Genomic DNA, 106,906 nt, shown 5'->3' on the forward strand with positions numbered 1-106,906 from the left:
GTTGCTCCCAGCACCGGGCAGAATTGTTCCAACGTGTCATTTCGTCCTGAAAGGAAAACCTGTTGCTGAAACTCATGGTGGACATGACCAAGTACATCTTAGAGCTGAAACTCAAGCTCTAGTAAAATGAAAGCTGTGGTGAGTGCAACTCACGAGGGGTAACACTGAGTTTTCTTACTGCAAGAACAAAAGCCTGTTTTGACATCTGAATATGTTGGTGAGTGTGAAAACTCCTCCTGTATAATATTGAATTGATAGAAATAGGACAGAGAGAAACGTCTTGTGTCTTAACGGAGGGGCTAATTACTGTGTGGTCACTGTGTTTCACTCACTGTCTAAGAAAAGAGGTATTAAGGAAAATGCTGCTCTCATGTGCTGATTTAAATACATGTTACCATAGTTACCAAATAATCTTGTAAAATTATGGACATCACTTACACAGATTACGATTGATCGATTGACAGCTGATGATCAGTAGGTGGATTTAATAGTGGCTTTTATTTCTAAGCAGCAGTTTAGTTGTAGTTTTGTTGGTTCATCCGTATCATCCATATTATATGTTTTTTCCACCTCCATGATGAACTGGCTGGGATGGATCAGGTGCAATGAGGATTGGAACTGGGGGAAAGAAGGTGGTTTCTGCCTCAGAGGATCAAAGGAACAATGTTGAGGTGGAGGTGAGGACAGTCTGAGGAGCAGTGAGGCGGATGTAGTTCTTAATGAACCTCCTATAGAAGTTGACAAATCTCAAAGAGCACTGCAGCTATTTATGATAGGTAGTCACTGCTGATACCTTAGTGGGGTCCATCTTCACCTCTCCCTGTGTGATAATATAAGCAAGAAAAGAGACTTTTGGAACATGACATTCACATTTCTCAGGCTTCACAAACATAAGACGTTGGAGGACCAGGCGCACGTCCTGTTCTTGCTCAAAGGGGCTTTTGGGGTAGATCAGGATGTCATACAGGTAAACAAACACAAGGCTATTGATCATGTCAAGGAAGACATCATTCACCAGGGTCTGAAATACACAGTGGGAGCATTGCTTAGACCAAATAGCATGACAAGGTATTCAAAGTGCCCCACAGGTGTACTGGCAGCTGTTTTCCATTCATCATCCTTACAGATGTGGACAAGGTGATAAGCATTACACACATCTAACTTTGTGAAAATGGTGGGACCATGGAGAGGGACAAAGGCTATACTGATAAGAGGTAATTTGTTTTTAACTGTTATGTTATTCATGGCATGAAAGTCGTGGTGTCCTTCTCCACAGCTTCATGATCTGGTTGGGAGAGGTTGTAGGACCAGCTGTTTGGAAGGGGCCACCAGGCTGGAGGTCTGTAGGGATGCTGAGTTGATAGGGATGGGGCATGATGCTTGCTGAACACTGGGGCGAGGTTGTGATATATCTCGAGGTCTCACAGAGGTCAAGTGAAGAGATTCAAGAAAGGCCGGACTCTGCTATGTAGCAGTATCGACAATGTGGCGGTGTAGTAGAGATGAAACCCAGTATTCAAAGCAGAGATGATTGGATATGAATATCAGATGGCCACCTGACAACTGTACACCTGATCCTGATCCCACTCCTGGAACCAGACCACAACAGAGACAGTCACACTGATAGAGAGCAGGAAAAGCTCCTGATTAGGAAGCAGAGGTGGCAGAAGCAGAGGGTGTGACATAAACATATGCCATATTTAACAGGTTTCCATTAAAACACTCTTGAAATCACATTGACTGAATGATGCTATTATTATTATTATTATTACTACTTTGTCCTTGTTTGTTTTGTATTATATATGTCTTATGTCAAATTCTATACATCACCCTGTTTTTCCTGTCTGTTCTTGTATATTTCATCCCGTTTGTATCATTAAAGTAAAGCCATGAAAAGCACATGGTATTCACTGATCAACAACCCCAAAACCTGAGGAGTATCTCATGTATCTCAAAAACACTGGTTCAATATCGGTGAATGAGGTATCATTCTAACTCTCTCTCACACGCACGCACGCACGCACGCACGCACGCACGCACGCACGCACGCACGCACGCACACACACACACACACACACACACACACACACACACACACAATACTCTATGATGTGTGTAGCCTTGGGTTTCATAAACGCTCCCCCTTCCTCTGTTTGAGCAGCCTTGTTTGCATTTACATTCCCCAGTAACCTAGAGACACCTGCATCTCACACAGAACACCAGCTTACTACTCCCACATACTGTTAGACACACATGCACGCATGCACACACACACACACACACACACACACACACACACACACACACACACACACACACACACACACACACTCTCTACACTAGCCTGGTGTTATCTTATGGGTCATGATTTACAGCAGAGTTACACAGATACTAACCTTGTATTGTTTGTCTTGTGCTCAATGGCCATGAAATAATGAAGGTCCTCATTCTTTTTCTATCTCCTTGCTCTCATTCACCGATATGTTCCTGTATGTCTAGAAACATACAGTCACATCGTGACAGAGTGGCTGACAAAGTGCTTGATAGGTAAACTGTGACCTCAGCTAAGGCTTTTCCATGCATCATCGTCATCAGGAGAAGCACATACAGACACACAGCTCCCCTCCATCCCCCCACCCACTGACTCCTTGGAGACGCCTTACACCTCCACCAATGAAAAGTGAGGTGAGTGCACAAGCGACAACAACACCGCCAACCTGAACTCTACACCATATCTGGTGTGAAGGTAACCATAGCAGCCGTTAAGAAAAGCTGCCATCTCCACCATAAATAAACCTTCTTGATGGGTGGAGGATCTTTTTTTTTTTTTTACATTTTCACCTTGTTGAATAGAGACAAAGTGAATCACAAGGTGGCAGTGATGCTGATAGGCAGTGGAAATCTCTGAATGTTTAAATAACAGAGCGTGTAACTTTTTCATTGACATCATTCTCTACTTGTTCACAGCTAATGACAACATAAGAGCAGAGCTTTAGCGTCGTCATAGTTGATACTGCAGAGGTAGAGACCATGCATTTGGCCATGTACTTGAGCTAAGTTGTACAGAGCTGAAAAGCAGCCTCTATATGTTTGAATGAAAGGCAGCTCAAAGGGATTATGCTTCAAACCAAAGGAGCCTTGAATGGATCTGAATGGACAAGCTCTCTACCAAACAAAACAAAAGTGTGTGAAAAGACAGCCTTGACACTGATTAAAATTATGTTGCTGCTGGTGGACAGCGACAGACTCCTTGTCCAATATTACTGATATGCTGATATCAAAAATCTAACTTTGTAAACAAAATGCTGTCCTCAAAAACATACTTTATTGATGGCATACTGCCCTAAAATTGAATTGAAAGTACTGCCTTAAAAATATAGTGTATTGTGGGTACTGTACTGGCTTCAGAAATACATTTTGAAATGACTCTGACCTAAGAACAGGTAAACCTATTGAAAGTATTCACATAAACTGGCAACACCACCACTGTGATCATGATTTGAATCAAACTGACCTCAGAATTGATTTACAGAAATTCCACCAGCATGTCCACACCGTCACCAGGGGAAATAACACCCTTGACCATGAACATTCCTTGCAATTTGCAAAGCCCTCCCCGTCCTCATTTTGGTCTATTAGACTGCATTGACCTGCTTCTCCTGCCTGCTTACTCTCAGCTGATTAAAACGGACAAACCACCGGGAAAAAACATGTCAGTCTTACTTCATCAATGATATCATACATCAGAATGTGTCAATGATGTGGTGATTACAAAAATAATGAAATCTTTCCCCAACTAGAAAGCCTGGATGAAATGACATGTGTGGGCTCTATTCAGAGCCAAAAAAAGCTTCCTTTCAGCCAGGTGATAATGAAGCAACACCAGAGGGAGAGTGATTAACAACACAATAGATATGTGGTAGGTGATCCAGACCAACACAGGCTACAAAAGCAGGAACGCCCCCATCAGTGAAGATCTCCTCAACAAACAGTCTGTAAAGTCTACTCCACCTCCAGTGGACCTACTGCTGTCAGTATCCACAGCAGATGCCAGGAAAACCTTGATGACAGTTAATGTGAGAAAAGCTGCAAGGCCTGATAACATCGCTAACTGTGTACTAAGAACATGTGCCAGCCAGCTAGCTGATGTCATTTCTGATATTTGTAACATTTCATTGTTACAGGTGAGTGTTCCCACCTGCTTCAGAACAGCCACCATATTCCCTGTACGTACAAAGTCTGCAGTGTCTAGTCTAAACCATTGTCACCTGTGGAGCTCACCCCCATTCTGACGAAGTGCTCTGACAAAACTGGTTCTCCAGGACATCAAAGACGACATCCTAGCCAACCTGGACCCTCACCAGTTTGCATTCACAACCAACAGATCCACAGAGGATGGCCTCCACTCAGTCCTAACACACCTTGAAAATAACAGCCCCTACATCACAATGCTGTTTGTTGATTGCAGCTCAGCACGGTCTCCCCCATGAAATTAATTTTTTAGCTCAAATTTAGCACTCTGGGCTAAAGTACTTCACTATATGACTGGATATTGGACCATCTTACAAACAGACCCCACACAGTTCAAACTGGCAGTCACACCGCCTGCGCTCTAGTTTTGAAAATAGCCACTTTCACTCCTCTCTCAAACCATATGTCCCTCCCATCCAAGATATGTAAATTGTTGTGTCCTTTATCTTTCAGTTGGAGGTAAACTGCTGTGTCTTGGCCTGAAGCTCCTATCTCAGCGCAGGAGGGCCAAATTCTCAGGTCAAGACTCAGTTTACCTACACCTGAAAGGTAAACAGCACTCATTTGAGGACAACAATGTTCACATTTTGGATAGCAAGGGCAGATGGTTTGAAAAAGAGGTGAAAGAGGCTGTTTACATAAAAATAGAGATATCATCCCTCATTGGAAGAGAAGGTCTATGACATTACATATCTTCCCCCTACAATACTGTCCTTTCATCACTTCCTTAGAGATTTAGTTACTTTTCACTTTCTTCATGTGAACTCCAGTGACTGTTGTTCACACCTGGCCCCAAGTGACTCCAACGACTCTAACGAGTGCTGTTACACAGCCAGGAGTACAAACGACCCAAGGAGTTTCAATGGCTTGATAACGACCTCACAGAGATTGAATATCTGGGACTCCCCAGCAGTCAGTTAGAAGTGAAGAGTTCAGTTCCTTCAACTAAGTCTAACTGCCCTTGATTCAACCATCCTTGCATAACCATGAGCTGGATGACTGAGAATCTTCACAGACATCTTATTTATTGCAGGATGTCTCCACTGAGTTAATTAGGATTGCTCAAAGATAATGTGAGTTACGAGCCAATACATTAAAGACCATGCCAACGTGCACGACCCAATATGACACTTCAGATTTTGATTAATACTTGGCCCCAGAGCATGTGCACTAAAATTGGTAAAGTTCTGTCCACTGGGTTTAGAGATTTGTTCGAGTTACGTTTAGATAGATATTTTCGTCAATTGTGGTGCCCTGTAGAGGTCAGACTCAGAATGCTTTGGTACACTGGGTACCAAACAATGAATGAAGATATCTGCCACCATTGATGATGGTTGGACAAATGGTCGTTGAGTTATGGCCAATTTCCTGCCTCTTTTTTATTGATGTTTTCGGACCAGTCTTGATCCAAAAAAGTGTGCTGGTGTATCTCAGTTCTGCAAAGCTAAATACCAATTTTGGTGTTGATACAGATACAATCCAAAAAGTAGACGTTTATAATATAGAAAATCCAGCATGGCAGACATTTAATGTTTGAGAGGCTTTTTTGTAAAGCCAATTGAGTTTAATATGTGTGTGTTTTTTCAATTATAGTGACACTATCAGGGCCATTGTGGTCATATTTCCCAGGAAGCATTTGCACATCAGTTCCAGTTATGGGGCAATGTTTTATGCCTGACTCATTCCAGATCACAGCAAATTGAGACATGACAAATGATAATAATAATAATAATAATAATAATAAACCAGCACAAACCAATGAACTCCCTCTGGGGTTTGACTCCTGATAATAACAATAATAGTAATCTCCAGTGACCCTAGAACCACTTCTGAAATCTTTTCTGAAGCATCAGAGCTGCTGTTCTATTCTTAATTTTACTTCATTTCATTTACTAAGTTGTTTACCTTTTTACAGCAAAGTAAGAAAAACGACTTAACAATCTATATAAGATACATTTTTTGGTATGAAAACCCAAAAACGATGTGTCAGGAGACAGCTTCCCTGGTCCAATATGGCAACCAAGTTGGCTGCCATATTGGTGCCCTCCAGTGAACATACCAATGGACTTGCTCATGAAGCAATGTAGAGGCAACCACAAAGGAATTATGGGATTGTTCCATCAGAATTCTAGAAATTGGTGTTGGAAGCATAGACTCTTCGCAGGCGACAACATGGTTTTTGATCACACTACAATGGCTGTCTCAAACACAAGCTTTGCAAATCTGTGTCTCACAGGCGCTACTGCTGCAATTTCATTCATTACATCATCATGTACAGCCCTTTGACTAAATATGGAAATATCAAAGATGAAGAAAATGTTTAAATTACATCCTGATAAGATCACAGACTTATGTGACATCATCTTTTCATTACCGCCCACATCAAACCAGCAAGAAGACCACAGAGAACAGGAAAAACAGAATAAAAAGATGAATTAAAAGGAAATTAAAAAGCTATGTCGTGAGAAATATTTCAGGTGTGGCCTTCGAAATTAAGTCTAGTGTTATATCTTCTGTAAAGGTGTGAAAGTGGAATGAAAGGCTTTCAGTGCACACATGTCGATAGTTGAAATAGACAAATGCTTACCTTCAAATCATGTTCCTGAGTAGTTTTTTTAAATTTATTTATTTAACTCTGTGTAAAAAATTAAGTAAATTCTCTAGATTCGAAGGAGGTACAGCATAGACACACATGCAAATCCTCAGTTACCAGGATACATTCTTTTCAGTTTCTTTTGAGTTTAAGGTAATTTTAGATCAGGATTGTGAATGTGAGACTCCTGAGTCAGACATTGAAGAAGGGAAAACAGGATAAACAGGATGAAAGATAAGATAAAGAAATAGTTTAGCTAATTAATAGTTTGGCTTCAGTGTTTAGAACTAAATGTCCAAGTACAATGATTTGACAGTTCAGTACGACTGGTCTGTTCTGACTGTATTATTCCAGATATCATGTATGGATTATTTCATCTACTAAATTTGAATCCTATTTGAGGTGACCTGACTCTTCAGGCCAGTTCCTAATGCCACAGTCAGACTGTGATCTACTTCATGTTCAGCTCTATGTGGAATGGGACAAGACACATTTGCTTCAGGTCACAAATTGACTGACCTTTAACAGACCAAATGGTGAGAACCTCAAATGTCCAGTCAGTTTTATAGAGGGGGTGGGATTGGCTTCTCTTTCATGAAATCTTTTTTTTATTATTATCTAGTTTCACACCATGGCACCCCCTTCAAAGGACACCTTTTTGTCATGGCACCCTGAATCACCCAAACCACAATTTAACACTCATATACAGTATGTACACAGCTGCTTATCAGTTTTAATAATTAAAATGAAAATTGGCTTATACTATATTTATGGTGTAAACAGACAAACAAAAATGTTGTTGCCGTTTTAATAAAAAATAGGCTGCTCTCCTCCAGACTCCACTGGTGTTCGGCTCCAACTCATCCTCCATTTTTGTCCTGCAGATTTTTTTTCCCTCCCTCCTCCTCTGCTCTCTTTGCACATTCAGCAAAAGACTTTCTTTTTTTTTTTTCTCGAGGAGAGCCTTTGTGTCAGGAGTAATCCAGGGTTCGTTGTTAGAAACACTGTACAGTCCTGGTTGGTAGGGCATTCTCTCGCCCCTCACCTGGACTTCTGATTCCGCTCCCTGTTCCTTGTGTTTGTCCGTTGGACTGATATCCTGGTTTTGATTCCTGCCTGCCTGAACTTTCTTGTATCTGATTGTTAATGTTATAGTACAGTCTGGCCAGTGTTACTCAGCTCAGTCAGACCCAGTCACACAAGAGCTTCTGGCACAAGTCCCTGCCCTCCATCACCATGAGCAACACCTTACCTCCATCACTGGAGGTTTGCAGGAGGTCTCTGCTCACCAGGAATGAAACCTGAACTCCACTTCTCCTGTGGGGGCAGGGTTCTTCTTTGTGGCGAAGATGGACAAGACTCTTTGGTCCTGCATCAGAATCGGCTATTCATCAAAGACTCTGGGTGGTTGGACCAGCCTGTTGCAATCTTCCTCTAGTGTGACCAACTGTGCACTGATCTTGGTGTTGGTTTCAGATAATTTACGTTAACAAACACAGACACAAATTAAACAAAATACTGAAGGCATGAGAGTTGTCACTTACTGTCCATCACAGTCTCAGTGAAACAGCAGCATGTCATGTGGTGGCCGTGACATTCTCACTCATTGTTTGGTGGAAGACCACAGTGCTATAGTCTTTGAAAGGGTGAGGTGTGTCTTTCAATCCACAAAAAGTAAATGATGGCAGCTTAATAATGTTACAACAGCAGGCTTTATGGAGATAAAAATGCTAGAAGGGCAAATATAATGCTGATACCACTCAATACTATGGAGACAGTTCACTTTTTAATTTTTCTCCAGCACAGTGGCTGACACATGGTGGAAATCCCTTTTTGGAATCTGCCTCTCCTGTTTATGCTACTGTTTTGTTTGAGGAAGATAACAACGACTTTCCATTGTTGTGAGACCCACTAATAAATGATGCATCAGACAGTCACCTGCTTGACTTCCCACGTTTCCTTTGTGTGGCTCTGACACAGTGTGACATACAGACTTCCTGCAAGGCACCTAAAAGCATTTTGCCATTTCCTCTTCTGGAGCAAGGACTAGTTTTCCCTGCACTCTCAGTCCTGACAAGATCACACAGAAATCTCTGCTGGATGCGGAGCAGCAGGACTTCATTTCTGCTGCATGCTAAGCTGGTTATTTATGTGTGACCCCATATGACAAAGGTCACTGTCAAACACATTCTCCCCCTGTTAAAGTAAAAGAAGATGTTGCTGATATTGGAGTCACTGGTACCATCCTCCACAGAGAGGGTTCCTATTTTTTTTTTTTTTTTTTTTTAACTTTTCTTTTCTTACTCTTATTCTTGCATGCAATGGCAGTAAGCTACCACATAGGGTGCTACTGGGGTTCAGTAGGATGGCCAAGGACATTCTGGGTGGTTGACAAAGACATGTGTTAGGTACAGAGTGTGGACGTAGTTTGTCTAGCCAAAACATAAAGACTGTAAACAGGGGGAAACAGCAAGGTCTGTTAAATACCAGCCCAGTCCCAGGGTGTCAAATATCAATGTTTCATCATGCCCCTCAGCATCTCATGCAGAAGCACAAAGTATCATTAAGTGTCTGTGTAAGACCCACCGGGCTTTCAACTATCTCCACGGTCCAATCCGTGGCAATATAAGATGCTCAGAGCGACATGGTCCTGGAACTAAATTTGAGTATTGCGCAGGAAATGATACTAAATCAAGTTCCAGATGTTTTCAGGTGTTGCTGTTCCTTTGTAGAAGCATGTTCTATGCTTCTACAACGTTATTGGAAAATACCTTTCGGAGGTTTCACCGAGATAGCTGTTTTGGGGGTAGGGATAAAGGTTGGGTTCTGGTTAAAGTAGGGGGAAGCAAATCAGTGGAGGAAAATACTTAGACACAACACCAACAATGCTGTCAATCTTGATTAATCTGATGTGGCATCCTTTTATAACAAGGTTCATTACAACAAACGCTTTATCTGTTGTCTGGTTGGAATGGAGCCAAACAGTGCAGGGAAATGATGAAACAAGATAATAGGTTTCTAATTAGGGATCACAGTTCATGCAGCTGAGCACACAGAAAAATACAAAGTGGTTCGACACACTGAACACTGTTTTGGGCAGCCTGGTTTCCCTGTGAGTGTATAAACTTGTGTGTCCTGTTCATGTTAATCTGAAGAAAATGAATGAAATAATCAGCACTACGTCTTCCATTGTTTTCTGTCCCACAGCAACTTATTTCAGGTTACATGTTGTTGAAAACGGGCTTACAAGACATGAAGGGAGGACATGATCACGTGTGGGCCCAATCTCAAATTTATGAATTATTTTCTTTCTTTTAAACATACAGCTGTTGGACCAGCAGTTTAACAAAAGCATTCACTTATACTATGTGCCAGGGTCTGATTTATTTTTTTAAATCTCTTTGCAAATCCAAAGTGCTACAGATTTGGGATATGGCCAAAGGCAAGTCCATTGTAGAAGTCTACCGCTTAAACCCCAAACTGTAGATAATATTATGTTTTATATGCTATTCAGACACTCTTTTAGGTCCATCCTAAATAAATTTTCATCAACTTTCACCAGATTTGATGAAGATGACTGATGTTCCACAGCTGTTATTTTACCTCTTGATATTAAGGCTGGCTTGACTCGACTCTGAGGAGTTGAAGTTATGAACATCTCAAGTATCCGAGAGAGCTTTTCAGGTTTTTTATTAGCTTTCTCATTTCATTATAGACACTTCAAACCACAATATTTTGATTTCAGTTTCCTCCCATTCAGGACAAAACTTCCAGTTTTGAAGAAAAAAAAAAAAAATCATACAATATGTAATCACACAATGCACCAGGGTCCCAGTGTTCAAACCTCCCATTCCAGCTTCATTATTCATTTCCACCTGAACCAACAGTTACATAGAGACTCAATGGTATTTTGCGAAGGTTTGTAGGTTGGATTAAAATTTTGCTATTTGATTACTTTAGCTAAATGGCTAAAATGTTATCTTAGTTATTAGGTCATTTGAAGGTAATTTCTTCACAAGCTACAAACACTGACTTTAACTTCTGTCACACGGCTACAGTACAGCCTAACTATTTTTAATTTCTTTTAAATATGGCTTCTTCATTAGTATTTTGAATTGGCTGCCTTTATTAAGGGCTCTGTTAACACATTCCATCAGAGAGCTTATCATTTGCTTCATTTCTAGCTCTTTTCTCTGTGCAGTGGCCTACTCCCCTCTCATGTTCAGTTCTCTGTTTAGTAGTGGATAGCTCTGATTGGTGTCATCGTGTGTGATTATCTGAAAATCAGTTCCCTTTTCAGTGTACAGAGTCTGTGTTTCGTATCTTTTCTATATGGGCTGTACTGGCTGAAAAGTCACACTTCTCACAATAAAAGAGTCAACCAGATGCCTCTTGTGGCTCCTGTTATCCTTTTTTATTTTTTGCTGCAAAGCACGGCCAGCCTTATAAATGTGAGAGTGTGCTCCTTGGTTTACTGGGTGAGTGAGTGACTGAGTGAGTGATGAGGTTACACCATTGTTCAGTCATCTGATCAGCTCACTCAGGGTTGGATCCACCTGCAAACCAGCAGATTTGTGTTAAAAAAGGAGACATATACAACCAAAGCCAGTTAGTAAATTATTTGTTTTAGAGAAAGAGGAAAATGTAAATTAACAGTGGCATGTGCAATCAGTAGGATCAGCAGTGTATGTGGGTGCATGAGTGGAGAAGTGTGTAAATGCAATGTTGTATGGTGCAGCAATACAATCCAAACGTCAACCAAATACCAGATTATTAAGGAAGCACACAGGGCCCAGGTGCACCAGTGCTGCTGATGAGTTCAGGTGTTGCCATTTCGCTGATGACCCTCTGCCAGACCCACCTCCAAGACCTGCAAAGACAGCAGCCACACAAAACAAGTAAGAGGCAGACAGGGCGGAGAGGGTCACCACACAGTCGCACCTGTTTTGCTGCTCCAGATATGGCCCACGCACAGGCTGTGTACATGTGGGCGGTGTCATTTGGAACTCATGGTCAGTCAGCGGAATAAAAGTAGTTATGGGCCAGAATCATGGGATTGTTTGGAGTCCTGGAAGCGACATGAAAGGAAAAAAAAATTGAAGGTTGAATCAAGAAGATGCACTTATGCGAGATTTCGCCTTCAATGTTTTTTCCACTCCATGTCCCTTCCCAGCCTCTGGAGTAACGAGCACACAAATTTATTTATTTATTTTGCTTACACCAGTTCAGACCAGACCAAGGAGAAGCAGCAAAACAGGCAGATGGCAGTATTTCATCCAGCTCTTGAAAAGAGAACAATGCTGCGGTCAAACACTGTTAGAAGTAACACAACTGTCTCCTGAGCCGAAGACCAGTTAATCTACTAATGTCAGTTATAAAGTCGATCTCCTGACCTTTTCTAAATAAACATCAGTGCTGTCAACACATCCGGGACCGTACCTCTGTCCTTCACAATAACATGATTCAACATTTCCAGATTATGCAGTAAATGCTTCAAGCAGCAGAGCGAAAATACAGACACACTTTTAAAGGCGAAAGTGCACCATAGAAGCGCTCTTACTGATTTCTCTCATCAGTCTTTTTCGAATAAAAGCTGCTTCTCCTTGTTTAGATTTTGCCCTGGGCACCAGTAGCAGTCTACCCACCAGTGATCAGAGAGGTCTCACAGGATTAAATCACACAAGCATATCAGTCATACATTTTGGGCCAGCTCCATGTAGAGAGTTATAAATAAGTAATAAGACTTTAAAACCAACTAACTTTGCCTAAAATGGGCAAGTTTGACATGCGCAGAAGCTGCTGAGGGAAAAGGTATCTAGGTTTGCTGTATTTAACAACGCCAATTTTCAAGGATGGAGGAAGGTGCCAGACAGACATGATGCTTTCACCAACAGGTTAGTGGGCTGTCAAGACAGCAAGCAAATGAATTAAAGTGTTCTACTATTTTCATCTCTCCTTTGATGGGGCTGGACTGGAAGTTGAGAGTTTGTATCAGGTTTGAGATAATCTGAAGTCTGATACCATCATTTTCATTTTCCAAAAAAAAAAAAAAAATCAAATATACAGTATTTCAAAGTAGTATCGTACAGTGGTTCACATATGAGGATAAAATGTAACAGACTGGTCAAAAATACACAGAAATGGTTTGACAGAGCTAAGTCACCGACCAGTGCTGAAGTATGGAGACCCTGAGTGATCATCAGTGACTTAGAGAGGTCCAGAGTCAGTCTCTGAGAGTGAATGAACTAACATAACTATCCTTTGGCATGTCTGTGTGGATGTTGAAGTCACCAGCTCTTATGAAAGAAACAAAGTCTGCACATTGCACATAAACGTCCCCTCAGCTCCTTGAGAAAATGTCGTGATGAGTGCCTCGGAGGTCTATTACAAATCAGATACAATCAGATACATTTAAGGATAGTGCAGAGGTATTTAAATGACATACAATTACCAAATGGCTCTTGCTTGTATTGGTGTGAATCTTTAAATAGGGTTCCTATTAACCCCTTCTGTCCCCCCCGGTGCAGTTTGTAAAATTATGTTGTTTGCACTGCTGGCTTTGTCCAGCCAGGCTTCAGTTACAAGCATTAAAATCAAGGTTATGTGCAGAAAAAACATCATTTACTAAAAAGAGATTTGTGTGTGAGGGATCTGATGTTGAAAAGAACTAGTTACACTGTGCATGTCGTGGGTGTTACAGGTATGTATCTGTATGTGACATAATGTAAATTGGAGAAGTTAACAGCTCTGCTTATATAACCTTCAGCAATTCGATTGCTAATTAAGATAAGACACGTTTAAGGGGAAAACTTGCAGTGTTGCAACAGCAAAGGGAATCATGTAATAGTTAGAAGCAATGGTTAAAAAAGCAAGACGTGATAAATAAATAAAGAATAGAATAAGTAAGTAAAACAGACAGTGGTTGACTTCACATTATTACACATATGGAATATTGATATTGTCCAGTTCAGTACTGATATTGCAAATGACTAAAACTGCCATTCAAACATCTAAACATCTGAGACGTGTATTGGTGCATTACTATATTCAAGTGTGAATTTAGACCATCAAATATTTCAAATTTGCAAAACATCTGCTTCAACTTCAGTCATTGGCACCAAGCAACAGTAAATGTACGCATGATAAATTTTGCAAAACACTAATGTACATCACAATTTCCAGTAGAAGTTTATCCAACTGCTACCCCACACCCCTTATTTGAATAATGCCAAAAATTGACAGTTACAAACGATGCATTACAGCTCAAAATCAGCTCAAATTACTACATGCAATTATGTGTTGATGTCACTGCCTGCCTGTGCTGAATGCCTCATGCTTCAGCACAATGAAGCTCCTGTAGCTCAGCTGGTAGAGCATGGCACCAGTAATGCTGAGTTTGTGTGTTATATTGTGAAAAATGTGTTGACTGCCTCACATGTAAATAGGTTGACAGGCTCCTCTGAGTGCACTGATCCTGAAACTGGATGATCAGCCAGGTGTTCTTGATACCATATGTAGCACAGTGACACAGTTTCAACTACACAACTTTGCAGCATAATCCCATCTGTATGATTGTAGTGTTCCTGAGTTGCAGTTATAGACCAGATAATACAGATTTGACTTCAGTCACATTTAGATTCTCTCACGCGGGCAGCCACAGGCATGTCATACTGGGAGAGTCAGAAGCATCTTTAATATCAGTGTTGCGCTATAAAGGCACTTTGTGTCCTCTATCATATTGATAGAGGCCCCTGAATTCGGTCATTGGGGACCAGCTGTTGTACTTGGGGTGTTTTCACTGTCAATTCAGTTGACCCTGTTGTTCATGTGCCTAATGGGCAGTGATGGCTACTTGGAAAGCGTAGTGGGCTAAGCTACCAGTTACTTTACATTAAATGAAGCTTCATTATACCAAAGCTCCCCCCAGAGAGAAGAAGCAGGCTCAGCTTCAGCAACAATTCAAGTAATTCACAACATCAAGCTATCCTTTTTTACATTGAGCCAGCTTCACTCCAAGTTAGTGCTTTCTCAGTGATCAATCAAACTGTCAATCAAGCAAAATGTTAAGTTCAACTGCAAATTAAACAATTAGCTGAGCTCTCTGCTCCCACTGGTCCAAAACCAATATGACAACCAAAACAAACAAGCATGTGCTGCACCTAAAAACACAAAAAGTAGGTGTCGAGAGAGAGACAGTGTGTGTGTGTGTGTGCGTGTGTGTGCGTGTGCAGGATAAACTATGAACTGAAATTCAATACCTCAACTCAAACCACTGTGGAAAAAGACTAAAAACCCCATCTTCCTCAGGATCTCTTCCTCTCCATCCTCACTATCTAACATATTTCCATCACGTAAAGTCAAGCTTGCATGTCTGCTTTGCCCTGCAGCACAGACATTGTAGGCTTGAGCCAAGGATTGGTACATGATGCCACCGTCATGTGGAAGTGCTTCTGTCAGCTACACATACACGTCTGTGTATCGCGGAGGCATCACTTACTGATCCTTAGTGATTTTCTTAAAGATTGTATTTAGAAATTGGTTCAACTGTTTTATATACTGTTAGTCAATTCTTAGTTTCTTAGTTTACAATTATCTCATTGCGGATGATCCTCTCACAGAACATCTTGTAGCTGGCTTCAAAGGTTGGCTCATTTCTGAGAAGGAAACACATTAAAAATGGAAAAAGATATACTATTTTATGTCCCATAACTATTTCACAATGGCTTCTATTTTAAATATTGAATAAATAGTAGCCAATTGAATCGAAAGCAATTGACCAAACTTTTGAATTTATTCTCCAGACAGAAAATACATCCAATTGTAAGAGGTTGATGAAATACCTCTTGTCCTGCAATGAATTATTTCTAGATTCTTCTACCTTCATGCACCACTGAGCATTTTATCATATTGAGCCACGGTGCCAAGAGTTGTGCAGTTGGATTGTGTAGACAGACAGACAACAAACAGACTATGTAGATAGTCAATACTTTACTTTTGAAATGTGCAATAATGTGTCATTATCAATTATTAATTGATAATGCAGTATGACAGACAAAGAGTGTGTGTCTCTGTAAATGGGATTCCACCAGTGTTCTTCCTTCATCTCGGCAGCTTTCAGCAACCAGACTTTAAATCAAAAAACTTATTACCCTAATGTGCAAAACAGTGCTTCATCTTTACTCGGCTGACGGTGCAATCCATACAGTATATATGTTAATCAATTTATAAATCAAACTATTGTCAGAATTACTGGGTCTAGAAGGATCCAAACAGTGTTTAACCTGTTTATTGTTTGTACAAATTATTTTCCATCTTAGCCTTCCACAAATTATTAATGTACTTGAACACAATGGTCATTTTGTGTCAATTGTAATGACTCCTCCCAATCTTAATGCAGAGTCTCATTGGTCTGTTGTATGTTATAGATTTGTAGCTGTATACAAACAATGCTTATCTGACTGGCTGTACAATAAATCTTAAATAAATGATGTCATTGTAATTTAAATTTAGCCATGGTGCCCAGCATATGGCATTTTTAAAACTTTAAGTTGAACTGTGTGTGTGTTTTAATGTACCTGCTGACCACGTTTCTGCCTGTGACAGTGGCTCCTTCTGCCGTTTGCCTGCCACAGTAATGTACTTATCTGTCTTACAAACTCTGCACAATGCAGGAAGCGCAGGATCAGCACAAACTACTGGCAGGCTCACCCTGCATGCAAGTGTCTTTCTTGGACATTCAGTAGTTGAGGTACTACCAGATGGCATAGACTTGCCTGTGTGCATATCTTGAGCTTCAGGCCATGGTGTGACCTGGTTCTTAGCTGCATCCAAGTGGTTTTTGTACATGAAACACCTGTAACAAGAGTGAAAACCAACATTCAGGAACATTGTCAAACTTTATTTCTGTACAATGTTTGTATGTTTCTGTTATTCTCAGCCTGCAAAAGTAGCATTTCCTTTATAAATCAATTTAGCCATAAATCTGCTTGAAACTTCACATCTCTTAATCATGAAATTCAAACTTTTCCTTCTTGTATTAAAGTAATCCAGGTGGTTGTTGTCTGTTTCCAGGGTTACGGTAGAAATGGAAACAGCTAGTATGAATTTCCATGGTTAAGGTTTGATTTGCATACATGTAAAGTAATAAAAGCTAAACGGAAACAGAGCTCAGCTGTAGTCCACAGCTTGTTCACCGAGTCACAGAACAACATACGTATTGGTTACCTCACCCACAGCATGATGGTAACTCTGGTGGCAAAAACTAAAAATATATTCAGTACAAATGGAAGTAAGACAAAGGAAAACGATATGAGGGACAAACATGTTTTTGCCCACTGCAACAGAACTAAGGCTCAGAAAGTCCCATTAACATGTTTTTATATTCGTGGAACACTCACCCTGTCCATACACACACATTAACCGTATGTGGACGGCAAAATCCAAACAGTGATATCCAATGAGATCCAAACTTTTTTCCCCACAAAGGCTGCCTTAGATAATGTATAAAACCACTGACAGGCCAGTTGATGATGAGCCTAATTTATTCTAAAAATAACAACACATGACATGCCGAGCTAACACGTGTAGGGATTGTGCCATAAGCCTGTCAATTGAGATTGTGAAGGCAGTGCACAACAATCAAGAGTAGTGAAAGTGAAACAAAAAAAATCCTTAAACATAAATTACTGTTGCCTGGATAATACATATGATTTAGGAGGTAAGAGAACAACCTCCTTCGATGAATCAGTGGCATTGTGAGTGTGTTAAAGTTCTCCCTGTGGAGAAATTAAATGCTATACATAAGTCGTGAGAATGACTTCATGGAGGTGGGAGCCGGCTCTCACTTCATTGCCTCCACCCACTGTCAGCACCCGAGGGTAGCGTCACATTCATGTAATATAAATATACTGTATATGCTTTTTTTTGTTTTGTTTTTGAAGAGCTGGCTGCTGCCATTAACAATGTAAGTAAATGGAGAGTCTGGATACAGTAAGGGCATATGATATGACACATGACACACAGGAAAACCTGGGGGGGGGGGGGGCAATGGTGCCGTTCCTGCAATAATCCAGTCTGTTATATGCACATCTATGGCTGTCTGGTTTGGATCGGCCTCCAAACAGGACAATAACAGTCTGCAATGGACAGTTGGGACTGCAGAGAAAATCCTTGGTGCCAGCCTGCCCTGTTTTCACCATTTATTCGCCTCTAGAGTCAGCAAGCAGACAGGAAACATCACTACAGTCCCATCAGACCCGGCACACAACCTGTTCCAACTTCTGCCCTCTGGTAGATGCTGTGGAACACTGGACACTAACACACTACACGGTTTTTAACATGCACATATCATCATGTACATAATATGTACATGATGATATGTTATGTTGAGCAATGATGATGATAATATCATCATCATCAATAAAATGTTCACATTGTATATACTGTGTATTGACATCTATACATTATATTGACTTATTGACTGTACATATCCACCTACTTCATAAAGTAACCTGCTAGCATAATTATTTAATGTTGTTCAAGCATTCCTCATCATCACAATCTGTCACTATCTGTGCATTCAATTGCATATAGATGTATGTACTTGCTCATTGTTGCTTTTTAGATATATCTATGTACACATCTATTTTTTCACTCACTATGTATGTATGTACACTATCTTTAAATGTTTATGGTTACCTATCCCATGTATATTTCTTTTTTTTCCCTGTAAATTCTTCTTGGAACTGCGTGCATGTACATTGGGAGCAACTTAGAACCAGAGTCACATACTTACAGCCAATAAAGCTGATTCGAGTTCTGATTGAAATGAATGCTAACATTTTCCTGTATCTACTGGCTGGATCAGTAGGCACTGCTAACACATTTGTCATAACAACAAGAAGGTGGAACTATGCTTATGCTGTGTTTATGGCTTGTTATGCTGCCGCAAAATGGTCAAAAATCAATTGATGCTGCTATAAGGGCACATCAACATACAGTCTTTGGGGCCCTTACTTATTATCTGCACAAGTAATGTCATTCACAACTGTTTAAAAAGTGCTTTATTTTCACTCATTTGGATTCTTGTATTCAGCTGCAGGAATCCTACAAGTACAAGTCCAATATTTATTCTCAGGATGGTTTTTCGTCTTCAAGTGAGGGAAATATCTTTCTATTTAGCTGGTAAGTGCTGCACACACACGTCTCTAACTGTGTCTGTCTGCTGCTGGTAGCGAGCACGTAGCGTACAGCGGATTTAGCAGAGCTTTTTCACTGGAACAGCTTCCTGCTCCTGTAGAACAGGGCGATAGAGAGCGACAGAGATACATAAAGTGCTGCTTTTGAGATCTTTCCTAGCGCAGCTTAGACAAGAACCAGCACTGGTGAGGAGCTGTGCTGGATGGAGAGTCATACACAATCTTTTTTTGCACTATTACTGTATTATTTTTAGAATATTTGGTGTGCTTTTGTCATCTTTTACTCAGTTTGTAAGATTTAATCAGTATAGAGTTGAAAAAATTCTTCAATATACAAGACAGAGATAGAAAATAAAGACAGCCATCAGAAATTTCTTGTTGGATGAAAGATATCTCATCTTGAAGTGACTTCATTTGTTCCCTGTGCTGCATTCAATGACCTTTACCACTTCCAATAAATGAATTCACTCCACATGAAACTCAAGACAAAAGACACCAACAAACAAGCATCTCCATATCTCCTTCCATGCAGTTCTACCTCAGTGGTATTGGCCTTCAGGTTACCATGGTAACACTGGGCATAGAGATGTGGTTGTGAGCGTGTCTGAGTCAGAAGCTAAAGTAAATGTCCCTGAAACTTGTGAAAGATGTTTATCCGGGAGCAGAACAGGCAAAATAATACAGCCAGAACTCCAACACAAAACCTCTGCAGGCAAACAGAGGAGCAGAGAGACGGCAAGGTCAGAGCCACACACACACACACACACACACACACACACACACACACACACACTCTAAGACACGCACAGATGCAGGCATGCGCACACACACGCACAAACACAGAGCCGTACCATGAGTGTGAATGGAGCATGAATACCCACCTCCACTTGATCACGATGTCTCTCTGAACAAACACACACACACACACACACACACCTTTTCCTGCATAAGATCGCTGTGATTTTCATTGTAATGGTGCTTTCAGTCAGATATATCAGATTTGACTTGAATGTTTGATAAATAAAACAATATTCTATCGATACAAAAACATTATGCTGGTTTTCAAAATGTTCAAATCTGATAGTTTTCAGACTAAACGTGTTTCAACTTGTCCTCCAGAACTTTATCATCAGCACAGTAGAGCCCAGACTGTGCTTTCAGCTGTGGAGGAAGTCTTGGGGGATACGGGACATCATAATCCAAGTTACACTCATTCAATAATGATGTTTTTATCTCAGTATACTGACTTAACAACAGGTGAAAAATAAATCCTCTGTGACGAGTGTAATTTACTCCAGCTCAGCCACAAGAGGTCAGGAGTGCATGCTTTTCAAATGCTCATACATTATGTGTAATATTCAGAAGGAGGATTTCTGCATCTGAATACAGTTGCTGTATTTTTGAATTATTAGATAGATAGATAGATAGATAGATAGATAGATAGATAGATAGATAGATGTGAGCAGAGTAATATATATATTCACTGATGTATTCATCATGTGTGGTTTTATTTTTGCATTTGTAAGGGGAGGAAACAGCAAGAATAAAGATGGCAACTGCACTGTAACTACATTTACCTCTATTCAAGTATGTATTGTACATTTTAGCATTAAGTATTTGAAGTACACATACTTAACTTGTCAATTTCCACTTCATGTTGCCTTTTACTCCACTATGTTTCAGAGGGAAATTATTCCACTTTTTGCTCAGCTACACATATTCCACAGCTATAGTTCTGAGTTACTTGACAAATTATTAATGTTATAAATTAAACAAGCCATCAGTATATGAAATAGCTAAAATTAGCTCCACTTAAACCAGCAGTAAAACGTTGCTTACACATTAATACACTAGTAATAATAATAATATATTGATATAATGTGTAATTATCAATCATGTGGGACATTTTTCAACATGGAGCACTTCAATGTTTTACACTTTACACAATTTCATTTTGCTGATAATACTACTGCTGGAACAATTTAACATTTTCAATGCAGAACACAGTATTTTACTGTGTGTTATAGCTACAGTACTTTTACATTTAACCTCAGTCATACAGTCTCAATAACCCTTTAACAACAAAACATCCACTAACAGTCATTACAGATTATGTGTTTACAGTTTGAAGAGCATAGTTTCTAACATGTGCATATCACCATGCACTGAGATTTTCAGAGGAAAATGTCTTAACATACAAAAAAGAAAAAAAAAAAAAGAAAAAACTGTCTGTAGACTGTCGTGATGGCTGTGAACTAGCTCAGTCTTCCCTTTTGTGACTGAAAACATGCACATGCTATGGTGCATACCATATAACAGCAATGTCCACTGACTACCTTTGTTGCATGCCTGCCTCCACACTAATGACACCACTGCTGCTGACCTGCTGTCTATTTCACTGTAATCTGATAAAGATATAATATTTTTAGATTTATCAACCTTAAAAGTAAAATAAGTAAACTGCAGCTTTTATGTGGTTAAAGCTGCAAACTAAGCATGGCTATACAGGATATTTTTTAGCTTTTTTGCTAAAGAAATGACTGGTGCTTATTGTTTTTGGCACAAGTAATCAGATGTGACACTTTAAGATGTATACAGAAAGTACACAGTGCCCTGCAAAGTGAAGAGTCTATGGTGCTGTGTCCTCAGATTCCTGCTGATTGCAGTGCGGTAGCCTAAACCTCAGTAAATTCCCCTTTTGATTGGAGCTACAAATAAAGCTTTACTGGCCATTGAGCTGTGACAATAGACAGTCTGCTCTCTAAATCCAGCCAGCCTGGTATGCAGGACAATGGGATGGCATAACACAAAAGCAGGACTTGTTTTTATCTGACAGTGTTGGGTTTTTGGCCCTGCTAGCAAAGCAAAGGGCTGTCAGGATGGCAAATCACTCTGATGGTAAGTTCTAATGCCTTTTGGCCCAGTTGGGTGTAAGGAACAGCATGGACCCGAGTGGCCACAAACAGATTTACAGGCAGGATTAAGAGAGGATTATCGTATCTGTTATCTAAAGAAAAGAACTAATTAGACATCATAAATTCAATGTGATGACAATACAATTGCAAAGTGGAAGGAGCTACTTTTGGGCTCCTGGTTCCATTCATGTGTCAACTTGAAATTCTCCCAGTGACATCATCAGTACAAAACCAAAATCATATTTATCTGGAGGGGGCCAAGGGTACACCAAACGACTGGATGATGGGGGAAGAAACTCTAGGTGGGTTTTACTCTTGGCTCCTGTGTAAAACATTAAAAAAAACCCAAAACAAAACAGAACACAATCATTTGCCCAAACAAGGGTTTTACAAAGTGTTCCTGAGCTCATGCAGTAACATCGACCATCCTTGCTTATGAACGACTGAGTCTTCCAGCATGCTCCTTTCATACCCAATCATGATACTATCACCTGTTACAATCAACCTGTTTACCTGTGGAATGTTCCAAACAGGTGTTTTTGGAGCATTCCACATCTTTCCCAGTCTTTAGTTGCTCCTGTCCCAACTTGTTTGAAACGTGTTGCTGCATCAATGAAGCTGACAAGGTCAACTATTAAATATACTGCCTTTGTGCTGTTTTCAATTGAGAGTAAGTCAAAAGGGATCAGCAAATCATCACATTAGTTAGTTATGCATTACACAGTGTTTCATCTTTTTTAGAATCAGGGTTGTACTTTCAATGATTCAATGATTGTTCCTGTAAAAGGTTTATCAGTAAGTCAAGAAAACACATTTCTACTGTTGATGAAAATGAAATTAAACACTTTTTTCTCAATGGAAAATCCACAGGTACTAATGGTCTTTCAGTCAAATTACATATTCATTTTGAGACATTCAAAATCATACATTCTCTGCGTGCAGAGAATCAGATGGAGATGATCACAGCTATGAGACAAGGTATTATGACCCTTATCAAAAAACTGAAAAGAGACACTTTCTGAATAGATAATTGGCAGCTTATTACTCTTGTAAGTATTGAGTGACTGGCCTTGGCTTATGCAGACAGACTAAATACAGCATTCAGTCACATTGTTGCTGAAACACAGTCAGGTTTTTTGGTTTTGGACAAACCTTTGTAGTCACAATTGATGTGTTTTATAAAAGAATCAAAAGCTCTGTGATTACTATCTTCAGCATCTCCCACAGATTTGATATAAAATGCAGCGTCTGCCTCATTTCACCGCTTTTAAAGATTTTAGTTGTTGAAGTATTATCCTTATTGTACACGATCCAGATTTTAAAGGCATCTCCATATTTAATATGAAAATAAGGATTTCGTAACTACCTGACAGCTCTTTTCTTTTCTTAAGAGATAAGGATCAGTTGATGAAAACTATTGATCGAGATGGACACTTTTCACCAGCCTCAGGTTGAAGCTGATGCGAGCCCATACAGGATTGTGAAGAATTGTTAAGTACACAAAGTACACAGTTAAGTATTTGAGCATTTATATATCTAAACCTTGGAGCCAGACAGCAAGTGAGTTTTACTGGAAAGATTAAAAAAATGTCTTTAACTTCTAGCTTTGAAGAAACTTATTTCATTTATTTGAGGCTGAGGACCTCTCACTCCATCTATGCATCCCTTCTCTTTTTGTTAATGACCCCACAGCTGATGATATCAAAGACTTATTCCTTGTTAAGTTCTTAGGCTGATGACCCCCTTTCACTCATTTTTTGATGGAATTTAACTCAGTGTTTAACTCTCTTGTTCTTACAATCAATAATAAGCATCAGATTTGTAGAATCGGCCATTACAGAAACAAATTTGATGGAAACCCCTGAAGTCAGATAGTTGTTCTTTTCTATTTGTCCTTATTTATATATGCTTTATTTAGTTTATAAATACTTATTTTTAAGATTATTTAGAATAATTGTCTTTCACTGCATTGATTTAGCTTATTTTCATCCCTCATTTGTTCATATTCATATACTGCTTTTTGTTACCAGCTTTCCTGTATGGTGCTGTGTACTTGTTTGTGCATAGAATAAAGGAAAAAAAAAAAAAAAAAAAGACCACAGAGACCTGAGGATTGTACCATGAAGTGAGATTAATGGGTTAGTGAGGTATGTTGAGCCTAAAGCCACAGTTACAATGTCAAGAATGTGGCTGTTTGTTAGGATTGCCATGGTAGGTTAAGCAGCACACCTAGCCTGATCTGGAGGAGGTTATGTTCAGCGTTTTCTCTGTGAGCGGTACAGATTGTCAGCTAAGGGAATTTGTTATATATGCAGGCTTACTGAATTGTATGTTCGTAACGCCACTGACTGAAGCTGTGTATTACAGCTGTGCAAACTGTATGTATCGCATTGTGTGATGGAGAAAGTCATGTTTTTCCAATTTGCTTCAAGTAATAGTAACACTTTAAATTCTACACAGTATATCATCCATACACTAAAAGAATGATGACAGCACAGATGCTATAGACCACTGTGGATCATGTTTTTATGCTTGTTTATCACAGAAACCTGATATCTGCCATTGTGATACCCATTAATTCTGACTGGTTTTAGTTTTTGTCAAGCCAGCTCATGCAAAGAAAGCCTTGCTATGTCAACTTGCTTCATAGTATACCTCCCAGTTCTCCTTGTTGCTATTTATTTCAGTTTGTATGGTTTCTTCAGCTATTTTCATTTCAACTAGTGTTAGCTAGTATCTGGCATATCTGGTGACAGCAAGACAACAAGAAGCGGTGGGTTACAATGATGAGAAAAGTGAAAGTTAACCCCCCCATGGGCCTCCTCCGTAAAAGCCTCCCAGCATCCAGAAAGATCCAGCTGCATTGTACTGTCATATGACCCATGGCGTGGAACATGAGGAGTGCTGCAATGAGCTAATCAGCAGCTCTACCATACAGCTCCATGTCCCTGAAGGCTTCAAAACAAACCTGACTGGAGAGGACAAAATATTCCTTCACAAAGGTTTTGGATTCTCAATATCTTGCATGGAGCTGTTTGGTGGCCTAACCTCTTGTTGACGACCTCATCCATGGAAAAAATGGTCTGCACCAAAGGTGGGAGAAGAAGTTGTCTGAGGATCTGAATCACAACATTTATGTGGCTGATTGTATGGAGGTTGAAGTCAAGACTGCTGAGGAGGCATCTCTAGTATTCTGGAGAGGTAAGAGAAAGGGCCCAGCTGCCCCCACACTGTGCTCAGGATCCTCTTCTCCAGGGTAAAAAACAGGTGAGGTGAAGGCTGACAACTACGAGGTCATGTGGTTTGCAGAGATGACCCAGGAGGTGACAGTGGCTCAGTCAATGAGCAGGTCCATCTGTGGCTCCATCCACGACAGCTGTCCTAGAAACCAGACCTTTGAAGAGAAACTGCCTCGGAAGCTGGAGAAAGAGATTCATGGAGAGGAGAGGAAACACAGGGGATGAAGGAGAGAAGGAGTAGAGGATGGAGAGGTGAAGAAAGGAGAAAAGAAAGGGGAGGAGAGGATGAAACAAGAGAAGAACAGCAAGAAGGATGAGAGCAGAAGAGATTCCTTCAATGACGGGTAGCACACCACATGCTCAACTGTTACAGGTCTAAATGGATAGTTAGGTTACGTAGCATTAATGAACAACTCTGTTATTAGAAATCTTACAAGGATAGCTACCCACAACTCAGTTTTTATCTGCCTCTTACTGTCTGTTAACGCTAAATTAGCTGCCCACAGGAATGTAATATAGCCAGTAACGTTAAGGCTAACTGCTTAGTCAGAGTGCCACGGGTTGGTAGGGAAAACTGTTTTCCATCCAAAGAAGTTCAAATTTTCATCTAAAGTGAATTGTAATTCATTGTCAGATTACTGTGTAATAAGATAGAAATATCTAATTGTAACAAAATTAAACATCCTGAGTTACAAATACTAAAAACTGCCTTCATCGTGTAATGCGCTGCAGTAAGTGTTACCACTGAGAAGCCTGTTTTGCTTGGTTATCCTGAAAGATGCGAGAGAAATTCACTCACCACCACACTTGTAGTCAGTTTGTTTGTGGTGTTGTGTTTGTTAGTGCCTCTCTAAAGAACAAAGCATCTACCGCAGACTGGAACATATAAAGAAAATTGACAGTTACAATGCACTGCAACAGCATCATAATTAAGAAATGATGCAGGTGAAAATTAAAGTGCAACAAACATTTACTCCAGCTAAATTTTGGAACTATAACTATGTGACTTTCCCTGGACTTTCCCCGAGTTACGGTCAGTAATTAGCATAAGTGTTTGCAGAACCAGGAAAATGGTACCAGTCAGTTTGGTTTTCTCCAACTCTTTATTTCAGTCTTCACCTGCATAAATAGCTGGGTCAACAAATTTTTGCCCGCATTAGTCACCTAGACCCAAAATGATGGGAAAATACTGTCCAGGTTGAAAGTTTCTCTTTAACAGACTTCATCTGTGCCATTATAATAATCTTTTAATGGTCTTATCATAGATTTCTAACACCTTATCTTGCATCTGTTCTCTGTCTGTACAGGCCCAAAATGACCCAGACACAGGCCCAGGCTGAGCTGATCACCAAGCAGACAGAGGTGAAAATGATACACGGTGGCTACAAGAAGGTTCAGGACTCTCTGCAGGCTGCAGGCTCCACTATCAATGTACCATGTGTGTTATTTGTGGGAACAGTAAGTGCAAGCAGAAAGGCTCATTTTTACTCATGGTAGCTGCCATTCCTTATTCCTTATATTCTACATTTTGCATCAATGTTTGTTGTATGTGTGTTTGTGTGTATGCAGGGAAGGAAGAAAGTCTGCCAACCATGCATAAACTGCAAGAGATAGCTTGACTCCACAGTGTAATGCAGAGTGTGACAAAATACCTGACATACGCACCAGAGAGGATGAGTCTTCTTATGAAGGGTTTATTTGTCTCTTTTTAATGTTAAACTGTTTAAAATGTTTGATTCACTGACAGGGGGAAAAGTCAGTATTTAGCTGGTGCAGTATGTCTCCCAACACACTATTTTTGCATAAACTGGGACCTTTAATAATTTCCTGGAGTCACCGGTAGATGTGCAGAGCAAGTTGTATACATATTGTATAATCAAGACTGTTGGGTCCAGGCTTTGACGAGGAAGAATAATGTGTAGAAGACAAATGATTCTGGTTCTGCTGCATCGATTCTGATCACACCTGTTTCTCCTCTGCATCAAGGCCATTTCCCAGCGCCTTTCCATTTTGCCCCTCAAACTTTATTAATAACAATGGTCTTATGCTGACCCATAAGGTTTAAGGGTCTGACAATATCAGTGTTAAATTTGTAGAGAGCTCTTTTTAAAGTTTGAAACGTATGAAACTTTTAATTCCTAAAATCTAAAAAAAAGTATTCCCTCAGTAGTCATAGTACTGTCTTAGACTGACTGTTCCCTGGCTTGCAACGAATTGTCCAAGCAGGTTCTTTTGCCTCTACTGAGTGTTGGGTGTATGCTGGAGAACACAGTGTCAGAAAGGGCAGGGGAGAGTTTGGGTCTAAGAAAAAATACTAATAAAAAAAGAAGTCACACCATGCAGGAAAATAACAACCTCTGCATCTGCACAATGTGCAGACGTAGGTGGTAATGAGTCCATCGTGTTTTGGTGATTTTTTTTTTTTTTTTTTAGAGTTTTACAATGTATTTTACCATTTGGGATCATGCCAAACTATTGTGTTTGTGCAGGCTGTAAAACTCCAGCCTGACAGAGTCCAATATTCTCCTGACAGGAGAAAGACAGACACTAGCTTTCCTGCCTGGGTGTGTTTTGTGCAGATGAAGAGATACGACTTCACTGCTGCATGTGTGATAAAAAACGTGGTCGTGTGAGGCTCTCAGTTTGGGCAGGAGGATTATGTTCCTGCAGATATAATGGAGTCAGAGGGGTAGTGCGAAGTTTTGTTACCTTTTGATCCAATCAATCAATCAGTTGATTCAATCAACACACCTTAAATGCCATCATGACAACTTTGGCCTTTGTATTTGTTTTTATTGGTTCTCTTTTATAACATACACTTTAGTGTACGAACTGCTGCTTGAACTGCTTAAAAAACGTTGTTCCGGTCAAGCAGCACTACCAGATCCATGAGACTTATACCTGCTGCAGTTCCTTCAATAGACACAGCTGCTTCATCAGGTCCACCATCAGCAGCAGCTTCTGCTTCTGCTACCAGTGGGAATAACTGTGATGGATCCATCAGAGATTCTGCTTGACAAAACCTTGAACTGTGCACTATAAGCCTTGTTTTGTAATACTTCCTGACTTCCAAATTAGTCAGCAAAATGATTTCAACAATGAGAAACAATGTGTGACACATATTAACTGTAAGGTAGCATTGTGAAGCCCATCACCTCATAAGGCATGATTGGTAACTTCAGTTTTCTGACACTAGAACCCTGAAGTGTTGTTACATAGCATGATGACTTTGTTTGCACAGCTAAAGCATTTTCATGTGGTATAGTGTGTTTTAAGGTTTTGGGCCTTCCTGCAGTATGGGAACCCTAACAGAAATGTTTGAGAGAAGAACGTCCACTTCACTGAGTAGTCCTGCACGCAACAATGATGAATCATCTGTTTTCATGGACCAACCTGGTGATATGTCCCGCAGGAGGAAATGATGTGTGAGTCATCTGAAGAGGAACCGTCAAAAGAACCACAGCAGGAACCTCACCAAATTATTGTTGTATCACCAAATTGTGTCATAATCAGAAACACACAGTATGTTTTCTTTTTTCAGTGCTGCTGACAAGTTTATTGTGTGCCAAAGCCAGCGGATGATTTATGAATTCTACTGATCTAACTGCATGTTCATTTTAATGTTTTATCAATTCACTGTGTATTCACAGTTGTTAAGAGCTGTACTGCTGATCTTCTGTTTTTTCATACAAATCTCTTAGATCTGTGCAACATATGGTTATGAGCATTTCAAGCAGAGCCAGTCAGTGCTGCACAGAAACATTCCTGTCTGCGACTTCTTATGGAATGCAGGCCATCCACTTTTTGGGTTGCATTGCTATCCAGACCATAAGGAAGCTGAAGCTTTTTGGACTCTACTGAAACAGTGACAGCACCCTCTTCCATCATCAACTCCTGTACACAAGCACATCATGCAGGCATAGCAAAACGAGGGGGCAGGGTGGGCTAATCCTCTCTGGTGACTGCAGGGAAAACTCTTCAGCTTGTATCACTCATATAGAAAACAGGTCAAAACAATATTTGTAGATGTAATGTAGTTTGTGACAGTGCCTTAACGCCTGAATTCAACTTTTGATATTCATAGGTCAGACTCTCCTGGCCATTGTGCCAAATATGGAATCTACACCTTGATCAAGGACAGTTTTAGATCTTCAACTTGTCCAGATATCAGACACATACATTCTCTCTCTCACCCGCTCCCTCTCTCCCTCCAAGCATTGTGCATGAGTCAGTGATGTCTACAATAAAAACATTACAAAAAGCTGTACAGAATCTATATTACATACTTTCAATTGTTGCCTTCTTTGTCAAAATACATTTAATTTCTTCATAGTCTGGCCTTTGTATTTCTGGTTCTTCTGTAAGGATCGTGTTAGCAGGTTGAGTTGGCTTTGTAAACCTGTACTCCAGTAGCCTCGACATACCAGTCGCTTGTTTGCTGTTTTTCTAGAAAGTTAAAAGGCGCAGCTATAATTGGGATGTGTGTGGAACTGTAACGTTGCTTTACCAGATGCTTGCAGTACGGGGATTTTATATTAATTTAACCTTTATTTTACAGGTAATCTCATTGAAACAAACAGTTTGATTCTTAAGAGAGACCTGATAAAACTTGGGGGCCACTCAGAGCCACCTACAGGGGATATCTGGTGGTTGTATACATATTGTTTAATCAAGGCCGTTGGGTCCAGGCTTTGACACGCATTGAAGAAAAATGATTCTGGTTCTGCTGCATAGATTTTGATCACACCTGTTTCTCCTCTGTGTCAAGGCCATTTCCCAGCATATTTCATTTTGCTGTTTCTCCTGGGAGACTCCCATGATTTGTATGGCCCCTAAAACTTTATTAATGATAATAATGATGGTCATATGCTGACCCATAAGGTTTAAATGTTTATCTGACATCAAACAAGGTGCCAGATTGTGTATGATCTGCACAATATACAGTGGCAGGTGGTAACGAGTCTGAGCCGTCGTGTTTTAGTGAGTTGGTATTTCTTTTTGTTTTGAATTGCATTTCACCATTTGGGATCATGCCAAACTATTGTGTTTGTGCAGGTTGTAAAACTCCAGCTGGTCAGGGCAGTGAGTCCACCATTTTCCTGACAGAAGAAAAACAGGCACTAACTTTCATAGGTGTGAAAGTTGCATAGGTGTGTTTTGTGCATGAGAAGAGACGAGACTTCACAGCAGGGCCACCTACACAGGATATTTGGCGCCATAGAGTAGAGACAGGCCGTGTTGTCATTTACATAGCTGTGCTAGGAAAAACCATTTTTATCTGCTTTTTATCGTGCCTGAGGGTTTTATCAGCCTTAGGGGAAGTTACGTTCTAAAATTAATAAACTATTTATTTTTCCTATTGTTAGACTAGATAATCACAGGTTAAAGTGGCAATCTGAGATTTCAGTCCTGGTTGATTTGGTTGCACCTGTAGTTATTGGGGGGAACAGCAAATGCAGTTTAATACTACAGCTCACATAATTGTGGGGCCAGCAAAACAAACTACTGTCATATTAATAAAGAAGTCATGCAATAATTGGCCTTGTCTCATCATTTTGTGGGCAACTGTGATCTCATTTCATGCTGCACACATCCTGAGTCTGTGGACAGCAGGACATCTTGCTGTGAAGTTGGAGGTGTGCACCCTGTCTCGTATAGCTCTTCATCTAACAGCTCGCTGTTAGTGCTGCTTCATGTTCCATTACTCCGTGAAATATTTCAAATTGACCTGCCGTCAAAATGCCTTAAAAAACGCTGTCCTCTTCTGGAGATGAAACTGATGAAAGATAGCAGTCAGTGCAAAACTGAATTTCCTGTTACGACTTCATAATGTCAGCTTGTGTTTTGCCAGGTAAACGCTTTAAATGTGAAGCTGCAGAAGTAGGAAATATTCAGTTTGCATTAGCAATACCTTGATACAGCATTTTTCTAGGAATATCCAGAGAGACACCCAATTGTAGTATTACAAACATATATAATCATCGCAATACTTTCGTCAGTGGGCCAAAGGCTCAATCGCCATTGTGCTACCTCATTTGGTGATAGATAATGATTTAACAGACATTTATTTCAATGAAAATCTTCGAGATTATAATTTTAATTTTACATAATGAAATAAATGTGAAAAATATTCTAAAAAATAAAATAAAAATTAAAACAAATAAAAAAATCAAAACAATCAGGATATTATAGAAAACTTCTTGCTGTTTCCTGGGACAGTGACGGAATGGCTGTAGTTTCTGCAAACTCCTGGCTATGTGTTCTATGTCTGACAGTGGTGTGTGTGTGAGCTCTGTGTTGTGTGGGGGACTCCATCCATGCCTGTATACACGTGCCTGCCCCGCCTCTCTCGTGTTAGTCCATGCTGCCACAGACCGACGCAACATGGAAGGCGGAAGCCGCCCCTGTTGAGTCTCTATTAGCGCAATAAAGTATTTCTAATTAGAACTTACAGTAATGGCCCTTTGTCGCGACTAAAGTCACGTTTCAACATAAAAACTAATGTAGCACGCTTCCTGTAGCCTCCACCTCCTTGACCATAGCGGGATCAGCGCGAGCTCTTTCCAATCTCAGCCAATCACCGTGAGGCGAAGCCGCAGAGTAAACCACGCCCTCTGCTCGCTGTACTTCGGGAGCTGGAACATTTTGTTTACTAGCGTTACAGCTGGACGTCCTGTGGCACTCCGCGAGCTTTCTCATTATTATCAGCAAAAAAAGCTCGAAATTATTGACAGTCTGGCGTTTAACCTCTCCGAGCGACAACCGGGTAGACGTTTGGACGTCAAACTATATTAGTTTCGCGTTAAAGTAATGAAATATAAACACGTCCATCCTTCATGCTTACTTTCAACAAAAAAGTTATGGATATTTGCGACGGGAAGAAGAGGAGAAAGGTAAGCGGCGGTGTGCGGGGCTGCAGGCGCAGCGCGGCCGGGAAGATGAAGCGGGAGGTGGGCAAAGTCCTCCGCTCCCGCACGTTGGAGGACAACAATCACACGAAGCCTATGGAGGAGGACGAGGAGGACGACTGCTTTTCCATTAGCTTCCTCCGAAATGACCGGCTCGAGCCCGCCGTGGTGGTTTCTCCTCGCTACAGCCTGCTGCGGGAGGTCGGCCGGGGAAGCTACGGGGTGGTGTATGAGGCGATAGCCCGGAAAACAGGGGCCAGGGTGGCAGTAAAGAGACTCCAGTGCGACGCCCCAGAAAACGTAGAGCTGGCACTGGCCGAGTTCTGGGCCCTGACTAGCCTGGAAAACCGACACCAGAATGTGGTCCAGCTGGAGGAGTGTGTCCTGCAGAGGAACGGCCTGGCCCAGAAGATGAGCCACGGCAACAAGAGGTCCAGACAGTACCTGCGCCTGGTGGAGACGTCACTCAAAGGTATACAGACTGCTGTACGGCTCATGATGACACACTGCATGCATGTAAGGGAATTAAAGGGAGCTCCAAAAGTATCCTTAAAGGGTCCTTACATCAAGCACTAAATTATGCAGCGATGTCGCAAGCTTAAAGCTCCAAATCCAAACTTTGGGAGCCCTTCCATTAAAGGCCCAGCTGTCTCATCGTTTCATAAAATCACTAGCTTCATCTACAAAATGGTCAAATTGGTTTTCAGCATGCATCAAACATGCGCTGTGGGTTTGTATTATGGCTACAAGTGTAATCAAAATTGTGGCCCTGGTTTACTAAATCACACTGAGCCATAGTGTGATTTTTGTTGTTGTTGTTGTTGTTGTTGTTGTTGTTGTTGTTGTGTATTATTAAAAAATAACAAAAAAAAGAGGAAAATATAGTGTATAGTGCTTATTATAGTTATTTCTGTAATGCTTTTACTATAAACATAATTTAATAGTATGGTTTGGATGGCATGCGTAGTCGCTGTGTCTGTACTTCAACCAAATCATGAGGAAAATATGAGCCCTAAACGAAACACTGTCTGTATGGTGGACGGCTCATTCACCGAAAAAGGATTTTGTGAATTGAAAGTAACATTCATTCCTTTTGCAGCCTTCATCTGTCAGTGACGTTGCTATATGTTACCTATACCAGGCACAGAGAGTACACTGTGTGTCCCTCAGCTCACAAGAGAACATAGTGTACTACTTAGCTGCATGTTAACCCATTGCTTGTTGATTGCAATTTCAGACACTAAACAGTGATTCTACAGTGTAATGTGGGATATTATAATGAAATACTGCAGCTTTATCTTGTGACAGCCACATTATCAATTACTTATGTTTGTGTCATTGTTGGCATCAGTCCAGTATGACCTACTTGTCACTTCCTTTGTTATTGCTCCGCCTGCTGTGTCAAACTACATGTGAGCTGAATATCTTCCTGGAATTGAAATTTAGCGTTGAAATACCAATGCTGCCCTGTGCTGTTAAAAATCCAGCCTTCTAACCAAATCAGTGTACAGTCTTTGTTCCTCAGTCTTGTCTTTTAATGCCCTGGCTCTTGAAATTAAGTATTAATTTAGCCTTTAAGCTTATATCTTCTGCAACCATCAAGTGATGATACAGGATATTTGTAGGATTTGGATAGCAAAGTAAAAAACTTTTTTTTTTTTTTTTCTTTATATGTCCTCTAAGCATTTGACTTGGCCCACCTAATCAAGTATTTAAAGTGGAAAGCCAGGTAGTCACCTGCTGTACAACAGCCCACAAAGTGATCGTCAGGGCAGGTCAGTGTGGGGAGCAATGCTGTTTGGATGTTTTGAAAGCCTGTTTCAGTGCGACCATAAAGTTTCATTCTATGTCTGAGAGCTGCAGGAAGAAACAGGAATAAGGAAGTGTTAACATTTATGCAATGAGTCTGATCAGGTTGTGGACTTTATGAAGTGATTCGTGAGAAAAATCATCAGTGTCTGTTAGAGCCCAATTGATAAATCAGCTTTGTTGATGCTAGCTTATTACAGATACAGGTTGTTGGTGTTGGCATAAGCTGCATGTTTGCTGAAAAGCTATAAGAAATGTCTACAGGTTAATGTTTGGGGTCATATAAAAACAGTGGCTGTTTGTATTGCACTGTTTGTAAGCCAGAGCGTACTGACAGGTTTATTTTTACACTGTGAAATATCTCACTCACTACATGTTGGTCACAGCTGTTTACTAACTAAATTTAAGGGACCCGTTTAAAAAAAAATGTGTTTATTTAACAAAACAAATACCAGCTCATTTGTAAAATTCTCAAATATCATTACCAGCATTGGAATCAAAAATCCACTTTTGATTGAGCTTTAGTATCAATTATTTACAGTCCAACCATCAGGTTTTTGACAGTATTTATCAGAAGAGGTGGGCCACCTCATCTGAAACAAAGACCAGGGCAAAAAGTGTAGAGCTGCCATGAGGCCATATATTTACCTAGGGTGAACATGTTTTTGCCCTCATCTACTAACTAAATTGATCACAAGATGAGACATGTCAGGATCCAGCTGGTTTACAACCTTAGCTGAACCCTTTCTTGGGGGAGAACCTGACTGTCATGTCTTAGTCCACCTGCTGTCTGTGAAACTTACAATGAGGTCTGCAAAGGTCTGAGATTTGAAACCTCAAATATGACACACTTTGAAGTGCAAGTGACACAGATCAATCAACAAATGATGATACTATCTGTTGCGTAGAATTACAAAACACTGATAATGGTGTCGCTTCCCCCCGGATGAAATCCTGAAGCCTTTATATCGTCCCACACGTACATAAGTATCTGTTTCTCCTGAAACCTGTGGATTGTGTGTTCTTTTTTTGGTTGCATTGGAATTCGAAAAATTTTAAGACATCCATAGCATCAGAGTCTCATAGCTCAGTCAGAAAATACTTAGCATGTCAAATACAGTGCTTGTCTTGTGTATGAATCATTGTTATGGGCTTAAAGTATGGAGAGAATGGTAGACTAGTCATAATCCGAGAATGGAGCACCATCGGTTTTGAGCTGACTAAATGTCACAGTTTGACTGCTGCTGTTTCACTAATCAGGTCATATCTGTTCATCTTCAATCTGCATGCTGCAGGAGAGCGCATCCTGGGCTACCCAGAGGAGCCATGTTACCTCTGGTTTGTCATGGAGTTTTGCGAGGGTGGGGACCTCAACCAGTACATCTTGTCCCGCCGGCCTGACCCCCAGACCAACAGGAGCTTTATGCGGCAGTTGACAAGTGCTGTAGCTTTTCTGCACAAGAACAACATTGTTCATCGTGATCTGAAGCCAGACAACATTCTCATCTCACAGAAATCTGGTTCACCTGTTCTCAAAGTGGCTGACTTTGGCCTCAGTAAAGTTTGTGCTGGCCTAAACTCCAAGAACAGTGAAGACCCCCCTGTAGCAGGCGACAGAGGCAGCAACCAGAACAACATCATCAACATAAACAAGTTCTGGTTGTCGTCAGCTTGTGGCTCGGACTTCTACATGGCGCCTGAGGTGTGGGAGGGCCATTACACAGCCAAGGCTGATATCTTTGCCCTTGGCATCATCATCTGGGCAATGATAGAGCGCATCACTTTCATTGATGCAGAGTCCAAGCGTGAACTCCTGGGTACCTACGTACGCCAGGGCACAGAGATTGTACCTGTTGGGGAGGCTCTGTTGGAGAACCCCAAGATGGTTCTCCACATTCCTCAGAAGGCCAGGAGCTCCATGTCTGAGGGGGTGAAGAAACTCCTTCAGGATATGCTTGCAGTCAACCCTCAGGACCGACCAGATGCCTTCCAGCTGGAGGTGCGGATGGATCAAGTCACGTGTGCTGCGTGACAGCCCCTCCTTCCCAAAACTTCTCCTTTTTTTAACCTAACCAGTCAAAGAGGGGGCCCCTTTCCTTCCCAGGTAAGCTCCACTTCCTTGTGAACTTTTTCGTCTTACTTACTATCTTCCTACATTCAGGAATGTTCCCTTTACGTTAGTTGTGTACAACCAAATAACCTGCAGGTTTTTTAACCTAACCAAACCACACAACAGCTAATTTCACAGATTTATCCATCTTCAACCAGAGAGGAGGAGCAGTCAGTGAAATGAACTGCTGTAGTGATTAGTGGGAATTAAAACCTCCCCACTAGCTGAAAGGGAGTACTGACCGTTGGTAACCCAGGGCTGAAAACAGGTAATCTTCCTTTCAGCTGACACCATTAGCCTTTCTAGTCCCGGTCACCGCCTGGAACATCCCTCCTTTATTAGCCATTAGTGGTGTGAAGTCACTGGTTGGTATGGTTTACTGGTTTTTAGTTTTTCAAAATTGTTCCTCACTGCTCTGCAGGAATGAATGAAAATAGAAACCCTTTTTAGGTGAGGTGAGAAAGCAGGTGAGAAATTTCAGAAATAAAGCCAGGCAAAACATGTCAAAACCAGTGAGATAGTGTCCAATTTGTCCTTTAAGAAAACTACAAAGAAAAATATTTGATTAATTGCATTTCCTTTGGGCCATGGGAACCAGAAGTAGCTGAGGAGACATCAGATGACATGTTGGCCTTGTCCCTTCACTCCAAATAGTTCCTAAGCCTTAATGCTGCTCCTGATTTCTGCCAAAGCTTCCCACGTCACAGGCAAAGAAACAGGATTAACAAAAGTGAAGGTATCTATTGTAGAGCACTGACGTCAAGACACAAAACTATTGATACAGTTAACAGGACTGACGTTCATAGAGTTGATCTGCAGTCACTGTCCTTGCAGGACGAAGATGAATCTTGCTTAAAGTGAATTAATACAGAAGTGTAGTCAAAGTTGAAGTTAGGTAACAGGAGGTGTGTTGATGGCTGTGGGGATGGAGAGGACAGTGTAAGAGCACAGCTACAGTATGTGAGCAGGAGGGAGGGTGGCTTTTAGATTGGCACCAAGCAGGGTACAACCTTGGCCTCAGGGCAAACAGCCTAGCTTTAAATGAAATGCATAAAATCTGTGTGTGTGTGTGTGTGTGTGTGTGTGTGTGTGTGTGTGTGTGTGTGTGTGTGTGCGTGTGCCTGCGTGCATGCATGCATGCATGCATGCATGTGCGTGTGATTGAGAGAGAGCAGGAAACCACGAGTTACTGGCACAGACACGAGGTTTATCTGGTTCATACTCACACCTGCCTGTGAATTATGTCTTATGGCTGAATTCAGACTTGCTTCAATCAAAGTACCGACTACTGTGCAAGTCCCGTCCTCCTGTGATATTTATGTGCTTTTCACTGACAGTAAACTGGCTTATTTCCCACCAGAGGATATCCTGGCCAGCCACTTTTCACAAGTGCATGCCTACCTGCTGTGTACTCTCTCATTGATTTGCATGTTTCCTAGTTGGATTGGATTTGCATGTTGACAGGAAGGGCAGTGCATTTAATGTCCACTCTGCTGCTCATATGGCAATATTTATCTCTGCCCAGCCGTTGGATCTTGAGGTGCTTTTTTGTCTTTATTTTTTTTGTTTATTTACTTTTTTTTTTTAGGAATGACTAGTGCATCTTTATTTGCATGGTATTTAGGGAACTCCTCGACCTGAATGGACAGTTTCAGGCGCAATGATTCAAACCACATTCCAAAATGCAGATGAAGCAGTATTATTATTTTTCAGTGGTAAGAATATGATATTTTAGCACTTAGGATATGTCTGTTTGTTCACAAAGCACAAAAATCTCCCAGAGTTGGATGTTTGCTGGTTCAGATGTCCTTCAATACTGACACTGAAATTGGAGTATTTAACACATATTACTTCCTGTCTACTCTTATCATTACTTACTACTTATGCATGCTCTGACTATGAGCATAATCACAGTATGGTGCAGACATTATCAGTCTTAATCACATTATGATTGGATTATTATTGTGTATTTAAACATAGCCAGTTTTAGGCCACTGCATTTCTCCACTGAAAAGTACTTTTAAAGTCATATTACCATTTGAATTTTCATCACACTTCAGCTAAGGAAATATAAATCACACAGCTATTGTGCAGATTTTCCGTTTTTTGAAAAGAGGATACAACTGTATTGTCGACCTCTGTGATACGCAACGTCAGACTGTATGGCCGATGGATGATTCAAGGCTTCCATTTAGCTGTCAATATCTAAAATTACATGTACATACCAAAGGTAAAAGAAGATTCTACTCTACTACTCTGTACAGAGGGACATATATCAGATAACCAAGAAGAAATCCACTCCCATAGCAATCATGCACACTCAGTATGAAATAACCTCCTCTGCTGTAGTGACAGAGGAGGAAAGGTGTCCCTCTAAAATGGTAATTGTCTCAGTTTGCTATTTAGAGCAGAAACTTCTTGTAGCACATCAATCAGCCGCTGAGTGGATATTCACTGACCCGAATCGTCCGTCTGTTTGTCTGAACTTGAACCCTCCATTGGCCAGAACTAAGCTTGGAATTTGTTTAACAATTAGCTCTCAATCCTACAACTATTCTCTGTTAACCCCTCATTGTAAGCGCCTGTCCAGAGACCCTGCCCTATCACCCAGTGATGTAACACCTCTCGGCTCCCAGCTGTCGGCAGGGACGCCGATGAACTCTGAAGGTGCCATTGCATGCTAGTCCATTGCCAGAGATTGGCCTCTTTCTCTTGCGGCATGATGGGATAGCATGTTATGCAACAGACCCACTGGTTCAGTGGGAAAACCTGTCATCTGTTGGAGAGGAGGATTAGTCTCTGTAAACACGGGGTTGGAGGGGTGGATGGCAGGCAGTTGTTTTTGCTGCATGGGTGTATTTATGTCAGAAAATGGCGAATTGAGAGGACAGCTGACGACAGCACAGCGACAATACTCTGATCACTGGTGAGATAGCACACATACAGATGAACAGAAGCCATCACTAGTCTGATGGAACAGCATATGGGGCTGATAACGTTTCTTTGGGAATCTGTGGGATCTGGCTCAGCCATTGTGAGGATGGAAATGTTTCAGTTTAATTATTTTTGTTATATATTTCTTGAAAAATGACTCAAATAATGAATCAGCAACAGACAAATAGTTTCTAAATGGCGTCACTTTTTCTACATTTACCTCAAACATTTTTATATTGCAATTTATTGTTACTTATTGGCCGACAACAGACCAATACCGAATAATTAAATAAAATGAACAATTGAAGCAGGAATATATAGGAATTTTCATTGATCAGTATGAGCTACATTAAGCCTGATCATTTTCAGTACCGTGTTTACTTTACTGCACTCCACCTTAAAGTGTGTGTCATGAAAAACCGCTGTTAGCAAGGCACTGCTTTAAAAAGTTCCCATGTGGAACCATTTCCACTATTTATGAAAACTGAAAAATAAAACAAGCTCCATCGTTGATTTGCAGTTCAGTGTTTGATGAGCTTGTAATAACAATAACCTTGACAATCGATTCCACAAGGTCCCTACTAAGTGGAATTTTTATTTTGTATTTAAAAAAAAATAATGAACACTATAGATATTGTGATCAAAGCTGGTTATTTTTCAGTGAAAACCTATTCACCAGCCAAATATATTGGATCTAAAATGGATTGGTTTTACTGTCTTTGATGCGGTCACAGTGCACACAGTGATGCTGCTTTATGTCAGAAAATATGAATATCATTCTGCACTGTGTTTAGACAGATATAGATATTGAATGCCATGGATCAGGAGTGGGACATTTCAATAAAATCTAAAATTTCTATTGTCAGCATCATATTATAACCGTGTATTTTGTGTGACACCCTCTCCATCTGTCTCACCCATCCACTATGTCCATCCCCCCTCCGTCCCTCTCCCCCTCTGCTGGACAATGAGATTGCTGCTCCAGGTTCAGGGCTTATGGAGGCTTGTGTCTGGAACATTTTGTCCTCTCGCTGCCTGCCAGCCATGTGCCACCTCTGTCTAAACCAGGCCAGAGCGCTGTAAGCCGCGGCCATGCTCATGTGTATAGTCTTTACTTTGGGAATCCTTTTTGATTTTATTGACAGCATGAACAGGCTCTTTACAAGTTGAGGCATTTTCAGGGTGTTGTCCTCGCACTGCACGCATGAATGTCTCCATGTACTCTAATAAACATACTGATAGCTTCAAGCAGGGTTGATGTTTTTCTCTTTGCCTATGACCCCTCCAAAGCAGCTAACATTTTAAAGAAAGACACCAGGGTCTAAGAGAATGCTGATCTCGCTCCCCTAAAGGAAATTGAATTGTTTGGACAGCAGTTTGAAGGCAGGGTACTGTATGTTCTGTATTGGCTCCGTCAGTGGGGGGTATTATGGAAGGGCTGAGAAATGTGGAGGCAACCTTTATGAGATTTTGGGAGAGGGTGTGATGAGCGCATTTGCATTCTTATGCAACATGCTTGTAAAAGTGAGTTTGCAGTGGCAGAGAAGGTAGTAAATATTTCCTTGGAGCCCTCAGGGTTCAGAGCAAGAACTGCAAAAACAAGTTCCGACACTATTGGTTCTGGTGAACCTCTTTGTGTTTATTTAAAAGTTGAAAATTACAGAGTAAGAGAAAAATTCAGCTCAAGCTAGTTCAGTAGTCTGACCCCTTCCTCTTTATTTTTCTGTCATTTGTCCATAAAAATCTACAATTTTTACTGTCCAGGAAACCCTGTCATCCCACAGTAGTCATGAATAACTCCTTTCCTCTCCGCTGTCCCCATTCATGGTGACTGTGTTGGATATAATGGAGTGTAAGCTCTTAACACCGTGTTAATCTCCTCACAGTCTGCGTACCATCTATTGCAGCCTCACAGCTCGTTGCAGGTGCTGTTCGTGGTGATATTTTGGTCTTGGTGAATTCTCTGTGGTACTTCTGTGGTTGCACTGCTGTGTTGACTGTCCATATTGTTTGAATGGTTCTAACAAAGCTTGTCAAGGTTCTTTTGGTCTGTAAATAATAGATGTGAAGAGGCGTGGTCAGCATCTGTTGCTGAAAGCAGAGATTGGTCTCCTCTTCCTGATGTTATTTTATGATTTTTGGATTTGCTGTGTCTCTGCAATTATCAACTGTGCACTCTGTCATGACAAAATGACAAAACATGGAGCTTCAAGATGTGTGGCAGTGGCAGTTTTTTCAGGACCAGAGTTCCCTCTCAAGTATGTAGACAAATGAAGATTGGTTACAGAAGAATTTCAAGTAGACCTAGTAGAAGTTAATTAATTGATCAGTTGATCAACAGAAAAGTAACAGTTTTGGTAGCTAACTATTTGAGTTATTCAGCAAAAATCCTGAAACAACGTTTGGTTCAGCGTTTGGGTTTTGGACTGTTGGTTGTTTTCGGCTGACTGTTGGAAATGCTTTGTTAGTTTTGCATCAAGTGGAACTTAGAGGCACACACCTAAACTTATATAATGAACGGTTTTTGTGAATGCCTGCCAAGTGGAATGTGTTGCTTTGCATGCCACACAGCCACAAAACCACCCCGAGCTTGTAAAATGCTTACACTCCCTCTCCAACTGGTTATCATAGAGAGCTACCACAGTGTCCCAGGCTCACAAGAAACCAGCCCCCACCACTTCCCCAAAGATACTGGTCCTTGCCGGTTTTTAACGAGGTAGTCTGCTTTTGGGTTATGCAACAAGAAATGGCTGGCAGGGTGGCTGAGGAGGCAGTAGGCCTCACTTTGTCTGGGATCTGCTGGGCTTTGACCTATGCGTTTTTTCCATCATTTTGCCTATTTATGTAGTTGTAATAAGTCCAACAGAGCAGTAAGCAGAAAACTGATATCCTGACTTTGGCAAGGGTTTGACCAGAAGGGGGATTCAAATGTTTATGTTTGTACCACGTTAGGTCAGCATTCAGACCACAGAACACAAACTCTAACTCATCGGACTGTATGTATACAGTTGCATGAAAAAGTTTGGCAACCCTGCTCAAATTTTATATTATTGTGCATAGTTAAGTGAGTAGAAGGTGGACTGATCTGAAAACACTTCAAGTTAAAGATGAAACATTCTCTTCAACATTTTAAGGACGAAAACAGGAGTGGATCACCATGCAAACATTTAGCACTCCAAGAGATTTGAGCTGTCATAACTTTTACCATGTTCTCAGACCTTAATCAGCTTCTTAGGGCTACATTTGGAAAGGACAAGTGATTCAAATTTCAATGTTTTATAAATACTCAGACTCCTTGTCCCAGGAATCAGTAGTCACGGGCTCCTCTAAACAGCTGCCTAGAACTCTGAAAATTCAAATAATTGATGCCCACAAAGCAAAGCTCTTTCCTCAGTTCATAATGTAATTAACAAACGACAGTTACTGGAAAACCGAGAAAATTTACAGAGAGAACTTCTCATGGGATTGTTAGAAAGGCAATTGTAGTGTTCTACTATGCAGCAGCACTTGCACAATTATGACCATCATTGAAGAATCATGAGAAGAATCTCTTTTCTGCATCCTTACCACAAAATTCAGCATCATTTAAAGTTCATCATGCAAACGCTCCTGCTGAACACTGAGTTTTAGTGTTTGTGTGTGTTCAGTTCCAGGACCTTTCCAGGACCTACAGCCCTGATTCCCAAAAAAAGTTTGGTCGCTGTGTAAAACACAATTGAAACAGAATGTAATAATTTGTTACTCCTGTTTGAGAAATACTCAACTGAAAACAGAACAAAGACAATATATTTAATGTTTGACCTCATCAGCTTCATTGATTTTTGTAAATATATGATTATTCTGAATTTGATGTTTCAAACAAGTTGGGACAGGAGCAACTAAAGACTGGGAAAGATGTGGAATGCTCCAAAAACACCTGTTTGGAACATTCCACAGGTAAACAGGCTCATTGGTAACAAGTGAGAGTGTCATGATTGAGTATGAAAGGGGCATCCTGGAGAGGCTCAGTCATTCAAGGACGCAAGCAAGGGTGGAGAGAGGTTCACCACTTTGTGAACACATGATTGTATGAAGGATTTTACTACATGGGCTCAGGAACAGTTTGTAAAACTGCTGTCAGTACAGTTTGTTTGCAAATGATTGCATCTGTTTTCATTTATGTTTTACACAGAATTCCAGCTTTTATGTAATTATGGTTGTTGTTCTTAAGAAATTCCAGATCATAAGGCTTGCTCTCTCTTGTTTAATACCAGGTTTTACTTTTGTAGAAAGCATAGCCATAAACCAGTAATTCTTTCAAAGGAAGGCTTCAGCAGAGCTCCATCTTTATCAAAGCTTTGCTGATGGAAGTGTGCTGCTTTGTGTGTGTGTAATCCACTGTCAGAGAGTTGCATAACTTATCCATGCTGGGATGTATGCTGTGGTATGGGAGGCATGCTCATTAAACGTGTGCCCCAGGTCGGAGAGTTCAGGAAGTTCTTTCACAGGTACAAGATGCCCTCAGTGAGGACGCTCACAGCTGCTCCTATGAAAATGGGATAAAAAACAAAAATATCGCTGAGTGCTGAAGTATTAGAGCCATGCCAGTGAGTTCGGGCACACACTTCAGAGCACCGTGAACTCAGTTTTTAGTGTTATTATTAGTGGCCATTGTGTGATGGTAAATGAAAGGAAAACAGGATTTACTTCTGCTCAAAATGAACAGTGGAGATGAAATCAGCGACCAGTTGCCTCTGTCGACCCCTGGACCAGAAAACAGATCGATGGTGCCTGGCTTTTAGCGTGTTAGGATACTTAATGGCCTGACAGCTCTGCAGTGACTTTCGAGTTGTCTTAGAAGAACCTATAAAATAATGAATATTGTGGACTGAACTCATTGTGGAGATGACTTCTGTATTTTCTGAACTAGTCTGAATTCATCTTTCATTTGCTTTAGGGCACATTTGTTTTCCCAATAGGACATACTGTCAACAGCATACTGTATTGTTGTTGTTGTGAATATATGTGGATTTAAAAGTGTTCTTCCTCAGCACTGACATAAGCACTTTCCATGTCTTCATTCAGCACGTCATCCCTTATTCACCATCTCTAACTTGCGTGCTTCCTGCTAAGCTGACCCACTTGCGTTCATAGCATGTGCTACAGGGTTATGCAACCTATGAAAAGAGGAACAAACCACTGCTAGCCCGAGCTATGTCATGTCAGCTCCTGGGCTATTATTAGAACACAGCACTGAAGTAAAGCTGGACACAAGCACAGACAGGAAATACACTCAAGTGTCAGGTGGTGTTGTTTTGCTGCAGGTAGATTGAGAAGCAATGCATATTTACTCTGTAACTCAGCCAGTGACTCCATGCTGCTACAAAAATCCAACCTAATCTGTGACAAAAAAAAATAGTTGTCTTCTTGTTGCTCCATGCTGACCTGTGTATGCTTGTGTCTCTGCAGCTTTGTTTACTTCATGGACGTGGACTCCTATGGAAAAAGGGACTCTGACATACTGAACTGTGAAGAATCCACAATCATAATTTGAGCGGGAAGTAATGGATTGGCTGATGATTTCCAAACTCTGGGACTGGAACGATATGCAAATCAGACCACAGTGCACTTCCAGCACCATCCAGTTACAATCACTGTCACCATGGACAGTAGGGCTTTTAATTGGTGGATCAGGGCCAGTGTCTCTGTGAGCTGACTGGATGTGACAACAAGGTTTATGACATTTGTTGTTTTCTAAGTGTTGATTTTGTTTCTGACAGCCCCAGTATAGGCCTGCTCTTCCTTAACATTTGGAATGTACTCGGCTGTGGCACAGGTTACTGTACCGGACTACACCAGTGTTCTAAGGTCAAAGCATGGGCTACCCATCGTTCTACTGATGACAGTATGTGACTAACTATGACCGACATGCGACACTACCAGTTTCTTTTTTCCACACCACCATACAACCTCGTGCCTTATGGATGATTCACAGAAGTGCGATTGGATCTTCAAATCAAATGATTTTGTGGGCTGAATCCAGGTTTCTGTCTGCAGAAATGCACAGTTGACCAATGAAATCTTTAAAACAATGTCCCAGGCTGCAATAATGCCAAGTGAGATAATTTGGTGGCCCTTCTCTACTCAAAAGCTCAAGTGTGATCATAATGCTGGAACCCAAATTTACAAAACTTTAACTCAAATGAAAAAAGTTATCCTAAAATTTTGTTTCAGTGTCACATGTACGCCCATGTAAAGAAGGTTTGCAATAATATTTCACAAATCTGTGCCACACTCCGAAGGCAGAGGCAGACCAAATGTGAAAGTTATCTGTTTTTATGTTGTTTTGAAGGTGTAATGTAGAATTTACACCTTAGAAGTAGCAGGCCTGCATTGACTCTATACAGTACTGTGCATTTGTAACCAAACAATTTCCAGCAGGGTATTCCCTAGATTTATTGGGCATTAGTTCCTGTGACATTCACATAGCACCTGTTAGACAAATTGCGTACATCTGTTTAGCATCACTGCAAAGCTTAGCAATAACATATTTGTTAAATTAATGTATGACCAAGAAACAATCATGATCAATTGGTGGGTTTTCTTAACTTTTTACTGAATGTTTTTTTACATTGAGGTTGAGTGTGGCATTTTTGAAACTGAAATAAAACTTTGAAAACACTTCAAGATATCAAGTCAATGGATAATTTAGGATCGTCTCTCATAAAGAGATACTGACTATTGTTCTATATTCCACCTTTTGATTTTTAAGGTTTCTGATTGGTGTGATATGAATGACATTTAATGGGTCTTCAGGAACAGCCTGACACCTAAGCAGTACTGAGCTTTCTGTGGCTTTGTATCTCATTTGGTCCTTTTTCCCTTTTCAAAGGAGATTTAAAGGTTTGCCATCAGGAAATTGTCCCCAAAAGCAACCATGGGATACCCACCGTGACTGTCCCTTCCTTCCTTCCTTCACCCTCTTTATTGAAGTGCTTCACACTCTTTGCAGTGGCACATAATGCTGGGTAAAACACACTCACACCGCTGTTAGTTGTAGTCTACTATCTGTGTTTTGAGAAAATCATGGCTAGTGTGAGCTGCGATTCAAAAGTGAACACTACATGGGGGTAAAAAAAAAATATTAAGCCATAAGCCACATGACTGATCTACAGGTGAGATGGTACTTGAAGCAACAAGGGTTTCCAAGAAGATCCAAAGAACAAAAAAAGCAAACATAGAGGAGTTAAGCGTACAGTGGTGAGCCCTAAAAAAGGTGTATTATAAAGATGTTTGTATGTTCCAGACCTAGAACGCTCTGCTAGCCTTCACTCCCCAGCACAGACCAGAGGAATGACCAAAACCTCTTTTTGGTTTCAAAGCACTCTGTTGCATTTTGGGCACAGTTAGCGACTCAGATATAGTAGTAGCTTTGCAGTGTGAACCTACCTCATTCTCAGCACTCTTAAACATCTTATCTACCTTGACAGTCTAGTTTGTGATGCGAGTGGCACTGCTTGAGTGATAGATTTTTACCTCAGTCTCTTCGATCCTGAACCAACCTCTAATTGACTTCTATGTAAGTTGTTTTGCGTCGAAGCAAGTAATATATAGCTTTTCCCTTTTAGAGTGACAACTTCTGGTAACACCTGTTACCTTCTTTCTTAACACCCAGCCTACAGCCTTTGCATTCAACAACTACAGCTCCCATAAGGTTATGTTAGTGTCTAAAGGTGTATATGTCTTAAGTTTGTTTCAGTGTGTACAATGGATACTATAAAAATGCTGTATTGCTTTCCATTACATTTATTTAACTATTGCTTTAGTTAGAGATCATTGCATCATCATCATCATCATCATCATTGCACATGGTTTGACCATGTCCTGGATGTAGGATGGACCTGAGCCATTCATAGCATGGTAGGCAAGTACCAGTGTCATTAATTTTTAAAGGCAAGATTGGTTGAGTGTCATCTGCATATCTGTGGTAGCGAAAGGAATTTGAGTGATAACAAGTGACTGGGTGTAAAGGTAAAAGAGGAGGAGGCCCAAAACAGAACCCTGAGGATCCCAGTGGTGAGACTTCAAGGTTCAGGGACTGTCAGACTATCTGTTACAGGCACTATGAGTGCTTCCAAAGTTAATGGATTGCCACAAGGGTATTTTGATCAGGGAATTTGATGAAAGTGCTTCCTTTTGAATTTTTCAAGTTGATCCAAAAAAGTAGCCCTTCTCCTGAAGGTGGATGAATGTGTGGAGTTCTATGAACTCACAAAGATGGCCGGAGTGATTACGGTTAAAACAAAATGAAAATGAGCTTGTTTGTGTTTGTTGAATGTGCCTTGACACTCACTGGAGCTGTAGTTGTTGAACGCTAACATAACTGTTGCTGTTGTTAAAACATGAAGGTGTTCAATTTTGTGATGACACTTTAAGATTTTCCTTTTTCCCAAAGGACTAGTGTAGCACATAGGAAGTCTGTTATTTATCCTTCGGGATGATGAATCTCTGACCTGTTCAGCAGTGTTCAATATACATGTTTCTTTTAGTGTTAAACCTAACATGGTTGAAAGACTGTATGTGGCATTGCTGTGGTTGATAGTGATAAACTGACTGAGGATCCTTACAACTAAATCATCAATACTAAACTTGTTCACTTGCCCTGCTGTCACTGTATTTTTCTATTCAACTCTTTTCAGACTAGTAATGATTCAACTTGAAAACACTTTACACTATGCAAAATGTTTCACTGCCTCACTGTAAACATCGTACAGAGCCACACCATTCTCAGTTGTGTAATATCTTGAATTTTTATCTTGTAGTGCATATTTTCAGTGTGTACAGAAATGTATGTTTCAGATGTTATGTAAAATAAGCTGACAGGAGCCATTAGATGTTTGAGAAAGCATCATGTTTTTTTTTGCTGTAAATATGTTTGACAACTTTTCTTGGAATAAATGATCAAAACTATGACTGTCTGGATTAAAAGATGTGTGTGTGCGTGCGTGTGTGCGTGCGTGCGTGCGTGCGTGCGTGCGTGTGTACAATCTGCAAACCAATGCTTTTTAAATATGAAATATGGTGTCCAAGCAGTTTAGAGTAGTTTTTTGATCATCTCTTACCCTGGAACTCAAATTCTATGTAGTTGTATACATGAATATGTGGTTATAAAGCTTAATTACTTGTTTGACGGACATTTGGCTGAACAGGCAATAAGGAAATTTACCAGTGGTAATAATGGACTCTAAATATTTGCATTGTGTAGCCACTGTACTGCTCACTTAAACACAGCAAAACAACTGGTGGGTTTGTTTTACCACGTCTATGTCCCGTCACTGTTTCTTTAGGCACAGACACCAAATGGAAGAAGCTGTTTCCCACAGTTGTTACTAATCCCCTGGATCCTCATGGGATTATCCCAGAGATTTTGTTTTATCAGTCTAGAAACACCAGACAGGCTTCAATCTTTGATCAGACAACACCCTGTACAGTTATTGGTTAGTATAATTTCAGGATTCTACTAAATACTCATGTTACATTCAAAGAGTACAGAGACTGTAGCAGAGTAGAAACGTCTGCATTGTGTTTTGTTGTAATGACCAAAGTTATAGACCTGTAAACGTCTCAGTCAAGTTCTAAAAATGACCAAACTGACAAATATAACCCATACTGGCACTTTACACTGAACGATATTTTACTCTTAACAGCAATACTGTCCTGGTTTTAGAATGATTCAACAGAGTAACTGATTAGAATGTATATCCAAGAGGATAGTGTGATCACATCAGCATTATATCTGTTCAAGGAACAATGTACACACAATTCATGAACCATGGTTTCGCCAAAATTGCTAAGCATACTCACCTGAAAGCATGTGAACCGATGACGTTAATCACATTCTGATTTTCATCATTATAATGTGGCCTGTGATGGTTGTCAGTTTTTTTTTTTTAATATCATTCATCTCCATTTTATGATGTAGTTGATGTATGTCTGGATTGCATGTATGTGGTTGTCTGCTGTCTGGAATGTCTTCAGGAAGAGCAGCAGCTGAAGTGGCAGCAGATAATAGGGATAATGCACAAAGAATAACAGAGGGCAGTGATCCTATTGGCTAAGGGAAAGTGGAATACCCCCTGCCATAATAAGTAAGGATGGAATTGTAAACAACTCCACAGGAGACCAGCGCTGCCATGTCACAGTCCTTGTCAGAAACAAAGCCCTGCCCTGTGTGGCTGCTGAGCAGCACATTCTGATTAGCCTGCTGGATTAACTGGAATGTGTAGATTAATAATGGACTGGGACCAGTGAAACCACAGTGCTACTTCCTACAATATAGACACACAATGGCTCACGCACATACACAGCAGACAACAATATGTCAGTGTTCTGTGTGCTTTATGCTCAGCTGGGTACACAGTGTACTGAAGAGTGGAGGAGCGGGGAGGGGGGAGGGGGATTTTACAAGACACTGCTGAATCAGGGAAGATGGAAACAGCTGTGACATGAGCACCAAGCAGCCAATAGGAGAGCACGAATCCTCAATTTCCAGACAAGACAGTCAAGGACCAGACTTGAAAAATCAAGAATCAAGTCTATTATTTATGTGTGCATATGAGAGGGTGGTGTTACATATATTATTTATTGGTTTATTATAGAAATGCTGCCAGAAAAAAAAATATGAAAAATGTATTATTTCTAAATTCTATATAATACATTTGTATAATAAGAACACATGTTTAAAATATATTTTTTTCTAATGTATATTTTTATATATGTGCTTAAGTTTGATATAAGTTGAATATACCAACAGGTCCTTTGTGGTGGGTGACAGCAGACTCACTTCTGACATTGTTCCTTTTGTTCCTGATAAAACACAGCTGTTCTTTTTCTCATGCCTCCTCCAGGACAAATGAGCAGACTCGATCGGCTGATGAAAGCCAGGAGATGTGGCTAAAAGCCCTGGAAGGATTCCACTGAATGGACCTTGACTTAAAGTTTTTCTGTTTTCTAGATTTCCTCCAGCTCACCCCAATTAGTAGAAGAAGAAAATACAGACTTGGTCGAGTGCATTGAATGTATGAAATGAAGTTCTACGGGAGCTATTTTTCAATATTAAAACGCTGCATTTGTGAAATTTCTCAGTAATTCTGCATTAAGAGTTTGTAATTCATTTAATTTGCTTACATTTTGTCATTCACAAATTCCTTAAATGCAGGTGATTTTATATAGTAAAAAACATCTGTGAACAAGCTGTGTGACACAAAAAAGTTACTTTACTTTGAAAGGAGAATTTTTTAAAACAGTATACCTTTGAGTTCAATAAAATAATTAGAATTAGAAACCCAATTCGAATGAAATATTACATGTAAAATCAAAACAGGAGTATACCCAAGTTCTCACACATCCCTGTAATAACGAATCAAAGTCAAAACAGACCAAAGCTAACTCCACCTTCCCGTCCCACAATACAAAATGAACATTTACTCTCCTTTTTTTTTTTTTTTTTTTGACGTGTGCTCTCTCAGTAGCCACAGTGGACTGTAGACTTATGGAAGCAGTAGGAGTAAATTCCCTGCAGTCAAATCCGAGACATGCAAGCACACATGTGTTGCAGCCTGAGGATATGTTGGTAGTGTTTTCAGGCCTGCTGCCAGAGAACAACGTGTTCCTGAACATGTAGATCGGGAGGGAGGAGCACTACGTATACAGAGAGAGAGAGTATTAAAGGGATCATATATGTTCCTCTGGTGGTAGTATACCGTATACACCCCCTGTCCTCATTCCCTAAGATGTGTTAATGTGCTGTATAGACTGAGGTCAGGAACCCCACCAACGACACACATATTCACCAGCGTACATAATCAAACACATGTGTCGGTTGACTAGCCTCATAGTGTAGTACTGCTGGGCTCAAACCCACATTCAGTTGTTTTTATTTTTCTGTCTTGATATGGATTTTTTAGAAGTTGTATTACTGGGACAACAGTGTTATACAATATCAGCTAACAAGACTTTCTAATAAAACAACTATTTATTCCATGTCCTCAAGAACGGCACATAAAAGTGTTTTCTACTTACTGTTGGAAAATAATGGTGTGACATATGATTAAGGTTTGGTCAGGCTTGGTGATAAATCTCTGTGGGACTCGTTTGATCCATCGTCAAGATAAAGATAGTGATTAGTGCAGCGTGTGGTACAGAAAGCTGTTGCTCTATATTTGCAATGCCATATGGTCAAAAGATTATTTAATTATGCTCAAAAAACAAATCTGTCTCTGAGTGTAATGTCCTCCCAAACCTCTGGACACTGCAAATGTGCAGCAACAATGTCGACTCACATCACAGCGACATGGATTCTTAATGCTTCAACTAAATGAAGCTGTTACTGACACTAGCTGTTGGAAATCACTTTAGCTTCCTAATTTTGGGTTGGAAATATGTTTTGGTCCTGTAGATAATTTAAGATCATGCTACTCGCATGTGAGGAGCACAAGTGGTGTATGCAAAAAGGGAGAATGTAAATTTTGAATTTACAAAAGCGTTATTTAGTTTCAGCATTGTATGTTCAAGTGACTGCCCTGTTTGTGACCCTATCCAAAAACATAGGGTCAAGCATAGCCAGACCTGCATCCATTATCATTCTGGCGTAGGAGAAAAATGCTCTGGCTTGTTTGTATTTCTTTTAAACAGCTACTGTCGTCCTTGGCAGCACAAAAGCCAGAATGCAGCAATGGTGCTCTTTAAAAGTAGTGCTGAGGGGGATCAAAAAGAAAAAATAAATAAATGAAGACAATGCATAAAACCACACAAAATATTAAAACCTAGGTAGAAATAGAGTAGAATAAGAATCGAAAAGAACTCTTCGTCTGCTGTCTCTGCTTTCTGTGGTTCTCAAACACAACAGGATCTCTTTCTTTCTCTACAGATACTGATTCAGCACAGGTCTTGATACACTGAAGCAGGCAGTCTTGTCTGCCTATAGGGCCCAACCTATGCCTAACAGGTAATAGGTAAATAAGGATAAAGCATCAAATCACATCATAAAATGTAAAGTAAAAAATGTAAAATACAACATTTTTAAAGAAGTGCAGCAGTGCAGTGGCAAAGCACAAAAGTTTCAGGCCTGTATCAGAAAGTCATCGCTAGTTAAAAGCTAAAGTGAAGAGAGAATTTCTTTCTTCAGCATCTTTTTGATTTAAAAATGGTTATACTTTAGCTTTGTTTCTAAGGTGAAATCCATAGTGGTCTATAGTTTCTGTGCCTTCATAATTCTTTTAATGTAACAATGATATGCAGTAAAATTGAAAGTGTTAATATTATTTGAAGTAAACAAAGAAAAACATTATTTTCTGCATCACCAACACAATGCATGTAGGTGGCAAAAACCCTCAATTCGATGCATGCAGTTTGCACCACTTTAAATACATGACTTCATTCAGTGACATTCCAAATGTACGACTCAGCTATGATAACACTTTACTCAACAAAGTAATTGCTGAGATCTGGAAACATGGTGCAGTCAGACAGGCTACAAGGCTGCAGTCTGAGCTACAGCTACGAAAATACAAGCCAGGTTGTAACAAACGGTAGTTTTCTGTTAAATGAGCATATTTCTTAACCAACATAAGTGCTTCTACCTCCTAGCATTATTAGCAGCTTATCAAATTGTATTAAAAGTGATGATGGCACTAATAAAACATTTCTTATTATAAATTCAGTATGATTGGAGGATGTATGGTGCCTTCCATTCGTCAAGAAGAACATTTAGTCTCATGCTCGTCAATCCATTACTGAATATCAGTTTAGAAACACCGTCCTCAGTTTTCCACAGTGTTGTATGGCTGTTCGGAGAAAGCGGTGCTAAAAGTATTCATACGACTGAACAGTTTCTTGATCTTCAAGCCTTCCATTAGGTCCTATCCTTTCAAATGCGCACCCTCTAATGTGGTGAGAGACTTTGTAATTGGTTTTCTTTTCAATCTGGACATCTTAAGAATCAAAAATAATGTGCTCAATGTGCTGTTTGATATAGTTAACATGATAATTAATGGGCCTAATGGCTTCTCCCTTTCTGTTTCTCCTCACAAGAGAAGTATTGATCTGGGTTAATGCGTTAATACCTCTTCAAACAGAGCGTCATGCACTCTAATGACAGCATGTAGATGTCAAAAGGACGTTTTTATAAGGAATTTTGTGAAAGGAGACAGCTCAGGAAGGGGCTGATGCTGTTGGGGTTAGTTAGTTTGGTTTTAATCTCAGATGAGCTGTTCTGTTGTAGGCTGTGTCTGTCTGAAAAGTCATACAGTTCTTTCTACATTTATGAAAGTGCTTCATCCTCAGGTAATATAGAAGTTACTGGAATTAGGGCTCTTGTCTTTATTTGCAATTCTGCTGCTCAGATGTTGGAAAAACTTAACTTTCTGTCTCTTTGAAATCAAAATTCATTTTGCTTTTTGAGTAATCATGATCCCAGAACCAACTGAAAACACGTGTAAGCATTTTGGATTCAGCACCACAAATAAAAAGAGCATGGATAAAGGTAAGGCTGTGTGCTGCCTTTTAAGAACCCACCTGGAGGGATGTGAACCAAAATGAGAACGTTTTAATCAGTTGTTTTCGTCAATATTAATGTTACTCTCCATTATTTGATGTACAATAACCTTATTTTCTTTTCTTTTTCTTGTGTAGTATAAAAGGAGCAAGAAGATTAGCCAATGCTGTCTCCTGTCTCAGGAACTACGGCTGCAACAAAACTGGCTAAAAACATTTCTTCATGTGGTGAACTGAATATCTTTGAGGATACTGAAAGAAGTGTTTTTCATAGATCACCAGAGATTTATCCTTCAGAACAACAGATGCCTGCTCTGTGATTCACTTGTCATCTTTTGTTGACATGAGAAGAATACATTAGCATGTGACATTAAGACATCAGAATTCTCTGAACCACAGGAGGTTTTATATAGTAAACTGAAAAAAGTTTTATATTCTAATATGTTCTTGCAAGTTTTTCCAATACAAGAATAAATGTCATTCTCTGCCTGTTGCATCTAAAAGTTAAGGTGACAGTAGACAGGATGTGAACACAGACAACTGCTGTCATATCTTCCTGACTACCAGTAGTTCAAATTTGTCCTCTGTGGAGGACATTTGTAAACCTGAGTATCTCCCACCCACTGCATACTACTGAATTAGCTCCTTTTGCTATCTACAGAGGACATTTAGGGCTTTTCAATGACACCAAATGTGAAGGGGTGGGGCTTTGGTACCTTTGTCTTTCTCATTAAGGAAAATGGCGTCCATCAGTGCAAGCACATTTTATGGAAAGAGGAAAAGTAAGTGTATAATACTTTTTATTGAGCAAATTTTGGCTTAAAATGTTGTTGGTATATTTTAGATAAGTCTCTTAACACATTAAAACATTATCTGAATTATTTTAACTATTTTTTAGCATAGTATTTAAGTGTTTAAAAAATGTCCTCCGTAGTGGACATTTGTAGTTATTTCCTCCATTGACTGGTCAATGTCCAGTGCGCCAGTATGTACCGGGCAAACCATACCCAACTGGATTGAAGGTGTTTGTCTTGGCTGCACCTGCTGGTCTGGTCTTAGACTTTGTGTTCTACCAAGGCAAGACTACCTTCAGAGTTACAGAAGAAAAGGGCAATGGAGAACAAGCTGTTCTTCATTTGGCAGAGTCTGTTCCCCAAGGAACCCACCTGTTCTTTGATAGGTTCTTTACAACGATTAACCTCCTCGACACCCTGATGACAAAAGGGTTCCTTGACTTCAAACTGCTCCTTGGTGAAGAGTTGATTACTTGGGTCCAAGCAGGAATCGCAAGTGACAGCAAAGATGACTACACTCCCCCACGTCAAAAGTGGAAACCGCAGCCAAATGCAGCTCTGAGACACTATGGCGCCATCCATCTTCCAGAGATGGTGGACGAAACACATGCATCAAAGTGTCACAGATCCAGCTTCAAGAGCAAAACATATGTGATGTGCAAGAAGTGCAAGGTATTCCTTTGTGTTTCCAAGAAAGGGGAATTGTTTTTTGAAATATCATACCAAATAAGCACAACAAAGCAAAAACAAAACAAAACTGAAGTGATGATGGACAGTTATGTGGATGTTAAAATCATTCTTACGTTGACTTTTTGGTATTTTCTTTGGGACTAACTGGTTGCCATCAAGGTTCAGTTTCACATGTAAGGCGTTCCGATGTCGACTGTAGAGGACACATGATATCTTAAAAATAAAAACTTAAAAAATAAAATAAAATAAAATGAAATGTTTTCAGTAATCTAATTACCTTACAAAGATTGGGGAATTTAAAAAAAAAATGTGATTGGATAATGTTTTTTTTCTTGGTAGTCAAGAGGATATTCAAATAATGTAAGTGAGTATCCTGCAGTATGGTTAAGTAATGTACATGTATTGTATCTTGTAGCAGCGAATATTATCCAGAATTGGTCAAACACCCCAAACAAAGAGAAAAAAGAGAAAAAAAAGCAAAGTTTCTGGATTCAAGAAGAACAAGAAGATTAAACGTCCTCTCTTATTGTTCTAAAGGTAGCACTTGAAGCTTAACCTTTTTGAAGTTGATGTACTTCCATGATTCTGGCTATTTTGGGGTTTTATCCACATGGTTTAGTGCTCCTATGGTAAGCTGCTTTTGATAAAAAAAAAATAAAAATAACATCATCAGCTAAATGAATGTAATATAATGTAAACCCAGTTAGCAGTTGCTATTCAATATTTGCACTGCGGCATTCAGTTGTATCTTTTGTTTTGTTTTAAATGACTGATTTAATCATGGAAGAGAGAGTTAGGATTAGGGGCTTGGAAGAAATTTTAGTTTTAGTCACTTGGTGAGTTTAACAAAATATGGAACTATTCCTTTAAAGATAAGTAAAGTTGGACTGCTGAAAAAATGATTTAAGGATGGGTCAGACTGAAATAACACATTATTTATTTGGCTTGACAGGTATACAATTTCCGAACACTTCAATGTGCACTCTGAGGTTTGTTCATTCTTTTTGGCATGAAAGTAGTCCACCTTAAAGATCCATCCTGACAGAAACACTCAATGAATCCAGAGCTATCAGCATTGGTGCAGGACGTTAACACCAACATCCAACCCAAACAAACAAGCTGCAGTGAGCTGCTGTGTCTCTGTCTGCCTCTCTCAGACCCAGCTGACCCACTTCTTCAGTGAGGCTGCCTTGTTCCAGGGCGGCACATGGCGCCGACAGCCGCCACACACAAGCACACACACACACACACACACACACACACACACACACACACACACACACACACACACACAGAGGCCTGGTGATGCAAGGCTGAGATCTGCCCTCTGTTCATCCAAATCTACTCCATCCAAATCTCTCTCTGTCGCTCCACCCTCTCTGACGTAGAAATCAGATGAACTGTTCGAAGATAAACATGGTGCTGTGCTGCTGTTAAAGACTGTGCTTGTCCCAGCATATCTGCTGTGTTCTGCCATCAGGATGAATATTATTAAAAACAGTTATGATGTGTCTAATTCTGATTATTTTAATAAAAGCAATGTCCTGCTCTTCTGTGTTGATTTAAACATAAAAACACAAGGAAAACTTTCACTGACATTCTGATAAGAAAAGATAATATAAGATAAGGTAAAGACTTTATTGATCACACACCGGGGAAATTAAGTTTTTTCAGCCAGCAATGTATTAACAGTAAAAACAGTGGGCATACTAAGTTCATTGTGATCCTTACTCCCTGAAGTCAAACAGCAGAAGTGACATTGTGCAAATGCTACTGGCCCATTTTTGGATGAACTAAATATGCAAAATGAGTAGGCCTACATGTCCCTGTTGGCATTCGTCCTTTAAAAACCACTTTAAAAACAAATTCAGGGCAAATTCAGTGTTTGAAACTGACTGATAAGTCCCTTCAGAGGGGATTTAAAGGTGGATATGCTGACTGAAAAATAAGTAGGTGTATGCCATATCTCTGTGTACACCCTGCACTACACATTAGGTGCCATGTTTTCCTCTTTTCTGTCATGTGCTGCCACTGGTCAGCATAGAAACATGGCTCTTACTCCACAGTTAGTGGCTTCAACCTTTCAGGTTTAAAATATGCCTTTATTTCCGTGAAACTGTCTAACTTGCACAAGACTAATCTAAGAGTAAAAACAAGCCTGACCTAAAACTGCAGGCCAGTCTGACATGTCTCTGTGAAACGGACCCCCAGTTTTAAAAACTTGTTGCTATGACAACAGTTCTGAATGAACTTCCGGCAAGTTTTGAAGAACTCAAGACTGTTTTCTTTTTCACTGCTGCTGTGTCATCACGTCACCCTTGATAACACACTATGAATCCATTTGCACTGTTTTCAGGTCAGTGCTTTGTTTCCAACATACTTCTCACTTCCTGACCCCACTTCCTCCCACCAATAGTAAGGCTGGAAGTGTGCACAGGTATACAAAGATCTGACTAATCCTTTAATCTGCTGTGAGAACAAGCTGTGGACACACTGTGCCTCGACAGTCTGGCCTGGCCTGGCCTGGCCTGTCCTGGCCTGATCTAGTCTGGCTGATGGTCCTCAATCCAATCTTTCCGCTGAGGATGACACAGCAGGAAAATGGATTCAGCGCACAGAGACAGAACAGCTCAGATTACACGGCCCTTCCTGCCATCCACATTCTGAGCTTGCCTGGCCTCAGTTCTTTTGTGTCAGCTCCTTCTAATTTTGCGTGTAAATGAGAACTACTCGAACATCAGCATCACATATTGTAATCATATCGGTTGAAACCTCGTATATGGCTGGACTGTGTACGGGCAGTGTGCTGTATTGTGGCCATATCGTTACATGGATAATCAGTGGGAGAAATGTAACATTAACAGTGTGTGTTCTCCACCAACTCCCAAGGGAATATCTGGCTCTGGCTCTGTGTCTTGCACCACAATGTTCAACATCTAGTCTCTTACTAGGTATGTCTGCTGTTTGCTGCTGAGCAGGTAGAGTACAGTGGGCTTCTCACTGAAAACAGCTGCCGGCTGCAGCTGAGACTGACCACATGAGAGTGGTGAGAGTGAACCAAAACAGTAAAGTTGTGGTTTCCACAGCTAAACAGTGAGCTGAGACTCATTATAACGCTCTGTACAGCTAAAGAGCTGCAGATTCAGATGATAATTCTCTAGGTTCGTCACAGTCAGAGACCTCTTTCACACTGTTTCCACCGTTTCATTTGATACATTGCTATAATACAAGAAAATAAATATCCATTACACCTGCTTTAAAATGAAATAAAAAACAGAATTTGGGTTTGAGCTTTGGTACAAGGTTATTGATGTGAGTATGTGATGCATTCACATGTCCAGTTCAATTGTATAAAATGTTTAAAGAGTAATGTTATTTTCCATAATGAAAATTTGAGAATTATTATTCATTTTAATATTTTATTATTTTTGTTTTGACAGAGGCAATTGTATATGAATGAAAAAAAAAAAAAAAAACATTTACAAAAGAGCAGACAACAAATATCAACCTCAAAATAACAAATATATTTCAAATGAAATTTCAAGGATATGAAATTGAAATTTCTAACGTGCCAACCCTTCGGACGAATGACGGTTTCGCAGGTCAGCAGTTCTGTCTTTTGTCTGCGTGAGTGTGTCTTTTGAGCAGCAGCACACAGCGTTCAGTACATGATGTCCCAGCACATTTACAGCTCTGTGTCCTCAGCCTGGAAACTGATGGCTCCTAGCTAAATGAACTGAACAATCAGCTCATGCATAAACCACAGCAGCTGAATGTAGGGAGCAGTGCTGCCCTCTATCTGTCAGTGTAGGAAGAAGCACAGCCCGAGCCCTGCTGTTGGTGGAGGAAATGTTAGGAGGTAGGTGATGGGGTTGGCCTGGAAGCCTCTCATTATAATAAAGGAGTGCTATTAATTATTTATACTACAATTAAATAATGCTGAAAAAATATAAATATTGGCCCACATACAGTTATTTTCTTCTCATATATGGTTATATGTTTGCCAAAAAATACAAATTATGCCTGATTACTTATGTGATACATGTAAAAAAAAAAAGAAAAGAAAAAAAAAAAAAAAGAAACCACCATTTCTTAACTGTCAGACATAATAACCCATCAAATGATTTCTTCACTTTTTTCAAGTCTGCATTAAAACAATACTCACATGCCCATAAGAGTTATTGGTTGCTGTCACTGTTTCTGCTGCCCACACTTGCTGTTAACACATCCTCCCCTAATGCTCATCCATGTCAGTGAAAGGGGATCAAATCTACAGCTCTCTATGTGTGTAATAATGCATTTCAAAATGCATTGTTCCTTCTTAGTTTGTTGCTCTGCAGTGTCGAGGGAAATAAGAAGGAATATTCCATTCAGAAAAGACTGTAACTTTGAAAATTAAATGCTTTATTTGTCCAAAACAAAGTTCACCTAGCAAAATGTTGGGTGGTGTGGCCAAAAGAAGGAAAAACAATAGGAAAAGTAGGAAATAGATCTAATTGATCTAAATACGTCCCAGTACATCAGGAAACCATGGACGGCGACAGCAACTGATGTTTGTACTGCAGGTCTCTGAACTTCACTTTAAAGGAGTGGAAGGCATGACGAACAAACGACAAACACTGATCAACAACAAATCTGCTGAGTGGAAATGGAAATGGCTATTGCTTAGTTGTTACATCACATTTGACCACATAAACACATAAAGTAAAACTTCATGAAAAGGTAATGTGTGCTGCCGTAGCGCTGTGTGTCAGCTGTGTTTATGTTGACGAACTCGGGCTAGCTGGATCTTGCTCGCGTTTATGACTTGGAATTCTGACTTGCATGAAGTGAAGGTGGCGGCTCAATTTACATCTGGAAGCGACTGTGTCTCGCCTCACTCTTCATAAAAATTAATGGGAAGCAAAATCCGGTTTGACTGCAACCTAAGACTGTGTTGAAAATCACTTCCCTTTGACTATATTTAGTGTTCCCCATGACTGTTGACTAAAGTAGTGTGTGTTATTATGTGGGTGGTAATGAATGAGTGAACAAGGGACAAAGCTAAGAGACACATTCTGTTCTAATGTCCAACTGATATTGTTTGCTATCTAAAACACTGTACATGAGTTTCATACAGCTGTATAGTTTTTTTTTATTACATGACTATTTTGACACAAACATTTCCCTCACAATGCAGCAAATAGCCTTCCAAGATATACTTTTTGAAATGTGCTGGTGCATATTCAACACATCTTGCACAACACATCCTCATACCTAGAACTGGAGTTACATTCAGTAACTGCTATTTGACAGTGTGAGACGGTTGCAGTTTTAAATACCTTGTGAGGGTTTTGAGTTGGCTGCAGTTTGGTTAGGTTCAGGAAAAGATCATGGTTTGGTTTAAAATAGCTATATTTGTCATGTAACTTAAGTATGGAAGTTAACTTATGTTATATGACATTTAGAATGTCACCTGACTTCACTTCAATCCTGACAGATTTTACAGTAATGACTTCTTCTCAGCATTAATCTTCCAACATCCAGGGGTCTGCAATGACTAGAGTCCCTACTTGTATGCGACACTTGTATTGTCTTGGCTAGACAGTCGGATTTGGTAGAAAAGGACCCACAAGATGCTGGATCTTATCTGAGCTTTGTTACAGAATGCCATAAATAATCATTTTTGATTAACTTAAGTTTCTTCAGTTTACATCAGAAACATTACAATCGCTATGATGAAAAGCAAGCTCACATTGCCTGAAATGTCTTGCATCACCTTAAAGCCGGACGATTTTAGATCATTCTGAGAATAAGCTACGTTTGTCTTCTATTCTCCTCAGCTGTCCATTGTTTTCATGCAAGACAAAAGTGATGAGTCCATGTAAGTCTCAGTAATTGTAACTGCTTTATTTGATTTGAAAAAGTATTAATTCATGTTTCTAGTCATCATCAAAAATAGTGGAATCAAAGTTTATCCCAAGTCAGTAACAACGAAATGTACAGACATTTTTATTATTTAAATAATTGAAGATGGAACAATTTCACAACAAACATAAAAGCGGCCTTTTTGGAGGTGATATTGGGAAACACATCAACAGGCTGTGGTCAGGGGGAACAGGCAGCTGATGCTCATGAGGTTAATGCACCAGTCATGAAACCTTCTGTCAAACATAATGGGAGAACCATGAAGGATCCCATCACAGGTATACACTGCCCCCTGGTGGTGAATGATCATCAATCACAAGACAAACTGCACACAGCACATTCACCAGCATCTGATGGATCAATAAGTGATTATAAGAAACTTCCTGGCCTCTGATTGGGGTCATATTCAGTCTCAGGCCTTTGTCCTTCAAGATGTCTTTAAACTGATGGTGCACTAACACCACAGTGTTTGAAATAATTGACATGCTGCAGACATTTAAATGATTAGTTTCAATCACAATCTAATCAAAGGCTTCTGTGAGATGGAGGTTCGGAAGGAGGCAGTGAAGCAGGTTATTTATGCAAGTCTTTTCTTGACACAATAGCATCTATATTTGTGAAGATGACATTAAAAACAGGCCAGAGGCAGCTGCTTCTTCTTCCACTTGGTGTAATTGAATCTGCAAAGGGAAATTTTAAACATAGAAAAACATTTTTTCATTTATTTTTGGAAATGTTCCCATAGCGCAAAGTGCAATTAACTTTGAGCAAACAAAATTCCCTTTAGTGCTGTATACATGCATTTGTGTGTTTTATTTAAGCACACAATAACCGCTCCCACTCAGTTTGCTCTTTTTCTTTCGTTATTTTGCAAAAGCAATTCAAAACATTCACAGAGTTTTTAACATCACATAAATCATTGGTCGAAAGCAACAGCAACATTATTCACAATATAAGATGCTCAAATTATTATCAGGGCTGTTCCACCGAGAACTGCTGCCTGCTGTAAAACCAAAACGATGAGCTGAAAGCCTCTAAAAATAGTAATAATAATTTTAAAAAGTCTTAGTGGATTTGTACCTATGAATGACAGTTTTTACATTACACATAGCCACTTGATTCTTTGTCTACATCAAAATATAATTAATGCAGCTTTAAGTGGTCACCCAAAACACCATAAATAACATACAACATCGTAATAGCAACAGGTGCCGTGTATCATCTATCGCATCCAATAACCATAAAGATACAGTCATCTTTTCGTTGCATACATTTGATGGTTCACGTATGATGATGTAACAGTCATGAAGGCATTCATTGATGAGATTTAAATTTTAGAGACGGTGCTCTTACACTGTCAAACAAACCAAGCAGGAGCCTGTCTGAGAACAATATACGTAAACAGACCTTTATGGACATTATTTATAGAGTGCAGATCAGGAAGTTGAATTGGAAAACATAATTTACAGGCCCATATAAATTGGACAGAGCAATGTCTTCCTGCTCTAATCCTGCATGTACTGGCTTTTATCCCCAGAGCTAATAAAAATGATGGTTTAAATTCATCTGGAGAGACTGTGAGCCTGTTTGATTTAGGATGTGGCTAATCACTGCAGGACTCTAACAGCTCCCAATGCTGGATCCGCTTTATCTGTGAGCCAAGGGATGCAGGGAAATGAATCTTACAGATGACTTTGGACTCTTTTGATTGGATTTACTGTAAATTGGTGTTCTGCTGACGGAAGTTAAGTCACTGGTTTTACATATTTCATATTAACCCTGTGTAAAACTCAGCTTGGAGGGATGTAATCACATGTTGTGTCATCTCCTTATACAGTATGGTGTTGATACTGTGACTCATACACTCATGGACAGTGGCACAACCATTCTTAACCACCCTCATGGGATGTTATACGATATTATATTGTCAAGCTGTAGCTGCAGCACTCGGCATCACTTTGACACAGTCTGTTTAACGTGATATCCCAGGAAGAAGCTGCATTTCCTCTCCAGCACTGAGGTGCTCAGCAGGATTAAGGCCAAACAGATCGATGCAGCATCACCATGAGCCAAAAGGACTGACACACCTCACGGCTCCAGCTATTTGTTGAGATGCCAGTGAGCGGCAGGCTGCAAAAACACAACAAATAGGTCATTGATCAACACGAAGCTGACTGAAGGAGTTAGCGTGCTTCAAATGAAGTGCTTGTCTGATTGTCATCTGACCTTACCCGAACTATGTGTGCACTGATTCAAACTCCTATCAGCTGTGCTGACATGGCAATAAAATATTGAGCAATTATGCTGCTAAAGTACGATGTGAGGGTGGCTCCCAATGCAAGTATTCCTTCTGCATTGCCAAAAGAAAGATGAAGAAAATGAAGAGAGAGAGCAGAAGTCAGGATTCAGGTATTTGCTGAATTTACAAGAGAGGATGAATAATTAGGAATTTGCCATAGACAGCATTGATGGAGTTGCTAAAGTTTCCCCGAACTCCGCAACTCACAAACTCTGGTAGTTTTTCTCCAAGTGACAAAGGTTACTGTACTCTTCTGAGCGTGCCTCAGCTTCTTCTTTCGTGTGGTTTCTCCAGCCATACATCCATTATCTGTAACTGCTGATCATTTGGAGGGTCGTGGGTGGGCTGGAGCAGATCAGAGCTGATACTGAGTGTGAGTCAGGGTACACGCTGGACAGGGAGTCAGCTCATCACACACACAATGGGTTTATCACACATCATACATAGAACCCAGAGCTTTCTTGCTGTGAGGCGACACTGTTAACCACTGGGCTAACCACGGCACTGCTGTGCTGCCCCTTACAACAGTCCTATATGGTGTTACACACAGTGTTTCTCTCTCGCTCTCTGTGTCTCACGTATCAATAATGTCCACACCCAAGGTCAGCCAGCTGCCAAATGCTGGTAAAATATCTTATGAAAGTGGTTGGTAGATTTAGGATTTGCCTTTGGGTAAATACAACTATTTTTTATCTTTTGGTAAACAACGATTTACTGTTGGGTGGCTGGTGAATTTGAGCATTTATCTGTCAGTGACTGGTTGATGTTCACATTTAATAAATAAATTCCCCACCCTGTCCAGACATGTTCAGTCATTATGTGTGCTGCTTTTCTATTGTATTGTTTGTGAGCCTGTGTGGGATTATTGTGTGTATGCCTTGAGGATGTTACTGAGATGTCATTTAAGGTCTGAGGGCATAATTATTAATGAATATCTGTTGAATGAAGGCAAGCTTACTGCAAATATGTGTTATGTGTATTAATGTCATGCAAGGGTTATGCCCACTTTGCAGAAACGTTCTTGACACAGTAACACAGTAAAGTGTGTGTGTGTGTGTGTGTGGGGGGTGGGGGGGGTGTCATGTTTCAATCATGTTGATTGTGAGATGCTGTCACTTTATACGATGCCCACAAAACCTTGTTGATTCTGACTTAATTTTCCGCAAGTGTAAGTGGATGCCTATGACTCAGAGACAAAGAGAGAGAGAGAGACAGAGAGGGCATTATACTACCCAGCACAATCATGAAGCATTGCATGTGTTATATCCTTTACATAATGATCTTTCTCAGTAATACTTGTCTATTCATTTTTAATGACGTGTGGGGACATATGTACATACAAGGACACAACAGCCCAGAGCCAACAATGTGAACAAGTAACTCAACACCAGGCCCTGTCTGGGTAAAAGTTTCAAGCTTGATTCGCTGTCAGGTGTGGGTTACTCTACAACTGTCCAAAACAACATGAACCTTATATTTATCATGAGATGAACCAGTTTTACAGCAACAAATATTAGATTTCAGGTCTGAGTGAAATCAAACTGAATTATATCTTCTTTAAAATGCTTTGGAGACTGGTGTCACCTGTATGTTAGCAAAGAGCTGCAGGGATTAGACGCTCTTTCTAGGAAGCTTTCTTACTAATTGATAAGCAATTATTGTTGTCTCTAAACTGTCTCATTCTAGCATTTTTGGCACCGACCAAACATTTTCAGGTGCCACCTCTGCACCGGGCTGCAGCTGACCCTGACTGTCATGTAGGTTCCAGTAGGAAAAAGAGTGAACAAGGAAGTGATTGTGTACATTTTCCTGTTTTTTGGCAGTTATCAGCAGGTGACATTGTCACTTTTTCACCATGAGTTGTTGCCATGGAAACACACACCCTAGTTTTCTGACAGCCTGGACATATAACTTTGTCTGTGTTTGTGAAGCTGTATTAAGACAATTAAGAACAAACTCTGCAGGTTTTTGCCCTCCTGGCATGTGTCCAGCTCTAACAGCCACAGTCACAGTGTTAGCCGGATTAATTGCAAGGGGAGAAACAGCCCTCCTGTCACATTTGTGGCCAATGTTCTTCCAGTGTATCAGATCCTGACACAGTGGACTCGACAGAGATGACGATCAACACCAAAGGCTTCTTATCACATTCTCTACGTGTGTCTGCAGCTTTCAGCGCAGACAGCCACACGACACAAGTCGTCGCTGCTAATTGGTTTGTCACATCTCACAGATGAGGTCACCTTCACTAATTAAAGGAAACATGCTCTGTCCTTGTCAGTGCATGAGAGCAGTGAGCTATTGAGTCACCATGCTTGCTATTTGCAGACCATTGTGTCATCAGTCGGTCTGCTCTGGAAATGAAAGGGGCATTTAAATAGCCTGATAAAAACAGAGCACTCGAACAAAGACATGCAGGGAGCGAGATCCTGCAGCTCAGAGGACAAAAAGTGGCGGTCAAGGATGATGGATTATCTAGCGATTGATTACCAGTGATTAAAACTGCTATCCGTTCACTGATGTTTCTATTGAAGTGGCCCAATATAATTTGGATTACTGAGATAGTGTGCATAGAGGAGCACGGGGTGAAATAAGTTACAATTTACATGGTTTGCAGAGACGGCTTCTCTGTAGAGGCAGGGAAGGATGGTCTAGCTGTTTACTAGGAGATCAAAGAGAAATTATGAGTCATCTACTTACTGAACTTCTGAAAAAGAAAATGTCTTAAGACAGCAGTTCCCACAAAACACAAGAGGGAAAAGGTCCAGTAACACCAGGTTTACAGTCAGTGTAACACTTCCCATCTTACCAGAATATCGTATTGGTAATAGATGGCCTTCAGGGGCATGAGTAAGCAAGAAAAGTTATGTTTGGAGTTTGTGAAACTCCCTTAAATTCTAATTATTTTTATTTAACAATGTCAGTTGTTCTTCTGCTCTGAGTATTTCATATCAGAGGACTAATGTTTTATCAAGAAGAAAGCAGGAATATCGCAGGACACACCTAATGCTGTGTGTAAGAGTCCACCATCATCATCACCATCTGATCTCTTTTGCCATCATCATTGGAAATCAAGGAACTGTCTAACTCAGGGGCCACAAAGGGGTTTTTCTCCACACGGTGGGGCCAGTATAATGTGGAGTTTCTGTGTGTCCTCCCGCAGAAAAATCAGAGTATGAAGCACTTCATTTCCTGCATTGTGGTGACTTTTACAAATCCCTGTAAATAACCACAAATCTTAACAACAAATCAGCTTTGGGAGGAACCGTCTTTGAAAAGGCAGACGCAAAATTCAGGCACCAGACTACAATGTTGTTTATTATGGAAGACAACTAGGTTATACCATATACTAGTTTATACTGTGAAAGAAGTATTAGTTCTGCTGGTGTCATTTTCAGTCAGCATTGAGGCTACAGTTGTGGTTGCTAGCAGCAGTTAACTTACACTTTCAGTTTAAGAGTTTTGTATGACTTGCAGCTGCATCAGTCTCATTCAGGCCAACCCTTTTCATTCTTAGTACTTCAAATACAGACGCTTTGTCACGTCCCCTGGCATCTCATATCGTACAAGGTCCTCTTTATCATCTGTATGTGATGCACTCATCCCAGCGATGCACAGAAAGCCTTTCTAACATGGTTAATGTTGTGAAAAGAGATTTGGAGATCTGGAGCCAGGCCTTTGATGATTACTAACATTGTGGGTGTGCCTCTTTTCTGTTTTACCTCCAAATAAAGTGGTTTCATCTGGATGAAGTGCTTAAGGGAATAAATTCCAGATTTCAGCATTGGCGTTTCATCCCCACCTGCTGTATAAGGCTTTCACCTTCTCCACATAGTATTATAATCACAAACATCAGTACAAGGGAAGTCTGGGTGGTCATGTTTCCTGCAGTGCCACAGGGAATCTTTTCTGTGTATAGGTTGGACGGGGGGACATTCATCAGTTTGCATGTGGAGTATCACCATGAGAGACTGGTGAGTAATTATCTTATTACCTCAGGACCACTGGAACCTAATAAAAGTATGCAAAGGAAATGTGAAAAACTGCAATGATGGGAAAAGATGTTTTTCTAAGCACAGAAGAGTCAAGAAATATTAATGCAAGTTTTTATGTTGGGGTTTAATTCATCAAGATTGAGGGGAAATTATAGAGAGAAGATGGAGCGCAGGTTTGTTCTTCCTCCATTCTCTGTAGCGTTTAAAGTACCATGTTCATCTGATGTTGTGCTGTGGATATATACTCAGTTACTAGTATATTATGCACATGCTGAACCCAGATTCCATAAAAGTTGGGACACTGTGTAATTCCTTAATAATACAGAATGTGATGTTTTTCTGACATATACTCAGCACAAAGACAGTATATTTAATGTTTGACCTCATCAGCTTCATTAGTTTTTGGAAATATCTGCTTATTCTGAATTTGATGCAGCAACACGTTTTGGGACAGGAGCAACAAAAGACTGGGAAAGATGTGGAATGCTCCAAAAACACCAGTTTGGAACATTCCACAGATAAACAGGTTCATTGTTTGCTTGACTCATCCATCCCCCGGCCTTCCTCTATATGCAGACTATCTCTATGTATCTCTCTATGCTGTTTCCACTCCATCATCTGACTTTGTCCTTTGCTCCCGTCATAATTACTATGGCCAACAGAGGTTGCTGCCTAACAAAAAAACTAATTATGAGTTATAACAACCTGCTTGCATCATTGACCTATGTGTTTTTTTTTTCTGATGGGTACTTCATCTGATAATAGAGCTGGACATTTTCACAGGCAGGTGTTATGATTGAAAAAGAGACAATGCTGATAATCAGTCTACTGCATGCCATAGTATGTGTGTAGTACATGTTTGTGTGATAAAACATACAGTACATCCAAGTAATGCAGCACGTAACATAATTGGTGTCTGATATTTCAACCTGCATGCTGATCTACAGCTCTCAACATCAAACTGTTTACAGTGAACAGGGTTTTTTTTCCTCACACAGTTCTTTCAAAATGTTTGAACAAGTGACATGTCTTGAAAAATGGCCTTTCATCACAAGAAACACTTGAACCAGGGAGGTTGTTCAAGCTGCTTGACTTTTTCATTTCACGGCATGCAGCCCACATGCACCGCTCATGTAGCTGCGGTGTAGATTTATCTGAGAATGTCTGAGAAACATTTGGTTAGACCAGAGGAGCGCACTGAAAAGTAATGGCCAACATTGATCGCACACTGTTTCAAAGTCTGCAGAGGCTCCTCCTGTAAGGCTGAATCATCTTTATAATCAACTATTCTTAAACAAGAATGAGCTTTAAAGCTGCATCATGATGTCTTCCTGGCTGCTTGAGGTCAGAACTCAACAACAAGCTGAAAATCATACACGTCTGACCGATTACCACCTTATATATTCACACAGCCTGAGAAGGATCAAGGAGGACATGCACATCTGACACCTGAGACCACCAAGGGTTACCAACCACACAGTCTGAGAATAATAATTTGACAAGAAAAGACAAGCAAGCATGATTTAATAACCCAGTATACAATGATGTTGACCTGCTGTCAGAATTTGACCCTATAAACCTGAGGACAACTCCAGTGACCTCACACTGAGTGAAATCCATACAGTACCCATCCATCCACACCCTGTATGACCACCAGCTAATAAAACACACACGCTGTATATCAAAGAGCAGGAAAATGATGTCCCTGGGATCAATAAAAGATGGAAAGAGAAGAAGCTTTTAATTAAACTGTGCCATGGAAAATTTAACTTGACCCAGCTGTGCAGATATGAGCCAGCACAACAAGACTCCATCATTTCAATTTATGATGAGCCAACAAGTACAGAGATTTCATTTGAATTTACATTGAACAGAGTAGAAGAGGAATGCAAATTCACACTTCTGTTTACTCAGTTTCATATTTGGATTTACTAAGCCTATTAAAATGTGACTTACAGTCAGTTCAAAGCCGTCTCGCTTCTCCAACAGCCAGCTAAACTCAACAGTAATAAAAACTGTGAGTTGATGTTCAGCACAGTTCATATTTCAGCACGAGGCCATGTTTTTTCAGTCTGTCTGCCACTTTGGTCCAGACTGATAAATCTCAACAACTATTGGACTGATTTGTGTGAAACATTGTACAGCCATTCATGGTTCTCAGAGGATGATTCCTACTGTACGCTCATCTAATGCAACCGGCAGGTTGACATTTTATAGTTCACAGTAAAATGTCTCTTCAACTGCTGGATATATTGTCATGAAATATGGTGCGGACAATCATGATCCCATCAGAATGAATTGTAACAACTTTCTCTGACTTTTTCATCAAGCACCATCACGAGGTCGTCACTTTTTTTTCCAATAATATAGCCTAAACACCTGCCAAATGAACGTCATTGCCATCAGCCTCAGCTGCACTTTGTGTTTGGTGCTAACAGCATCGTTAACATTAGGCAAACATCGGCATGTTGTCACTGTGAGCACGTTAGCATGCCGGTGGTAACGTTTAGCTCAAAGTTCTGCTGTGCAGCCTCACAGAGATGCTCGTGTGGCTGCAGGCAGTCTGGGCTCTATTTGAATGGGGCAAGCATAATAAGCAGCACAAAATGGTGGGTCTTGGGTGCACAGAATGTGTGGGTGGATGCTTGGTTCAAATGATGCAGAGGCACCACATATAAAAGTGCTGGGCAAAGTGGAGTCATTATCCTCTCAGTCACAGCTACAAGTATTTAGTTTGCTCTTGTTGACAGCATCAGCAAATTACCAGCTGAGAGACTGGTTCTGTAATTTCTGAAACCCAATTCCCCCCAAACACTAACAACTTGCTTTGCACTGCCGTACTGGAATTTAAACTTTAAACTCCCACCTAAATGTGCTTCTACTTCCAGATTGCTCTCTGTACAGTCATGGGTAACAACATACACAGTGCAGGTGAATGTCAAGGTAAGAAACTGTCGTAGAGTGCTTAGTCTTGCTCTACCAGTGCCATCAGAATCATCTGAGGGACTATGCAATTACATAAAAATGCTTGAAGAAACAACAAATTTTGTTGAGCACTTTGAGGCAGTGGGACAGGCTGGATCACTGTAATATTATGAACTTGGTTGCTATGTCTATGTCAGTGGGGTGTTTGTGTCCACCTGACGTCTGATAGTCACTGTCTTTTAGCTCTGTTTTGGTCTCCACCAATGTCTAAGAGAAACATTTGGCCTTTTATCTGCTAAATGTTCCGCTATACTCACTAGCTAGTTGCTAACTGCCTGCTGTTTGGTGCAGAGCAGGTAGTGTGCAGTGCGGCTGCCAATCTGGTTGATGAGACTGCATCAAAACTGTGACATTATGGCTCCTAAAACCAAACCAATGAACTAAATTAGGCTAAAAACTACAGATTCTTTGAGTCGTCACTATAAGCAACACCTTTCACATTACACATCACCATTTGATCCAGGATTAATGGGGATATACTGGCAGAAACATAATAATATTCACAATTATTACACCACCATGTTTCTACAATAGCCCAGAATGGACAAACCAAACACTGGCTCTGGAGAGAGGAGGGTGACAAGAGGGGTATTCAGCTGGCTGACTAAATCCTACACACTGGACTTAAATATGAAAATATTAATGAAAAAAAACACGATTATTTATGTTGAACCACATCTCTTTGACGTGAATTCATACCAGACGTATCAGTATAATGAGTAGCATCAGACTGGGCACAGACACATGAGGACGGGGTGTTGTGATGGAAGAGGGATTTGGGTTTTTAAAGCCTCATTTTTACTACCATTGCATTGCTGCTTAGACACAGCAGTATTAAATAAGTGATGTATCCATCTGCAGTCTGAGGGCTTGTGTCTGTCAGCATGAATGGAAACGGTCAGTGGGCTGAAACCAGCATCTGCAGTGATGTCAGTAAATCAACTGACCCACAGCGCCGCGCTGGTTTGTGAAATCTGTGTGTGAAAGGGAGTGTGTACGTGTGTGTGTTCGTGAGCTCCGTTCCTCCTACCAATCGTATCGTTTATTTCAGACGCATCAGGTCTGAATTTTGAGTGTGACGTCATATGCGGAAAAAGAAGTTGAAAGCCTGCATATGACCTGATATTCAATAGTGAGCCATGAATGACATGGTGATGATACGATGGACAAACAATAACACCAGATGATATGTTAATTAAAGTGTCTCGTTGACATTTCCATGATTCCAGCTTTAACTCTTTTGTCCATCAGGGAATGAATGCTCTATCTCACGATGAATCACTGTTTAGTTTAGACTGTATTTCTATAATAAGGTGTGTGTTGTTAGATAGGAAAAACAGACTGAATGAGAGTCCACATCAGCTCAGGTCTGTTTCAGCCCCCATGCAGCCACACACCTCTAACACTGACCCCTGTCTGTTTTAAGGTGATTTTCTAGTAACAGGAAAAAAAACAGTATGATCCACATGTTAAGAGTCAGATTTAACTGATTCTAATGATTTAACAGATATTCAAGTGCGCACCAGCCCTCACTGTGAAACCTGGAACATGAAAGCACTGGATGCATTCAGCTGCAGAACTGTTGGTGGCTGAGACGCATTCTGACAGCAGTCACATCCCAGGACACAATCAATGTAGTAAGCAGTGGAAATGGAGAGAAAATAGATTTGAAATGTAAAAATGTAAAGTACAGCTGAGAGGATCAGTCAATAAATCAATTAGTGGACTGACAGAAAATAAATGAACTGGTAATCATTTCAGTCATGTTTCACGCAAAAACATTTCACGCTCCTGCTACCCAAATGTGAGGATTCACTGCTTTTCCTTTGAATTGTTATTATATGTTTCATTATTATTTAATATTCTTTTAATTTATTTTTCAAAATGTTTGAGGTTTGGACTATTGGTTGAATAAAACAGATTCTAGGTAACTGCAACAGCATTACAGTTGACAGTTACGGTCCAAACTTGCTGGAAGTCAGTGGTTGACTTCTGCCAATTCAGTTAAAAAACAAAAAAAAACAAACAAACAATAAAATCAAAACTTCGACATAACGTATATTCAATCGTAATTGAAGGCCATTTGACAGAGGACACCTGGACCACTTTAAGTCTAACAGCACCACCTGCTGCAAGTACAGCGCTCCTCCTCACACACCATCAGACAGACGAAGCAAAGTAACAGGACGTGGTCATTGCACTTCCTGGTGATTCTATGTTGATATTGAATTACTTATTTATTCCGAAAAATAGTTTGATGTGGAGAGGTGTCCAAGCGTGTGTGTGTGTGTGTGTGTGTGTGTGTGTGTGTGTGTGTGTTGTGTGTGTGTGTCCACCGCTTGACCTGAATTGAACATTTAATATACAGGAATTTGCACTAGTGTTGCTTCTATAACATGTAAAAAACAAACTATTACATGGCCAAACATTAAAAGAAAAGAAATGGAAAGACCAAGCATATTTTTTTCAGTTGAGCTTTTTTGTCAAAAAAATAAATTAAAAAAAAAAAAACAGTCCGAATGCGCTGGAATACTGCACATATTATCTGACTTTATCTGACTTTATTGTGCTATTTGAGAACTATTTCGTGAGTGCGTCTCTGCTGCCACCTGTCCTCGCTGTGCGGCACTGCAGATTTTTCTCACGGACTTCTCCTCTTCTTTCTTCTTTTCTGGTGTTTACGTGTTAACATCTGGTCCTGCTGACGCCTGGCTGAGCAAGATTAGAAAAAAAAGTGTGTTCACGTGTGTTTACGTGACGGCACGAGCGTAGAGTCCGCCTATGTGCTATGGTTCCCCTGTCACGTGACAGATATGCTAATTTTTTTTTAGCCAGAATAAGTTCTAGCCATGTGCTCTCTCTCAGTCTCACCAATCGTGTACAATGTATGAAACCTGCAGTTTATTCGAGACAGAGAACAGCTGCCTACCATCTGGCTCCCATCCAGATCACCTCTGAAGCAGGAAATATTATTTTGAAAATTCAAAGCGGAAGTTGTGTAACACTGAGTCTGGCTTGACACTGACCGGCGATGAATCGTCTCCGTCCCTCGCGTTAATTAAAGATGGAATCAGCAGAAAACCTGTCCGATCAGGTTGTCGGTGTGCAGCAGGAGGCTCCACCGACCCCCGTGGACGTGGACAGCGCAGTGTTGCTGCTGGGAGCGGGAGTAACAGCCATCACACACCCGCTGCTGTATGTGAAGCTGCTGATACAGGTAACTGATGCAGCTAGCTAACAGCAACCGTGAGAGTGCTGTCAAAATGCCACAGCTGTGTTGGTTTTTAGAGTCTTCCCTATGGTCGTGTCCATGTACTCATTCATCTTAGCGACCAGACGGCTTGCTGTCTCTCCATCCGTGGTCCTTAACCCGGGCAGAGGAGTTCAGAGTGACCGCAGCGTGCTCTTCCGGTAACCGGGACTGCAGTACGGGAAAGAAAAAGCACGGGGCTTAAAAGCATGTTCCCTTAATTTAGCATTGATCAAACATTTTCGCTCAGTAGTTTTTCTCTAATAAGGTTCCACAGCTGTTTGCCTGTCCTTTCAAACATTTTCTCACTTTCTACCCGAGTCAACATGTGTCCAGCGTCCAGCTGCTTGTCCACACCTGTACTTCTGTCAGCTGCTTGAACTGAATGCACGTCCCAACATCCGAGTGAATGTAGTGTCTACGTAGCTTCCATTTTATCAGCCTGATCAGCAACTGCTGGAAGAGATGGAGCATCTGTGAAGCCTCACAGTGTCCTGACAAAAACACAAGCGTGCCAGAATCTCTCTGACTTCCACTTCTACAATGTGCTCTGTGATATTGACCAATAGAACTTCTCTGTGGCACATCAAGAGATCAGTGATCTTGTGTCGTCAGTCACAGTTGGTCCCTGCCTTTGTACTTCACACAGGTTGGCCATTGGCTGCATTGACTCTCACTGTTGTTTCCAGGTGGGCCATGAACCTCTTCCCCCAACTGTGGGCACGACCATGTTTGGACGAAGAGTCTTGTACCTGCCTGGCTTCTTCTCCTATGGTGAGTGATTATTATTAGTCTGCTCGTTTCACAGCACATATGTTCAGAGCAGGTGACAGGAAATGAACTTGTCCCCAGCACAGCACATCGTGAAGGTGGACGGAAAGAGAGGACTCTTCCGCGGCCTCTCACCTCGCATTGTGTCCAGTACCATCTCCACCGTGGTCAGGAGCAAAGTGAAGCAGGTAAGCAAGGACTGAGACGAAGGCTTTCAGAACCAGTTATTTGCTAATATGAAGGCTGATGCAGACATGGTTTTCAAGTGTTTTCTTGAAATTCATCCATATGTGGGGATCTGAGGGTGAGGATGAACATGCTTACTGCAGGCTGTGGGGGACAGTGGCCAGCTGATTGAACTCAGCAGCCTCTCTGTGAATGAACAGCTGCTCCTCACAGCAGCAGGCTTTGTTTTGTCCCTCATGTCTTTCCGTCTTAGTGAAGAACGCTGTGATGCACTGATGGAGTATAGACTCCATGGTTATTGCTTCACATGAAGTGGGTGTGTGTTTGTCCTCATGGGTACCAAACAGACCCAGTGGGGCATGGACCTCATCCTGCTTCACCCTCATCCCACCAGTGACAGTCTGAGAGGGTGAAGCCTGTATGAAAAAGAATGTTAGCTGCGTACTGTAACCCCAGATTCTCTGAGTAGCTGAAGAAAAAGCTGTTTGGGAGCCGACTGTCCAGTCTCACCTCAACATATTCAACTTATACACATGGTGGGACCGAGGTGGAGTCCATGTAGTGTGTGGGGGGTGGATTAAAAGTCTTCAATGCTGTGTGAGAAGGGATGGACCCACTGGTGATAGCTGTAGAGGGCTGCGCCTGTACTCGCAGTATTTGGAGTTACAGTAAGTAACTCGTGTTTGCACCTGGTCCCGCTTCGCTGTGGTCCAGCCATCAGTAGTCAGGTGTCAGCACGTACACTAAAACGGTAAGAGAGCTCGTCCTCATGTGTGTCCAGTTTGTGTGACTGTCCCTTCATCACAGCTCAACAGGAAAACAGGCCAGAGAAATACAAAAAGGGACTCTTTTACCAAAAGTATACAGTTGGAACATATCCTCCTGATTGAACAGTGTAACGAATGTCATTATCACTATGAGGCTCATTAATAATGTCTGTGTGAGAGGGGTTTTTAAAGCTTTGGACGTGGGGGTATTGTGAAGGGTTGTCAAAGTCATTTTAGTTCTTTTTTTAGCAGGTAGAGCTTCTTTCTAAGAGAGATGACATGCAGACTTCACTCAGGAAAGTGGTCCAAGAGGTGAGAAGTGCTCCTGAATATGATAACTGACCCACAGGTACTGTATCAGCAAGACACATTTACCAGCCTTAAAATGGACCCATTTTTTGGCTGATCCTGCACACTGGAGCTGCTCGGTTATGGCAAAAATCATAATCACGAGTATTTTGGTCAGTATTGAGATCAAGAAATGGTGCACTGCGATTCATCACACGAGACAACATGAGAGCGTCATGGTGAGAACGGAATGCAGTGCAATATTCATTTATCTTGATTATCTCGTTTTCTTAATTGTTGGCAGCCAGAGTTTGACCCGTGGTCCAGCTCCACTGTACTTTCCTTTTTCTCGCTTTACTTTGGAGCAAATCTTTTCAGCGTTGTAACAGTTTGCCTCTTCAAACTGCTTCCTCTCTGCAGACGTCACATGAGATGATCATCCAGTGTCTGTCCAGAGTAGCCACTCATCCTTTTCATGGTATGTCCGCATTAAGTGTCTTTGAATGTGTGGCTGCATTCTGGAAGCTTCCGCCTCATCTACAGAAGCAATGTCACAAGCAGCGTTAGAGCTGGAGCTCATTATTTTCATTCTTGGTTGGATTTGATTTCAGTGAATTGTTCGCTCTGTAAAATGTGAGAACACTGTGAAAAATCACAAACTCTCCGATGTGACGTCCTCAAATGTCCTGCTAGAAGTCATTCGGTATAACAGCGATGTAACGTCATAAAATCCAAGAGGTACTCTGGTTGTGTCGCTGTTCACCTGTTGTGTTTTCCTTTGGCAGTCATGTCAGTGCGCTGTATGGCCCAGTTCGTTGGCAGAGAGGCCACATACAAGTAAGACCACAGTATTTCCTTTCAAGGCTTGAAAACCTTTTTCAAATCTCAGTTGTCTCTACAGCAATGAATACTGGTGACCAACTCAGCAACAGTCCGTGTTGAAGCTATGAAAAATCTTCCTCATCATCAAATCATTGCTGATTATTTATTAAATGTCTAATCACAGAGTTTCCTTTGACTTCTTCACAGTAAGATCACCAGTTTAACACTGTCAATGTGAAACAGCAACAGTAGGAGAAGTGCTGTTTGCATTAAAGGACCAGTGTGTCACGTTTAGTGGCATCTAGTGGTGAAGTTGGAGATTGCAACCAAGCATGTAAGATTAGTATTTGTGTCTCATTTGCAGTGGGATGTTCAGTTGTATCGCCAAGATTTTTAAGGAGGAAGGATTTGCTGGATTCTACGTGTGAGTCATCCATAATTTTCACTGTTCATTAGTGAAATCATATTGACGTTGACCTTTGACCTCCAGCGGTGTGAGCAGTGTTCTGTGTGTTTTGCAGTGGTCTCATACCGCATGTGGTGGGAGAGGTTCTCTTCCTGTGGTGTTGTAACCTCCTGGCTCACTTTATTAACACCTACGCTGTCGACGAAAGTGTAAGTCCAGTACTCTTGTGGCTGGTAGAGGAGAGAGGGGAAGGAAGACATTCATTTTATCATAATATGAACAGCTGCTTTAGAATCGGTCACATTTAAAACACAATAGCTCCTCCTCTGCCTCATATCATCATTAGCAGTGTTCAGAGACTAAAACTAAATAAATCTGTACTTTAATTTGAATACAGTGGTTTGATGGAGTGTACATTCATTTGCATGCAGTTTTAATTCTTTTCTTCTAATGCATTACTTTGAACAGTCGTCAGGTGAGCAAACTGTAACAGAGAGCTCTGCCTGTTTGATTTATGTAAACTCCACACGTCCTCCATCTTAACCTGCTGGCTTGATAAATTCAGTATAATGTACATCTCTGGTGCATTCAGTCACTCTGCTGCTGCCTCAGTCTGAGGTAAAAGCCATTTACAACCGATGGAGCAGATCTCTGGTGCTTCATGTAGCCAATGAAATTCTGAAAACGAGGGTCTGCTGCGTCAGTGAGTAATTTACAGCCAAATTAAGGAATTCAGTCTGAAATGCAAAATATAGTAAATGGCCTGAATATAAAATATATAGCCTACATACAGGATACCCAAAATCTAAATGTAGATATTTATCTCAGTATAGTCAGCTGATGCCTAGACATACTTTTAGAAAAACATATGTGTATAAATGACATCAGTTAAAAGTGGGGTGGGGTGGGGTGGGGTGCCCCTCTCTCTCTTTTCAGCCTCATTTCAACTGACATAAGGGAACTCCCAGGAGAGGTTAAAAACAACTCTGTCATGCTAAGCACACTTAGGATTTGGCGTGATATCACTAAACACACTGGTCGGAGAGATTTTTCATCTGCATCGCAACCTTAAATTAATAATAAAGCTTTCCCTCCAGGCATAGGAAAGAGTATATTCGATGACTGGTACTCAAAGGAATTAAGATTCCCAAATAACCAACCAATTTTAAGCTCTATTGAAAACTTCCTTCTTAATTTTAATGTAACTGCCTTTAATGACAAGAAATTTATTTCTCTTTTTTATAAAAAAAAATAATCTCTTTCAATTCTGCTAACGCTGACAGGACTGGGGAGCTCTGGGAAAAGAATTTGGAGGTGAAAGTTATGACAGAGGCCTGTTCAGAGGCTTTCATATAAGAAGATATTTACATGCTATAGACTCCGGGAGAGTCAATATAGAATTTTACACAGGCCACCGCACACTCCTCACCTCCTACACAAAATGAATCCCCAGATTTCCCCCCTCTGTATAAAGTGTAAAAAAGAAGTTGGAACATATCACCACTGTATTTGGCAGTGTCCATTAATATTCACATATTGGAAAAATATCATTAAAGAGCTTAGCTCTATTTTTCACAAACAGTTGCATTAGATCCAGTATGGTTTCCTCTGAGTAGACCTTGGAGGCAGCTCTCTTTATCCACTGGACCGCTCACTTTAATGTGTAAACTCCTGCTCTTAGCAAGGCGACGTGTTCTGTTCCAGTGGATTCAGGAGAAGCTTCCCTCCATCACACAGTGGTACAGAGAAACATTTGTTTTTCCTATGGAACATATTAGTGCTACTTTGAAAGGTAACAACAATGTCTTCTATAACACACGGCGACCCCTCCCTGATTATCTTCGCTGTGATCTGGTTCATTTATTGCAGAAAGAACATCCGCCCCCCCGTCTTTACAAATAAAACAAGGACTGTTAAATCTCATCCTTTGACATCATCCAAATCAAATCAGATGTGTTTTGATGTAACCCATGTACATTATTACTTTTCTTTTTTTTTCTCCTTTTTTTTGAAATTTGCAAGAGCTGTGTTGTCTGGTTCTTTGTTTGTTTGTTAATGAAAAATCAATAAAACATTATTTAAAAATAAATAAAATATGTAAGATATGAATTATCTGTGGTATTGTTAGCAATTTTTATTGAACTTGGATGAGAGTACGATGTCATGATGTGGTCCCTTTGTGTTTTCCAGCTAATTAGTCCCAGATATGCTCATCTGCAGGCATCTATCTACAGAAAAATTCAGGCAGACATAGAAACATTCTTCACGGTGTTCAAATGTCATGAGTCAATGCCAGTAGTACTTACAGCGAGGTTAGTCATCTAGGCTAATTATACAGGAACTAACAGGGATGCTGAGGGGTTAATTGAACTAAAATAATCAGTTTTCTGTTCCATGGAAGCACACTTTCACCCCTGTCCTTGTATTTCTGTTGCAGTTCAGTCAGGCGTCAGCAGTGAGAAGCTACACTAAGTTTGTGATGGGGGTGAGTTCAACACTCAAACCATTAAATGTGTCTGATATGTGACATTGGTGCATGTTAATGGAGTGTGTTCTTCTCTAGATTGCAGTGAGTGTTCTAACATATCCGTTCATGCTGGTGGCCAATCTTATGGCAGTCAACGACTGTGGGTGAGTCACTCTTTCAAACATTAGTACATTCACTCATTCATAGTTGGCAGAGATGAACATTTTACTGTTGAAATACATGTTTGATGAAACCTGTAGTCATTTCAATCAGACTGGTAACTTGTGCCTAAGAAGTATTTCTAAAATCCCAGCTACGGTCCTGGTGCTTCGGTCTGATTGCTTGTGCTTTGCTCGTCAGCCTGGCTGCAGGTCTTCCTCCTCACTCTCCCATCTTTAAGTCCTGGCTGCACTGCTGGAGTCACCTGAGCCACAAGGTACAGTCACTCTTTCACTTCCATTCTGTTCATTCAACACCTAAAGGACACAGAAGGAAGAGCATTGTCCATTCATTCCCTCACTAAACCAGCTGCATGCTAGATGGTCTACACATCTGATCTGGTGCATCGCTCTGGGACTCCATAAAAAGTTGGTATTTCACCCAGATGAGTGTCGTTTTGCAAAGCGTTTAAAGTGCGTATGTGTCCCCTCGTCTCAGGGCCACCTCTTCAGAGGATCCAGCTTCTTTTTCCGCCGGGTGCCTGTGATGTCCCCGCCCTCCATCGAGGACTGACATCATCATTGTTACATTGGGATGTTCTTCCTCCTCTGCCTCATAAACCTTCTCCAAAGACATGGCCTCCACCCCACCCCCACCCTCTTGCCTGTTGGACTTGGCTGCTGTCATCTAGGTGTAGCAGGAGCAGCAGATGCACAGTTCATGGAGGGCCAGTGAACTTTTCTTTACAGGAGCTTTAGTTCAGTTCAGTGGATGAGGACAGAGGTGATTCTCTTCACAACCAGCTGGATAAATCCAGCAGCTGGAGTCAGTTCAGAAACTACGGTGCAGTGTTTTGTCCTTGACCGCGGTGCCCAAACGTGAATACGCTTCAACTCTGACTTCACTGCTTCGTCTCATGGGGGCTGAAGTAATTCATGCTGAGACAAATATCCCAAACCAGCTGATGGTCTTAACTCATGTTCCCATAGTCATTCATTTTTCTGTTTCTGTGTGGAGGGACAACCAATTCAGTTGAGATGTGTAATCCATCACAGCAAGCATCAAGTCTGACACTGATGTTTGTCAGCGGGACGTTACTGCTGGATCACACAGTACAGTTTTTAAATTCATCTGCACTTTAACTGCATGGCTGTGCAAAAATAATGTCCGATGACAAAAGTGAAGCTTGACATTCGCGCGGTTGGACACAGGAAGCAAGTCTCACTGAGTCTGTCACTTTCACATTGTTACGGAAATGAATGGCTGCCTGAAATGGTAGAAAAACACATCAAAAAAATCTTAAAATTCGATAGAATTTGCAGTTAAGGAGCTGAAATTTGCGTTTAACAGTACACTTGTATTGTCCTTTTAAAGCCAGACTATGTAAGTTGCTGAGTGGTGGCTGCTAATTAAACATTGACAAAACACTGATTTTTGCTTACTTTTTCAAGATCATGCTGAGTCAGTTGCTGTAAGGACATCAGCACTAGGCAGGCTGACCGAGAGCGAGGAGAACGAGGAAGTGTCCGACAGCAGACCCCAGGTCTGCGAGTCATGGCAAGAGTGACTGGTCCCGAGTCACCGGGTGCATCACTTCCTTTGCTTCCCAGCTGTATGAAAGAAAATAGGTTTACTTTAGTGGCCTCTCGTGTGTTAATGTCACTGAGATCTTACTGATCTTACTAAACCCGTAGTGCCATCGAAGCTCAAAAACACTGAATATGTGTGGAACTCCTCCTCCTGAGGACAAGAAGGTCACAGCACCAGAACATCTATGTAAAAAAAACAACTGGAATGAAATTGAATCCACACAAAGTTAAATGTTCAAGTCCTGTTCGAACTTCCTCCTCATTATTTTATGAAGATCTTTAGCATTTTAACATTGGCAAGGTAAGAAAAACTAAAACTAAGTAAAACTCTGATTAGCTAATGTGCTGTTAAAGATTAGCATGCTGTGTTTGGTGACTGTGTGTTTGTGTACTAGCTGACAGGCTAACAGCCTTTTCCTGCTGTCACTCAGGCTCTCTGTTTAGCTGATGAGTATTTCTTTCACAGACATTCTACTAACATTACTTTAAGTCCTGAATGCAGAAAAAAAAAAAAAAAAAAAAAAAAGATTTCCGGCAGAAATGACACACCTCACATCTGCTCAACCCTCCTGGGACTGAGACCACAAAGCAGGAAACAATAACCATGTCTCTTGTGAGGTACAGTGCGTTAACTTCCTGTTTTACATATCACAGATTGTCTGTCTGTGACATGCCGATGCTGAAATGTAGTGTAACAGTAGCGCAGTCATAAAGTCACTGCACTCATCAGATAGTCATCAGATAACACTAGCCACCATAAACCACTGGTCCTAGCAGCTCCAGTCTATAGCAGCACAGCACAGCTGAGCATGGCTGTGTTGTATTGCTGCTAAATTAAATGTAACATTTTGAAGTTGACAGTTGAAGAGTATCTTCTTAGAAAAGTCTGGCTTTAAACTGTCCTTTAAAGTACTGACTGGGCTCCAGTAGCTCACTGGTAGACTGCAGATCATGTATTGAGTCCTTACAGCAGCTTGGGTTCCATTCCTCTGCTGACACCTCTGCTGCATGTCGTCCCCAATCTGTCTCTCTCCACCTGCCACTGTCTAAATTATAAAGCAGAAACACAGTAATAATAATAATCATTTCAGGCAGTGATGACTGTCATTCACACCGCTCACTGTCCTCCATTAATAAGTGTCATTCATATGAAGCCGGATTTGAAGCTGTATGACTGTACAGGACACACTGCACCTGAAGTTTCTTTGCTACTGAAAATCCTGTCTATGTTTCTGTTTCTGGAAACATATCCATATGTGTGGTTTTGCTGAGACTAACAAACAGTTGGATTTTTTTTAAGGAAAATTATGTGAAGACATATGAAAAAACTACGTATAGACTATAGAAATGCATACAGACATGCATGCAAAAACTCTTACATATAGGAAATATGTAGATGTAGGAATTAAGTAGTACTATGTGTCTTGAATTTTAATTTTATACTCCAAAGTTTTAAGAGTTTTGATTCTGCTTGTGTTTTTTAAATACATTTGCGCTGAAACTTTTTTCATTCCATCATCCACAATCTGTGTTACAGTTAAATCTGTCCCCAGAGCACTTATTAAAAGCCATACATGTGTCGTTGCCGGGTGATGTGTCTGTCACCTGAACCGAAGGCCAATCACGCTCGCTCATGGTAACGACGAATGACTGATATTCATATTTTGACTCCAGTGAAGTCCCATCAGCCACGTTGGTGTTTTGATTCATGTAAGTGTTGTTGTGATTGTTTCACTTGTTTATTCTGCTCAGTGTTCAGTTCATGTGCAAAATCCAGGCACCACTTTCCAGTAAGGCACCATTTCTAAGGGCTTTCTACGCTTTATTTATGTAAATAAATAATTTACTAATCAAGCTCAAGGTTTTTATTTGTCGTATGCACAACAATTACAGTGAAGCAGTCACAGGCGATGAAACTCTTCAACTTCCCACTAACAATGCTCCAAAAATAAAAGAAGAGGCAAAAATTGTAAAAAAAAAAAAAAAAAAAAAGTAAAATACTTAGAATGTAAGACAAAAAATAGTGTATAAATAAGAATATAAAGTATATCATGAAGTAAAAGTAGTATAAAGGTAAAGTGTAGCAGGGCTGTGACAGTAGAGTGACAGGAAGGAGCTGAAGCGTTCAGCCTTACGGCCTGCAGGATGAAGCTGCCTCTGAGCCTGGCGGTGTCAAACCGGACGCTGCTGTACCGTCTGCGAGACAGCAGCATGCAGACCAGTTTGTGGCTGAGGCCCTTGTTGATCCTGTTGGCCTTCTTCCTGCACTGCTGGGTGTGGAGGTCCTCCATGGGTGGCAGCTCCATCCTGGTGATGTGCTGTGCAGTTTCCACCACCCTCTGTAAAGCCTTATGGTTGAAGACGGTACAACTGCCATACCAGACACTGATGCAGCCAGTCTGGATACTCTTAGTGTTGCACTTGTAGAAGTTGCAGAGTGTCCTGAAGTCAATGTTGAGCCTCCTCACCCTGCGAAGGAACAGTCATTGTCTCACTGTGCTTGTGATGGTGCTGGTGTGGTGAATTCAGGTCAGGTCCTCCCCAGTGTGAACCCAGAGTAACCTGAAGCTGCTGACTGACTCAAGCGTAGTTCCAGTGATGGTGATGGGGGTGTGTCCTTCTCTCTGTCACTTCCTGTGGTCCACAATCATCCCTTTGTTTTGCTGATGTTGAGATGGAAGTTGTCCTGGCTTGATCACAGACTTGGAGGGCACAGTGGTACTGGATGTGGAACTACAGTCACTGAGCAGCATTTTCTCGTGTTCCTCTGGTCCAGGTGGGAGAGGACAGTGTGGAGGTTGATCTGTTTGGTCTGCACACAGACTGAAGTGGGTCCAGTGAGTCAGGGAGAGAGGAGGCGATGAAAGTTTTGACTAACCATTCAAAGCACTTCAATGATGGACTTTTTGAAACGTGTTTGGACTACAGACTGTGGCAGTGACGGGTTGAGTACGTCTGTGAAGACGTACCCAGAATTAGCCAGTTGATCTGCACACACCTTGAGAGCATGGCCAGGGATGTCATCACATCCAGGTGCCTTGTGTGGATGAATCTGAAGGATCCAGCTTAGAGCCTTTCAGGTCTTTTTTGGGAGATTTTGGCTAAACAGCCAAAGATTTTTAAAACCAAATGTTCTCATTATGGGTATGAACAGTGCTGGTCAGCACTACCTGGCAGTGAATGTCAATTATATGTCAGTACTACTTAGTAGCTGATGGCTTTAATAACAGTTAATGAATAATTTCCTAATGGTGGTCAGACCATTGAAGAACAGCTTTTGAGCTGCTCTGTCAGTGTCTGTTTTACAGCAGCCTGACACTGAATTACCATTCTGCTTTGAATAAATCTGTGATGATCTCAACTCAAGTGTTCGTCAAACTGCAGTTTACAGTTAGGTTTTTCAAGTGTAGGAATTCTAACCATGACTCAGCGTTAATTACACTTTTTAACCATTAAAAGGCCATGCAAGGCCTGCCTGTCACTTTCAGTTTTTTCTTGTCCCAGGAATTTAACAGGTAGTCAACTTGAGAATATTTTTGCTTGTAAGTTTCAAATCGAGTTTGTCTAGTCCTCATTGTGACCCAAGTCTGACTTAAGATCAAGTCACAAGTGGACAGTTCTACCTTGGGCCGTTGCTGTTTACCATCTTAAGACACCTGCGTGCTGCAGGCCAAGCACCTTTCTCTAAGGGACAACTCCTAAACCCTGAAGACACTCAGCTCCCACTCATTCAAATGTGAAGGAGGACACGAGGCATGAAGTGCAGAGTAATTCATTGTCAAATAGCAGAAAACAATACAACAGCCACACGCTACAAAGAGAACAGTGGTTTAAATAGTGTACACCCACGTTCCCCAAACCCCTCACTCCTGACTGTCAGATCACATGTGGTACATGATGACATGAGCAGAGCATACACACACATCTGAGCCTCCCTTGTGGAAAACAACATACAGGTCTCCAAGCATTCCAGCACTGCATCAAGTTTACTGATGCCTGATCACATCCTCACCCACAGTCTCAACTCTCTGTCACAAACAAACACACACACACACACACACACAAAGTGGCATCATCAGCAAGTCATTCCATGTGCTCTATTGCTTTAGGCTGACTGGTAAAAGCATGCGGAGCAGAAGCATTTCAATAACAGACTGTTTACAATAGTGACCCCTGCCATAGCTCCACTGCGTGCTTTTCTAAAATGCTTTACTTCATCTACACACTACCTGAACGCACTAAGTCTTATATTACACACAATAAGAAAAACCTTAAGACTGAACTGTTATATATATATATGGAAGCCCATTTCTGTTAGGAAAAGGGAAGAAAAGATGAAATGTTGGGAATGACCAAGAGTTAGAATTATGAGATGAGATCAGATTTTCTCTTAAGTATAAAACACCAAGTCACTATTAAAGTGAAACTTATTTAAGTCAGAATTGTATGTCAGATTTTGACCTTGAAAATCTCAACATAGTCAGAAATTTTGAGTTGGCTAGTCAAAATGAATGACATCATACCATACATTTGACACAAAACAGAATTTTAAGTCAAAATTATGAGATGTACTGAGTCAAAGTTATGACATACTCAAAACAATTGACTGATAGATCCAAATTCTGAGCCAAGACCAGAATGAAAACTGATGCACTTTGACACAGGATGTCAATTTTTACTCAGTCAACTAATCAGGTCATAATTTGAGTTAAAAAAAACATTTTCACTCACACAAACAGTATGTAACGTCTGCCACGAGGGCCCTCTTAATTTAAAACCATGAAAAACAGTAGTTTGATGACATTGTGAAGGAGCAAGGGATCATGGGAGTTGGGAGCAGAGATGTCCACAGCACAGGTTCTGCATTAAAGTTTAACTCTCGCTGCGGACTTCCTCCTCGCTCTCTGAAGTTTCATCTGGTGTTTGCTGTGTTGTTGCTGGAGGTAACCGAATGAAACGCACCGTTACCGTGAATAAAATGAATGAATGAATGAATGAATGAATAAAATGACTGATTTCTCTGGGTTTCAACATTGCTGGAAACAACAGAGTATTTAAGCATAAAACTCAACAACATATACAACACAGATGGAGTCAGTTTTAGACAATTTAAGGGAGAAATGTTACATACTGTGTGTTTAAGATCTCTTTGAAAAATATTATTTTCACCTTTTCTAACTTTCCTTTCCCATTTTTGGGGAATATGGGCTTCCATAGTTACACCTCATGTGCCAGAACAACCATAAAAAAAAAAAAATAATGACAAAAACAAAAAAAACAAAACATGTATGGTCCAGCTACATTCACACAAACAGCATTTCGGAATTACTGTGGCAAAAAATTATTTTCTCCATGATGCCATAAAACATTTACATTCATTTTAAATGACAGCATTTTGGATATTGTGTTCAGTGGAAAATATTTAGCCCTGTGCTTCTAAACTGAAAGCGTAACTCCACACTGGGTCAGGTTCAGAGGACAAGCAATGCTGCACTGTGGACTTACTCTTTAGAATGTTGAGTGTCTCTTAAACACACACGCACACACACACACGCACAAGTTTACGCAGCCATTCTTGTTAGGACATTGCATTGGCTTCCATGAACAGAAAAATCACTTGTCACTAGTTCATCAACCGACCCAATCCAATGTGTTGTGAATGCCATACCTGAAACAGAGGTGGGGATGAAACCATTATTTATTTCCACAAGGCTGTGTATGTCTGTGAGTCGGTGTCCCTGTTACTGTTGAGATTTCATGGTTTTTAATGGGAACAGTAATATATAGAGTGGGTCAGGTCTACCCTGCTTTTGGCCACTGCTCACTCTACAAGAACTACACTGGTTGAACTTTGAGTGGGAAGATGTTTTGTTCCATGACGATCACGGGTGGCTGTAGCTCAGGAGGTGGAGCAGGTCGTCCACTCATCACAGGGCTAGTGGTCCACATGTAAAAGTGTCTTTGGCCAAGACACTGAATGCCAAATTACTCCCAATGGTCAGGCCAGCACCCTGCATGTTAGCTTGGAGCCATTGGTGTGTGTGTGTGTGAATGAGCAGCAAACATCTTGTAAAGCGCTTTGGATAAACACACTATATAAATGCAGCAATTTCCCATTTATATCTAGGCTTTCCCACCCTGGTGACACTAAAACCTAAGTCTGCAACAGGTCCATGGCATTAAAACAGTAAAATGTAGACATTTGTGGGGTACCGGATAACTTCACTTTGGAAACCAATCTAAACACAAAACCAGTGAGCTGTAGACCTGACAGGACTGGAGCTGGATAAAACATCATATAAGGTGCTGAAGGTATTTGAACATAAGTGGGTCATTGTGAAAATGTAACAAGACTCAACAAAATGCACCATTCTCATATATTCACTCTTTGCAACATGCAATCTTGCAAATATCAATCTATAAAACTACAATTTTAAGTTACAAGAAGTGACATGACAGAGATCAAGCAGAACATCATTCAGCTCAGTCTTTGGTTGGGTAATCTTAAGAAGCCAGCAGCACTTTAGAGAAGCCTCATAGTGAGCTCTTGTAGAAAACAACAAGAAACATTAGGACAGAATCCCTGAAGAGCACCTGATTCACATCAAGTGGTGACTTAACGCAATGTTTCAGATGACAAGTCAACATAAATGGGTAAGTGGAGTGGATGTCCTGTTTGGAAGGAGAAGAGCCCTTGGTATGTCCAACAGACTGATGCTGGTTTATAGAGGGAATGTAAATGATGCTGGTGTCAGGTGTAAAGACATCCCACTGCATCCACTGGTGGAAAAGGCAAGTGGAGAGAATCACAATCACTTTAATCCCAATTCGGAAGCGTCAGAGAATGTAAAAACCTGCGGAAATGAAGGCAGCAGTTCCTATGGTGGAAAGCAACAGACAAAATTTAGCCCCTGTATTATTTGCAGGGTCCTGTGTGACGAGAATCCTCATCACTCAGGCACCAGTGAACGAACAGAGTTCGCCTTTCAGGGCTGAAGTTCCTCAGACAAAGGGTTTGGACGACTCATTCAGGTTTCGTGGTGGTGCTGGTTAAAAGCCTGTCTGAAAGGGTTCATCTCTTGCCTGACTTCATGTAGGACGGTATGGCTCCTCGAGCAGTCAAGCCTTCGAAGCGTTTGTAGGTGTAGTTGATGAAGACCCAGTCCTTGTTCTTCAGGTCGGCCTCGGTCTGATTAGATACTGGGGCGACTGGAGAGGGAGGAGCAGGAGATGGAGAAGACATGAGGAAAAAGAACAAACATTAACATATGACATGACGACACTGGCACAAAATGTGAAACATGTTACACAGAAACAGACAGCATACCTGTTGGTGTGAGGATATCTGAATCAGGGAATTCATCAAAGTTCGAGGTGTCGTCGATGCTTTTGATCTCTATGGGAATGGCAGCAGGTCTCTCTCTGGACAACAGAAGTCAGAGGAAAGAGTTGGACACTTCACCAAAGCTGCCAATGGCTTCCCTTATCTGGATCTTAACATTTCTATGATGAATTCATCACTCATGACAAACAGTGAGAATATCTCTGAGGTGACTTGATGAATGCTTCTCTCATCACCAAAACAATCACAAAATCTTCACCAATGTACATCAGAGGGGTTTTCCATGAAGTTGGTCTTATTGCGAAGAGTCAGCAACAGCTCCTTTACCACTGGGTAGTATGGGTATATTTTCAGGTGATTACACACTAATGAAAACATAATAATAAGTATCATATTCCATTTCTGCCATATTCTGCCACTAGAACCCCCCCCTCACTGGAGCAGCAGAGAATTGTGGGCATGGCTCAAGAGCACTTGAGTGGTGGATACATCTACACACTATGATCAAATGTATTATTGCACTCTGAGCACATTAACTAATAAATGACAGAGACACAAAACTCTGGAGATTTCTCCCTTTCAGTGGATTTAGAACACACATCTGGAAATTCACCACCCTAAGGACACTGCGCCCGGTTACAGCTCAGTCCTGGCTCAAAGCAAAAAAAAAAAAAAAAAATTCTGTACAGACATAGTTGTTTACATAGTCTGTGAAAACGTCTACAATATCAACCATCTAAGACCATCGAAAGATTCCAAATGTCTCACTGTAATAACTGTCCTGTAACATGAACACGTGATAATGGAGCCCACCTGATATGGTCGTAGTCCACCCCCTCAAAGAACGGATTGGACTTAATCTCCTCCACACCTGCAGCACCAATCCTGTGTTCCTCCTCACAGCAGAACCTGCTCACAACATGTGTTCACTTAATATCACACACATTCAACAACTCAAAAAAACCCATTTTAGGTGCTATTAGATATTAGATACAGAGGACATGCTCAAAATAAAACAATGCACTCTATATGCAAAACAAGTACAATCACAGATCTCTGTGACTAACAAGTTGCTGCATCTATTATCACTGTAGAAGTGAGAGTGGTGAGAGATGAACGGAGGTGTATTCCTGCCTGAGAATGAGGTCTTTGGCCTTCTCTGATATAGGCACTTCTGGAGGAAAGGTCAGTGTCTCACGCCAGTTCATCACTTTCCTGTATGTCTCCTGAGGTGTCTCTGAGCAGAATGGAGGGTAGCCTGCAGACAGTGAGGACAGCAAAAAGACGAAACAACATTTCCATCACACCTGGTCTCGCCTGGACTGAAACCCCTGAATTTAAATAAGGTGGACACTGATCCATCATGTCTGAGTTATTACCTATCAGCATCTCATACATGATGACACCCAGGCTCCACCAATCGCAGAGCTTGTTGTATCCATTTTGCATGAAGACCTCTGGAGCAATGTAGTCTGGGGTTCCTACTGTGGAGAAAGCCTGGCATGGGCGAGGAAGAGTGGCGAAGAACAGAAGGCAAGTTAGAGGCTATTTTCAATGTCACTGTCAATATGATGAGCAGTGGCAATGAAACCAAAACTACACTTTTTAGATTGAGAAATAATCATTTACAGGCCTCTTTTCCTCCTCTGAAAAAGGTCAACTTGCCAAATGCTAAAGGTTGGCATAACACAGTAAGATCTAAATAACATACAGTCCGACACTGGCAAAATTTGGATTTAAGTCAGCAACTATCTGATTGGAAAAGTAAACAAGCTTAAGAATTTGACCAGACATCCAATGCCAAGTTTGTGTGATACCCAACCAGGACAATTAGCTGATTTACTGCATAATAAAAACATGCAATATTGACACATTTTCTTTCGAACTGTGTTGCACACACCCATATGTTCCCTTCATAATCTCTGCAATCGTGGATGAAAAGCCAACCTTTGGGTAATCACATCTCTGGTCAGACCTACCAGCTGCCTCCTGTTCCTCTTCCAGGTCTCTGCTTTCCTCTTGGAGTTCATGTTCTGGAAAGCTGTGGAGATAAGACAACTCAGTATCCAAAGAAAGCTGAAAGATTGGTGTTTCAATGAAATGAGCCATAAAAAATGAACAAATTCAAGTGGCTGAGGTTGCATGCAAGCTATAATTGAAAGAAATAGAGGAGGTTGCCTGACTTTGCTTACTGAGGTCACTGGGCAGGCTGTGGTTCAGGTTCTTGTAGAACTCAGTACGGTGTGCCCTCTTCAGCCCCGTGCAAAGGCCGAAGTCAGACAGCTTCACATGACCCTGGAAACGCAAAACACAATATTACACTGTAACTACTGAACGGACAGAATTCAAGTGCAGGAAGTAAACTCTCCAATGCCATCAGTCTCCAGCTGAGCACAGAGGTACCACCAAACTAATTAAGCTGACATAACAATCTCTAATTACTATTTCCACTTGGAGTCACAACACCAAAGGTTGAGAAACAACTTGTAAGTTACATTAAAATGGACACAATAATGATGGACAAGGTAGTTAAACATGACTCACCCTGGAGTCCAGCAGCAAGTTGTCTGGTTTGATGTCTCTGTGAATGAAGCCCAGCTGATGGATCGAGTCAATGGCCAGCACCGTCTCTGCTATGTAGAACTGAGTAGCCTCTTCTGTCAGAGTGTCCTTCTTCATCAGCAGGGTCATCATGTCTCCTATGTCACAGCAACAGCAAATACTACGGTCACACTGGCCCTCGTCATGTTGTAATGTTGGACAAAAGCCTTCCCTAACAGTCCCTGCTCCAGTGGGAGAACTGCCTCATGGGTCAGAGACTTAGGGGGCGCGGTTTGCAGGGTTGACCATCACTGATTGGTCAAACATAGAAAAAACAGCTGCTTTGTGTATTGCTTTCATTCATAAACCAATTAAATCCTCAGGAGCACCATTGATATTAGGATGAGGACATTTCTCATTGTTTATGAATGTTTTAAAACCATGTTAGTCTTTGCTGTCAGATCTGTGACTCCTTTCACTAAAAGGAGTAGCGGTCGAGCGAGCTAGAGAGTGAATGAGAGAGGGATGAGAGAGAGAAAGAGACTAAAGGAGAGAAATCAAATTTAACGTTTCAAAAATGGACATCGTTTTTGAATCCATGATCTGTCTGATTTCACTAATATTCTTGGTTCCTCAGATGTAGTGGAAATGCACACGGGAATGGACAAACGTTGTTCCTGAGATTATCTTCTCTGGTTCCATAGTTCTTAGAACTTTATTAGCCAAAATCATGAAGATCTTTCCTGGTTAGAAGTAAGTTGCAGTGCCAGAACACCTGTGTTAAACCAAAGGTTAGCTGGTTTGTGATAGGTTCTGGTCTCCCAACTGACAGTATTATGTTGTAGGGTTAGAGGGTCATACCTCCAGGCAGGAACTCCATGATGAGGTAGAGGTTCATCTTATCCTGGAAGCTGTAGAACATTTTGACCACCCACAGGCTATCAGCCTCTACCAGAATGTCCCGCTCAGCACGGATATGACCAACCTAACAAAAAGAGAGGGCCACACACACCAACACACATTAGGCTTGAAGATGGCAAATGGAATCAAAGCAACATTTAAGTGTATGTGTTTTGCTGCCTCACCTGCTCTTTCTCCAGCATGTCAGCTTTGCGGAGGATCTTCATGGCATAGACATGACCGGTGTCTTTCTTTTGCACCAGACGAACCTGGAAGCAAACACAACAAAGCTCTTACCAACCTGACAGAGGGACAAATAACACTTTATAATATAACAGTACTGAAAGAAAGTCATAGAAAACATAAGTGTGGAGCATTTTGCCTGATTGTTGACTTGCTCTGATTTTGCTGATTTGGTCATTCTTTGCACTATGGGTAAGTAGGCTACATAGTTAAAAGGTTTTTTCCTTTTTTGTGTGCTTTAATAGTGTTTATTGTTGATATACAATCGAGAGTCCGCACAGAGTGTTTTATTTGGAAAATTTACCAGATTCTCTATGCCGTTCTTATGTTTTTGAAGGTGTGTTGGTTTTTGCTATAGCATTATATAAGTACTGTGACCTGTGCTTGAAAACTGATCACAATAGCACAAGGGAATCACGTTTCAAGTACTATGTAAAAGGTTTTTACCTCTCCAAAAGCTCCTCGGCCAATCACCTTGAGAGACTCAAAGTCCTCCAGCCCCAGTCGAGTGCGCTTCAGGCGCAGAAACTCGGTCTCTTTCCGTGCATGCTGCGAACGTCGCATACGTTTCTGCAGAGCAGAGAAACTACTTTTAAAAACACCATTCTGTGTGATGCACACTAACTACTTCATTCATTAATAAATGTATGTTTCTAAAGCAATGACTGAAATTCACTATTATACAATTCCTCCAAGAATTTAAGATCTTATGATGACAGTGCAATAAGAGTGCTGTCACATGTGCACATGACATTAGCTAAAAAGCTTGTGAGGACAATCATTATAAATGCTTAATATTCATTCACAGGAAATAAACACTGAGCATATTATAGCACTGTTCGAGCAGACTGACAAACACTGTAGGCACATCCCAAGTCTTTTTAACTGTATCCACATTTCTCTCGCTTCATCTTTTCTTTGTATCTTAGTTCCTCCCTGCGAGATGAATGGACAGACACAAGGAAACCATGTGAGAAGAAAAGAAATGAGGAAATATATTTTGAAAGAAAAAAGATGCCCTTTCCTCGTGAGTCTCATGAAGACGTTCGTTTCGGATGATGGCAGCATCTGATCACAGCTGGATCAGCTGTTCGTTGGCTTTAACAGCTGTACAGTTTGGATGAATGTGTCTGTGCTAATGCTAACAAAGACACACAGTTATCAGAGCCAGAGTAGCAGTATCCTCTCTCTGTGGCCTGTAACCTGTTTAACAAACACCTGCACATGAAGAACAACCTTCATTCTGCATTTACACTGTGAACTGAGTCCTGCTCGGAGGCACAGGAACCATTTCTACTGGCAGAGTGCATTTAGAATATTTATTCATTATCTGCATCTGTATTTATTGATATTCTGAATGTGGAGTCATTATTTTATGACCCAGAATATGATTATGGTGTCTTTTGAACACTAGAAATCATTTATTTGGCTGAATGTTTCAGTGAAATTGAAATGATGTAACCCATATCCCCAAGGCTCATCAGCCTCATGTGTGACAGCCCTCAAGATAGCAGACAACAACAACTTTCAGTTCAAGCAAGGAAATATCAAATAAGAGACTTGGGATGTACCCTGTGAGTGCATTCTCCTACACTGCCACAAAGCATGCTGGGAAAACACTGCAGGAGTGTGTCTGTCCCTCACCTCTTCATCAGCCAAGCCTTCCTGATCCATCACTTTCTCCAGCTTCTGCTGCCTGAAAAGACAATGTATTACCAGTCACAAAGTAGTACACACACACCACACAATATCAGTGATGATGGCAAGAAGGCAAGAAAAAGGTGCCTGCACACTTTGCATTATGTTTTCATAAGGGATATTTAGCATGTACCCAAAAAGGCCCACATATAGACTGTTGAATCCCAGGTTGGTCCTAACATCAATTACAGCAGCTGTCAAAAGTTTGGACACACCTTTCTATACAATGGTTTCTCTTTATCCTTAGACTTAGCGAAGCATGCAGGAGGAGGTGTGATGGTGTGGGGGTACTTTGCTGGTGACACTGTTGGTGATTTACTAAAATTCAAAGCTCTCTGAACCAGCATGGCTACCACAGCATTCTGCAGCCACATATTATCTCATCTGAACACACCTCCAGGCTATGAAAGACGTGGGCACAAAACAAGATGTCTGGACTTTGTAAGTGTCAGAGCAGAGTTTTGGCTGAAGTTAGTGATCAGTTTCAGTAGTCTGTTCATTACTTAGTGTTTTTAGGTTAATCTTTTTGGGTATTTGACCAAGAGGGAGAGTGATGGAGTGCTGCATCAGAAGACCTGGCCTCCACAATCATCCAAAGTAAACTAGGTGGCTACTTTGAAAAATATAAAATACAACATATTTTGTTTTGTTTAGACTTTTTTGTATACCCCTTAATTCTGTATGTGTTCTTTAATTGTTTTGATGTCTGCAGTATCAATACACAATGTAGAAAAATTAAAAATTAAGAAAAAAAAACAGTGAATGAGAAAGTGTGTCCAAATTTTTGACTGGTACTGTACATCAAAATGTCTCAATCAAATTATTTCCAGTGTTGACAGCACAAGACTTATATATACATACATAACAATCAAAAGGATGAAATCAAATACTTCAATTCTTTGACTTAGTATATTACTACACCCTACACTTGGGCTTGGATTCTAGAAGGTCATTACAGAAACACAGTGTTATAAGCTCGAGGTTTGGAGTTTGAAAGATGCAAGTAGTACGAATTCCCACCAGTGAATGATGACATTATCTTTTACGTTTTCCTACTGTGACCATCAAACCAACATATGTACTGAACCACGCATTTTGTGTATCCTTACACTCTTAACATCAACATCATCATCATCATATGATTGAAATCTGCACTGAAAAAATGTCAAGGAAAAAATAAATCATCCAGCCACTATACTAAACAAATCAGGAGTATACTCTGATGACAACTCTGATAACAGGAAGTGGCCTAGCCTCAACTTAACTGTGACATAACACACACTCCCTGATGAAACACATAAAAAAAAATGTGAATAATGTTTATTTATGTGTGTTTGTGTATCAAAACATAAGCAGAAGCAGTAATCACTTTTCAATTTCAGTGAGAATTAAATTGTTAGAATGCTTATAGCACCACGATCATCAAAATTCAGTGTGCAGTGCAGAGTGCTACAAAAAGCCAGTGTAGAGACACTCAAACGTTTGGATGTTACCTCATTTCTCTCTCCTCGTGCTGGGCAATGAGGTTACTATAAAAGTTCTCCAGGGTCACTTTGGCCATGGTGACCCGCTCCTTGGTGTGGTTACTCATGGAGGAGCACGAGCTCTGGCCAGTCATTGCCATGCTTTACCTGGAATGACACACAGTCAATGACGTGAGCAGAGAGCAAGTCCACAGTACAATACATGATGGCTGGCATGATGGCTGGCACACAGCGGAGGAAAAACACTGGACCACTGAGGAGCAAGAGATAAGATGGGCTAATGGAGGGCTGAAAAAAGTGTATTCTATTAAAATGTACTTGTTATGCTAAGGTTGTATGTTACATTACTGAGACGAGCACAAAAAAAATTCATACTATGAAAGGAGATGACTGCTGGCCAAGAAAAAGAGGAAGGAAAGGAGCTGGCTCTGCTGTCTGAGAGCAATGTTGACAACATTGTGACAGAGCAGCTATGAAGAAATGATGAGGAAATATGATTTGTGCAAGCACAAACTCGTCAGTGAGATAGACTGGGCTTGGAGGCCAGCTGGATCCCAATCAGTTTCTAGGCTTAATGCTTACTTCATAAACAGGTACTAACAGGTAGTATTACAGGTAGTGGCAACATAATCATGACACAAAATCCTTCAGATAAGTGTATTTTCTCACTTAATTAGTATACTGTCAATACTGTGAATTCTGCTGTGGTGGACTCACAATGATTTAAAAATAAAGAATGGCACAGTAGGTAAATTCATACCAGCAGAACTATTTACATGACATTATATTGGTAGGAGGAGTATGGAGCCTATACAACAATAGTAGCAAATCAATTATTAGATCAGCTATTTGACTAACCAAGACATAGTGTGTTGAGATTCATTGTGGCACACTTCACAACCAAATGCATTGCGACCAAAGTTGCAAGCAATACTAAACCAGTTTTGGTATGTTCTGCTCTAAAGGTTGGAAAAAGGAAGAACTGAAACTCCATAAATCACAGTAACATAATTTTCAAATTAACTTTAATACAAGACTCACATACCTACATTGAAACCTACTGGATTCTCTAATACTTTCACTGAACCCATCATTTAACGTTGTCCTGTAGTCTTTATGTTGATCTGACAGCGATCCTTTCAAGCTAGTACAGACGACTTCACTCTATGGAAAACATGTTCAAAAATCTGTGGTGGTTAGAATTTAGCACGCCTAAATTAGAGCTCGTTAAATTAATTGCACTTCAATTAATATTCGCCACCGTTTGTATTACTACATGAATTGTGATATATGCGCTTTATATGATAGAACACGGAACTATACAGCCCACAACCGCAGCTTTTGTAAGTCTAACAAAAGTCTGGGAAGAACAGTAAAATGTACTGTCAGAACTGCTATTTTATGCCATAGGAATCCGGGATGTTGGCGAAAACGCAGACCGGGAACCTGATACTGGTCATTAAGTAAAGAGTTTGGCGTAAACGTTATGTATTATTGTGGCCGAAAGTTACACTAGTACAGAACTTCACCGAGAGCTCATTGTCGCCTCCTCCATTACAACACAACACAAACATACAGTTATGGTGGCTATTCAGAAACCTGAGTGGTGTCATGTAGCTACTTTAGTTCAGCTCTTGGCGAAACTGGACTGACCCAGCTAGTGTCAACAACACATATCGCTAGCTACTAAAGTTGTTTGTGTCGGTTGCAACGTAGCCATACGTTCAATAAACTACGTAAACAGTAAAATGAACAGAGTGTATTTTACCTGAATACTTAATATACTTTATCGTAACCTTAGCTCAATTATAGTTTATAATTTCAAGTTGGTGCAGCTTCCGTTAATCTACAGCTTCACAAACAAATGCTTTAACCTGCTAACACTAGTTAGCTAGCAACTTAGCTATTAAAGTTCTTGGCTGCGTCAAGTTGAGCAGTACAAAGTATGAATAACAATGAATACATCTCTCAAAATAAAACGGCCATGTTTATACACAGGCCGTGTCGGCGCCTCGTTGTCACTCTGAATTTTACTTTGATATCCCTCACCGGAATTCTAAACTGCTACTTCCACACACTTGACAACTTGAAGTTCCCATCTGTCCAAAGCGAATAGCTAAGGGAAAGTTAGCTAGTAAACGTTAGCTACTTATCTGCTAAAATGGCTTGAGTCGCTTGTACTGAAATAGACGACCTTAAGACAGAGGACGTTCACAGTTCATTTTGTAGGATAATTGACTAAATAAACCGTAAAACATATTGTCTTCTAGTTCTAACATTTTGTATTTTCATAGTTGGTCTTTGTTCGCTTACCTTGGTCGAAGGTGCGGTATCTGCCGTCTCTTCCTCTACTTTGCTGAGTGTTGCGTCAGCAACAATGTGAACTCATCACGACACCTAGTGGCCTGCGCGTCGTCGTCTTTTTCTTGGGGTCTGCCACAGATGATGAGAAATCTCTCCAAACAATAACTGTATGTGAACAACTTGTACAGTAAACAGGGATTAATATTTAATATTTGAGCAAGGACTATATTCTTAAAAAACTGACAAATATTGGATGAATAAACAGATTTCGAAAAGATAACACTTCCTCTGTGTGCGTTTTGATTGAACAGTTCAGATTAACAACATGTCTGGTGTGAGTGTAAGGTAAACAATCAGGGCCGTCGCGAGGCCCTGTGCGAACTTGGAATGCGAGGCCCTGCACGTCACACAGACACAGCTATTCTAGTTCTACTGCACGCAGAATCCCTTCTCAGTACGTTTTTATCAAGTAGAATAATACAGCATAGTCATACACATAGTCTCAGCTATATGACTTTTGCTATTTATTTCAAGGGGGGGGGGGTATCAACTGTGCAACGAGTGGCTTTACATCAAGTCAGCTCAGTCACTTTATTTTTGGCATCTTGACATTTTAAAGAAGTAGATTAGGACACTTTTCATTCATAATATACGTTCATTTTCATTACAACTACACACAACATATTTACTGCACTGTAACTCTAACAAATGAGATGGACTCACCATGCATAAATTGCGCAGAAACTGATCATGTCAGCCACTTTCCTTGCCTTCTTGGCCGCAAACTCAGCAATAAGATCTTTACAATCCAGTTTGGATGCAATGTCCATTTCAACTGATAGCAGGGCAAGCCCGCACAGTCTGTCCTGTGACATGGAGGTGCGTAAATAGTTAGTTTCAACTTTGAAAAGCTTCGCTCGCCCGATGTCACCGTTACTGGAAAAGTCAATAGGATCCTGAGCGCACAGTTAGGGAAAATTCCTTCAATCCCTTTGAGGTAACGAAGTGTTTTAAGTGCTATAGTTGTTCCTTTTGGGATTATCTCTCGAAGTATCCTCAACTCCGCGAAGAGGTCGTGCATTTATATCCTGAGATTCGGACGTGCTCAGAGCAGAGATTCTTGTGCACTGTCTTTGCAGGTCAGTCTCTTCCATTTCACGCAGTTTAGTCAGATCAGAAAGAAAGTCCTGCATTTGTTTAAAACGGGTATGGAGAGCCGTGAGAGCCTGGTCCACTATAACATAGACCTAATGACATAGCGACAGTGAAAACCCCGCTTAATTTGTTGGATTTGTTTTTTATTTATTTGTTTGTTTTTAATGTGACATTGACAGAGACAGACAAAATCATATATAACTAATGTGCCTATTTAAAAAAAAAAAAAAAAAGCAGGATTGCAGGCGCGCGAGGCCCCCTAGTGGCGCGAGGCCCTGTGCGGATCATTCAAACATTAATTAGATGTTTTTCTTATGATGCAAACATCATAAAAAAAGAAAGGGTCTCAATAATAATTACTATTTAAGCAGTTTATTTTTCGGCTACTGGTAACATACACTGTAAACAAATACAGACAATAACCAAAATGTCTTCAAGTACTGCATAAACATCTTTAATATGGTGCTCTTGCACAATTGGGCCATTGGTCCTCCTACCCTCCATTTCCCTCTGTCTCAGCTGAGTCCAAACCACACCAGGTTTGGCCACAATTCTTCTCAGGTAGATCTAAAGTGAAGAACAAATAACAGCTTCAATTTGTAAAAGTGACATCTGTAAATGGTGCACCTGATGTTGAACAGTCATTTGGTAGGTGAAGTACAGGCCACCTGCAACAATTCGAAATTTAGATTAGTTTACCATTTCAGCCTGAGTGGAGTTCTAACATCTGTTGAACAACACTGCCCCCAGTGTAAAAAAAAACAGATTTAGAAATGACAACAGTATTTCCTCCTTTCCTTAAAAGTGAGTGTTCAGATTTAACCAATAGGAGAAGAGGTCATGTGACTTTCAATCAATTGGATTCCACCCTTCTTTTCCAGGCAAGGGAGTAAAATACCCCAGCGCAAGACTGAGTCATACCGCTCATAGAAAGTCCTGAAAGGAAACTGAATTGCCATTTGTGTCGGGAAGCATGGTGAGTAGGGGATAATGGAGAGTATCTTTTTGATTTAACCAGGTTTAACCAAACTAACAGCCGATGTCAGTTCAAATTCAGTTTCAGTTCAGTTTAAGCTAACAGCCGGTGTCAGTTTAAGTTCAGTTTCAGTTCAGTTTAAGCTAACAGCCGGTGTCAGTTCAAGTTCAGTTTCAGTTCAGTTTAAGCTAACGTCTTTTTCAGCGTTAGCTTGTTAGCTAATTGCTAAACATTTAGCTTCTGCTAACGTTGGCCTGCAAGGTTTATGGTGAAACAAAGTTAACAGAGTTTTATGTTTTAGGGTAAAGAAAAAGTGGAGTCTGTGTAATATGCAGGTAACTTTAACAATACAGAGATTTCACTTCAGCGGTTTGTTTTGGCAGATAGCTGGAGAGATGTGACCGAAAACTGAACAAACTATCCAATCAGAATCAGAATCAGAATCAGAAAAAGCTTTATTGCCAAGTACACTTTTACACATACGAGGAATTTTTTCTGGTGAAATTGGTGCATGACACATCTACTAAAATAAGAGCATAAAATATAACAATTTAAATATATATACACAAGTTTGTTTTTTGTTGTTTGCTATTTTCCAGAAACAGTCTGTTTTTCAGAAAGAAGTCCAAGTTGAGCGTTAATGTAACGCTTAGAGTTGTATTTATATCAATGTGACAGAATGAGTCCGAGGTGGAATGTGAAGAGTGTCGGGGGGTTTCCGGGCCTTGTTGGTAAGGCTGACAGCAGACGGGAAAAAACTGTTCTTGTGGCGTGAGGTTTTGGTCCTGATGGACCGCAGCCTCCTGCCAGAGGGGAGTGACTCAAGGAGTTTGTGTCCGGGGTGAGAGGGATCAGCCACAATCTTTTCTGCACGCCTCAGGGTCCTGGAGGCGTACAGGTCCTGAAGAGATGGGAGATTGCAGCCAATCACCTTCTCTGCAGACCGAATGACACGCTGCAGTCTGCCCTTGTCCTTGGCGGTGGCAGCAGCATACCAGACAGTGATGGAGGAGGTGAGGATGGACTCGATGATGGCTGTGTAGAAGTGCACCATCATTGTCTTTGGCAGACTGAATTTCTTCAGCTGCCGTAGGAAGTACATCCTCTGCTGTGCTTTCCTGATGAGGGAGCTGATGTTCGGCTCCCACTTGAGGTCCTGGGAGATGATAGTTCCCAGGAAGTGGAAAGACTCCACAGTGTCAATAGTGGAGTCACAGAGGGTGATGGGGGCAGGTGAGGCTGAGTTCTTCCTGTTGTCCACAACCATCTCCACTGTCTTTAGAGCATTGAGCTCCAGGTTGTTCTGATTGCACCAGGTCACCAGATGGTCAACCTCCCACCTGTAGGCGGACTCGTCGCCATCAGAGATGAGTACGATGAGGGTGGTGTCGTCCGCAAACTTCAGGAGCTTGACAGACTGGTGACTGGAGGTGCAGCTGTTTGTGTACAGGGAGAAGAGCAGAGGAGAAAGAACACAGCCCTGGGGGGATCCGGTGCTGATGGTCTTAGTGTCGGAGAAGTGTTTCCCCAGCTTCACGCACTGTTTCCTGTCAGACAGGAAGTCTGTAATCCACCTGCAGGTGAGAGCTTCTCCTGAAGCAGAGTTGGGACGATGGTGTTGAAGGCAGAGCTGAAATCCACAAACAGGATCCTAGCGTAGGTTCCTGCGGAGTCCATATGCTGGAGGATGAAGTGGAGGGCCAAGTTGACTGCATCGTCTACAGACCTGTTGGCTCTGTAGGCAAACTGCAGGGGGTCCAGGAGAGGGTCAGTGATGGCTCTGAGGTGTGAGAGCACAAGACGCTCAAAGGACTTCATGACCACAGAGGTCAGGGCGACGGGTCTGAAGTCGTTAGGTCCTGTGGTCCTTGGCTTCTTGGGAACAGGGATGATGGTTGAAGACTTGAAGCAGGCTGGCACGTGACATGTCTCCAGTGAGGTGTTAAAAATGTCTGTGAACACTGGAGAGCTGATCAGCACAGTGCTTCAAGGAGGATGGGGAGACAGAATCCGGTCCAGCTGCTTTCCGGGGGTTCTGTCTCCTGAAGAGTTTGTTGACATCCCTCTCATGGATGGAAAGAATCGTCACTGAGGTGGGTGGGGGGTATACTACAGTTGGAGCTTCTCAGAGTACATTCATTTAGCCTCTTTCACCGCCTTGCTAAACTTGTACTTCGTCTCTTTGAATCTGTCTTTGTCCCACTCCTGAAGGCCTCTTCCTTTGCCAACCTTAGCTGTCTGAGTTTGGCTGTGAACCAGGGTTTGTCATTGTTGTAATTCACCCTGGTGCGTGATGGAACACAGCAGTCCTCACAGAAGCTGATGTAGGACATCACAGCCTACGTGTACTCATCCAGACTGTTGGTAGCAGTCCTGAACACATCCCAGTCAGTAGAGTCCAAACACACCTAGAGATCCTCCACAGCCTCACTAGTCCACTTCCTTGATGTCCTCACTACAGGTTTGCAGAGCTTTAGTTTCTGCCTGTAAGCAGGAATCAGGTGGACCATGACGTGGTCAGAATGGCCCAGTGCAGTACGGGGGACGCATCGCTGACTGTGGTGTAACAGCGATCTAGAATATTCTCCTCTCTGGCCGGGCATTTAAAAAACTGTCTGTATTTAGGGAGTTCGTGAGTGAGGTTACCTTTGTTAAAGTCACCAAGGACAATAACTAAAAGTCCACTTGGTCCACTTCAGGCTCAGTGAGCCTGCATGTTGGTCTGCGACGGGATGTGAACGCTGACCAGAATGAATGAACCAAACTCACGGGGTGAATAAAACGTCTTACAGTTAATGATAAGTCAGGATTTAGAGTGCATCACAGCACAGAGACAGTACTTGTTAAAGTTACAAATGGCCTTCTAATTGCATCTGATAAAGGATTTGTCTCTGTACTAGTCTTATTGGATCTTAGTGCTGCATTTGACACCACTGACCATAGTATCCTATTGCAGAGACTGGAACACTTCATTGGCATTAAGGGAACTGTGCTAAGCTGGTTTAAATCCTACTTTTCAGATCACTCTCAGTTTGCACATGTTCATGACGAGTCCTCTGTGCTCGCTAAAGTCAGCTATGGAGTTCCGCAGGGTTCTGTGTTTGGACCAATTCTATTCACCTTATATATGCTTCCTTTAGGGAAGATTATCAGGAAGCACTCAATAAATTTTCATTTTTATGCAGATGATACTCAGCTATATTTATCAACGCAGCCAGAAGAAACCAGTCAGTTAACTAGACTACAAGCATGTCTTCAGGACATAAAGACCTGAATGACCTGCAATTTTCTGATGCTAAACTCGGACAAAACTGAAGTTATAGTACTAGGCCCTAAACATCTTAGAAACTCACTTTCTGATGACATAGCAGTTATGGATGGCATTGCGCTGGCCTCCAGCACCACTATAAAGAATCTGGGAGTTATCTTTGATCAGAACATGTCCTTTCACTTCCATGTAAAACAAATTTCAAGGACTGCCTTTTTTCACCTACGTAACATTGCAAAAATTTGGCATATTTTTTCTCAGAATGATGCAGAAAAACTAGTCCATGCATTCGTAACTTCCAGGCTGGATTATTGCAATTCCTTACTATCAGGCTGCCCAAATTCGTTGCTGAATATTCTCCAGCTGCTTCAGAACACTGCAGCACGTGTTCTGACAAAAACAAGGAAGAGAGATCATATTTCTCCAATATTAGCCACTCTGCACTTGCTCCCTGTAAAGTTTAGAATAGAATTTCTTACTTACAAAACCATAAATGGTCAGGCACCTTCTTATCTTAAAGAGCTCATAGTACCTTATTACCCCATTCAAACACTGCGTTCCCAGAATGCAGGTCTACTTAAGGTTCCTAAAGTCTCCAAAAGCAGAACAGGAGCCAGAGCATTTAGCTATCAAGCTCCTCTCTTGTGGAACATCTTCCAGTCTTTGTCTGGGAGGCAGACACTGTCTCTACATTAAAGAGTAGGCTTAAAACTTTCCTTTTTGATAAAGCTTATGGTTAGGGCTGGCTCAGGCTTGTCCTGGACCACCCGCTAGTTATGCTGCTATAGCATTAGACTGTCGGGGGACCTCCAAAGATACACCGAGCTCCTCTGTCCTTCTCTCCCTCTCCATCTGCACATTTTCATGTCCTACCATGGTGTGTTACTAACTTAGCTTCTTCCCCGGAGTCTCTGTGCTTTGTTGTCTCACAGGTTCCCATGGATAGTGGCTGGATCTGGATTGTGGATTACAGCTGCGTCTCCTGCCGTGCCCCTGCCTGACATCCACTGCAACTGATCTTGGATCAAATAAAAGTTAAAAGGAAATGTGTTCAAAAAATGTTCTTTTTTCGTGTTGTTGTCTGTTTATGGTTAATAAAGTTCCCAAAACGCACGAAGTTGTCAATATTGTTCATGTAAGTTTTTCTTTTTAAAGAATTAAAAATATGAGTCTTTCCAAATCTAAATTATGAATCTTGTGAATCTCTACACCGACAAACATACATCACATGACAACATACAGGACCAATTTTGGTTTTCTTGCTAATGAGAAATCTCAAAACATTTCAATTTGAGTCAGTGTGCATGTTTATTAACCATCAAGCTTCGACTGCAGTGAAGGCAGTTTGCTCAGAATATACCGAGACTTGAAAACTCTCTTTCAAGGAGACGATGGAGGAGGTTGGTACTGATAGTATTGGAGAGGAAGATGGAGAGGAGTATTGAATATGCATGTATTCCATTGTATTGATGTCTGATCTGTGCCTTGATGTAAAAAAAAAAAAAATTGTTGTTTGATACACTTGTACATTGTGATTGTTTAGAAGAACATTTTTAAGAGCAGTGCATATTTTTCTTTGTGTAGTTTAATGCTGAGACGCTGCAGTTTTTAGTGATGCCTTGTTCTAGAGGGACTGTTACTCCTCTCACATAGTACTCTAAGCCACAGTTAATTATCTGAAATAAGTTATTCAATTTTATTTCGACACTTTAATGTTCTGACTGTGGATGTTCTTGCTGCATGTCTCACTTTTGTCACACGGGGGCAGTGTTGTTCAACAGATGTTTGAACTCCACTCAGGCTGAAATGGTAAACTAATCTAAATTTCGAATTGTTGCAGGTGGCCTGTACTTCACCTACCAAATGACTTGTTCAACATCAGGTGCACCATTTACAGATGTCACTTTTACAAATTGAAGCTGTGGAATGGAGTTTGAAAGACATGGACAAGATGATACTGGCCTTTGAATGACATGTCTGTTGTGTATGTGGGTCTGTCAAGGCGTTAAATCCTGGTTTGTCCCTCTGCGTGTGTGAAATATTCAGTATCTGGAAAGCTATGATCAAATTACAAAGTCTGTGTTATGGTGTCTCAATCCTCTCGAACCTTTTCATGAGCCCTCCAGGTTCCTCCTAAGAAAATTCTGCAAAAAGAGTTTCTATTCCTGACTTATTGCACAGTTGGCATCCCATAAGTGTAGGCCCCTATGTGTCACAGTCTGCTCAGTTGATGTAAGTATATGTTAGCTCCATAGTACTATAATTATGGCAGTCTTGACACTCAGTTATGCTTGCAGGCATACACATGCAGCTCTCTGAGACATAATCGAGACCATGGTCCAGTATGAGGGGTAGACACACAGTGGGGCACAAGCCACCAGATAAGCCTGAGATGTTGTGGGATTTTAAACCATTTTTGGTGTGGTGATTCACTTCATGGCCCAGTTTCCTGAAGCAACAGAAAGGTACCAAGAAGCAAATAGGGGTACAGCTTTGATTGTCAACGAAGCAAACAAAGGGGGGTTGCAGGAGTATCAGGTAATGGGACCTGGACTCCACCATGTTTGTCCCATCTCTTCGATTCTGTTTCTGATCTATACAGGATCTCGAAGTGCAGCCAGGGGAGGAGAGAGTCTGGGGGACCTCAGAATTGTGTTTCTGCTCTTTGTAGATGATGTGGTTCTGTTGGCTTCATCAGAATGTGATGTTCAGCAGGCACCGCGGCAGTTTTCAGTTGACTGTGAAGCAGTCAGAATGAGAGTCAGCACCTCTACGTCTGAGGCCATGGTTCTCTAGTTTACCCCCTCCGGATTGGGAGTGAGTTACTCCACGCAATGGCGTACAGGTATCTCTGGGTCTTGTTCACTTGTGAGGGTAAAATGGAGCATGAGATAGACAAGCGGTGCAGTGTCAGCAGTAATTCTGGCATTGTACTAGGCCATGAAGGGGGAGCTGAGCCAGATAGCAAAACTGTGAATTCACCTATTGATCTACACTCCAACCCTCACCTGTGGTCGTCACCTTCAGGTAGTAAAACAAAGAATGAGGACACAGTGGTTGAAATGATTTTCCTCCATACGGTGGCTGGACTTACCCTTACAGAAAGGGTAAGGAGCTCAGTTGGATGGATGGATAGATAATTCACTTTTTCACTTTCTGTATTTCTTTATTCAAAATCAATTTGAAATATTGTCAGAAGCATAGAAGTTTTAAAATTTATATAAAATAATTTTAAATGTCTGTATCTAATATATAGTATACATCTTACCAGTCTGCCTCATCCTAAGCATATTTGTAATCATATGTCCTGTCATGCGGTGAGTGCCTATAGAGGGACAAATAGAATAATGCGTCACCACTAAAAAAGAAATTTCGTTAACTGAATGTGTTGGATGGATGGACTTGAGGAAGGAAGAAAAGGATGCAGGCTCTTCCTACTACCTCACATATTGCTCCCGAGTCTATGTGGCCAATATCAGTTCTGAGTTTACAGGAAAAAAAGTTGGTCAGTGTTTTACACACACAACTGATTAATATTACTAAAGTGTAAGCTTGGCCATGGGGAAAAATACATTTAGGTCAGGAATCAAAGTCATTTTTTGGGTTTTCTTTTTGCAGTCATGCGTGTTCCCGTGATGAATTGTAATGATGGTCATGATCCTCCACCAGGTAAAAATGCTAGTCTAAGTCTTTGGTTTATGACCAAATATCTGCAAAACCCCCATCAGCCTCGGCTGTACCATGTGTTTAGTACAAAATAAATGTTAGCACGCTAACACACAAAATGAAGATGGTGATTGTATATAATATGATAACTGGTAAACATCAGAATGATTGCCACTGCAAGCGTGTTAGCATGTTGATGTTAGCATTTAGCTGAGATCAGAAGGCTGCAGGCTTTTAGTTTTGTGAATAATTATGTGCCTGACAAAGAGCCAATTTGGGTTTGAAACACTGTACTTTTACAAAAGTAATACATTTTAAAAGGAGCATTACACAGTGTTGCAAGTCTTTGGCTGACAGAAATCCCAATAAATTAACTAACTATTTATAAACTTAACACAACTGAGCTCCAACTGAAATAACAGTTTCAGAATTTAATTTTTTTTTAAAATTTATTTACAATAATCACCAG

General features: G+C 40.9%; 3 protein-coding genes across 6 annotated transcripts; 2 read left to right on the plus strand and 1 right to left on the minus strand.

The window, feature by feature from the left end:
* Window positions 1-31,820: 31,820 nt before the first annotated feature.
* stk35 (serine/threonine kinase 35) lies at window positions 31,821-47,905 on the plus strand. The gene is made up of 3 exons (XM_076740810.1): window positions 31,821-32,575; window positions 35,208-36,016; window positions 44,405-47,905. The coding sequence occupies exons 1-2, from the start codon at window positions 32,032-32,034 to the stop codon at window positions 35,942-35,944; spliced, it is 1,281 nt and encodes a 426-aa protein (XP_076596925.1). The 5' UTR covers window positions 31,821-32,031; the 3' UTR covers window positions 35,945-36,016; window positions 44,405-47,905.
* Window positions 47,906-73,151: 25,246 nt separating this feature from the next.
* On the plus strand, window positions 73,152-81,362 carry LOC143327309 (mitochondrial carrier homolog 1-like). 3 transcript variants are annotated; one of them, XM_076741581.1, is made up of 12 exons: window positions 73,152-73,372; window positions 74,095-74,179; window positions 74,258-74,364; window positions 75,379-75,441; window positions 75,838-75,895; window positions 76,203-76,254; window positions 76,604-76,663; window positions 76,761-76,854; window positions 79,083-79,130; window positions 79,209-79,276; window positions 79,473-79,548; window positions 79,770-81,362. In XM_076741581.1, exons 1-12 carry the CDS (start codon window positions 73,220-73,222, stop codon window positions 79,842-79,844), a joined length of 939 nt encoding a protein of 312 aa, XP_076597696.1. In that variant the 5' UTR covers window positions 73,152-73,219; the 3' UTR covers window positions 79,845-81,362. The 3 variants fall into 3 exon arrangements, with proteins under 3 accessions (XP_076597696.1, XP_076597697.1, XP_076597698.1); XM_076741582.1 differs by having other exon boundaries at window positions 73,174-73,372; window positions 75,382-75,441; XM_076741583.1 differs by having other exon boundaries at window positions 73,234-73,372; window positions 74,263-74,364.
* A 3,254-nt stretch (window positions 81,363-84,616) lies between these two features.
* Window positions 84,617-97,423, minus strand: LOC143327472 (serine/threonine-protein kinase 38). Of its 2 annotated transcripts, none has more exons than XM_076741826.1 (14): window positions 97,382-97,423; window positions 95,078-95,215; window positions 93,531-93,582; window positions 92,334-92,456; window positions 91,829-91,912; window positions 91,605-91,728; window positions 90,747-90,901; window positions 90,395-90,497; window positions 90,182-90,243; window positions 89,582-89,699; window positions 89,337-89,460; window positions 89,016-89,111; window positions 88,188-88,282; window positions 84,617-88,069 (listed from the first exon to the last, which is right to left on the minus strand). In XM_076741826.1, exons 2-14 carry the CDS (start codon window positions 95,206-95,208, stop codon window positions 87,933-87,935), a joined length of 1,404 nt encoding a protein of 467 aa, XP_076597941.1. In that variant the 5' UTR covers window positions 95,209-95,215; window positions 97,382-97,423; the 3' UTR covers window positions 84,617-87,932. The 2 variants fall into 2 exon arrangements, with proteins under 2 accessions (XP_076597941.1, XP_076597940.1); XM_076741825.1 differs by having other exon boundaries at window positions 90,386-90,497.
* Between the last annotated feature and the right edge of the window lie 9,483 nt (window positions 97,424-106,906).

The sequence above is a fragment of the Chaetodon auriga genome, chromosome 10 (assembly GCF_051107435.1).
Source record: "Chaetodon auriga isolate fChaAug3 chromosome 10, fChaAug3.hap1, whole genome shotgun sequence".
Taxonomy (NCBI): Eukaryota; Metazoa; Chordata; class Actinopteri; order Chaetodontiformes; family Chaetodontidae; genus Chaetodon; species Chaetodon auriga.

Bases quoted from the DNA above. Each gene is read 5' to 3' on its own strand.
- LOC143327472 (XM_076741825.1), bottom strand. From the start codon at position 95,208: ATGGCAATGACTGGCCAGAGCTCGTGCTCCTCCATGAGTAACCACACC. The intron at 90,498-90,746 runs GTGAGTCATGTT...TTGCGTTTCCAG, and splicing joins ACTTGCTGCTGGACTCCAGG to GGTCATGTGAAGCTGTCTGA. The intron at 88,283-89,015 runs GTGGGCTCCATT...TCTGTTGTCCAG, and splicing joins GTGGACTACGACCATATCAG to AGAGAGACCTGCTGCCATTC.
- LOC143327309 (XM_076741581.1), top strand. From the start codon at position 73,220: ATGGAATCAGCAGAAAACCTGTCCGATCAGGTTGTCGGTGTGCAGCAG. The intron at 74,365-75,378 runs GTAAGCAAGGAC...TTCTTTTTTTAG, and splicing joins TCAGGAGCAAAGTGAAGCAG to CAGGTAGAGCTTCTTTCTAA. The intron at 75,896-76,202 runs GTATGTCCGCAT...TTCCTTTGGCAG, and splicing joins AGCCACTCATCCTTTTCATG to TCATGTCAGTGCGCTGTATG.
- stk35 (XM_076740810.1), top strand. From the start codon at position 32,032: ATGCTTACTTTCAACAAAAAAGTTATGGATATTTGCGACGGGAAGAAG. The intron at 32,576-35,207 runs GTATACAGACTG...TGCATGCTGCAG, and splicing joins GGTGGAGACGTCACTCAAAG to GAGAGCGCATCCTGGGCTAC.